This window comes from Melospiza georgiana, chromosome 4 (genome assembly GCF_028018845.1).
Source record: "Melospiza georgiana isolate bMelGeo1 chromosome 4, bMelGeo1.pri, whole genome shotgun sequence".
Classification (NCBI taxonomy): Eukaryota; Metazoa; Chordata; class Aves; order Passeriformes; family Passerellidae; genus Melospiza; species Melospiza georgiana.
In genome coordinates, this window is record NC_080433.1 from 66,977,717 (window position 1) to 67,121,895 (window position 144,179).

A 144,179-nucleotide genomic window follows, 5' to 3' on the forward strand; every position below is an offset into this window, starting at 1 on the left:
ATGTGGATTCTCTTCTGGTTAGTGAAACATATGAACCCATGAATGCCTCTTATACAGGATTTCTCACAGGATTTTCTCTCTTCACTAAGTGGGCAATATTTTCACCAAACTCAATAAAAATCTTAAATAACAGAAGCATCGGGTAGCTTAAGCATGGACACAGTCTAATAAGGTAAACCTAACACAGCGTTGTTTAAAATTATTAGAATTGTCTACTTTTTATTGAAAGGTCTGTAAAAAAATCAGTAACTCGATATGACTTCATTCTTAGGATTAACACTCACCATATTTCTGACATGAAGCCTGGCACATTTGAAGTGTACATATGAAGAGATCCAGGAGAAATCCCAAGTGCTGACAGATGAAGGATATAATGATTTGGATAAAACTTAAAAAGTGGTAACATTACTGTTGGTTAAGCCCCCCTGAATTTACCAACAAAGAAAATTCCAGAAATCATCCAGTGCCCAAGAGCAACACAATAAAACTGCTGCAACATGAAGCTGTATTTTGGGAATCAGAAAACCCAGAGTCTCTGATTATCCTAAATTTGTTACTCCATAGCTTTTTCCCAGCTATAAACTGCAAGCAAATCATCAAATAAAGTAATTATGACAATTACTGCATCAACATGTTGTCTAAGTAGACAGGGCATACACATAATGTCATTTATGAAAATCAGCATGAAAGTGTTAAGAATTATGATTTTTTTTTTAATAAATGAGCATAAATAGGTCACTTGTAACTTTATGGTAATAGAATTAAAAGACAACAAGAATATCAACAAACATAGATTTTTATATATAAAAGTGTTGTTTATTGTAAGGAAACTTTAAATATAACCAACAATATTGAAAATATCATGACTGGCATTTATGGCCTTGATTGTAGTTTACTGCCATACAAGTAATTTTTAGCATTTTTCTTAATCACATCAAGCCAGTGCAAAATATAGGTAGCTTTTAGAGATTAAGCATACAGAATGACAAGAGTGTAGATCTTGGTTACCTGATATTTCCTTCTAGTATAACAGGCTTCTCTTTTTCCCATAAATCAAAAGTACAAAGGCAAGTTATCATATGTGCAATTATTCATACCAGGTTTCTAAGTAAAAAAAAAAAATTACATTTGTAAATTTTGTTCAGATTGTATTTTTTTAGAAATCTGATTTATAATTTATACCATACTATATGATATAAATTATATATTGTTATCATATTATATAATCATAATTTCATATACATGTATGATTATATTAATTGTCAGAACATATCACTAACTGTAGCATAATGATTACATCAACATACACAAATATGTGGCATTAGAAAAGTCATTATCTAAGAAGGAAAGATGGTATAATTCAGGTGTTTGAATCAGGGCAGAAGCAGCCTTCCTACTACTCTTGCAGTGTCATTTTGGCAGAGCTGCCCATCACCAGCACACACTGGCTGTCCATGAACACCAACAGACAGGTCAGTAAGCAGGACTGAAATTGGGCTGTGCCTGAAATTTCCAGTCACAGACCCTCGTAGGCAATGAGCCCTGTGCTCATGATTAAGATATTCTCTCTCCTCAGTCTCAGAAGGTATCCCATGCTAATATGGCTGAACACATTATTTCATGATGACCTACAGGTTTTTGAAAGCAAGACACGTTAGCTTTAATAATGACACATGTGTGCAAAGCTTTGGAAGTACTGATCTTTCAAATTAAAAATACTTTTGCACTTCCTGTTAAGGATTTTCAAGGACAAGCTTAGTTTAGCATGGCTTTTGATATCAATCACTTCAGTAATTGACTCTGACCTTTGATAGCTAAGATTAGACTGCAGGAAGAGAGATATACAGAGATCATTTCACTTGAAACAGATTTAACAATAAAAAAGGTGAGATCTAAAAGAAAAAATTAACTAGAGAACAAGCATAAATAGAGAAGACAAAATGCATAAATATAAAACAAGGGAGAAGGAAAACAATATAGGTTATGTATGATTAGGTAGAACATGACAATGACCCATGCCTTTGCTTTAAAAGCATTTAGGTTGTCAGCTGTCCTCACTCATGTACAGAATTCATATAACTAATAAAAAATGCAGTTTATTGCAAAAATATGCAAGTCCTCTAAATTGCATAAGATATTACAATGTCGTGCTGAAACATGACATATTAAACAAAGAGGACTTTAAAACAATTACAAAATGTTAAAAAACCAGATTTGGGTCATGAGCGTTACACAAAACGCATTGTCATGCTTTATCTTATGATTAACCTTGTGATTCACTACATCTGTGATAAATGCAACATAAAATCATGACAACCGTAATAGTCAAAAAGTAATATCTACTGTATATCTTCTGTAGTAATACATATAAACACTTTGTGTGCACTAATACTTTCAACATATCACATTCGAACTAACAGTCTTTCCAGAAAAGATGTAACCTTTTAGAAGAACAGAAGTTGGTTTAACAAGTTCATCACATGTGGGGTTTTTTAAAAAATCTATTCTTTAAGGAAATGCTGTGTTAAAGGACTTGATTTTCAAAGGTGCTGTGCTACCACAGGCTGTCCTTATATCAGATGGAACCATAAGTACTGAGCACTTTTAAAAATCAAGACCTCAATTTATTGAATTGCTATTTTCTTTACTAGTATTTCCACTGTCATAATTAATAAAAAAAACAACAAAACAAACAAAAACAAAAGAACCACCCAACCAAAAGCAAACCAAACCAAAAAACCCCAATCCCATTCTTAAAATCACAGAAAATGCTTGGCGTCTATAGGAAGAGAGACAATTTTTCAGTGGACTAACCACTACTGTGCTATATTCTCATAACAGATCTTGTTGCTCCAATGTTTAGTTCATGCACTGGTGTCAGCAATGTCCATATTTGTTCCAAACAGAGCAACTAGCTGCTCTTCATAGTTTGCAATGTTTCTTTTCAGAATTTCCATACAAGGTCCCAAAAGCCTTTCGAATGCCTGCACATCCATAACTAAGATAAAAAGGGAGAGAAAGAGAAAGAATATTATGTGCTCATCAGTAACAGACACTCATGGTAATATATAATATTCCAGTATAACATTTAAAATCACAACAGATAATACCGAGGCATATACATTGTTCACACAGGAGAGAACTGCTTACCTTAGCAAAACCAAGATCAGCCAACACACTGCTGTCTTGAAACTTCAAAAATAAACTTGTTCTGTTCCTTATTTTGAAAATATTTTCATATTAAGATATATACTACCTGAGAGGTTGTCTGAAGGGGCCTGGATTCCTCCACAAAATAAAGTTTTAAGACCCATAATATTTCAAAAAGCCACAACATTAAGTGTTGTTGTTGGCGGTATCTGGGCTCTAACAGTCTATTTCCTTGCTCTTTTTACTTGCTTCCACCCAAAGTGGAAATGGTAATGAATACTTATTTTCACTTTCCTGCAAATGTGCAAAAAGTTGAAGACTGTAATTCACACACAACCTCAGTGCACAGCCAACCAGAATATTTTCTTTATCTGATCACATAACGTGATCCTCTACAGTTCCAGCCAATAGGCCAGGGAGGAAACTTCATATACTTTCAACCTGCTGGCCAGTAATGTCTTGTCTCCTGAGAAATGTTCAAGATCTCTGCTTTTTGGGAAGTGCCAGTGCTTTGTTATTCAGCCATAATGGATAATAACACTCTTCCTGACCACTGCCTGTTATTCTTTCCCATATGTCATATTTTTGATCTCTATTGCCTGATGATCTCTGTGTGTTTCGAGTTAGGAATTTTAAAAATTAGAGAAACTTTTTTGGTTATTGGCTCGGTTATCAAATCATTATGCAGGAATGCCAAATCTGTCTTTGCAATTTGCAGTTTTCCTATAGTTAGGAGCTTAACATCAGAGTCACAATAGAAACAACCAAATAGATTAAATATCATTTTATATTAGATATTTGCAGTTTTCTGATAGTTAGGAGCTTAACATCAGACCATGAAAAGCAATGGATGTGAAGGGTTGTCTATGAGCACAACTCCTACAGTCTTCACTCTTCCTCTGCCTGAGACAACAGTGTGATGGGATGACTACATTAACAGCTAGTGAAGACAAAAGAATTTTTTAAGAGCTTAAGTCATGGGGATAAAAAGGCCCATGATTTTTAACGGAATTATTTCTTAGATGAGTCAGTCTACTGAGAAAAGAAACGCCTCACCTTTCTGCAGAGTATTAGACATTTATCTGATGTCTATAAGTAGTTTGCAGCAATATTTTGTACTGTCCTAAAAGAATTTTTACTTCCATACAGTTAGAGAAATATTGGATAAATTGTGGTAATAGTATTTATCAATTGTAAGTGATTTTTGCAGATAAATAATGCAAATAGTAATGGACAATAATAGGTGATTACTGAAACAGCCTTAAATCTTATATTCTGGGGAAACACAGAGTGACAATAGAAACAACCAAATAGATTAAATATCATTTTATATTAGATATAAAATGGTATTGACTAATACCTAAACATTTGACAGTGCCAAGAGCAAAGGCAGAAGCAGCTCGGGGTTTGTTAGTTACAAGAGCAAGTTCTCCAAAATACTGTCCTCTTGAGCATCGAGCTATTTCTACTGCTCCATTCTCTTCTAGATCTTGTTTACCCTGAAATATCATGGAAAGAAAGAGAGAGAAAGAAAGAGTATTAGAGAAGAGATCTGCCAAACTCAGGATTACATAAGCAAAGTTAGTGACAATGGTAAAAAAAAAGGTTTTTGTTTTAGGGATGTTTACCTTCCTTGCCATTATAATCCTTACTTCTCCAGATTCCACAATAAAGAAAGAATCAGCCAAGTCACCCTGCACAAGATAAAAAGAAAGTGAATAAAAAAAGTGTAAAATTTCCCTTTTAGTTTCATGGCAAGATTAAAATATTTGCAACCAGGGCCTTGAAGCTCCTCTTTTTGATACCTGTGGCAAAAGAAACCACTTTTAATTTGAAAACCATACTCTGGACACATAACAATCAAAACATCTATACAGAAGCAACAGCAAGACCTTTTTATGAAAAGACATAGCTGACTGTGCCTCACACAAAATGCAGAGAAAACCAATGTTGTGGAAGACTTTTAGGATCCTTACTACCATTTATCCACTTCTGTGTTCCTCCCAAATTATTTCTCTTAGCAAGTTGCAGAATAAAAAGCCTCCAGGGGCTATGTGATATTCACTAATTATCCTGGGGCAAGACAATCACAGTTGCATATCCTGAAGAGTTTAACTTTTGTCTTCTTGAAAAGTTGACCATATTTTAACAAGACCAAAGTGAGTCTTTAGTGCTCCTCCTTGGAAGCACACTTGTCAAGTTTGAATTTCTAAAAATGTACTAAAAATGTTGACTCTTTTATTTATACCAACAAAGAGGGTTGTTCTTGAAAATATCATAAGTGAAAAGTGAGCTTTTGAAACCAAATAACCACCTCTTACATTTAAGATCCATTGGTTTTGTTTATGTGAAAAAGGAAAATAGGGTTTAAAAGTATGCCTTGTCTATAAATAACATGATTACTGTTATCTATTATGAAAGAAAAACTAAAACTAGGAAGAAACTGTACCTGAGCAATGATTTGTTCTCCATCTTTGTACACTTTGGTACCAATCACATCAACCACTTTTAAACGCTCAGATACCTTCATTTAAAAAAAAAGAAAATGTAAGAAATATTTGGTTAACATTATGATAGCATATATTTAGAAAACCCTTTCATATTTCTGTGAATCTTTGCACAGAATAGTGTATCTTTATTTTCCTGTTTTGATTGCCATTAAAAAAACCCCTGCTGAATAGTGTTCCAGAGGGTATATTACATTATGATAAACTTCCATTTTTGTTAGAAGCCTTCAAAAATTATGTTCAGAAAAGCATGCATGTAAAAATATATGTAAAAATATAGCTGATAAATAAAAATACTTTTAAATTCCCCAAGTCATTGTTTAATTTTGTTGGCTAATATCTAGTAAAACTAAGCTTTGGGAAACTGAAAGATAAGTTGTATTTTAAAACACAATATGAACAATAATAATTCATTCTAAATTGAAATAAATTTAAAATGTAGTCTTTCTCTGAAACAAAAGTATAAAAACTTCTATTGTGGAGACACTTTGCCAAATTTAAAGTCTTCAAGAGCAGAATCTTATCAGGTACATCTGATACAGCTATTAAAATAATGCAATAGAAATCTTACTTCTAAAGATTTAAGGAATGGCAATGACTCAATAAAACTTTCATACATTCTTCTCTTTTTGGCATTATTTTTTACAATGATTCTCCGGAATGTTACCCTATCCTGTAAACACAAAGAGAAAAAGAGAGTTAATTAAAATACGTGCTAGAAAATACGTGCTAGAAAATACTTTAGATCTGGCTGTATATGACCAAATGACCCAGTTTTAGTCACTCAGTGTAGCTGGCTGCTCTCTTCCCGCTGTCAGTTGGGAAAGATTCCTCTAGAGGTCAATCAGGAGCTCCTAAATTAACCTGAGAATGGCTGTGAAAATCCCTGCATGGTACAAACTCAGCTCAGAGTCTGCAGCAGTGAACACTGAGTGGCTAATTCAGGATATTTAAGAAATCCTCAGTATTGAAATGTTTCATTTACAAAGTTTATTCATTACCCTGAGATCCCATACAAATTGATATGCACTCAAAGAGGTTTTAGGGTTTTGTAAAAACCAAAATACATGAGTCTGGGTCTTAGGTCACAGTCCACTTTTGCTGTTTCAGCAGACCAGGCTCGCTGCTGCCCTGAACAGCCAACTGGACATTCCTTAAGATTTGGCCATGAAAGTGAACCAGACAGATGGAAAAACTACACTTAAGGTGTTTTCTTCTCTAGACTTTGTGTGGCTCTGCCCTGGTGACCAGCAGAGGGAAAATGCACTGCAAGCCTTCACTGCCACAGTGGCACTTATGGCCAACACAACCCAATTTCATTTAAAGCCATTCTTACAGTGTCCTAAACAACACCAGAAGTCACATGGATGGAGCTGGTGAATAACCACATTTCATTTCAGTCCTGGGATCAGTCATTAGATCAATATGTACATCTTGAAGATGGCCATCTCAGCTTATTTTTAGGGTAAACTCAATTACTCTTGTCAAAAATCCAGGTAGTGTAAGACTAGTAAATAACCTCATATTGGAATTTTACTCTGGGAACAAAGGCATTATAATCAAGGCATGGGGGAAAAATTAATATGCAATCATCAGTGGTTTTCAATTTGGGAAATTGCAATTAAAATAAAAGAAAATAATTTTTTTAAAAAAACAATGTTTTATTAAACCTCAGATTTTCATCTGTGGATTCTGGAAAAAGATAGCATCATGTTGGGATTTCTAGAATTTAACTTTCTGAAATTATAAGGTGTTTTTTTTTAATGCCGATACAGCATGCCAGTAAAATCTATCCAAAATACATATTTTTTAAAAATAGCTTAAAAGAAGTACTCTACTTACCAAACCCCAGATGGAACCAGGAGAGGTAGCTATAATTGTAGCTGCTCTGGGTGTATTGTACATTAAGGCCAACTCACCAAAACATCCTCGGTTATCATAGGTGCCAACACACCTCCCAACACCATCACATTTTACATAAATATCATATGTACCTCTGTTAATAAAATATAAAAGCACAGTGAGTAGAAACCAACCCTGGCCTTTGCTAAGCAGCCTCTCACTATATTTTTTATACCATGAATTCCAAAGATAAAGCATTTGAAATACGTATTTGCTTGCTTAAATGGTGTTAATCACCTTGTAAAGACATCTCAATGGCTTCTATAAATAACAAAAGTGGTCTCTCTTTAAAGGGAAGCATAGGGTTATTAGTTTTTACATTAACTCAGCTTAAAAATAGAATGGATGTACAGTGATCTATGTATTACCAGAACTTATTAAAAATTAAAATCTTACTTAGAATCTGTTTCTTAATTTCATTTTAACCACACTAGATACAAATGTCAAGTCTTTGCAAAAATTGCTATGATAGGAGCACTGAAATAACGATACAAGTTATTTAATATTTTAAATATTTAAAAGTAGTAATTTCTAATGAAACAACTGAGATGCAGGAAACAGAAGGAACGTATCTGAAAAGCAATGTAAAATAATGAAATAAATATATGCATTTTTCTAATATATTGTGCATTTCTTCTCTCCATCATTAATTTAATAACTTTTTTTATTATTTTTTGCTTTGGAAATGCAGTAAAATCTGATATCTTGTAAAACACGAATTTGCCAAGCCCATTGATGCTGAGCCATCATTTTCCTCTGTGCTGAATATTTTTATGGTGTGCATTGATAAATCATGTGAATGTAAAGCAAAAATTTGTGCAGTTATTTCATTGATAAGGGACACAGAGGTAATACCTACACCTAAAAACCACAAGGCTGACAGAATATTGTATATCCCTGCAGCCTTTTGGACAAGAGATGACAAACTGTAACCTCACAAGGCTGAAAATATTGTCTTTCCAGCACAGAATCTGGGCACACTTTTATTGTAGTCTAATTTAATATTTCAGTTAGAAGGGACCTAAAACAATTGTTTTGTTCACCAACCTGACCACTTCAGGGCTGCTCAAAAGTGAAAGAATTTTCGTAATAGAATGGTCCCAATGCCCCTTAAACACTTTGGACATCAACCTCCAGGAAGCCTCTTCCAGTGCTTGACCACTCAGGTAAAGAAAAGGTTCCTAATGTCAAACCTGAGCCTCTCCTGGCACAGCTTTGAACCATTCCCATGAGTCCTGTCACTGAACACCGAGAGAAAAGCTGGAATGTCAGTGTTAAATACAAGTTCACAGAATACAGACTGTTCTCAATGGACTTTTGCAAAGTACTTTGTGCTATAATAAGACACAGCAATTCACCTGTCAATGACGTAGAAGTTGTCACCATCATCCCCTTGATCAATTACGTGTTCCCCTCCTTCAACCATCTTTTCAAACATTGCATCTAACACCTGAGACATCTGTTCCTGTTTAAAATAACACAAAGACAAGAAATTATCATCTGCTCCTACAATTTTACTCTTTGAATTAACTAACTGGCCAGCTTCCCAATATGCAGATAAAAGATGTTAATGGTGGAAAATATTCGTGCTACAGAAATGGGTGGATCAATAAGAGAAAGACAGTTCTATTTAGTATTCAGTGTTAGCTTTTCCAGTGTTCAGAGCACAGCCTCCCACTTGTCACTGCAAGTGATAAAAGAGATCTCCTTTGCAATATAAATTGCTCATGACCATCCAAAACCAGAATTTCACCCTTCCCAACTGAGCAATGTTATAGCCTTGCAAAAAAACCCCCTGTATTCGTTATTCTAAATCATGCCCTTACCTGATTTTGTCCTTAGAACTTCCTTACAGAATTTAGTTTCAAAATGATTGTGAAGTATTTTGAATGTCTATGTTATACAATGCCTACAAAATGTTGGGCCAGATGTAGCCATAAAGGTTTTTAGTGCTTTGGCTGAGTAAGTAAATGCTGGATTCTTTGGAAAGCAGGAATTTACACTACAAAACCACTTTGTTGACAGAGAAATGCTAACAGACTAACAAAATGTGATCATTTTAATTACGACTGTATAATAACAAAAATACCCCACCCACTAATTACTTAATTTGTCTTATTTGATGTAAATTTGACTATTCACATCTAAAAAACCCAAACACAGCTCATTGTGGATTAAGAATCCTAAGAAGTTAACTTAAAATTTTAAATTTTATTTTTGGTTTATCCTGCAATATGCCTAAAACTCTATACTTCTTGAAACTTATTAAGCATGTATCATACTGGAACAAGCAGACCTAGTGAAAATCGTGCTAAAAAAAGCCTCTAGATATGCATTTTGCAATGGTTCCATTCACAGCATTTCCAGCCACTGAAAGATGGATGGCATTTGCCTTTCCAAAGAGCACCAAAGTCAGTCCTTCAGAGTCCTCCTGCAGCCCATGGACAGAGATAACCATGCAAGATAGCTCAGAATTATTCTCTAGAGATTTCCCTTTCTTTGCTCTGACGACGGAGAGATCCGCTGTAACTCCCAGTTACACGCTGCTTTTAGACAGATAAATTAGTTGCAATGAATTCCATCCTTATGCTGCTGAATTTTTTACTTACTGAAAGCTTTTAAAAATACCAGCAGTACCATGTTATCCAAGCCTTTTTGAAAAATAGAAGCTAAATACAAGTTTTCCTTCACAGAGTTGGCTGTGTGTGGGCACGAAGAACAACAGAATGGCAGTATCCATCCTTAGATCATGGTAAAGCACAGGGAGAGATCCTGCAGCCCTCCTAGGCCAGCAAAGAATCATTTAATTGTGCCTCTGCTTAGAACCTTTGTTAGTACAGACAGGTATGTGTTTGAAAACAGATGGATCATTTCAGATATCAGTGAATGTGTTATAGCTCATTTCAGAGAAAGAAAAGTGTGAGTGGGTGCCATTGGAAGAGACTGAAAATTATGTACAGGAGTTGCCTTTTAAAAACTTCCGTGCTTGAATGAATAGGTAATATTACTTCATTCTTTGCAGTCCTCTCTATGTAAACAAAAAGAAATTCCTACAGAATCTGCAAAACTGACCTAACATCAGCTAAAACTGACCTAACAAGCAGCACCTTCCCTTCCTCTGGCTTTGCATCTGAATTGGCAAAGTGGCTCCCCTGCCAACTCTGGTCTGCCTTTTGAGAACAAGTGAGAACACACAGAATGCTCCCCACTGCATGGGAGCTGGAGGCCATGTCATCATCTAGGTGCATGCAAGAAAAATGTATTATGTGTGCATCAAACCCCAGAACTTAAAGTACTTTCAAGATTTGTTGGGAAAAGAGATTAAACCAAAAAGATATATCTTCTGTAATGGAGGAGTCATACATATCATTAAAATCTTTATTCAGTGAGTTTCACCTTGGATTTCTGGTTAAAAAATTTTCAGATTATAACCATGAATGAAGCTCACCAAACCACAATTTTTCCAGTATGAAAATCTAGTTTTTTAATGCAACAGAGTAGAATTCACAAATCCAATTCTCTTTTAAAAATGTTTAAAATACTTTAAGATATTTAATACATCTGAGAGCAGTCTATTAATTGCTGAAGCATTGTACATTTATTTTAATTTCCTAAATAAACTGCAACTAACTTAAAGACAAGTGATCCTTTTTCAAACATTTTCCACTTTAAATTAAGACAAAGTGGATTGCAATAACCAAACCAGGAACATGGTTTTTGCTTTTACCATGAGAATTACATAACTTGCTTGACCAGTTTGCTCTGTGTGAATCCTCTGAAATCTCTGCCAGACTGAGGCTCAATTTACTGGCATCCTCTGTTGTTATTTTGAAAAGATAAAGATAAGTAATTTTAGAATTAAAAAGCAGATCTGTTTCATAAACAGAATTAATTCTATATTTTGTAAAGTGGTGCAGTCTAAATGCTCTTCTTCCTTAAAGCAGTTCTGCCTTCAAAAATACATGTAAAATGGAATCAGGATGAAGGGGGTTTTTGTGACTGGCCTGTAGTTCCCTGGCTCATATGACTTCTAAAAACATTAGAATATTATCATGTGAACAAAGCAAATTCACAGTTTTTCTGTGGTCCCTGAGTTCATAAAATGAGCCCCAGCTGAAATGGCATCCTGCTGCCCACCTTGTCCTCACTTTGTGCAATTTGAAATATCAACAAATTAATATTCAATATGATATTAACTCATCAATGACAAACCCAGAAAAGGAAGGGGGCTGGGTGTGGGAAGGGGGAGAGAGGTAGAAAATGTCAGCAAAACACAGGCAAGGAAACCATGGGAAGAAAAGGACTTCTTAAATCAACAACTCTGAACCTTGTAGAGGAAGATAAATTACAGAATACATGTCTACACCTCTCCACATTTGTTTTTCAAAACAAAACCATGCCCATATACTCCAGGGGAACTCTGACAAAAATGTTACTGGCAATATTGATCCAGTTCAAAATATTTAATTCCCTTGTGTTATATCCACTTGTAAACTAATGAAAAGGCATTCATTTCTTCACAATCAAAGACTCTAATCTGTATTTCAATGTACAATCAATATTTTTAAGCAATAGTTTTTCCTTGAGAATACACCTTAACCTTCATCCACACAGTTACATGCTAAATTAGTACTCTGCCTCTCAAATATCATGCACGTGCCCACCAGTCAGGCTCAGTAAAACATTTCATCCTTTGTAACTACCCCAAGTGCCACATCTGCACATCTTTTCAATACCTCCAGGGATGGTGACCCAAACATTTTCCTGAGCAGTCTCTTCCAATGCTTGACAGCACTTTCAGTGAAGAAATTTTTCCTAATATCCAGTCTGAACCTCCCTTAGGTCAATTTGCCTTAGGTCAATTTGAGGCCATTTCCTCTGGTCCTGCTACCTGGGGGAAGAGACCAATACCCACCTGCTCAAAGCCTCCTGTCAGGCACTGCAAGAGTGACAACAAGGTCCCCCCTGAGCCCCCTTTTCTCCAGTCTGAACACCCCCAGCTCCCTCAGCTGCTCCTCACAGGAACTGTGCTCCAGACCCTGCCCCAGCTCCACTGCCCTTCTCTGGAAGGGCACCTCAGTGTCACCACCTGTGTGTCTTCTATGAGTATTAATATGTTCAAGCATTCTGGGCTCAGTTACATATATTATACACACAGTTGATATACCTATAAATGTGTATATGTGTGTATGTGTGTGTGTATATACACACACACACACACACATGTATGTATGTATGTATGTATGTATGGGGGAGAGGGAAATGTATATTTCCATTAATTGCTCCAAAATCTGTAGTTTCAATTCTTCCCCAAAATTCTTAAGAACCTGACAGCAGCATGAGAATCTTCTGTTAGTGGTTTCAAGGAATGATTTGACCTTAAGTATAAGGTTCCACTATTCATAAAACAGTTACATTATGTTCTCTTTCATCTTCCTTCAAGTTAATAAATTCTAAGTGATTAATCAATATTTGTGCTGTCTTACACTAATTCTCCAGGTACATAAGTGGCAATATGCCCAGAAATTGCTTTTGCATATTTGTGAACAGTATGTATAATTTATTACTTTTTAGAAAAGGGTCAAGACCTATTTTATATATTCTGTACAAGCATTAGCAGGGCAAAGCTCTCCAATATGAAACTTCTCTGAAAGAGAATAGATGCTCTAACACTGCTTGTGAATTTTTGCCAAAGAAAGGATTCAGACTGTAAGTGCAAGGACACAGCTCAGCTTTGATGGTATCAGCCCCTTGAGCCAGCCTCTTGCTCTGATAAAAGGTTCATCAGGTTTTTAACTGCTGCCCTATAGGCTGTAATTTCCAAACCAAATAGCCTGTTGTTAATCAGCCCAGGACATTTTCCTTGTAAAAGACAAAACCAAAAGAACAACTCTGAATTGTATTGTAAAAAATGTAGAAGGCTTCCTTGGCCAGTAGATGAGCTGCTGCTGCTGCTATTCTTCCTGGTGATAAAACAGTTGTTAGGGTGAACAGAGAGAAATTTCAGTGACAGCAGCTCCAGGCTTGCTCTCTCTAAGGGCTGAAGACATTTGGTCATCATCTTGTTTTCTCCTTGCTGGGTTACACAAAGTGAAAGTGGAAGGCCAAGAGCAGCTTCAGAGCCACTGTGGCAACCTGCAGCACCTGGAGCACCACGGAGGGAGCAGGCAGGGTAACCAGCCTGGCACACCATGGCAATCCTGGGAGCAAACAGGATTATCATGGTGTCTGGCAACGGGGAGGCAGGCAACTGAGCAGGACAATAAACAACACTCTAAGAGGAAGAGGTTTTGCTGGGAAGATGAACAGGAAGAGTTACTTTAGAAGAGGAATGAGAAAATCTAATATAGCAAAGGAAAAAGAAAACAAACATCTGAATAGACTTGTCTCCTGATTCTTTCCTGATCTGGTCCTCTAAAAAGTAACCAAGTACCTCTGCAAAACCTCCTTCCCTGATCTTGTTGCAAAAGCATGTTTCAATTCATATTCTTCTCTTGAAGTGATTTTTCCAAAACTGTAACACACTATGAAAAACTGATACTGAGTGACAGCAACTGATGGCAAATGATTAAGCCCTCAGAAAGGCAAAAAATTGCTACAAGATCAATTCTTTAAAAGTACTTTTTATTTAAGGGAGTTAACTAAGGAACACATTGCTGAACTCACATTCACTGGCCATTCACATCCTCATCCATGTACAAAATTAAAGAAAGTTTCCATAAAATTCGAGTAACTTCACAGAATTTAGACTCTAAGAGTTGGCCTTTAAAACATAGGAATGTTGCTCAGGGAAATGTATGAGAACTGGTGTTTCTTTACATTATTATATTTTTAATCACAGACAATATGTGAAATATTGATACATATATATATATATGTGTGCAAATTTACCTATCTGTTATTCAAAAACTACTATAGTTAAACGAGGGCTCAAGACAGTGTTGTGTATGTATAGCAAGTCCTAAAGTTGTCTCAAAGGCTGAAGGTTCTCCTCTCTCATTTAGCCCTACATTAAATTGGTTCTGCTGGGTTTTTATTTTATGTGATGGCTTTTGTAATTTCAAATGGCCTCTATAATTAACACGCTGAGCAGAGAACTTTAAGTCACTCCCAACTACTGCAACTTCTCCTTTGGCTTTAGTGATAGCCTTATCTTATCCTTCCATTCCAATTAAAATACAGTGTGTGAAGGTGGGTAAAGTGTTAAGAAAAGGGGCCTTCACTGAGCATCATGTACTGAATGCAATTCTGATCACATTGTAAGACATTGTGTGACATGTTACTGTGTGACAAGACATGTTGTTCTGTATTTGAAAATGGTATTTGACACCCTCTAAAAGGCCATCAGGGAAAAGCCATTAAGCCTTTTACATCTGTTCCCCTCTAAGTGACCTCTGAAATAGTGACTTTCGTACATGAACCACAGCAGAAAGAAGCTGAAGTTCAATACAGGGGAAAAAACAACCAAAACCCACAACAGTGGTAGCAGGAGATGCTATCAATACAAAGCTTAACTTTTGTTCCAGAGACTTGAGCTTTAGCAGCAGAAGATATTATCTCTCTTCAAGATGAATGAGGTTTTTGCTAATACACCACTCTGTAAACTGCAGCATCTCTCATGGAGATGCAGAGGTGAGGAAGAGAGCTGGCACAGGAATATTTAATTACTGCAGCTACAGTGGCAGAGCCCTTGAGTCGCTGCTCAGAAGCAGAACAAGAAGGAGGAGTGGGAGAAGTTCCCCAGGGACTACAGATCCTGGCTCCAAAAAGGAACAAGCCAGACTTAAGAAGGCTACATTTTAATATCTTTGCTCCCTTCAGAGCTCAGTAGTTTTCCAGCGTTTTTATGAGTAAAATTATTTTAATGGAAAACTCTTTTACAGAAATTATCTTATTCAGCTTTCCAGAATGCTGCCTTAAAGGATTTCAAGCAGGAGGAAGTGTTCTTAATCCACAGGACAATCTGAGCAAAAGGAGGTGAACAAGACTTCGGAGATGCCTAGAGCACATATCAAGGCTTTGGATTGCACACCTCAAAGGGAGAACTCAGATGAGAAGCCTTCTGCTAAACACCTGGAACAGATTGTGGGAACTACTAGCTAATACAAGGAACTGATTCAAAAGAAGAATTTTAAAAAATAGTTCAAAACATCAGTATCAAGACAGCAAGCACAGTCCTGAGAAGAGCTTCATAAACAGAGGAAATAATCCCTCAGTATTCCTTGGAAGAATTAATCCTTGGAAAAAGTCCATCAGGTGCCCACACTGGAGCAGTTTAGTGCTCTACGCCTACACAACATTACAATGTAGCCCACAGAGCAGGTGGCTGATGACCATTGAGACAGAAGCTCTAGCTCCTGCAGTAATGCAAAGCAGATCCCATCCAGAGGGTTGATGCTGTAAGCACTGTTAACACCACAGCAGGTTCTAGGAGCACACAATAATCCATTGTGTTGCAGGGCTCATAAGAGAGAGAAATGCTCAGAGCTTAACCAAGAGGGCTCTGCCAAAATGCCACTGGCAGGCTAATGTAAATGTAATGGTGGTCCAGCCAAATGGAAGCCAGGACACACCAACAATAAGGAAAATATATAATAAAGCAGTTTCATGTCCAGATGCCCACAAATGACTTTGATTCCCTGAAGCTATTAAGAATAACTGAGCAGCAGAAGGGAAGATGAGTGCATGGCTTTAGCTTGAACAAGTACAGTGGAGCAGCTGATTAACTACCTGTTAACCAGACAGCAAGAGGGAGTGAGGAAACCTTCTGTGTCAGGATCCCACTGTCCCAAGAATGCACATGTATGAGCACCCATGTGGAGACCTGATGCCCTTCCATAACAGTAACTCCAGGCTTCTGCTGAGCTGGGGCTTTGTGGTCACTGCTCCTCAGGGCCTCTAGGGGAACAGAACCCAGGTCAGGGTTCAGCCTTTGTGCAGGCAGAAGCAGGAGCTGGAAGCCTGCAGAACAAATTAATGTGCATTTTCTGTAATAGCACCTGACTTCCAAACAGAGCTGCAGGCTGGTCCTTCCATTAGCTCCCTCTTGAATCAAATTTTAAACTTTCTCTTCTCATACTTAAAAAATCTACATAATTGTTTCTCTTTCCCCCATGCTCCCTCCCTTGACAGCACTGAAACAAATCTCTTGAGAAAGCATTTGGGATGCTGTGAGTCATCCTAACCTCAGTATGCAAGTTTTGATTGATATACTCACCTTTTCCCTAAAACAATCCTGTGTGCTTCTTTGGTAGCATTATCACCTTTGTCTGATCCAGATCATTCATTCAGTACATTTAGGCTTTCTTAAAAGCTCATGGTTGTTTTTACACAAAACAGAAAGAAATTATTTGCGTGGAAGAAAATTACCTGAAGCTTTTTATGGTATCTACATTATGCAAAATAATAATGTGAACACATCACTGCTACCTTTCTCTTTCCCTCTATTTCATAATTCACTTGTTCAATTACATCCATAGCTAAACTGAAGGCTTTGGGGGTAATTTTCTGTTTTGATGGAGCACTCAGCACCTTTTGATGCTAAAAAGTAACTAACAGAAAAAAACTTACACATTCCAGTTAACTGATGTGTTTACAGACATCAGTGTACAGGAAGATTTAAAATAAGAGAATAAAATAATTAACATGATTAATGTATCCATTTTAATGAATGAACTTATTCATATTTCAATATTATCACTTGTGGAGGTAAACAAAAGTCTCTATATGTGATGTATCAGTTCTAAAAAATGGCATTTCTGGAATTTATTAAATGGTCAAGAAAGCATACTGAAGAGGTTACAGAAGTCAAATCTGTACATTTCTGTTCCAAAGCTCAAAAGAAACAATTCTTAGCAGCACTGCTAAATGATGTTCATTACCAAGAATTTCTTACCGGGTCCAGGTTCTTAAAAAGAAGGATGTCCTTGCACGCCTCCTGCAGCCTGTTCCTCTGATCATCTGTTTTGGGGTGAATAATCTGAGCGATAGAACACAAAAGCTCTTAGAGTGATTATCATACAGCAGCACTAGCTGAAGGACTGAGCTAATTCAACTAAGCATTTTACACAACATTTTGGCCATGATTCATGACTCTCTCGTTTCAAAACCTTCAGGATTTGAATAAACACTCAATGATAAAATGGTATCACCCTAGAATCAGCAAATGAAACACCGCTATATTTAAGCTCACAAGATCTTTACACCTGTGGAATCCAGTTCATTTCTGCAAGCCATTCTGGACACCTTTATCTACACTATTGCTACCAATCTCCAATCATATTTGGGGCATGCATGTTTTATAAAAAACACCACTGTTACATTCAGCCATTTGCCACGACTACTTCCCAAAGAATATTGTGTGAAATAGTATCTGTGTTAAATTTATATCACAAGTTTCACAGAGTAAACAACAGATTTGACACTATCTGAGTGAGCCAGAAATTTACTAAATTACCAGAGTCTGGGTTATCTGAGTGTCAATTAAGTTGTTGAACTCATAATCTTCCCAAGATATGCTATGTATAGCTGTAATACCATAGGGTAACCTTTTGGACAGTGTTACAAGCCTGAAAATTAGGCAGAATACAAACAATTAAAATTCTCTTGAAACTCAGGCTATTTCATCTTAAAAGCTAAGTAGTGACACAAATAAAAGAAATAAATACAGTTCATTATTTGTCACATTGTACCTTGAAAAATCTTGGCAATTTTACAGTGCCTTTTGAAAAAGGAAACTACTGCAAGATTATGAGGACACCAAATAAGAGTTTTTAGAAGCAGGTGCTCACTGGGTAAATATAATTGCACAAAAATGTTTCCTTAACCATGTACCACAGGTTTGGTAATTAAGAATAATATATCAAGTCCTACATGGGTGACTATTACAGAGAATTTTTAAATGTTCCTTTAACACAAACTCCCAAAAGGTTACTAAAGTGTATTATAATAACAAAGTTTTTGGAAAGAAATTGTAAAGCTGTTACATTTTTCCTCCTAAATTTAATGCCTGAGAATTGAAAAAGTATTTGACTCTAAGCACGAAGTACCCTAGATTCTGCGTCGTCCTCTTCCTCGTCAGGATTGTAAGCTTCTGCACACACTGAAATAAAAGAAAAAGCATAATCTTAATTCCAATTACAGCAGTGTTTCACAAGATTTACAGAACAGAATGCAGAATGCATTGTGTGGCACAGCAATAATACACAGTAATGTAAAACTGCTGAGAGGGTCCAGAGCAACTGAACTCCAAACTGCAGATGAAACAAAGCTGATGCACTTTTGTGTCATTTTTGGATATGCTTGCCCTGTTTTGAAAGACTGCTAATGTACTCACCAATTTCTCACCTAACTTGTTCTAAGTATCTCACCTAATGGTCAGGAATGTTTTTTCAATGTCTAAATTAATTCTTTCTCTTGTAATTTAAACCGTCTATAAAGGATGCAGAGATTAGATCTTTCCCTTCATCTGTGAAGGTTTGAGGTGGTTTAGAGTGTGTTTCTTTGGATGGTTGGTTGGTTGGCTCAAGGTGCTTTGCTGGGGTTTTTCACATACTTGAAAACTTTTTGTTCCTACCTACCCTTTACTTCCTAAGATGTTTTTTCATTTTTTTTTCCTTTCAAGTCCTGTTTTTTAGCTTTCTAACCATCTTTATTGCCAACCCCTGAAATCCCTCTAATTAGCTATATCCTTATTGAAATGTGCTGCTCAAACTGGTCCCAGTATTTGAACCAAGCAGAGCACTGAGTACATCAGATGAATTACTCCTTAAATTTTACAGGCTACATGTCTTTCTCATCCATCCATGCCTTCTTCAATACCTTGGCTATTTCTATGTGTGTAATATTTATGACATATAATTTTTAAAACCTACTGCTTAACCATCTGTCCTATGCCTGTCTATGGCTATTCTGCCCAAGTATAACACCATACCCTTAGACCTGCTAAATACTCCTTTATTTTCAAAGCCATTTCAAGATCATTTTCAATTCTAATCCTGTTCTCTGGCATCCTTCCAACCCATTCTCAGCTTTGTGACAACTGCAAATTTAATAAGCATATTGTCTAAAACATAATCCAGATTACTGCTGAAAAAACATATTAGTTTCTAAAATAAACTCTTGTGGAATACATGAGTGAAACAGAAGTAGCTGCTTGGGGTTTACCTTATCCACACAGCTGTGCAACTCTATCTCATGCAACTTACATATAAATACTGCTTGATGTTCCCTAGCTTGTTTATAGGGGACTCTTGTAAGACAGTATTCAGAATTTCATTTCTTAAAATGAAAATGTAGGGCATCTGCTCCTTTTCTTTTATCCACAAATTTTAATCTCTTGTTACAGGGTACTAGATAGTTCCAACAAATCCATGCTGATTGCTGTTTGTTACTTCCCTCCAGGTATTTACAAAATGAATACTTGTCTGTAATTTTTCTAGGAACAAAAATGATCTGCACATCTGTGACAGGACTCTTCCATCCACAGCTCCTGCCCTCCTTTTAAGGATGTGTTTTTCTATTTTTCACACTCATTTTTCCTCTTCAGATTCTCAATGGTAACTGCTAACGGGGCTGAGACTAATTTAGAAAATTCTTCCAGTTTCCAAGTATAGCAAATCTGAGGCACAGCTAACCTGGGAACACCTAACACATTAAGTACTCTCTGATTTGTCCTTTCTCTGTTCTAGGCTCTTTTCCATATACTCAAAATAACACTGGTGAAGACCAATGTGCTTCTGTTAATCAGTAGAGCAACACTTTCCTCGAACATGCTCCTACTAAAAATATAATTCCAGAACTATTTCTGTTACTCCTCATGTACTTATTGTACACAATCTTTCCTTGTACACATTTTTTTGGTCTTAGCTTCTTTTATGTGTTTTGGTTTGGATTTTTTCTCTGCATCTTTTGTATTTGTTATTCTTTTGTATTTGTTCTAAATAATCCAAACTAGTTTCAATTTTGTACATTGTTCCTTCTTGTGTTTGACATAAATGAGCTTCTAATATCTCAGACAGATTTATTTCACTATGCTTTTTGTCCTTTTCCTGTGCTGTCTCAATTTTCATTTTTTTCTCTCTATAATTTTTCTTTGGGGAACAAACAATTCTTTACCTTTTTTTCTTGAGACTCTTTACAAAGAGGTTTTGCCCGCTGTCCTCTCATAGTCCCTCAAAACCTGTTGTTCTAATTCTTTTACCTCTTTCACTTCCTGAAATGTGAGAGTCAATTGCAGGGTAATTCCCACTCAACCTGCCTTTTCTCTCCCAATTCTTCAACAGTTCCTCCCTTACAGCTGGTATGAAATATAATAGCTCCCCTTTAGATCACTTTTCCCACTGACTCAAAATTTGGTCATAAGTGCATGGCAAAGCACATTGGTATTCTCCTTCATTGGCTTCCAGCAGGTGACTGTTTATTAAAATCACTCATTTTCACCATCACCTGTACCCTGACAATAAAAATCCCCACCTACCTGAGCTGTTTGGTGGTCTGTGCAATGCCTGCCTAACAGTGGAGCCCATGAGCTTTTTCCTACTATTATTATTATTATTATTATTATTATTATTATTATTATTATTACTCATAGAGCATCTGTATGTCCAACTCCCTCTACAGCTGGGTCACAGCACAAATATCTGGACCAAATATACCACAGCCTCTTCCTCCTCCCTGTCCTCCCACCCTGTCTTTGCTAGGCCAGTTCAGTCACAGTATTGCTCATGGATTAACATTGGTATCCTCTTGTTTATTCCCCATACTCCCTATGTTATTATACAAACAACTCATGAACCAGTAACCAGGTAGACCCATCAACCTCCTCATTACCACATCCAGTTTAAAAGATTTCATGGTAAAGTACATCATTGCATATATTAACCAGTCTTGGTCTCCCCTGTATGAGGCACTCAACTAAAATCTCAATTTTATAAAACTTGGCATCTTCAAAAGCCAAAAGAAATTTGACACAAGTTCCTCTGGAACTGAGTGAGATTCCTGTCCAGCTTACTGGAAACTGGATTTGGTCCCAAATAATTACAAATGCCCACAAAAGGAAGTCTGCAATCTCTTGAACAACTATAATAATTTATTTCTACATAAACAAAATGTTCCCAAAGACTGCTTAATGGTACTACAGTTACTACAATCTTGTCAGAAATAAACTTCAGGGGATTTTATTAAAGAGCAACAATAGTAACATGCCAAGCAAGCACCATATAACCCATCACAATGTAAATGACTATTTTGTTTCAGTTGTGCCCTCGTGCACGTATGTGTAGATGGGAGCCCACAATCTGTGTTACAGTGTAGTGTGCTGCTGGGAGCATGGAGTGAGCTTCAGCCTGAGCTACAGGCACCTCCTGTCCTTACCTCTATGTGAAAAGAGTTAAATCAAATCAGGAATTTCATTTAATAGCTTTGATACTGTTATGCCAGAACTGACAGGTCTCAGAGGGCCCAGCTGAACATTTAAGTCTTCCAAAACACACAAAAGAAATTGATTTTTTTCTCATTCATGCCCATCCTGAATCACCTTATGTCCCTTTCGTGTAGCAGGATCAGTCCAGAAAGAGAGTATGTTCCCGAGGTATTTATTCTGGGTCAGCCTGTGTCTCTGCACAACTCTTCTCTGCTAGAAATGCATTTCAGTCAGTCCCAGTAGCTACCATCAGCAGGTTCCTTCATTAAATATTTCTTGTTTATCAGTGGTCATGGGTACAATGTTTAAGAACTGCAGTTTCTCTTGACTAGTGCTGCCCATAGGCCCAAATTCTAAATGGATTTATTCTTATCATCTATGATAAGAAACTTACTTTTTCTGGTTACAAATCTGTACTTATTTTGCCTTCATTTGGGTCACAAAGAAAATACCAATGCTGTGAATCTGCTGTTTTAAATATAAAATTTCCTTTCCTTTATTTCTTATTTCAGTTGCACATTTATTTCCAAGTGCATACCACTAGATGTCTCATGGAAAAACTTGATACATTTTATTTTGCTTCTTAAAATACCATTTCTGACATTACTATGGTTCACTGAATTTTATTACATGAACACTGGGGTTTGGCACACGAGAACATCATCCAGAACTGAGATGCTTTTTACACAGCCATGCACCACCTGCACAAATCATCTGGATTCCAGTCACAGCCAATGGAGAGAAACAGGCACTTCTACAAAGTGATTATTCTGACCTGCATTACCTGCCCAGACTAAAATGGGATTAATTAAAAAGATGGTTTATTGGTTGAGGCAATTCCTATCCCTTTTGAGATGAGTCCTAGTAGTCACAACAAGCTGCAAGACTGGTTTCCCCCACTTCTCCATTTAGTATGTGTTTCCTGGAAATCAAAGGAATTCCTCCTCTGATGATGATGACAGGCTGCTCATGCAATAATAGCATGATGCCTTCTGCATTATTTCATGTATTCCAAGGAGACAGTCTGCGGCCCCCATCTCTTTTGCCTGAGGCACCATGGCCATGACTAATGACTGGCACCACAGACATTAATTATTCTGAATGACTGCACGCTCCTGGTGGCTGAAATACTCATAGTGTTCAATATTTCATTTTTTTACCTCTCTAGCTCATTCCACATCCCAGCAGTACTCAGTCCATGATCCTTTACCATGCTCAGATGCCCTGCCATGTTTTGCTATGTGCCACTGCTGAATGCAATATTCACATCATTGCTCAAAAAGCAATCCTACTGCTATTCTTAGGGACATATTTCAACCCACACATAATTGTGGCATTAAAAAATAGTGGTACAAACACTGTACATACTTCTCCACTGGTTGCCAAGCTCAGCTAAGTGAAATTAATTTTTTGTTTCAGCTTTTCCAGCAAATGGTTATGTTTCACATATAGTTCCCCAAGATGGACACAAAACCAACAAATTCAAATACATCAAGACAAAGTATTTGTAAGAAAAATGAACTGCCAAAATTCAGTGTATTATGAGAATACACATGCACTGAAATATGTGCACTACTCTAGATGGATTGCTTTGTCAGCAAGACAGAGGTAAACTTTGATAATTTCTAATTCATCACTCCAAGTAAAGTCTATGTTCTAGTTTTCACCTTGTAAATATGCTCTACATTCAAAATCAGCAGTACAGTCACTCCAGCCATAAATGAATTCTAAAATGAAAATTAACATACAGTTGGCAATTTTAAGATCAGAAAACATGTTAGTCATGCTCTCTTGCTCCCTTGATGCAACAGGAAATGAAGCTATCAATAAAGAAATCAGTGAAAATTAATATATAATCACTGAATAATGTATTTTACTCAAAACATGGCAGGGAAACCAATCATTATATGTGTATTTTTTCCTAACTATAGAACTCTCAAGCCATAAATTGTATTAGAAAGAATTTTTGGAGAGAAGAAGAGCTGTGAAAATATCTTTTCACCACATTCAAATCAAGACTTCGGTTTTGCCAGCACGACTATCAGGCTGGAGCATGGAAGCAGATCATCTCCAGCTGCTGTGGCTACAGCATGTCATACATCCCTATAAACATTCCTGTCTATGGCAGCTATGCCCACTCCCTCATACAGTAAAAACATCACTTCCCCTGTTTAACTGTATGGAAATTTCTAGGGTGACTTACTGACAGTGTGAGATTTTTCCTGTTTTGTCAGGATTTACTTCTCTTGCATGAGAAATACGGTACACAGACACTCCTTGCAGAGCAGGTGGCAGTTCCAAACTAGACAAACACTACTGGACCTCCAAATTTTCTGACATGGAAGTCTATTTTCTGACATCTCACCAGTTCCTACCACTAGAAGAATTACAAAGACAGCCCTGCACCCCAGAACTCCAATTCCATAAGTAGTTTTTTTTCAAACAAAAGCAACCCTTTGGGGGTGGTAGCAGTGAGAAAAACCCAGTCATGGTCTCAACTTCAAGGCTTACAGCTATCAAGTACCATTATTATTTCTGTCTTCCTGGTTTTGACTGGAAAGATCTTCCACATGGAAGATGCCATTGAAGAGCTGTGAGCAAACATAAGGACTGAAGAACAGCCCAGAGAAAGGTTGCTCAACCCTCTCATCTATCTGAGTGTACAATGAAATAAGACAGATAAAATTTATCTGATTTCCATGTATGATATAAGGCAATACCAACTGGCTCTGTTGCTGAGACCCATTGGGCCAAACCCTGATATTTCAAGAATTTTAGATTACTTTGAGTATAAACTAATTTGGAACGAAGTATGCTTGCTGGGGCTATCACTTCCATGATACTCTAAAAAAGTCTGTGAAGTGCCTACTCCTGAGGGGGTCACTAAACTGAAACTTGATCTAGGCATAATAGGTGAATACACAGAATGCCTGATACCTTGCAATTCTGGGTTATTACCCTTTCAGACATAGAATGTTTACATTAGAGGTGCCATCCAAGCTGGAATAAAAGTATGTACACTCAGAAAAAGCGGTCTGGCAATCAGAGAGACATGCATATTGTAGAGATTTCCTCATACATAACAAACCAAAAATAAACTTCCCCTCCAATCCACATGACTTGGGGGATAATGACTTTTGAGCAGTCAACTACCTAGCACAAATAACTATGTGCTCAGAATGTCAGTGTAAAAATCTGAAGCTGGATGAAATCCAGGCAGCTTGTTTCTTCTAAATTATCAGGAAAGTGGTCTTCAGTTCATTAGGCAGGAACTGACTGAATCAGAGTCTTGGGAGCCCTGCCAAGACAGTCTGTCTCAGGATCAGCTGCTCGTGAAGGACAGTCACCTACTCTTGCTGTCAGTGCTCAGGCTGCAATTCCCCAAACGCTGCTTCGTGGTCACCATCACCCACCAAACACCAGGGCTGTGCTCAGCTACACAGCTCAGTAACAAAACCCTCCTTTTGCCAGAGCTGGAAGACCTTGCCCAGCCTGCACTACACACTTGCAAGAAATCAGAGTCACACAATCGACTTTCCTACAGCATTTTCTCTTGGCCATCTGCTACCAGTGCTATTTCTAATGTGTTGAACGACAAGCTATTTCCTCAAGCATCTCTGAAAAAGTATCTAACATAACATGTAGCATCTTGAATGAGGTCCATGCCAATAGTGAGTCATAAAACCTCACAAGGATTCTCTTTAAAAGTCCACATGGGGTTTATTCATATTTTAAAATTTCTCGCAATGAAGCAGAAGTTTCATCAAGATTCTACTGACCACTATGAAAGCCCATTTGAAGAAACATGAGAACCCCCCAAAAGACATTTTTGGATAACTTTATCTCAGTTGAGTGGACACCTTTGCACAAGTGTCTTAATATTATCTAGTACTTAAAAGTGATAATTGTGATGTGTTAGACCACAATTAGTTAGTACCTTCCTCTGCTTCAAAGCACTCTGGATCACAGCTAGCACACTCATTGCTGGGTCAAAGATGCACACTACTCCCTGAAGTCATAGGGGTTTGAATCACTAAGCAGGCTCCTTCACAGAAACTATCTATTCAAACTTCAGCACAAGGAGCTGAAAGAATTCCCTATTTTTAAATAGGGCACCAGAAAGGAGCTTTAACTGAATTTCCCTAAGGACTTCCACAGTACTTAGTCCTCTTCCTAGTCCTATTTCAGTTCTTTCAATATTTGTGCAATTTATCATGATGGAGCTGAAAAAAACAACCCCAGCCAGGCTTCTGGCTCGTGGCAGGAGACAGTTTTGTGTGCTGTCTGAGGAAATGCTTGGTTTCATCTGTCTGGCTAGTGAAAACCACCACAAACATGCATTAACACTGCAGGTAGTTATTAAACAATAAAATCATCACAAAAGTAGATTTACTTCCACCAGAAGAGTTTGCCAATATATACCATGCACTGTAGTACTTCCTCCACAAGCTTTCCCACTACAGCATAAGGAGTAGCACAATCTATAGCAACACACTGTACTCTGATGGTGACTTGTGTAACCTTCTGTTCCCATTCCCATACAAGCCCAGCAGTTCACAGTACTACAATGTGTTATTTGGGATATATATAAAATATGCATAAATATTTGACAAGGTCTGAGCAGACACAGAGTTCTCTGCATATATTTCAACTTTATATTTGCTAATACTACAGATTAGAAACAGAACACAGAACTGCACCCTGCTCTTCCTGCCATATTTAGTATTTCATATCAAACCATACAGTGACGTGATTACATAGTACCTCCATTACAGATATTTTTTTTTCTTATTGAAAAGTCAGCATTAGGATGGTATCAGAAAGACAATTATTTTCCCACTACAAAAGTCATCTCTTACGTACAATGTAAGCAAATATAAATTGCATCTGTTAAAAAACCACATTCTGAGCAATGCAACCTAATATTTGCCCATTTTGTTAGTCCATTTAAAGAGGGTTAAAAATAAAAACTGTCTGGGAAAGTGGTAGCACCTCTCAGAAAATGTATTTAAGGCAAAAGAGCCTGCTATGTAGACAACAGCTGGAAAATAGGAGTGAAAATACATGAGAAATCTGTGTCAAGGATCTGCAAAGAGTTACAAAGACTAGTGACACAAAAAGGTGGTGGCTGTTCTGTGAAAGCACATATCTATGGCTATTTTATGTGCTAGTGTTTAAAGACAAAAACAAGATATCTATAAAAAGAAAGTAGTGAGGGGAAGAAAATGGTTAGGAGTGACAAAGAAAATAATCACTGAAAACCGGAAACTTAAAGATATTAAAAGATTCAAGAAAGCAGACAAATATTTCAAAAATTGAGAGGAGACAACAGAAGGTGACCTTCAAGATTCATGTAAAGAGTGGCTGTAGGGAGAGTAGAGACAAATCCAAAACTATTGACTCTGACAAGCTTGCCTCAGTGTCCTGCCAGGGGATTTGACCAGTTTAAAACTTATTTAAACAGATAAGGTGGAAAACCTGCCAATAGCAGGTATTACAGTGTGATAGTATGGTACACAGTGCAATCTATCATCCAGCAAAATAAAGGAGATACACATAATTCCAAAACTAGAACACACCTCTGACCCTTTGGAATGATGTCTAAGTCATAAATTCAAGAGTTCTTCAGCAGCACATGTCAAAGCCTGTGATCCCACATAGAGTGAAGATTTGGTCTGGGCAGATAAGGGAGTGCAAAACTCAATCTCAAACAGGCTTCACAGAAAATCCTGCAGCCATATGGGATTCAAACAGCAAGCTGAGAATAGGCACCTAAAAAAGAGGTGGAATCATCCCTTCGAAAGAATGGTTGCTATAGCAAATTACCTTTGGTTTTCACCCTATGGGACCAAGGGAAGGAAGCTTAAACCCACCCTTCCCATTCTCCAGAAGTGCCCTACATTCTACATTCCCAAGTACTCTGTAATGAGATGCTCCCCATTCCTCCTGGGCCCAGGCTGCTAGGCAAAATGAAACGAGAATAAGCTAACAGAGCTTGTCTCCTGGAATTCTAGCATGCTGATTTTAGGTATGTTGGCTTGGGTTGAATGGGTACGTCATGCTCACATAATCCTCTATAAGAAATATGATAAACCAAACTTACTCAACAGGTTCCAGATATAACAGGAAGACAAGGTAGACAAAAAACATTAGGGAAAATGTTTCTGCCAAGTTTTGAAATGGTTGATTTTGAACATCTGTTTTCTCAACAATTCCAAAAAATAAAGTCAAGACTTTCTGCTGACAGGATTCTTTTCAAATAGCCAAAGGAAGTTCAGAAGACAAATCAAAACTATGAAATAGTATATGTGCTGTTTTACTTTTTCCTAGTCAAAATATAAAGTGCTGTGATTAAATAATACTGGTAGCTACACACCAAGGTAAAAAAGCAAGTCCCACATAGCCATCAGTACATGCTCACCTGCATCTGCAACACCACACAGACAACTGTAATAAGCCAAAAAATGGGCTACAAATATTATCACTCCAAGAAGAGGGACAATAATCACCCTGAAAACACAGATTCCTACAATTATGTTTTAATAATAGAAGTTGTCTGTAACTGCATGACTACTTGACACTCAGAACAAGAAAAAAGGCATTGAGGTCTCACAGAACTAACCTTTTTCTAAGAGGAAAAAAACCCAAAAGCCTCCACTCATTCAGCTAATGACCTGTCACTACTTGAAACTAGTGATTCTCAGAAAGTCCTTAGTCAAAGGTAAATGCTGACAGTGCACTCTGAGGACTTTAAAAAAGGAGCATTTTTTTATTTTCAGGTTTATGAACACCCTCCACCCCTCCCACACATACACATTTGGCACCATTATGAACGAAATACTGCTGTATTCAAAAGACTAAATGGGTGAACACACAAACATATCTATCTTTTTCCTGCATATTGTGAATTCAGTTTTATTTCTTCTTCTATCTATGGATCTTGCAGAATTCCACAGTGCCATTTCACTCCATCTTGTTTTATACTATTCCAAAGGATGCAGAATGGCTGGGTGAGGTGTCAGCAGTACACATAGGGTGCTCCAAGGTGTTTTACTCTTTTATGATGTTCACTATCCCTTAACTCCATTTTCTCAGTATTTACTTAAAACCACTCTGCACTTGAGGAAAAGATGAACCCCAGGAAAATAACAGATGTGTGCAGAAGGAGTTCACTGATGAATACTTGGCAATATGACCTCAGACAGCATCAGACTGACAAGACAGTTGGACTTCCCAGTCCAAACCTTCCCATAGGCTTTCCCAGTCTATTCCATACATAAATGACTGTGATGACAAAAACATCCTTCTCCACCTTCAGCTGATCAAGAAAGATTGAGCTTTGTCCCGTAAATAAGAAATTACTGAATTGCATGAATGGCCTCCTGACTTCTGCAGCAAATTTTTAATAATTACGTGACATTATTTGGAAAAAGCTGAGCACATCTCCACAAATACTTTCCTGCTATATTCCAGTATTCTCCATTTTCTGCAGATTTTCTTGTTCTTACACAAACCTCAACTGCTAGTCTCTTGCCTTAATAGACAGGATCTCCACTGGAACCAGCTCTTGCATTCCCCTACACAACCACAACCTCACATCATTTCAGCAGAAAATTAAACTGTAAGGCAACAGGAAAAAGCACATCAGTGCAAATACAGCAAACTTCTCAGCAACTGAATCCATATCAGAAAACCTCTGAAAAAAGTGCATTTGCCATTTTGAAAACTAAATATAAAATATGTGCTTCTAACTTGGTTTCCTCTTGAAACTGCTGTGCATGCAAAAGAGATGCATACTTTCAGGAAAACAACATATAAGATTCTTTTTACTGAATGGAAGGGAGGAAATATTTTTATTTCTATTTTTACTTCATGAGAGAAGAGATGTAAGCTACAATTCCTTCAAAATTGAAAGGGCAAAATACTGAAGATCCCGAGCCAAACACTTCACATTTACCGAAACCAATATCCTAAGAAATCCTGTATCCCACGTAACCACTTTTCACAAAAGCTCCTAGAATTACAGCACAAATTAAAGAGTTAACATCTCATTTTACCAGGTGCTAGAATTCAGGCTTATAGCTCTTTTCTCCCAGGAAATGAAGTACCTACAGCTGCTTTTCAGCAAAAACTCCGTTAATTACCAAAGAATAAATTAACGCTTATTGTAAGACAGAGTGGTATCTAGCTTCTTTGGCCAAAACAATTATTTGTAACACAATGTTCTTTTAGAGATCAAACTTAGAGGGAATAATGAAGGTCATAGAGAAAGATAAAAGAACCCCAAGGAAATTGTATTCTTCTATAAATGTCCCATCTGTAAGCAGCACTGCTAAAGAACTTCTTGATTTCATTTGTATACAGTTCCCTCCAGACTTCTAGAAATTTCAGGTTTAATGATTAAATAATCATTCAGTGTAAAATTTACCAAGATAAAAGCACAACTAGGAGATAGCAAAAATATTCTGGCTGAATGAACCACACTGAGTTGAATGAATCAGGCTGTTGAGGTACCCACTGCTGGCATGCTAAATAAAGCTATTCTAATTATAAAGAAATAGAGAACAATAAAAAGCAATAAAAATTGAAAGCTACAAGTGTTGAAAATAAGCAGTGCCACACTTAGAATACTGTGACAAATGAATTTGAAGGCACTACACTTGGTGTAAACACTTATAAATCAGCATGGGATTTTTTATATTCTCAAGGGCCTTTCAGTGGGCCAACCTGTAAAGCAAAGGCAAAGTTATTTACAGCTAGCTGAAGCTCTCAAAGTTGCATAGTACACACAGGCCAGTGTATAGATGATTCAAGTCTGGTGAATATTTTCCATCTTATACATGCACAAAGAGAAATCAATAATATGAAGAAACTGAAAAGTCTGGATAATAATGGAATATACAGAATGATCATCACAATGTGGTAAAGCTTCAGGAACTGCAAAGAGCCACACGCATAAAAGACAGAAATGCTATTGATTGTAGCTCTGAGCATGCTATTGGTGTTTGCCTCCTAATGCCCCCAATATTAGAGGCACCAGAGTTCATTACTGCTTTATGGTAAAAAAACCTACTTCTTCTACGTAGGTCATTTGAAACTATTTTCACAGAAACAGTTAGGATGGAAAAGACCTCTGACATCATCAAGTCCAGCCTCTGACTGGTCACCACCTTGTCAACTACACCATAGCACCAAGTTCCATGTTCCCTCTTTTCTTGAACACCTCCAAGGATGGTGACTCCACCACCTCCCTGAGCAGCCCATTCCAGTGTTTAATAAGCCATTCTGTAAGAAATCCCTCCTGATGTCCAAACAAAACTGTGTCCCCTGGCACAGCCTGAGGCTATGTCCTCTTTTCTTGTTGCTAGCTGCCTGGGAGAAGAAGCTGATCCCTTCCTGGCCACAGGCAACTCCTTTCAGGCAGTTGTGAGAGTGATAAGGTCTCTCCTAAGCCCCCTTTTCTCCAGGCTGGGCACCCCCAGCCCCCTCAGCTCCTCCCTCCCAGGACCTGTGCTCCAGACCCTTCCCCAGCTCCTCTGCCCTTCTCTGGACTCACTCCAGCACCTGGAGTAGAGAGGGGCCCAACATTGAAAGCTGCTTAATATCTTCATGCTTAATATCCTGGTGTAGACTGGTAAGCCAGTGGTACAAAGTGTCAGCACAGAAGCTTCATCCATATCACAAGACTTGGAGCTCCATGGGCTCCACTGCTCTCATCTTAATCATGACAAGTGTGGAAAAAGAGTCTTGAGAAGTCACCTTAGGAACCCCATCCCAATCAGTTTTGTCCCAGAGATGCACAGATGGTGCTTGCCCCTGGCAGTGACCAAGAGGGTCCCTGAAACCTCAGGCACCTGAACCAGGTGAGCCTTGGTGGCTTTCTCTGCTCCACTCCCGTGACACACGGGCACCTGAGGCCTCCCCTTGCTGAATTAAGGAGAACAGGGAATAGAGCATTCATCAGGAATGCGTCACTATCTAAGCAATGAAAATAGTTCTCATCCGGATCAAAGATGGAATTTAAACTTTTCAAGTCTCACAGCAATGGACATAAATTATAAAGACATTTCTGCTTTAAACAAAAAGAACAGGACCCATCATGCAGAAGAAAATCTGCCTAAGCAGAAAGTGGTTCACTCTGCAGAGTGGCTGCAGGATCTGACACCTCTCTGAACTTGCTGCAGCTTGTGCTGTAACCCACTCCTCCCTCAAGGATGAGGGAGGGTCAGGTATGGAGTCCCTGCAGGTCCTGCCTAGGGAAAATAATGTGAGATCTGCAGTGAGGAGGAGGATGTACGGAGACACTGTCAATAGTCACACAGAGTATTGCCCAGAGAAAAACACAATAATTTATTGATGATAACAAAACTATCTAAAATAGGCATGAATTCCAACTGCAACACACCTAGTAAGAAACAGGCTTTTCATATTTTCTTTTATTCTTTCTCAAGAAGAGTTAGAAATAAAGTGTTTCTTATTATGCTGTCACCACTGAAAACCTAAGAAAAGGTTCAGTGTAAGAGGGAAGATAAAAAAAAATCAGTGAACTGTGGAAAAGATTTTAAGATCTTCCTCGTCATATAAACCCATTCATAACTTCTCAGCAAAATATACTTACCTTTGAAAACTAAATTTTTTTTTAATCAGTTATTAAAATGTATAAATATTGCAACAGGTTTCAGTGGGTACAGCAGAAGGGCCCCAGCATATTTTTAAGCCCTCATGAAGTTAAGTGTTTTTAACATAATATACCCATAAGGGTGAAGCCTGGTAATGATTCTGCGACTCTTAAAGAATTAGAGACACCAGATAAAAGCACTGTACAGAGATCATGGCAGCCTGTCAGACACAGAGAAGGGCAGATATACCAGAGATAAGACTTTTCTCCCTTGTGCTGGTGCATCTGCCCCCTCTAGTATCTCTGTTAGAAGGTAAAGAGACACAACAGACAGTTCCCAATACATGTCTGTGTCTGCCAACCACAGGATCAATGATTCAACTGGAAAACAGAATAGTAGCTCTTCACTGGACACAATCCTCCCCAAAAATAAGAGGACAACATGAAGCTATGCTACTCCCAGTTCATTTTGTGCAGGACACACACACAAAAAAAATGCAGACTAAAACCCTCCAAATGTTATGATGCTAAACATTTGGTGCTAGAGAAGGTGCACATGCACATCCCCGATGGCTGGTTACAAATTGCTCTCATTAATGCAACCAGCCCAGGGTTACATTATTACTTTCCATTAAGCCACTTACGTACACTGTGCTCACCTGCACCACTGTGCAGTTTCACAGCCCAGTCATTAAAGTGTGCTGGTTTTACCCTCAGGAAGGAAGGACAGTGGTAGTTTTAACTCTGCAGTCACGAAACCAACACCAGGAAGAAAAACAGAGAAGTTTCACAAAAAGAAGTGTTTGTTAAAAATGGCAGGTTGGGAAGTAAACACAGAGTTCCTGCTGGCAGCACTTGTATGATAAATGCACTAAGAAACCCAGTGGTTGGGTGTGATTGCAACCAGTCTATAAATAGAGACAATTCCAATTGCTCATATAAATAATGCCTTTGCAAATGATCCCTCTGTCGTGTGTTTTGATTAAAGAGCCCTGCATGAGAAGTGTGAAATGAATAGAAATGCCCCTGAAATTTGCTTCCTCTCTTGCACAATACAACCACTTGCCACCTCAGCCTCCACCCAACTGAGCACCTCCTTTCTCATTCAAATTGATGGGACATATTTAGTGCTTGTAAAAAATAAGGCCTAGTCTGGAATACAAAGGTCTAAAAATTCATGATAGAAAAGGCAACTCATAATCAGTCAATTATAACTTTTGGTGTAGAAGGTTTTTTTCTGCTTAATAATTCAACCTTAATGCAAAGCTTTTAATTATAAATTTTAGGGCTATTTTGTCACATATAGTTCTTAAACAGTTCTTAAACTAAAAGTCACCCAGCACTGAAACTGATTTTGCTTCAGCTTTGAAAATGTCACAGATACTGAAAAAACTTCCTCCAACTCCAAATAAGAATGACATTATGGTCAGAGGTGAACCACAAAGCAGTACATCCTAAGAATTATTTGCCAGAAATTTATGGATATGCCAGAATTTTGGGTATTATTGGCATTTTTAAGTAATCAAAATTATATAAGTCCAGTTACCTAAATAATCATAGAATCATTAAAGTTGGAAAAGGCCTCCAAGATCATCAAGTCAAACCTTTGACCTAAAACCAACATACCCACTAAACATATCAGTGTCCCACATCAATTCATTCTTTGAGCACTTACACGGACTCCATCACTTCCCTGGGCAGCCTCTTCCAAGGCTTCACCATTCTTTAGGTGAATCCATTTTTCCCAATATCCAATGTATAACGCCCCTGGTGCAACTGAAGGTAATTTCTCCTCATCATTTGTCACCTGGAAGAAGACCCTGACCCCCACCTGGCCACAGCCCCCTTTCAGGCAGTTGTAGAACCAACAAGGTCTCCCCTGGGCCTCCTTTTCTCCAGGCTGAACATCCCCAGCTCCCCCAGCTGCTCCTTGCAGGGCTTGTGCTCCAGACCCTTCCCCAGCTGGGCTGCCCTTCCCTGGACTCCCTCCATGTCTTTGTTGTAGTGAGGGTTCCCAAACTCAACACTAGTGTGTGTCCTTGCCAGTGCCAAGCACAGGAGAAAAGAGTTTTTTAATGGAATAAAAACATTCTGTACCTTGATAAATGTTACCTTTTTTTGGCGAAAAGTCAGCACACTCTTGAAAAATTTGCAATTCAAACCAAGCATTTCAAACAAGTGCCAGTGCACTCTATCACAATTTTGTTTCCCCACCAGCTTGATCACCAAAATAAAAAATAAAAATTAAAAAATTATTTGGAAAATCATCATCACAACAACTGACAAAGAAAGCCAGTTGGCACCCCTGAGATTTGCACAAGGTCTACTCAGAAAGAAAACATGTAAGAAATTCTACTTAGAAAGTCAGAATACATAAATGAATCATAGTATGTGACAAAATGGCTTATGGCTTTTAGACAAGTATAGCAAATACCATTACTTAGTGGGTTGTATCTACTGTCATGCATTTTTTCCAAATTAATACTGTTTTAAACAAAATCATGAACATCATGTTCCACTTAAAGCATCTCTCTACACCAACAGTTACACACTATATTTTTACCTGGTTTAAAAAGCTGGAAAACATAAACCATAAGGTTGTGTGCCATTCAATTAATTGCTTTATATGTAAATTTCTCAGGACAGCTTTTTGTTCTACATTAGGTGACAGTAGTATTCCATTGACGTGGGGGTCGGAGCATCTACAGGAATTAAAATATTCCTGTTGCTTTTAACTTTACATCTACATTTTCTTGAGCATTCCCCAGTCAAGTTCTGTGCAGAAGGCTTTAAGGAACTGGCTCAGAGTCAGGTGAGAGGCTACCATGAGCTGCAGATCACATCAGCAGGTACAGGGTGTTAGCATGGAGATACACATAGCTAACATCTGTGTCAGACTGCAGCAAAGCAGCCTCTCATGGCAGGCAGTCTTTGTCTCCTTCATGCAGCACAGCTTCTGTATCATCACATGTCTCAACCTTCCCTCCCTTTCAGGGTAGGTTTTCTGCAGGGATGGGAATGTGCACAGTGCAGGCAGTGAGGGTGTCTCACCCAACCAGCTCTGCTGCTGGGCACTTGGTGGTGGGCGTACCACAAAGGATCTGAATCCCACTAAATTGTTCTTTTTGACTGCATCAAGCACAGGCTTCCTACTCCTCTCTCCCAGGCCTTGCTAAGCCAGTGTATCAGCTATTGTCACACTGTGCTGCTCCTGCCTCTGCTTTGCTGCTGTGACAGCTGCGTGACCGCAGCTCTCCAACAGTACTTTAGTATTTTTTGCAGGTGGACTGTGTTTCTTGGACTGACCCACAAGAACTGTTCCACTTTCCCTTCCTCATCCTTGCAACAGACCAGTTTCCTGGATGGCATATTAAAGAAGCCAACTGTGCAGGTCTAACAAGCCCCACACATATTGGGATGAGCAATGGGGCACTCCATACTTGTTCTTCCTACACGGTTTGACTTGCACAGCCAAGAAATTCAATTAACAAAATGTACAGTCTTCACCAACATGCAATAACATATTCATGTCATTGGGCACTACTAAACCACAATGACAATTTAGATTCTCTGCTGTAATTACTCACGAACAAACTGATCCCAGGAGCACACCTCAAGAAGATCTTTTAGATTAGGATCTCATCTTTTCCAGTGTAATTATGCCACATAGTAGGCGTAAGTATTTCTCTTTTTCCTTCTTTGCTATTTCGCATTTGACACATTCCTTCACTAACCATGAGAAAATATGATTAATTCTGTGATATGCCTAAAAATCCTACAGAACAGTAGGTAAGCATTATATAGGGAGACATTTTGCTATGTTCTTTATAAATACATACACACACATTTTTGTCTGCTGTTGGCTGCTTTTTTGACTTCATCTATTTGAGCCTAAATCTCAAAGTCGTGATGGCTGGCATTCCCCAGGAACTTATTCCCAAATGGACAGCATAAATGGGGCAGTTTTTTCAAACAAAGAATAAGATTAGTGCTTATTTTCTCAGTAAGGAAAATGCCTGAAAAAATTAAATTGTGTCCTACAAAACTATCCTTGATATTAGTATATTACTATGATGATATATTGCAATACATAATACATTACTATGATGGGATAGACAAAAAATATGAACAAAAGAGTAAGTGTACTCAGCTCTGGACCACGGAGAATAGGGGTGGAAGTAGTCCCCAAATCAACACTACCAAAAAAAAAAAAAGTCTCTTCCTGTTGCTCACTGGCAAGGATATAAGAGACTTGAAAGTAATTATTATTTAGGACTTCTCCCTTTCAGTGTTCCAAGTCCCCAGCTCAGACAGCACAGTTTTGCTACAGTACTGCTCCAACCAGAAGCTGTATTTCCAAAGCTCAGACTGTGATAGCAGGAGAGAAAAGGCTGACAGGTGGGCGTTGAATTTGTGCCTTAAAAGATGCACTCATCACTTACTAGACTGCATGCAAAACAATGTAAAGGATAGAAGCTCCCAATTTTGTTGCAGTGTGTAGATGATGTTCAGAGTGAAAGATGGTTTCAAAGACTGACTGAAGCTTTGAGTTTAGGCTGATGGGGGTTCCTCCTCTGTGACTGGTTATTTGAAAGTGAATCTCCACATTTTCATTATTTTCTTGTGTATCTAGAGGGGAAAGAGTTAGTGTTTCCATGCAATCTCAGGTTTAACAAGAAAACTGAACAAGGCTTTAACATTTACATTTAATATTTCCTCTGACGAGTTCATTTTTCTTTATTTTCTCAATGAGTTCTCTTTCCTATTCTATGTAATAAATATATAAAATTTTCCTCATGAATGGATTGTGGCATTGTAGCAAAGAAAAATTGTAGCAATTTTTCATTCTGGCATGCTCATTATAATTCTTCACAATAATTGTGAAGACACCACAAATCAATCTTTTTCACTTTCACACAAAACTGTTATTAGGACAAGAAAAGGAATTATTCACCTTAGCCCCTTAAGGATGCATTCACATTAATACAACAAATACTGTAATTTCATTTTGAACAACTTGCTATGTAAAACATGCATTGTCTTTCTCATATTTTATCCTTCAGAATAAATCTTCTGTAGCATGAAGGTCAAACCACATGAAGTCACAGATGGAACGGAATTGTTTTGGAAAACTGGTAAGCAGATACAACAGCCTACAGATTCATGCTCTATCAGTTACGGTGGAGGGAGCATACCTCCCTAACCTAACACAAGTGTGGAAGGACAATATAGCACAGCAGCCAAAGAGGAGATCATCATGGACACAGATACTGAAATATTTTAGAGAAAAAAGATCAGAACTAATTAATAATGACTATCAATACACACCTGCTCTAAATTTATTTTTAAATCCTTCCTCTTTCCTTCAACAACATGGATACATTCTCATTCAAAAAAAAACCTCCATTACTTTATTTGTTTCAAAATCATGAGTTATGAGCATCCTGATAAAAGCATTGGAAGATTATTAACTTCTCTGATCATGTGTTATTGGGATCTCTGAGACTATCAATAATGAAAGCAAACTTAGAAGCAGGTTAAAACAGAACACACAGTATGACTGTTGAGGTTTAAGAATTTAGTGCTCCCACTGAGACTCTCCAAACCAATGTGCCAGTCACTCATTTCTCTTCCCCCTGCAGCAGGCCGGAGAGGAGAACTGGAGGCAAAAAAGGTAAAGATCATGGGTTGAGATTAGAACAATTTACTGGAAAGAGAAAAAATATAAGGAAAGAACAGTAACAGGAACAATATTAATAAAAAATGTGTAAAAAAGAGGGAGTGAATCATATGCCAAAAGTGCTCAGCGTGGAGCTCAACTTGACCACAGTTGCCCTGACCATTGCCTTCGGCTCCAAATCCAAGCGCTCCCTCCAGCTCAGAACCGGCATTATACGACCGCTCTCTCTGGCTCAGAACTGGCCTTATCCAACCATTGCCTCCAGCTCAGAACCAGCATTATCCAAGTGCTCCCTCCAGCTCAGAACTGGCATTATCCAAGTGCTCCCTCCAGCTCAGAACTGGCCTTATCCAACCATTGCCTCCAGCTCAGAACCAGCACTATCCAAGCGCTCCCTCCAGCTCAGAACCAGCATTATCCAACTGCTCCCTCCAGCTCAGAACTGGCCTTATCCAACCATTGCCTCCAGCTCAGAACCAGCATTATCCAACCGCTCCCTCCAGCTCAGAACTGGCATTATCCACCCATTGCCTCCAGCTCAGAACTGGCATTATCCAAGCGCTCTCTCTGGCTCAGAACCAGCGTTATCCAAGCGCTCCCTCCAGCTCAGAACTGGCATTATCCACCCATTGCCTCCAGCTCAGAACCAGCATTATCCAACCATTGCCTCCAGCTCAGAACCAGCACTATCCAAGCGCTCCCTCCAGCTCAGAACTGGCATTATCCAAGTGCTCCCTCCAGCTCAGAACTGGCATTATCCAAGCACTCTCTCTGGCTCAGAACCAGCATTATTCAAGCACTCTCTCCAGCTCAGAACTGGCCTTATCCACCCATTGCCTCCAGCTCAGAACCAGCACTATCCAACCGCTCCCTCCAGCTCAGAACCAGCATTATCCAAGTGCTCTCTCTGGCTTGGAACCAGCACTATCCAACCGCTCCCTCCAGCTCAGAACCAGCATTATCCAAGTGCTCTCTCTGGCTTGGAACCAGCGTTATCCAAGCACTCTCTCTGGCTCAGAACCAGCGTTATTCAAGCGCTCCCTCCGGCTCAGAACCAGCACTATCCAAGCACTCCATCTCAGAGCAGAACCACCACACCGCTGCCTCCCCCATGCTCACTCACCCGGACCAGGCTCCAGCCCAGTCCTTGGCACAGTCCCAAGCAGGACCATTCCCAAACAGTGCTATGGATGAGGCCACACTGCTGGCTGCAGGTAGGGCTGATGTACAAACACACCTTCCCATACCCATCTTAGGTACAAGTTTGGTATAAAAATGAGTCTAAAGGTATTGGTCAATCAGTCTGACAACTTGATACCTTGCTAGGTTTTCTGAGCTCTTCCTCAAACAGGCTGGGCAACAGTGCCTAAAGACAAACTTGATTTGTATTTCAACATCAATCTCTGGTTTATGTTTCATATGTCTGAAACAAGACCAGCCCAAATGGCTGAAAAAACTGCAATGATTAATTTTATTGATACAAAACCACGCTCATAATGCTTTTCAAAGGTTATACTACGACAGCAGGAAAAACTGCAATTTCCCATAAAGAGGGATACACAGTAATTTGTGAACTCAAAACGCAACTCCCCTATTTTCTAAAGAAACAGTTGCTATCTAGCTTTACCAACTTGTGCAATTTAAAAATGATTACTCTGCACATTTTATCAGTTTATAAAGGCAGTCAAGAAATATGTGGTTGCAAAGACATCTAAACAAACACAGAAATACAGTTGAAACTTCAATAAATCATCTAAACCATCTATCTAAATCATCTATGCAGTGCTGCAGTATGAATTGCATCTCTATTCCATCAAGAAAAGGTGTTTCCGTTCTTTAAAACTTCTGAGATAACGCAACATTCCTGTGCAGTTTAGTCCATTGCTTTACTAAGTATTTAGTCCAAGAGTTTTCCTCAAGACATAGCGTAAATATTTGTGTGTGTAAAAACTAGGTCAATCACTACTTGTTTACTTCCTTCATTCCCTGCCACCTCCTTGGGACCAATATCGAGAGCCCTCTCTATAGCAACCTATCACAGAGCACAAGGCTTACGTACTTATTCCCACATCTCTCTCTTCCCCTTTCCTTGCCTTTTTTCCTCCCTTCCTCCACCACCTCAAACTTTGCCCTGTAGTATGCATCTACGAAATCTCTTCCTCTTTTATTAAGCCTTAATGGCAAAAACAGCTTAAACACAGCTGTGTCTAAAACCTGGCATCACATTGATTTGCAACAGTTTGCCTATTTCTGTAACTCAGCTCCATCAGTGGGCTCTGAAAAATTCATTTTCAACCTCTGCTCATCATATATACAAGAAAACACTTTGATACAACCTACTAGAATCTATGCTTCAAGTTTTGTAGTTTTAAAAGAAGAGCAAATGAAAGTTGAATATGAACCACTTTAAAATTCCCTGAATTAATGCAGATAGCCTAAATTTTGTTTTCTTTTGAACAAGAATACTACTGTCCAACTCTACACTGTAGTATGGAAGAGTTTTTGTGTACATCCAATGCAATTGAGAGAAGAAAAAGTTTCATGGGCAGAATCTGTCACTAGAACAGCCAAAAAAACTGAACCTGGAAGGAGGCAGAAGAGCTTCTAAGCACACAGGCTCTTCTTCAAATCTGCATCAAAAGCAACAAATCTCAAGGTAACAAGAAGACAGGAACTCCCCAGTTTAACATCATGATGTTATTTATCAAATGTTCTGAATGAAAACAGTGGTTAGGAGTGGAGGCAAATGTTCATGTTCTTTAGGCATCTCTAGGCCTATGTTAAAACTTCATTTTTCTACAGGAACTTTTCTCAAATTTCCAGAAAGCATAAGAGGAAACGAGCAAATTAAACTCCTGTTTCTGTGACTGTCTCATTTGCAGAGGAAGTGCACAGTAAATAGTCTATGCAAGAAGAACTAAGGAAAGGAAGCTGGATCAATTAATTATGGATTGCATGGCAAACAGCCTTGATCACTATCTTTGCACAGACCCAGAAGTGTCGTGGGGCAGATCACTGAGATCAGTTCTTCATTCCCAAGAGCCAGCAGTGCCCTGGCAGCCAGGAGGGCCAAGCATGTCCAGGGGGCATCAGGCACAGCAGCACCAGCTGGGCAAGGGAAGGGCTTGTCCTGCTCTGCTCTGCACTGGGGCAGCCTTACTCCAGTGCTGGGGGCAGATTTGGGTGCTCAACACAGAGATCTAAAGATCTACATTATTCTAAAGGGGGTCTATGAAGATGGTGAAGGGTCTGAAGGAGAAAGCCAAGGAGTGGGTGAGGTCACTTGACTTATTCAGCCTGGAGGAGACTGAGGGGAGACTTCACAGCTCTCTCCAGCTTCCTAACAAGGGGAAGGGGAGGGGCAGACCCTGATCTCTTCATTCTGGTGACCACTAACAGGATCCAAAGGATCAGCATGAACCTGTGCCAGGGAGGTTTAGGTTGGACATTAGGAAAACTTTCTGCACCCACAGGGTGGTTGGGCACTGGAACAGGTGCCCCAGGGAAATGACCACTGCACCAGATGTGATGGAGTTCAAAAAGCATTTGGACAATGCTCTTGGGCACATGGTGTGACTCCTGGGGTCTCCTGTGCTGGGACAGGAGTTGTGCTTTCCTGCCAACTTAGGATATTCTATGACATATGTGCTTTAAGCAGGACCAGGAGCAGACTGAAGCACAGCATTCTCCCTGATCCAGTGGCTCTAAGGTGCCTACAGCTCAGGGCACCACACCCTTGTTGTTATTCAGCAAAGGATTTGAGTGTTACAGTGATGGTAATTGTAAGAAGGACCCTGACAAGGCACAATATGCTTTCTTTACTGTACTCTGTTCATGCAATGGAGATACAGTCTCAAATAGTGACAGCACCTTTTCTTCTGGTTTTCCTCACCATGACAATGGCAGCCTTAGTGCTGAACTGAGTTTTAGTGTCAGATACCACTGTATGTCAGCTGTTCCTTGCTTCTCTCAGGAATGTGACATATTGGACATTTCAAATTTGGGATTAACTACACGTGGGTAATGAACAAAGGTGAATCCAACATCACTTGAATCAGTTTGGGGAATATTCATCACTCAGAAGAAGGAGAACCAGTGATTCTTCTTGAAGAACTGGAATTATTGGTTCATCAATAAAGGTCTTCATTCTTCTTCTGTCACTTGATATGCTTCCACAACACTGCATCCTACCTGAGCATTTCAAAGGGGACTTTACAGTTATTTAATTCCACACCATTATTTTTGGTACAATCCCAGCTTCTGCCTTACTCTATAAAAGGGAATAGCACTTCATTTCAGTGTGCTGCCTTTCTCTGACAATTTTTAATATGCCACAGGAAAGTGAGTGCCAATCTTTTTAAGAAAACCTCAATATAGTTGAGTTGATTGAAAATCACAAGTGAAATATTGTTCCTAGGAACATTTTCTATTCTTGGCTAGCAATGTCGATTTGCTCTTCCTAAATACTAGTTTATATATTTAATCATTTAATTTTTGATATTACCTATGCTCTTCCATAATTTCAGGAAGCAATTAGCCATTCTTTCACTAAAAGGACTCCTGTAGTCTAAATGCTGTAAAATTCACCATGTTACTTAAGTACATTGCCATGCTTCCTGTAGGAATTATTAAATTGAAAAGTAGCAGTGATATATATATATATAAATGCTACTCTGGCCATGACTAATCCAGTCCACACAATGGTTCAGGATGTTGCAGACCAAAATTCTCATTTTGTCACTTTCTTCCTAATGGCAACTCACACAAAGAAGAATAAATTGTTCTGGCAAACTTGCTCCCAGGTTTCCCCCTGTATGATGCTGCACAGAACCTCCCACATCCTGTCTGAAGGACAAAGGGGTGCCCTTCATGCTCCCCTTTTTTCCCACACCCAAGTCTCTTGATTGCCTCAACAGTTGTTTTCCTTTCTCTTCATCTTAGTGCCACCAGATTTGAAAATAAAAATAAGGATTAACTACTTGCAGCTGTCTCATTGTTCATTCTAGCTCTATAAAGTAATTTTAATCTCCTCTTCTTACTAAACTCCTCTTGTTAAGAGTGTGATATCTATTATTCTTTGTGCACAGCCTAGAACAATGGAGTGCATTATTAACCAGCCCATGAGTAGCTGTCACCAGCACTATAAGTGTGTTTTATGTACAGAGCCCACACTGCATATATACACATACATATGAATAAACACACATCAGAGATATCTAATTAGGGAGCTCAATAAATTTTAAGAAGTGGAATTCCAGAACAGCTAATTTATCCTAGCTTATTTCTGCTTTTTTTCCTCTACATACCAATGACAGTTCATTAATACATTCTCAGCATGTCAACAGGAACAGCTGTTAAATAATAAATGCTGGGCTGTATTATTTTCAGTAGGTGCTTCAGCAATTAAGCTCTGGGTGCCTAATTTCTAGCTCAGTTAGGAAAAATAACTATATCTTATGCAACCAAGCAAAATACTAGGCATTACCCAAAGAGTAACAGCAACATCAAAATACCCATTGCAGAGAATTACTGTTCTCTGTGAGGGAATGTTGGAAACCGAATGCAAATCAACACACCAGAACCTCCTGTATTTCTGCTTTATTTAAACCAATCCACCCTCAGGCAGCACAACTCCTAGGTCTGTGCAAGAGAAGTAGAGAGAACCTCTAGGCATGACAAAAAGGCTCCCTGAAGTCACACACTCCCCGAACCAGCCTGCAATATCATTAATCACATGCAACATGAAACCACATTCTAGAGCTAACTCTCCTAATATTCACCACTAGCTTGGAGAAATATTCACCAGAAGAAAATCTTCAAAAGCGGACAAGAATCTACAATATTGCACATTTCAAATTTTAAAATAGCTCTTAGCCAAACAGCCTAAAATTAGGAGAAGTTCATATTTGAGGAAAAAAACCCTACATTTCATTTGGTCTGCCTACATAATACATATGGCATTTCCTAAACATGAGAACCAGCTTTGACTACAGAAGGCTGTTAAGCTACCAAGCAGAAAAAAACCCCAAACCCAACAGCTACTATCTAGCTTTTCCCCTTGCAAGGTGTCTTGATTGCCTTAATCTACAGACAACTGTTCAATTAAAAACAAAGGACTTAAAAACATGCTTAGGACTGCAAACATTCCTGTGAAATGTTTATATTATCAGCATAGTCTGATTTATGTATTTAATTTTATATTTTAACAATCAATTTTCTAAAATGCACTGTACTTCTCTGACAGTCATTTATCATTTAAGAAGAAAAGTAAGAACCATCACCTTTCACAGGCTTTCTTGTTTGAAAAAATAGAAATTTTAACTATTAAAGCTACCACTAACTTAATAAAATAGTACACATGGTGGACTGCAGCATTTCCTTGTTCTAGTTTGAAATGTATTCACATGATTTACATCTGATTTACTACACCACCTGACTCATTACTCTGAATAAGATAACTGTTCTATCTCTCACAACAAGACCAAAATACATGAAATATTAGTTCCCCACAGAAATTATCTCCCCAATAAATGCACAAAAATTTCAGACTTATAGCATGCTTTTAGTTTCTTTTTAAAAATAAATGTTAATTTAATATTAAATAAACATTAAGAATAACTGATTGGGGGCTTTTTGTGCACAAGTATTAGCTTTTCAAACAGTCAAACTCTCTGAATGCAAAAGCTTATCACACATCTGTTAGAAGGACTGCATTCATTACTGTCAGCTATCAATCAGTCACAGTAGAACTCTCCTTAAAACATGAAATGTGATTTGCATGGAGCCCTGCTCACTGTTGCTGAGCACCAGTTAACAAATCATCCCTTTCATTTCAAGCTACAGTACCTCATGAAGCATTATCATAACTTAAAGCATCAGAATATTTGGAATTAATTACATTTTCTTGCTTTGTGCCACCTATGTGAAGGTGGTCAGGCACTGGCACAGGTTGGCTGTGGATGTGGATGTCTCATCCATGGAAATGTCCAAGGCCAGGATGGACAGGCTCTGAGGAACCTGGGACAGTGGAAGGTGTCCCTGCCCGTGGCAGGGGGTTGGAACCGGGTGATCTTTGAGGTTCTTTCCAACCCAAACCATTGTGTTATTGTATTATATTGCACCAATATAATGCAAACCTCCTTTGCTATGCACCAATCCTGCAAACCTCCCTTTTCCCCTGCAGTTCCTCAGTAATCCTGAGTATCTTCACAACTATTTTTACATTGACAAGGGACTTTTTGACTGAGGTTGTAACAACCAAAACTAGAAGTCTAGATAGAATTACTGCATTATAAAATACATTTATTAAAAATGACCTGAAGTTGAAAACAAAGAGCATTTTATACTGGATATGGCATACTGAAATGACTAGGAATAGCTCACATCTCCTGCTCTCCTGACTCCTATGAGTCAGCCATGAGTCTCATTACATTTCATGGTGATTTTTATGCCACATTTTCAGATTCATAGTACTTCAAACAAGTAAGATCCAGATTCTGGGGCTCACAATTCAGAAAAAAAAAGCCCTCAAAAACTAAGCCCAAAGGACATAACATAGCAGAACAATAAGGAAAGGGCAAGAATATTAACTTATAATGATACATAACGTGGAGGACATGTAATGGAAATAAGGTAAAGAGTCCTCTGAGCCAGCAGGACCAAGTTATCTTGAAGAATGCACAAACCAGCACCAGGCAAGGCAGGTGCACACCCAACACAACCACACAGCACCACCAAGGGAACGGTGCTTCCAGACCCAACGTGCCAGCTCTGCACAGCACAGCAACGCAGCACGCACACAGACCAGACTGGGTTTGGAAACACTGAGATTTCCAACACAGCTGAACATTTCTTCATGCATAACTGATCACAAAATTGCAGTTTCAGGCTGTCTGTGGGGTAAGCAAGGTAACCCTGCTGACATCCAGATTACATTCAGTTCTTGCTTTCAGCCTTCAGATCTGCTAGAACTGAAATTATTTTCTTTCAGGAGGAGGAGGGGGGGATACAAAAAAGCTTAGGTTTTTAATAAATTCCACAGCAACAAGAAGGGCTTGTGCAAGTTCCTTGACCTGAAACCTTGGCTACATTTTTCAGTGAAGCAGGTAACAATTTAGAGGTCAGCCCAAGTCTGACATCTTTAAAGAACTTTGACAAATGTCATATTACATTTTACAGGACAATCAGTGTCAGCATAGTGTTTCAGCTATTATGTAGACAAATGGAATTTCATTCAGCCTACCTGACGCACGTCTGGTGAATCGGTTTACCGCTGGAGCTGAAAGAAAAAAACATTTTGATTATTTTTGTAGTACTCTAACTTGCTTTAAACATAACAATGTTATACTTCATTCCAAGTGTGACAACTACAAACACCAGATAAGCATTATTTTTGTATCTTTACAGGAACCCATTGGTATTCCCTTTAACTTTTAAGTAGCTTTGCAGGAGATGGTACATAGTAACTAAAAAGCTTTCGAGACCATTTTCAGCTTTGTAGGAGTTACTGTTACTTACTGCTGATCATGAGTGGATCTGAAACATTTAGATCTGCATCTCCATTATTTATGGAGTGCACAGAAATCGGCATCTTGCAAACAATAATGCAAGCAGGGTATGGGAAAGAATTTACTTAATTTTTACAAAATATACCTATTGGAAATCAGGCACTAAAGATACTCCTGTAGAGAAAAAGATCAATTTGTAATCCCATTAAAAGATCAACTTTTGCTTTGACTAACCTTTCAAACTCCTTAGGTAGGTCAATAACAATGCCAACCCCCACCAGAGCCCCAGTGCAAATGTTTCATAGTGCCATCCTGGCACATCTCCAACTGCATGCTGCAAACATTTGCAATCAGGCTCCTGTCTTGTTTCCAGCTGGGAGAGACTGCAAAACACGACTTAAAACACATGGCTTTGCCTCCATTTCATTTCTAGGTTTACCAGCTCCTTCAAGAGTTACTAGAGATAAAATAGATAAATAGTTTTATGTTTTGCCTTCCAAATACAACCTTCAGACTTCTAATTAGTAAAAACCACTGGTCTTGAACTCTACTTTCATGTGATATATTAACTGCTGGAATAAAGAGCAAGAAGAAAATCTGAATGACCTAATTTCAAATGTGGGCAGCAGCCACATTAAAAATGTATGCCCTTACAGTGCTTATTAATATTCAACCTTAAAAACTGCCCTTCATGTTTACACAGAACTGAAAAATGAAAAATATTAACCTTTTTATTTTAACCCACAGAATTTTACATGGGAGTTATGCATCATGTCTTGAACACCCAAGAGATAAAAATTGCTGAGGAAAGAGAAGAGACAGTAACAACAGCCTGAGATGCAAACTGACTTGTTATTCCTTTGGGTACAAAAAACCAGAGCAAAGCTACAATTTCTGAACCACAGCCACAGATGGTTTGTACCAGCACACACAGGAGTGACAGGTCCAAGTGGCAAAAAAATACACTGGGAAACCCAACTACAGAGGTTTGGAGTGCTAGCCATAAGGAAGGAAATAATAAGGTTATTATTTGGTTAATAAGCTGTTACAACCCCCAAACACATATATATGTGAGCACAAGAGTAACATAACCAGCAAAGTTATTCTGAAACATGAATTCTAATGCCCCTGAACAATTTTTCTTTAAATAAAAAGACAAAAAATGTAGACACATTTTTATCAAAACAGACAGCATATTTTATGCAACTGCTGTTTTGTAATATGGGGGCTGTTTGATTCCTCAGAACTGTTTATTTTGTCAGTAATGTTCTGGGCCAAATTCATTTCAGGACATCAGTCATGACTGTCACCATCAGATGGCTGAGTTGTTTCCTCAGGCAAGTAAATTTGCAGCAGGTCTCAGCAGATGTGTTCATATTAAAAAAAAATTGGAATCTGACATATTTCTAACAAGAAAGCATAAAATAATGTTTTGCTCCCATTCAGAAGCTTTCCCCAAACTCAGGGAGGGCTTTGGCTGTCAGCTCTGTATATAATCTGTAGATATGAAGATTTAACTCCTCTAGACAGCTACCTCAGTACATCAAAAAAAAAAAAAAAAAAAAAAAAAAAAAAAAAAAAAAAAAAAGAACATATACCACAAAACTAAGATAATTTGAAACAAGTTACTGGGATTATCAAAGAAAAAGGTTCTTTTTCAGCTACATAATTCTAAATTCACTCTTTTATTTGGCTACAAGAAGCTTAGTTTATTGTGCAACAGATTTTACAAATTATTTACTGTTAGAAAAAAAAAATAGCAAGAATGTCAGAACCTTGATCAGCAATTATTTTTGAGCTTATGTGAATAATCAGTGTTTCAGCAGCAACCAGACAAAGCCTTCCTGCCCAGACTGGGATTTCATGGAGGTCATCCAAATGTGTTACTGGGAGATTTAAAAACAGGGCCCATAGTTCCTTGTTATGGAGCAAGTTGAACTACTCTCTATTTTTCTGGTAGCAAATCACAATATACTTCTGTTGTCCAGAAAGGGGGAAGCATTAGCATACAAGAAAGTCTCAGATAACAATCAGCCCTACAGGAATTTAGGTGTTTTCAGTACAAAGTAGATGAGTGGTCAACCAGGTCATGTCTGGCAGGGTAAGCATAGTAAGGTGGGCAAAAGAAAGTCTAAGATGTAGTTTTCTCGAGGCATAAAACAAATACTAAACTATCTTTCAAACATGTCAGAAGTGGAAAGTCTTGTCTCAGAAGCAAATGGATGAATCAATGGCAGAAATATTCAATGAGGGATATTAAATGCTCCTCCTGGAGCCACACAGCATCAGGAACAGCAGAGAGATTCCCAGGGAAGAAACACTAATTCTGCCTGTGATTACCACAGTCCCTGGATATCTATTTTTAGCCAGTATCCTCACTGAGACCTGAGCTAGGCTGACTCTCAGGTTTGGACTGAGATGACTGTCCTGATTCACACAGCTCAAGTGCAGTGGTACCCAGAGAGACAGGGATGCCAGGAGACAGCCTTGGCATCCAGGCTGAACTGTGAGGGCAGCTTTGAAATCCCACACACAGGACACAGGAACACTGCGCTCAAATCCACAGGTTCAAACCCTACACACACACATAGGAGTGGTGCTTGGCATTGTGATTTCCACCCTGCTGCTGCTCCAGCTGCTTCCCAACACTCTGCTCTGCTCTCTCCTCTCAGCCAGGGGCACACACAGGCTCTCAGGACTCTCAGAGCAGGCACAGCAGAGAGCAGCTGGCTCTGTGCTCTGCAGGCTGCCCGAGGCTGCTCCCCACAATGGGAAGCCCAGGCAGCCTCGTGGGAGGGTTGCCCCATCCCAGACACCAGGCCAGATGCAGCAGTGCAGCTCAAAGCTCTGGCATTCCTGCAGGAGCAAACGTGGGAAGGGAATGAGGCAATGCCCACGTGGCTACTGAAGGTAACTCCACGGCAAAAATATACTTCATCCTAAAGGTTATAGTCACATCATGCTGAGGGCTGATTGTTCAAAATGATTCAATTCTAACAAACTACTTGCTAGAAAAACAACTCAGTAACTCGAGTGCCACACACATCCCCACAAACCTGTGCAAATACAGAAGGAACAAAACTCATGGATTGCAAAACCTCACCCTTGCAAAAGGCAGGATTTTTCCCAATAAAAGGCATATACAGACATACAGATAAATTCAGAATATGTCCAGTGACACTTAATATTTTTTACAGTATCAGAAAGAGTGCTGCATCACAATAAATAATGTACAGCTATGCACAGAGAATCTTGTTTACAAGCATGATGTCACTCCACCATTGAACGTGACTCTTCATGTTCTACTTTGTTTCAACAAAAATCTATTACAAACTTCACAGGAGAAAATTATCAGGGGGTTGGGTAGGTCTGTATGAGAGAGAAATGACAGAGGTCTGTATCCTGATAAGTTTTGATTAAATTACCATTTGAAAGTGCACAAATCTATGTGACATATTCCAGTAGTTTGATTCTTAGCACTACATAAGAGAGAATTCCACAATCTGTCACTTGTTAGCAACTGAAATTCATGTTTGAAAATCCTTGTCCAGATAACTGTATGGAAGTGCAGCTTCTGAAATATTTTGGCAATAAAGATCAAGCAAGTAAATATAAATAATTGGTAAATGATCAAGAGCAGCAAAACTTTGTAAGCAGAGGAGGAAATGGGAGTCTGTGGGGTGGTTTGTAGAGAATCAAGACTAAGATAATGCTGTGAAAGGATCCTAACTGGGCATCCTCTAGATGGTTAACCTGTTCTGATAGCCTGAGCTGTCTCTTTTTGCAAACTCACAATTTAAATATTTTTGCTTCAGAAACTGCCAGAGATTCTTGCGCCATTAATGCCACCTGAAATACGAAGCTAAAGGCATCACAGACATTAGATGTGCAGCTTTGCTAAGAAGTCAGGGACTGTAAGCCTGGGATTCAAGAAGAGGCTGGTAAGGACACGCCTGAGCACTCTCTGACAGCCAGAGCTGTAACCTGGTGCTTCCTGCAGGTCTGCAAACCACAGCCAAGACACATCCCCAGGTGTGCTGCAGAGAGCAGGGAACCCCAAACCAGGGTGAGCGCACCCCACTCCCTGCAGCTGCCCTGGGGGACAACAGGACACTGCTCACTCCCCTGCCACACTCAGAGCAACTCAAGGTGATGCTCTTTTGGAGAAAAACACACACAGCCAAAATACCTGCTCACAGTGACAAAGGCTGGCAGGGGATTAGTGATTAATCTTCAGTGTCAGCAAAAATTAGAACACTTTCCATAAGCCTCACTTTGAATTAGACACTGCAATTTCTTCATATGGCAAAGGACGCAACCCCCTTAAAAAAAAAACCTCAAAAATTAAACTAAGCTATCACATGTTTAAAATCTTCAGTTTAGCACCTCACAGCCTCCCAGACCCCATCCTTACTTATAAAGCAGGAATACTGCTAATGTAGCTTAATGGATAGACAAACATCCACACCATAATGTGTCTTCCTTGTGTGGAAAGTGCAAGTGCTCCAGGTGAGCTTAGGAAACAAATGTCATATCCAAATCATTCCTTTTTTTCTATTCCATTTGGGGCAAAACTGTGTTAAAGCTCTCAAGGACACCACTGAGGTGAGTGGGTCAAACCTAGCCCAAATTTGAACAATAGGCTGAGAACCTGCTCTCAACACACTCTCTGGTTTTATTCCACTTAACTCTACTGTTTTCAGTAGAGTTATTCTTGATTTACCTATGGTCTTTTCATCATATACATCAAAATCCCAGGCTAATTTTTCACTGATGAGGATCATAGGCAATATATGTTCCACCTTTTCAGTTCCAAGCTTACCCATTTCTCAAAGGTTTCAACTTTCAGGAAATTTTGAATTATCCTTATTGCAATATTACACTAACTTATATTCACTTGTCTTCTTTCACAAACAGATGATTAATTAGAATGACCTAATCTGAACAAAGGCAAATCAAATCTAAATGAATGCCTCTCTAAAATACATGCTTTAGTTAGATTCATGTTTTTATGTCCCAAATGGAGGAAACAGAGTTAACTCCCCATTACCCAGTGATAGGCTGGGACATCATGGATAATAACAGTCATTTGGAGCCCTTCTAATTTCCCTCCATCACAGGAAACTTTCATTTTAGTTCAGGATTAATCCAGGTAGAATGGTTGTTTCAGAGGCTGAGACCAACATAAGACAATACAGTTATGTTAACGCACCTTCACACTGTAAGACCTCACAAAATCTCAAGGAAAGCATGACAAACTCACTGACAGTTTGAAGAAATGACTCTGACAAAGGGTTGCCAGGTCTATGGAGAATGGTTCTTGTCTTTTCTCTGTGAAAGGCTATGACAGCTGTGAGGCATGAGAAGAAGGGATGAGCACAGCAAACACATAGCTATTATCTGGAAGACAAACAGTCCTGGCAGTACAGGAGTTAGAGCACAGCTTTCAAAATATTTGTATTTCAATTTCTGGAAATTTAACAGCAATGGTAATTGCTCAACAATGAAATACATGAGTTATGTTTTATTATTTCCCTCACCAAATAAGTCAGTCTCAGAAGAGGATTTTTTTAATTATTAAAAGCAAAATGGAAGAACAGCAGCACATAGGTTTGACCTTGACACATAGAGAAAAGGTAAATCACAGCCACAGGTGCTTCCTGTATGTACCAGTCAGCCAAAGAACCTGACAGGTTAGACAGCAACACTGACACCAAATTTCCCAATAAACAAATCTTAACATCTCAAAAATATCTGGAGCCCACTCCAAAACTCTGACTAACCTCGGTGAAGAATTCCCACAGTTCCTAAAAGGGCAGGATCTGCACACAGAGGGACCTGGCTCCATGCAAAGAGAGGCGTGCTGCTGGAAGGCATTGCAAGCACACACTTCAGGAAGAAAGGGCTCCCCAAGGAGTTGAGTCTGCTCTGTAGCCAGGGAGACTGAGTGCACACAGACAGGTGCATACAGAGCAGAATGCAGGCAGTGAGGCATGAAGGTATCACAGGCTTTCAGTGAATCCTGCAGACTGACTGAGAAGCCAGAGATGAGGGAGAAACAACACTATAGTGGTAGCACTTATGTGCTACTGGGAGAAAAAGAGAGAGTGGATAATTTGGCTGTTGCAAGAAAAGTAGATGTTGGCAAGAAAAAATGGCTTCATCTCATGGGATGCCTTAAAATTTATTTATTTTTTAATTAAAAATGACATTTAGAGATTTTAAAACCATCTGTACCAAAACAAATACATACATAATTATTGCTGTCTTTGCAGACATCAGTACATCTATAAAAGGATTAAAATACACAGAAACCAGAGTATCTCACTGTATGTATCTACTGAGATACAACTGACTAGCCTGTAGTTCCCCAGGTCTTCCTTTTTTTCCCATTTTTAGAGCTTATGTTTTCCTTTTTCCAGTCAGTGAAACTTCACTGACTGCCATGACTTCTCAAATTTGATGGATAGTGGCCTAGCCAATTCCTTGGACAGTTCCCTTGGAGTCCATGGATGCATCTCATCAGGTCCCATTAACCTGTGCATATTCAGGTTCCTCAGAATATATTGAGCCTGACCTCCTCCAGTGGGTGGTTCTTCATTCTCCCAGTCCCTTCTGGGACATGAAGTCTTCTGCAGCTTGGGTGCTGTGGCTGGAGCATTTGCCAGCAAAGAAATTGTTATGTACCCTGTCCTTCTCCACATGCAGATAATCAGGTTTCCCATTTCCTTGTGGAGAAGGGCCACATTTTCCCTGGTCTTACTTTTATCACAAACATATCTATTGAAGCTTTCCTTGCTGCCCTTGATATCCCTGATCAGACTTACTTCTTTCAGGGCTTTAGCTTTCCTAACCTGACTCCTGGCTGCTCAGACAATCTCTCTGTTTTCTCCTCAGGCTACCTGTCCTTGCTTCCACCTGCTGTAGACTTCTTTTTTGTGTTTGAGTTTGTCCAGGAGCTCTTTGTTCATCTATAGAGGCCTCCTAGTGTTTTTACCTGATTTCCTCTTTATTAGGATGCATCACTCCTCAGCTTGGAGGAGGTAACTCTTGAATATTAACCACCTTTCTCAGGCTTCTCTTCCCTCCAGGACTTTCTCCCATGGCACTCTATCAAGCAAATCCCCAAAAAGGCCAAAATCTGCTCTGCTGAAGTCCAGGGTATTGAGCTTGCTGTGCACCCTAATCACCACCCTGAGGACCTCAAACTCCACCACTTCATGGTCACTGCAGCCCAGGCTGCCCTGGAGATCCACATTCCCCCCCAGATCCTGCTGTTGGTGAGAACAAAGTCCAGCACAGAACCTCTCCTTGTGGGCTCCTCTGTCCCTTGGAGGAGTTACCACCAAGGCATTCCAGGCATCTCCTGGATTGCTTATGCTCTGTTGTGTTGTCCTTCCAGCAGATGTTGGGGTGGATGAAATTCTCCATGAACACCAGTATCAGAAATAAAGTGACCCTCGTGGCAGGGAGAAAGACTAGGAGGACTCCATGGATATCAGAAGGCTAATTAATTACTTTATTATACTGTGTTATTCTATACTATATTACTTTAAACTGAATCTGCACAAGTATCCAACTGCACTCAACTGCACAAAATCTCATGACTGTCAGCCAACAGTCCCAACACACACACATGGATTCAATTGGTCAATGAATCAAAACACTCACACCAGAATCCAATTACCAATCCCCTTCAGGTAAACAATCTTCCACAATGCATTCCACTTGTGAACAAGAGGAGCAGAAATTGAGATAAGCATTGTTTTGATCATTCTTTTCTCTGCTTCTCTCAGGTTCAGAGAACGTGAATCCCACGCACCAGGAGTTCTGAATGTGAGAACACCCACAGAGGACCTCCTGTGCTTCCTGGCCTGGCAGCTGTGGCAGACCCCACTGCAATGTCCCCTGTCCCTGCCCTCCCTTCAGTCCTGACCCACAGGCTCTCTCTCTTTCCCCAGACTTTGCTCCATGCCCTCCAGCTGGTCGCTGCCATGAGGGCAGCCCCCTCCCCTCATCTCTCCTGCCTTTCCTCCCCAAGGAGCCCTGTCCCTCCATCGCAGCACCCCAGGCACAGCAGCCATCCCAGGACACAGGATCACAGCCCTGCAGGGGTCTGCAGGTCCCTGCCTCCTCCTGCTGATCCCCTGTGCTGGGTGTGCCTGCACAGGGCATGAAGCTGGGCCCAGTGAAACCAACTCTGGCTGGAGTCACTCTGCAAATTGTTTATTTAACCTGTCAGAACACAGAACCTTGAAAGTGATGTAAATAAGTCTCTTCTACTTACATCAGTAAAAGAGATTTCATCTCTTATGAATAATTGATGCTGAATGTAATTACAAACACTGAAAATAAAAAAATTAAATGGCTGCCTGATATGCTAGACCAATGACCCAAGGCAGTGAAATGGGCTGTCACAGCTCATTATTGGGAATCAAATGCTGATCTTTTCCCACCCAAAAAGCTTGATCAAGATTTTAGGCTTTTTTTTTTTTTACTTCTTAATTTTTACATCTATTCTTTCAGATTAATGTCCCATGTTAAAGAAAGAAAGTGAAGATGTTGATGAGTTTTTCCATTTTGAATATGTATCCTGTACTTAGCATGTTTGCCCTTAGAAATTCATCCTCCTTATTGCTTGTGACCAGTACACTTGGTCATTATCTGATTAAAAGTAAACAGTGATCTAGATAAGAGGAAACAAATATATAAAATTTACAGAAATATTTCTAATCTTCTGTAATACTACAGGGTAAAAAAGTTAATTTGTGTTAGAATTTGTCTACACAGAAGCAGAAGATGTCAACATGTGTGGAAATCTTGGTTTGGATTTGGATCTCAGCCCTGGATTACTCAGGATGTATGATGAAAAGCAGCAGTGTCAGAGACAACACCTTTTGTGAAAAATGCATATTTTATTATTGGCTTTTCACAAATATTGAAATGAATATTATATGTGTTGTGTTAGAAAGTTATGCTGTATTAATTCTCTTAAGTAGTGTGTTAAATATAGTTTTAGGTTATAAAAAATGTTAAAATAGAAACCATGCTATGTAAGATACTTTTTTTCCTAAAGGACTAAAACCCAGATAGCAGCCACAGGACACCTGAATCTTTCAGAGAAAGAGAATTTATTGCCCCATTATCAGGAGAAATTAACTTCTTCCCACCTTGCTCAGCCATGAAGACACCATCAGGATTAAGAGGAAGAAGTTGACACTGACCAGACAGAATCCTGCGTTTGAATGGAATTTATGCATCATGTATAAAGCATATGAATATGCAACAGGCTGTTGTTTTTAAGGGTTAATCCTCTGTTAACGTGGGTCCTTTTTCGGGTTTATGCTGCCCAGAAAAAGGTACCGGACATCCATAACACTTTGTCTTCATTGTCTCATATTGTCCTAATTCAAATTGTCCAAATTATTATTACTCTAACTGTAAAACTATTTTTATAACCATTTTATTACTATTAAACTTTAAAAATTTTAAGAACAAGTGATTGGTGTTTTTTCACACCCTTTGAAAGGAAAACTGAGCCTAAAAGTACCAATGGAATAAATGCATGAGGGAGGTCAGCCTTCCTGGGCCGTGCCCTGGGTACCAAGCCCCAGTCCTTCCCACAGGGATAAGACCTGAGACCTGCAGCCCTGCTTCAGCAGGGGTCACCTCCTAGAGATTCTCTTTTTATTTCTGCCCCAGCAGAGTGGGTTGGGCTTTTTTTGTTTATTAGGTTGGGTTTTTTTAACATGATCACTACACCCAGCATCACTAGCACTAACATCCTGCTTTGCTAGTGTATAACCATCTCCAAGGGATATCTGCTACAGGCAGAGCACAGCTTACAATTGCTACCAAGCAATCTGACACAAAATGTCAGTAATGCTTACCTTCTTACCATCTCTAAATGGCTTCTTCTCACTTGAAATTTCACAAGCTATTTTAAGAATATTGTGGTTATTTGCTTTCTAACACTGCTGCACAGGCATTTAGATCCAATTCATGTTATTTTCTGCTTTCTAATTTTGCTGCCTGGAGCATATATACTAATGTATGCATGCTCCCTATCAGAACACAAGAAAAACTGGTAATTCTGCCAAAGCTCTACCAGCAATGCCCAGATCAGCTGGGATCCTGTAAAGGATCAAATTGGCATAATTGCTTCAGGTTCACCATCTCATGAAATAAAAGCATCTGTCCCTGTCCTTGAAACAATATTTCTGTCAAACTGAAAACTAGAGCACCGAAGATTTCACATGAATGACTTGTTCTCCTGATTTCCTTCTCTTAGCCATTGCATAACAGTGCTTTAGGTCCCTTCCTGGGGGGAGGGTTCTTTTGTTTGATTGGTTTATTTTTTACAAAATTTTGGCCTGTCTTTGTCTCTTGACAAGATATATTTATTACAAAGGAATAACATTGCAATCTCACTGGTGGAAGTGGGCTGGAGAAGATGTCAGTATTCTTCTCTGAAGGAGTGCACTTTTGTGTAGAGTTTATAATTATCTCATCTATTTTATATCATTTGACAATGGTGAACATAACTGCTTTCTCCCATACACATTCATACTACCCATGTTTAATCTAAAGCCTCAGAGCTTTTGAGACTCAGGTTTTCCTACTATTTTTCATGTTTTCATCACTTTGCTATCAGGTTATTACAACAAATCCTACATGGGCAAACACCACTACAACTTTCCAAAGCAAAGATTTTATACAAAGACTCTGCTTGGTTCCTAGGACTGCCTTGCAGAAATGTGTGGTACAAAATACCTTGATGAAGAAGTATATGAATATGTATAATCTGCAATCTGCATTGCCTGCTTATTCACTTCCTGGTGAAATGTAAGATTTTGGATTTGATGCATATTTTAAAGTTTGCATATTTTAAGAACATTACATACTTAAAGGGAGTTTCTCTTGCATTCATGATAACGAATTCTCAGCTATTCAATTCTAAAATAGACCATTTTGATAGCTTTCAGATAATGAGGCAAAGCACATTTTCCACATTTGGTTTTAGAAACAGGCTGAGAGATGTACTTCATCAGAAAGCACAGTGACTGTAAAGAAAAAAAATTTTTAAAGCCCAAACCTCAAGTATTATTGCTTTAATATAATGAGAAGAATGGCTGTTTCAGGAAAAAAAAACTGAAAAAAATCCCTAACCAAGCAAAATAAATATAAGCATCAGGTAGAAAAGCCACGGCCAAAAAGAGAAGCTCTTAAGAAATATCTTGTCCTAACTCCTACCACACAGAAGAAGCTTGTGGGTGATACTGATGGCAGGATAGTGCTACCTTGAATCCAGCATGCTGACTAACAAAACACCTAACAGTGCACAGGCAGAGCCTACCACCCATTTCCTAGTCAGATGTTCCACTGGTTAGACTACAAATGACAAAATTCCCATGTTAGACAAACTGTCCATGTCTGGCAGCCAACCAAAGCAGTTAGTGAAACACCAAAACAAGCAAGTGCCAGTATCCTCACACCAGCTAGGAACACTCCTACTGAAGTCACCTAACTTGGTGGCTGACACCTTCCCCAAGCTCAGATCCCACAGGTCTGAGTGTGGCTTCTGAGAACGGGTTTGGGATATTTTCTGTTTCTCACTAATACCTGTACTCTAAGGCTATGGACCTGGGTAACACCAGCAACAAAAGCCTGGGCTACAAAAACTAGTGTAGAGATCTGAGAGTTTGAGTCAAAGGTAGAAGAGAGAGGAGGGAAGAGAAAGGACAAAATCCAAAATATTTCACTGTTCCCTTCCCATATACATGCAGTATTACTGCAAGAATTACTGCAGTGAAGCTGCTGGTCAAAGCACCCTCTGTGATCTGGCCTTCAGAGCTCTCAGGGCAAGTGAATGAAGCACAGCTGGTGCTGGCAGCTGCACTCACTTCAACACAGGCCTTGGATACCATGGCAGTATCTGCTCTCATCCACCCCTGCACACGTGTGGGACAACAGGAGTCCAAGGAGAAGGTCAGATACAGATTCAGCTTGAGTAACACAAGCATCTACCTCCCTTTCCAACAGTCAGAACCACCATCCACATCCACAAGACCACTGATGATGATCTCTAATTATAGAGACCCCAGGTGTGGTTCAAGTTGACTTTAATCAATGTCTGTATGAGCCATGGAAGGGCTTAGAGAAATTCACCAAAAATCCCTGGTGACAGTGACACCTAAGTGACTCCACAGATCTCCACAGGCTTAATTTTTGAATTAGCTGCATGCTGGCCTGTTGACATTGCTCCAGCAGCAATGCAATCAGCTGCTGCTGAAGACATGTGAGATCTCCCAGAGCAACTGAAGGACTGTAAATAACAAGAAAAATCCATCAACAGTGAGCTGTGACTTAAAATAAAGCAAATTCTTGTTCTCTCTATTGATAAGGAATGACACAAAGGAGCACCACATTGACATATCATGCTGTCAGCAATGAACTGAGGATCTTACAAATGGCACCTCCAAAACTAAACAGCTGGGAGTTGTTCTCCCCTGAACTGGGCAGGTAAAGAATGGTGACAATCAGGGATAGCTATTCCAAGTGACCAGGCAGGACTCAGACCATTTCCTTGTGAGGACCCATTGTGATGGCTGGCAACTGACCAAAGAGCAAACAGAGCATGGGCCTCACTCATCTCCATGGCCACACCATCCTGATCCTGAAATCCCCCCTCAAATGTTTATCCCTCAGTTTTCAAACACCTTACCCTGTTGTCACTCCCTCTCTTCTAGCAAAGGCAGGCATGGAGAACATGTTTCAATTCACAGAACAAAATGTTGCACAGCCCAGTTTCTGTCTCCTACTCAACCATGATACTTTTGTTGTATCATGACACATACATTTATATGACCATGATCAAACACAGACCCAAGCTGCTGCATGTGACTGTCCCAGTGCCAAGAGGCAAACAGCACCTACCATAGTACATTTATGGTGTAATGCCTTAATTTAGCATATTTTTTCCAGGCCTACACTCATATCAGACTTTTGCTCTCTCATAGTAACAATACAGAACATCCCCAGAACATTCCAGGACTACACTCTGACTTGGTGAGGAGATTTTTGTGCCCCAAAGGTGTAATTTGTGCATAATGATGCCAAATATTGCCACTTGAGCCCCTTTATGTATCTAGTCTTTGCCTCCTACCTGTGCCTCAATTATGGAATCTTTAGGGGAAATAACTCATTTTTTCAAGAGAATGGAGAGGTCAAAGAGATCCCACAGCTGAACAGACTTTATGGATTAACAGGACGTGCCTTTTCTGTCCTGAATAAACTGACTCATGCAAGTGAGCTGAGGAGTGGCAAAGGAAACTGCAGACACCCATTTATTTCAGTACCTTCTGTTGTGTTAATGTGAAACAGAGATTACTGGCAGCACCTGAGCAACATTCCCTGGGAACAGGGGTAGTAAAAGCACAGATACAAAGATGTACCTTCTATAATTTCTTTCCTTGATACTGCAGTAATGTTAAAAGCACCCCACAATGTAAACTAAGTCCCTTTTTGTCTTTCAGCTCCATCACTTGTGGATCACATTCAGGAATGTCTAGTAATGGCAAGTAGTGGATTTTTCAGCACTTCTCCATTTTGCTCAATAGTTTGGGCAGCACTTGAAAAATTGCATCTCTTGTAAGTAAACTTCAGCATCACAGTCACTTTCACACCCATTTTGCTCTTTCCCTGGCTAGGGATGCTTGAGAACATTGTCCTGACTTCCTTCAGTAACTATCTGTGAGATTCCTAGCAGGGGCCAACTTTCCATGACTCTTGATAGCAAAACTCTCCAACAGGCTGATTAGTCATCAGGCAACGAAATAATTCTTGGCATAAAATAATGGTCTTCCAACAGAGGGCTTAAAAAAAAAAAAAAGAAAAAAACAAACAAAAAAATTCCCAAAAACAAAACAACAAAAAACCCTACTATGCTTTTCCTTCAGATTCCATAGCAGAATTACATGTGATCATGACACCATTACCTGAAATACAGCTACAACCAACCACAGCAAATGTCATGGGTTATGACCCAAAGACTCCTTTCCTGTAGACCCATCCAAGAAGTCCAACACACACTTTCACACTGTCTATTTACACTTACCTACCTGGGAATATGACCCAAGATTTGGGTACTGAACAGGAATATACAGAGCCAGAATAAAGGCCGACTAGCAGATGCAGATAATCTGGAATATTGCTCAGACTCTCTGCTTTGGGAAATGGCAGAAATGCTTTGTCATACACAGATTAAAGTGCTACTTGTCCTGATAGTCTTCCCACAACCTTCCCACTACCTACACTGCCTTTCAAGAAATTCTTTTAGATCAGGTAAACATAACATGTCCAGAGTGCATTTAAAAAGGAAAACAAAACACTGCCTGACTGGATACATGGCAGACTAGCAACCCACACCTCTGGAAAAAAAAAATGCCCTACTTTCCAGGCTATGCCATATTATCCAAGGACACACACTAAAAATTCTTCTCTTGAAGCCAAGACAATGTGCAAACAAGCATGCTGAAAAGCAGACTGGCCCAGTGATCTGGATGTTCAAGTATCCACAAAGATACACCGGAGTTTCTTCTTCAACTTACTGGAAGATGCATGCTTTACTTTAAATCCTCAGCAGAAAAAAAAACTCAATCCATTTTTGTAAATTAAATTGGAATTTTATAACATTTCTGTCTTGCTTTCTCAAAAAAAGAAAAAAACAAAACAAAACAAAACCCACACAGACTGCTTTAGGAAGTTTATGAAATTAAAGGACACTCAATTCATAAATCAGGATAAATATTGCTTTTCAGTTACATTCCCAGCATTCACATTAGGTTACTACAAGAGAAGATGAGGAGATTATTTTGGGCAAGAAAAAAACAGATGAACACTTTTTGTCCTAATAGTAAATTTTTAAAAAACCCATGAAGTTACAAAAATAGACAACTTTTTTTTTTTTTTTTTTTAAGAAAAGATGGCAACTTAAGACAAAAATTTATTCACCTTTTACAGGCAGAGTCAATGCATGACCTTTATGTTAAGTGTGACCTGAAGAGCACATGGCTGAAGGCAGGATTCTGTAATAGTCACCAGGCAGGAGCCCATGCTAACAGCCACAAGCACCTTTTGTAAAAACAACTTGGTAAATGACAAAATGAGCTAGGAATATCAAGTAACACAATCTCAGGGTTATTACACTTTTAAGGGCAATACTTGTAGCCTAAACAAACCATAGAGGTCTCCTCTGTTTACAAGGGCTTTGCTGACTGCTCAGTATTCCTGCATCTTTCATTGAATGGTAAACCCATCGTTTTCTATATTTGGCCAGAAAAAAATGATGTATCAGATAAAAATTTCTTAAATTCTAGCATCAATTGGGCCTTGGACTCTAAGATATTTTAAGAATTTTTTTTTAAATATTGTAGGGAAACAATGACACAAGAGCCCTTCACAATCCTTCACACACATACTGCTATAAGATCCCAGCAGGCTGAGAATGGCAAATATTCCATTTTGCCAATTTACAGCCACTAGTGCAAACCACTCAAAGGCACACAGCAAGACTGTGACACAAATGAACATTCAACCTAATTTGTCTTAACTCTCAGAGGTCTATTTTAAATTTGTGGATCATTCTTCTTCCTTAAAGGATAGTTATCAAGGGATGAGATTAGAATAGACAAAAACTCAGCCTTCAGTCCAAATTCCTTTGTCTTGTGGATTTCATCCAGACCCACAGAGTATTAAAATAAATTTTTTCCCACAATTTTTAAGTACGTCTTATGACAGGTATGATATGGGAAGTTATCCTCAGTTACTATACTAGAGCCTATATAATAATTTTAAAAATGTTTTCATCACTAATTTGATGGACTACAAGAGCTTCATCAGGCCAGTCTACTACAAACAGACAAGTATGTATTTCCTGTGGCATATAGTTTTATAGGCAGATGTTCCTGTATCATGACCTTAAAATTTCTGTAAGTATTCTAGATTATCACTATCTAGTTTTACAGACATGCCAGTAATTCTGATAAACATGCCTCTTTCATTTGTTTCACACCTCCAGTTCAAAGCTCTCCTTTTTGCTCTTAAAATAAGAAGTTACTTAGAAACCAAATTACTTCCATAAAATACGTGGGATCTGACAACAGAAAATGCAGTCAAATAAAAACAATATGTATTACCTTAGACATCAAAACTATGATCACCAAAAGTACTTTTTTAAAACTGAGAAGTATGATTAAAATTGCTTTTGATACAAACAGGAAAGGAGTGACAGTTTTGTATCCAGTGCCAAGTTTCACCTCACATTCTCACTGGAATTTGTGTAACTTTCCAACAACAGACTACAAAACTTCAATCTCCTTTCCACTCCCTTAAACTCAATCAGTTATATGCATCTGATCCTCACTCTAGGAACACAGAACCCCATATCAAACAATAACAACACAGGGAGAAAGGTTTTCCTTAGAAAACATTGCAACTGTTTAATCTCTAAAACACAATTTGTGCAAGAAAGGCACAAGGCTAGTTTTAGAGGGGAAAAAATTATACCTAAAATGTACTGCATTAAAGGCTCTTGCTAAAAGGAAAGCTAAATTCATCCCTTCATCTGGGGAAAAAAAAGTAGTTCTACAGCTCTATAAACTGTTTTGTCCTGGAATGCAGAGCACAAGTTAAACAATGTCAGTTCCTAGCCAGAAGTAAATCTAAAGTTTCCAGAATAAATCTAAAGGGTTTCCAGAATAAATGTGTACATCTTATTGGCTCAGTCTTGACGTTTTCAAAGCAGCACATGTGTTTATACTCTGACCTTTGTATATTTTCCAAATGAAAACAAAACAAAATATTCTAAGCAATACATCTAAGTATTTCCAGCAATAACCACGCTCCTGTTACTTTCCAAGCATAAGTCACAGGTAACTGCTCTCTGCAAGTATCACAGCAATTACATTTCTATTCTTGATATTTAGAAAGAACGAGTGTTGTTCCACAGAACCTCACCTGTCAATTTTAAATTGGTTTCAGCAGAAGTCATTCAAACACTGGAAACAAGCAAGGGCAAGTTCATGGGTTCAAGTGATACACAAATTCCTTAACAAAAGAAAACACTGAACTTGCTCTACCATTTTCCAATGAATTTAACAATGAAAAAAGTCTCAAAAGAAAGAACTTGCTAATAACATGTGAAAAACAGAAGCTGATACCAAACTAGCACCTACCATGAAGGACAGGTCACATAAATTCAGTCTTGGCTGCCAGCTGATCAGTACTAGACATTCTCAATATCAGTATTAGATGTCTCTGAACCAGACACTCAGGTGCTTCCTGCACACTGCAGTGCACCTTTAGGAATCCACTGAATCTGACTCAGCATTGCAAAGGTACAATACAACTCCATGCCATGTACCCACTGCCTCCTTCAGGCCATCAAGCTGGATTGTTTTCACCCCAGCTGAACTAAACCTGGTTTAGGGCAAATTTGGGAGGAAATTCCAAAAGGAGCTCCTCTAGAAAGCAGATTCAAGCCCTTCCCCCTACTGGTTCAGGAAAATATTTCCTTGGAGAAAAGTGGAAAAAGCCCTGTTTATTTAACAAGCAAAGCATTCACAGGCATAAAAAATGAAATGATATTAAACAATGAAACCTCTCTCTGTTCTGAAGAGATGTCAGACTCAGGAGGTCCCTGTTGTGGCTGCAGCCCAGCTGGCTCAGCCTCTCCCAGCCCCGGCCCTGCTGAGCCCAGGTGGGAGCTCCAGGGGCTCTGTGGGCGCTCGCTCCAGAGCTGGGCTGGGCAGCCCCAAGGAACAGGAAAATCACTGTCAGGGAGCTGCTCTGCCCCAGCCAGCTAAAAACTGACTGGCAGCAAAGGAGAGCTCTGTCCTGCTGTCTGTCTGTCCGTGCTGCAGACAGTCCAGGAGCAGGAATTGGAGCAGTGAGTGCAGCTCCTGAGCACAAACTGCTGCTTCTGTTCGCCCCATCTCAGCCTCAGAACCAGCCTGAAAGGTGCAGAACTTAACATCCAGCATAAACAGAGACAGCTGGGGATACAAACATCACCAGGACACCAGACCAACCAACCAGTGCTGGGATAAATTCACACTATGATTTACAGAAACAAAGAAGGCTCATGCCAGTAGAGCTGTGTGGTCAGTTTTATTAGTTCTCCACAAGCAACTGTACAATAACTTTAGCAAATTAAACATCAAAACTTTAAAAAAAATAAAAGAAAGAAACTCACTGAAAAGGACATTGCAATAGACGTCAAAGGTGAGACATCAGATGGCAACATACTGACCACAGCCACAAATTCTAACAGCTTTCTCAGAAGCTAAACACATCTTAGCAAGCACAGAAAACTCTGTGCTCATAATAAGAACAAAAATAATTTTGCTTAATGGTGAAATTACCCCATGGCAGTGGAAGGATGCCCTGCTTGTGCCATGCCAATGGGAGTCTAGCAGTGCCTGCTGGTACAGACTCCTCCTGGGGGCTGGGACCACAGGCCAGCTGCCGTAAAAGGACCTTGGGTCTGTCTCCTCCAAGCTAGAAGAGGCAATAAATGGCCTGCTCTATTAGGGAGAAGCACTACTACTCCCCTTAACCTGTAGGATTTAAGGATGTCTTTCTGAAGCTCATTCGCATGTTTAGTTTTGATTCTGTCAAGGATCTACATGCTATAGTGGCAGAATTCTTCCAGAGTTAGACATAAAAACATTTTTCTAATATGAAAAAGCCTATTTCAGGAATATGAGGTACAAGCTGACACCAAGATGACTACAATGATGTGGATCCAGGAGTACTTGTCTCCTCTTCTGAAAGGCCTGTACATGCACCTGACATCAGCTCAATCCCAGATGGTTTTATATTATCTGGTGTTCCAGCTATGAAGACAGTGAGTGTCATGCTGCAATTGTAAATATTAACCTGCCTCCTTTCCACTGAGAAGGGTGATCACACACACTTCTGTGATTTATCCCCCATCACTCCCAAACAGAACTGCAAGGGAAATGGATCTTAGCCCCTGACTGAGCTTCTGGATAAAGAGTAGACCAAGGAACCTTCTTAATTTCACATACTGGAAAAAAAAAAAAAAAAAAAAAGGCAAAATAAACAAAACACTTAAGAAAACACTTTACTTAAAAGGCAAAGGAAAACAAAACACTTGATATCCTCTTAACAGCAGCAAAAGATGAAATTTTTCTTACTGTCTTTTGCTACCTCCTACTACCATTTGTTTCTTTTCACTGTTTGTTGGTTTTTTGGTTTTTGTTTTTTTAGTCCAGTGTATGAGAAAAATCCTTCAGCCAAAAAAAAAGGTTGAGATGGAAGAAGTAGGTTGCAACACATTGCTGTATTTTTGTGCTCCATATAACCTTCCCAGAAAAACTCTCTTTGGTGGAAATGGATCTGTGACATCCAATTTTGGCAGTAGCAAGAAACTCAGGCCTTTCTAGCAGTATTTACAGAAGTTCTTGTTGAGAAATGCCTCGAATTCCCAAAAACAAAGTCAGAGAAGAGGATAAACACCTACACATTTCCATGGAAAGCACAGCTTTCTCTTACAAGCTCAAAATGTTTTTTGATTAGATTCCCCAAGACTTCCCAGCCTCCCTATACCTCCCAAACCCTGCATCTGTGCTTAATGAAACAATCTGAAGGATGGACTTGAAGAAAGCATGACATTCTTCCTCTTCTTTTTTGCATTTTTTGAGGCCATAAACTGCAGTAATTACAGATGAGCCATGTTCATATGACAATATATTCCAGATAGACAGCAAATTATGGTGCACTTAAATCAGTGACTCCATTTTATTCCTGATACTGAGAAGGCAAAACCAGAAGAACAAATTACTTCTTCTTGCAAGGTGGATAATGGAAATTAATCTACATCTACTCCCACCTCAACTGCCACCAGCAGCTACATTTCAATAGAAGGGGAAAACTGACAGATTAGCAAGGGAGACATGCAGAAAAATACTGCAGATAAATTTTTTAACACAAATTGAAGTTAGTAGTATCTAAGAATAAATAACCATCTATCTGCTTTCAAACCAATTTTTATATGTGCATTAGACATTAAACAATATTTCCTGTAGGCTGAAGCAACAGGAAGGAAGATAGGCTGTTAACTTTGTATTTAAATTACCTCACAGATGCTTAAATATTGTACTGGTGAAGGCTAGATCAAAGTTTCTCATGTTTAGACTACCTATTAAAAACCAGTAGAGAGAGATAAATTATCAGCTAAAAGATGGGTTTTAGAGAAAGATGCCTGAATATTACTCAAAGTTATTGAACAAAATGGCTGGAAAGAAAAAGCACTATGAGTTCACGACTGAAAAATAAAAACCCCAAAAATAGAACTGAAAATAAAATGATGACTGGGCCCAGTACTTAAAAGACTCCTGAAGAAGCAGATCGATAAAGCTACCAGATCCTAACTTCTCAATTTCAGCAGAAATTAGGTATAACTGGGGACAAAAAATAAACCTCTCCCTCCATGCTTCATATCATCAATTATTAAGAATATGCAACTTTCAAAACTCATTCATCATGAAAAAATGGTTACAACGGTAGAAAACATTTTGTTTGAATTCTTAATAAAATTTTGATCGATGTCTATAGCACATGTTGTAATTGTTTATGACTGCAAGGGTGGTATCACAAACATTGTTTTGGAAGAGAACAAGAAATCTCAGGACAATTCCAGCCCTCTGTTAGACAGACTTTTTGTCATATTAACCATTGTTAAAACAGGAGGAATACTTAGACATATTTACTAGATTTTAGACATTAATTTCCAAGATATTAAATAACAAAAACTCTTGATCAAGGACTTGATTTCAAGGACTTGTGGTATTTTAGTCTGCATTTTTTAGCAAAGGCAATTACTGGCCCAACGATGGAGTTCTTCAGCATCAATGAAAAGTGTGACAGCTTCAGAGAGGATCTAAAAGGGAACAATTTCAGTAGTAAAAATAATGGGAAATAAATTGGAAGGACCAGATCAGTGCAGGGACAATATATATTCATATGTGAGGTCACCCAAAAAAGGCCACAGCAAAGCTGTCACTTTCAAGTTCAAATTAACCCAGATCCTGCAACACTTACAACCCATGCCTTACAACCCATGGCACTGAATTCTGGTTTTCACACTAGCATTACAAGCTATCATTAAAATCAGAATGAGAAAACACACCAAGAATTTCGGCCTGTGTGCTTGGGCAGGCAGTCTGAATGCTTATGCTTGGTTCCAGCTTGTATTCATCCCAACACCAAGAATTCAGTACATCTTTTATTTATAGCCTACACTGAGGCTTTGCAAAGAATCTTTTCTTTCCAGGGCTGGGAAAGGATTTATTTTCTTCCTATCTGGCATGCTTTACATGGACATCTCTGCTAAAAAGGTACGATATGAAAACATTACCACTATTTATAAAAACATGTTTGACATCTGCATCACAGGGACTCAGAAGGGATTGACACCGTTATAAAAATCTTTATACAAGCAGGATGGTATCTGGAATGACTGAGCAGGAAGGATCATGTTACTTCTCCTTTCAAAATCTATTTTATACAGCAATTTTCTAGACCCTCCATTCAGGAAGTCTTCATAATAATTACTAATTGTCCCTTTTAGCCCAGCTTTACAGAAACCACTTCAGTCACATAACTGAAACTGTATGTGTAAGACAGCTATTCTCATTATCAGCCTTTACCTGCTCAAGCTCTCAGCTTCAAGTTCTTGCCCTGATGATTTTTTTCTAAATCTCCTTAAGCAATGTAAGAGTCAAATACATAAGTGAAAAACACTTTCTGTTGTTACAGCATGCTTTTTACAAATCTACCTTCCATTATCCAGAGTGTTACATCACAATAAGGCAAGGCTGATTAAATTAAAATTTGGATTTTTTTAAAATTGTTCTATTCTTTACAATTTCCTTATTTATCTGTGGTCCACAAATTACTTTTCTGAGCAGCAATGCTAAAAGGATGCAGTTTATGGAAAGGATGGCAGACTGCCATATGGCTGTTGTACAGCTCATTCTGAGGATACCTTGTACCTATAATCTGCATTTTACTCCTATGCACTTCAGGCACCCTTGCCTGCTTCCATTCCCCTTCATTTCAGACCTCCCACATTTTTGTAATGTGGAGGAAATGCTGAATGAGGCACTGGACATTTGGTTACCATCATCTTTTTGATGCAACCCCAAAACTGCATGTCCTCTGGGTTACTTGCTGCATTGATATAAATCTGGATTCGTGTATTACACTGCCTAGAAACTGCAAATGGAAATTCTCTGCGAGTACTTCTGCTATTTTTATCACTAAGTGCACAAAAAACTGAAACAGAGCTCCTCATATTTTTTAATGAAAAACCAAACTGACAAACACGATGCTTTTCTACAAGGAGAAGTGTAATAATGCCAGTCAATTAGAAATGTAAAAAACAAAGAGAAAACAAAGCACACTCAAAGGCAAATTTCACCCTCTTCAACAAAGTCCTGTACTATGAGTACTATGAGTGAAAACTGATCTACAGACCAAAAAATGTATTCAAGAAAGAAAAAGATTAAATAAACTCCAAATTTGTAATTAATTGTCATGATCAAAACATCCTGTTCATGCAGTAAATGGATGATCATTCCTGCCCAGCATGTGGAAGGGTTATCCTAAAAGGGTTCCCTGGAAGGATAAGGGGTTTCAGTATAAAACCCCTACATAAAGCTATCTAGACTCACCAGTATCCTCATCCAATGTCCCAAAGAAAAGCGGGGAAAAAGTGTATATTTCCTTTAGAAGTCTCATAAGAATACTTTCAAACAACACCCTAATTGATGGATGTTTATGGTGATATCTACTTATAGACAAGCTTATTTCTTTTGACAGGTTTATCTAGCATGTAGTAATTCATGCATACACAGAGTTCATCTTTTATGCACCCACATCCATAAAACAAGCAACAATATCAAACAAATTGTGTGATAAATGTATCATCCCTGGCAAAATCACCTCCTCTTCTTCCAATTTATGTATGTCAAGACCTATTCCAGAAGCAGAGAACACTGAGCCATTTTTAATGGCTCTTTTTCTCAAACTCTTCTCCCTCCTTCATTCGCTTTTAAAAAATTGCTAACCTTTTTAAAGCACAGAACCTCTGTATAATTACATTCACTTGAAGCTCATAATAGGAGTTCAAACCTGGGTTGGTAACAGTTACACTACAGCGTGACTTTAAGGCATTTCCATTAAAATAACAGTTGATGAAATAACTACCGTGACTTGTAACAAGCATTAGAAGTAGGGACATTTCACCCTGTCTGTTATGCACTGTTCAACATTTCATTTCCTCATCAGCACCATCTTGGCTCTCCTAGCCATGAAGGTGGCAGCTGTACTCATGTGCCTGTTGACTTTCTTCATAATGATCACTACTATTATTTTTTAAATCAGAAAATGGTTGAAACCAATCTGGAACCTCCATAAAAAACCTGAGTTGAAACTTTCATTAAAATGCAAGTGTTATGACGCTCCAGACATGGTAACAAAGGAGATGACCATGCCAAAACATTTAATAGACCTCTCAGCGTCAGATGACCAAATTCACATCCATACAATGCATTGACCACTGATTTTAGTTAAGCTCACATTTATGCTCTTCTGAAATGTATTTATAAGCCAAAAAGAATCTCAGTAGAAAATTCAGGATAAATATTTGGGACAGCAGGGCTATAGCTGGGTAGAAAAACAAGGGTGGAGAATTTAAGGTGTTTTCTCACATGTGCTGTCTATTCTTTTATCTTTCTCCCCTTACCTCAGCTCTGTATCTCCTCCCACCTCTTGTTTTTACCTTTGTATTTTCCTTACCACACACTGACTCCTTTTCGTCCTCCATGTCCTGCCTTCCACCTTGCCTTCTTGCTCCTTTCATCACTGTCCCAACAAATGAAATTTCCCAATCTAGAGGTCATCTTTGATATCTGAAAACCAGAAGTGCAGCAGCAGCCTGTACCTTGACTAATCTGTACCTTGTGACCTAAATGTGAGATTTCCAAACCATATGTTCCAGATTTACAGGAGCAGCTAAGGCCAATAAGTCTGCAGAGATTTGACTGTTTAGGGACATTTCACAGAGACTGAGGGAACTGGACAAAACCAGAGAACACAATGCAATACTTCTGCATAACAGACTTGGGATAAACCATGAGATATACAGATATTACATCAAGCTTAACTTCCTGACAGATGCATGAAGCACCTCAGTGCAGGTTGCAAGCACTAGGTCATTGTGCTGTGGGAGTGCATTCTACAAACACACACTCTTAATGTCCAGAGATTAATCTTTATTCTCTTCACCAAGCAGAGAAATAAATTGGTTTTTTACATTCACTTAAATGCATAAACAGGAGTAAACACAGGGAACAAAAACTATAAGGTTTCTTTGGGCAACTGAAATGAAGCCAGCGAGTGAAACAATATTCCTAGAGAGGTCCTGAGGAAGCAGGTTTTCCTTTGAAACAGACATGACACAAGCAACAAACTGAGCATTGCTGTGCAAATGTTAGTACTGACATTGCTTATAGTCTATAATTCATAACACAATCACTACAAACCCATGCCAGCAAAATTTTATGTCTTCCTATACATCCTGAATTAATGCTGTTCTCTTTTTCCAAGCTGAACAGTCAGCCAAAATTATCTCCACATTGTTTCTTTAGCAAAAAAGAAGCTGAAGACAAATTGAAATATTTTTAGTATAGTTCTACTATCTTTCTGTCCATAGGTCTTTGGAACTTCCTCCTGCTTCTCTTCAATACACTTTATTTATTTATTGTTGAATAACAAATACATTATTCAACAAAATATTAGCCAGCAGAGACACTTCCACTCATTCATGCTTAATTTTGAGCAGGGATGCATAAATACTTTTTGAGTGGAGGCTGCTATCATTTCAACTAAATTATGAATATAAACATACTTATTTTTTTAAAAATGGTTGTGTCAAAAGTATTCCTTTCATCTACAATCACAACTAGATACATGTCTGAAAGGGAGTCATAGTCCTACAACTAAATGGTACATATTACAACTTCACATTTCTAGTTGCTTATAGTTTTGTCAAACTAAGTTTTTTGATGACAAACTTCCCAACTTGAATAAAACACTTGTGTGAGATTAAGGAATAAGAGAAAACAAACAAACAAATCACAAACAACTGCCAACTTGTTTGGGTTTACTCTCAAAAATAACCGTTAGCAGAAAGAAAATATTTTTGTTTGCTCCAGTCAAAAATACTGCAAACCATTATTTCAAAAATCTGCACTTTTTAAAAGATTTACAGCCAGGATAGAAAGCTTTGTGGTTTTGTGACTAGACAAGAGTAGCCAGTAGTCAGCCCCTGACCAAGACCCACTGGACCAGCAAGGCACCGAATTCTTGCAGCTGGAATTCTTTTCCCTCACAGAATCCATCTTCTTCCCAAACACCCACCCGGAACACTTAATTTACACATGTTTTTCCCTGTTAGACAGCAGGCATAGCCCAGGAAATTGCAAGGAGATCTGTCCCACAGCCTTGCCAAGGAGTGCTCCAACAATGCCACGCTCCCAAGGGACTGGTCTGTGGCTGGAGGGCTCCAATTGGGTTTGTCCTTGCAACCACACGAATAGTGATTTACTTCTTTGTGTATTTCAAAAGAGTGACGGCAGAAATTATTAAAACTTCGTTTCTAAGGTTGGCTAAGTACATATCAGATGGTAGTGATTTCAGCCATTACCCATCACACTGCAGATTTTAGTTGGAATATACACATTTATAAGAAATTTCCATGCTTTTCTATAGAGCCCTTGATTTAAGGGTCTCCTACTACAACTTGTATGTATTTTTATATTGCTCCTGTGTCCTTAAAGACCTCTTCCACTGCTCTAATCTACCCATTACCTACAAGACACAATTGTAGTTGTGTGCAAAGTTTTTTCTGGTTTCTACAATTTACCTATTATTTCAAAATTTCTATGAACAGTACATCTGTAAAGCACATCAGACTGAATAAAGGAACTAAAATAAAGACATGCCTTTAAAATGGCATTGTAAGGTAGAAGATGTATGTTTTACCTAAACAGTGATCTCATATTATTTAGGCACAGTCAGTGGTTAAGCTGAGATACAGACTTGCATTTTCTAGCCCAAGTTTTCAAAGAAGGAACTCAAAGCAACCAACACACCAACAGAAGCACACGGGGGAGGAGAGGGACAGCTGTAGTATTTTCCTGTTAAAATACACCACTATCTGAGAAAGACACCAAAACAAACTGAAGTAAAGTAAAACAAAACAAAAGAAAAATAAACAGAAGCTATATCTTGCCAAATGATACATACAGCACTATATATATATAACTTTTGAGTTTAAAGAACAGCAATGCTACTGCAAAAAACTCCTCTCCTAATTCCTATTAAGGCTAGATGAAATGCAAATTTTCATCTATGGCAAATATTTTAAAACAACTGTTACAGGTTACATAGGTTATTGCCCATCAAAAAAAGTTGCAAATCAACATTAAGTAGTAATGTCAAAAGAAAAGTATAGTCACTGTAGAAAGAACAAATAATCCAATGAGCATTTTCAAATTTTGCAGACACAGTATAATAAATCTTAATACATACTTCAGACCTGCTAAAAGTTAGACAAATTTTCTAAAATAGGGCTCTTTTTTATGCAGATTTCCTATTCAATTTAGTGTCTGCTATTTTTTTTAGTAGGAATTAGTTGTTGTAACTGATTAATGCCAATACACCCATGTAGGACAATTAAATATTTTTCTTTTTAGGAAAATCGAACAAATGAATCAACTAGAAAACCTGAAAAACATTCCCACATTAAACTGTGTGTTCCAAAGGGGGTAATCTAAATGCTCTGAACACAAAGAATGTCATTTCTGAGGTCACCTAACTCCAGGTGCCAATTCAAAGCTATGACACCAATACAACAAAGTTCTCCCTCCAGACAAGGTAACTGCTTTTACCTTTATGTGATTTCTGCAGTGAGGTAATGGACACAGCAGAGACCCAAACAGAGTTTAATTCAAGGTTCACATATAACTCTTAATCCTGGGTACAGGGTTTTTTTCTTTCTAACACAGCTTATGCCTCAGCTCATCATTTCTGAAACAGGATAATGCTCATATACCTTCCAAAATACATTTCAAGGACAAAACTAATACTGACAAAGAGTTCAACTGCAGTGCTTGTAGGTATTTAGAAACATGTGGTAGGGAAAAAAATAGGTTTGGAGCATTTACAGTGAGAGCTCAACAATGTTCTGGTTGAATTAATTACGGAATACTGTCAGTTTGATATTTCAAATGTACAGCTTTAGCAAAGGAAAGATACCACCACAGGTCTGGTCTCCCTCACAGAGGTTTTCATTTTACATTTGCTTATCAACTTTTCAAATTTATTGCCCTCTCCTAAGGATGCAAACAGGACAAATTTGCTACACAGAAGTTGTTTAATATTGATAAAGGCGAAAAAAAAATTTAAACTACCCCAAACTTCAGTTCTTAAGAATTACTACTTCTAGAAAGAGAGCACAAAATCATAGAAGAAACATGCTTTTAAATTGGTATGTAAACCCATTAGACAAATATTTGAGTACAAGCCTCTATGCCTCCAGTTATTAAGAAAAGGCTGAGTGGATGCATTGTTATGTTATCTTAGAAGAATATATTCAGGGCAGACATAAAATTTGAATTTAAAATACACACTCCTGCACAATGCACACCTTACACAAGCACATTATTAGTAATCATTTACCATGAATTACTTCTTATTAACCTTCACGTGGCTTCATAAATATTTTCATTTTTGTTTCCTTTAATTAATAATTATTTGAACTGACAGAATTTACAAACCATAATACAATTAAACGTTCAAAATACATTAGGCTTAAAAATGTGGTATTTTAAAGGGGTTTTGTCAAACAAGAAAATCAATTCATCAAACTAAGAGATTCTAACAGGTCTCTTAATGAGAATATTGACAATAATGGTTTTCTGTCTTCGCAATCACAACAAAAAGACTGTCAAAAGAATCTTGATTACTGGTATTCATTCAAAAATCTTAGAAAGCTTCTTAGAGCACCCTGTAAAGTTACAGGTGTGTAAAACATATACATTAATAAATAAACTACTTTTCTGCACTTCCCTCCATACAACATTCCAGTTTTCCATTTACCAATGGGATTGTTTGGTGTTAGAATAATTAATGTTTGAAAAATCACATCTAGTGTTAGTGAATTAAGGTAATAATTTATTTCTTCCACATTATGACCATTTCAGTTTTCCAAGACAGCAAATTTTCAAATTTCTACTAATCTCATAAATCTGCATTAGAGTTTAAAATTGCTTCATAAATCTGCAGAACCTGATTGACAGATTCAATTTCTCATTAAATACACGTGGGTATAGCAGCAAAGAACAGATGAAAAGAATGGCGACTGTCTTATGGGGTAACATGAAGCATTTTGAAAACTTACCCACTTCTTAAACGCCCACTTGTTTATCTACATTTCCTGATGAAACTCACACAACACATCATTTAAAAACCCGCCCTGAAATTCAACTAGCAAACAACTGCCTTCTGTACTCTGCTAAGTAAATCTACCTCCAGCACGACTCGGGGGGGATGACTGCTTTGATGATCTGATGAGGCACATTTCAAGCTATCCTCAAAAAAAAAAAAAAAAGATAAAGATGCTTGGACGCTTTCCTCTTCTCCATCTAACCTTTATTGACTGACCCTTCAGTCAGCCTGCTCATGACACAAAGACAAAGCACTTCAGAGGCAGCTCCTACCCATCCCATAACCCACACCAGCAGATGGATTGACACAGTCTCGAAATAAAACCTGTCAGCCACACAAAGATAAGGTGTCATTAGCTGCGTGTAGATCGGTGTTACCTTCAAACACAAAGATACTGCAAATGTTCTTTGCTGTCACAGCAACACTTGTTCCACAGGCCCTTCTAAATGCAGAAAATTTCACTCTGGCTTTCAGAAGAAATTATGTTTTAAATTGTGCTCTACTTTCTAAAACACATATAAGTGCATCTACGCAAATGCCTAATCAAGTGCATGAATACAGTAACATGTCCATGAGAGGTGTTTTCTGAGGCAGACATACCCTTGCACTAATTACGGAATGCAGATTTGCTCCTATAAAAAGGAAATATACAGACAGCTCTTTGCTAGTCTATTACCGGCTCACACGCTCCAAGCGATGCAGCCGGTGATACCTGTATGCCAAACACCAGCACCGGGAGCACCGGGGGAAGCCCGGGAGGTTAAAGTTTGCCGCGGGATACGGGAACGCTCCCGCGGGCTCCGCTCTCAGGCGTCAGCGCGGGCGGTCCGTGCCCGCCGTGCGGCCGCTGCCCGAGCCCGCGCTCCGCCGCCCCCGGCACCCCGGGCCGGGACCCCCACCCTGCCTGGACCCCCACACCGCCGGGACCCCCACACGGCCGGGACCCCCACACCGCCGGGACCCCCACACGGCCGGGACCCCCACACGGCCGGGACCCCCACACCGCCGGGACCCCCATCCAGCCGGGACCCCCACACCGCCGGGACCCCCACCCTGCCCGGACCCCCACACCGCCGGGACCCCCACACCGCCGGGATCCCCACACCGCCGGGACCCCCATCGCCGCCGGGACCCCCACACCGCCGGGACCCCCACACCGCCGGGACCCCCATACCGCCGGGACCCCCATCCAGCCGGGACCCCCACACCGCCGGGACCCCCATCGCCGCCGGCCGCGCACTTGAGCCCGGGCGGCCGCGGGAGCCGCCCCGCGCCCCCAGCCCCGGGCCCGGCGAGGCGGGGGAGCCTTACCCGGGAACTGCTGCGGCGGCGGCGGCGGCGGCGGCTGCTCGTCCTCGCCGCTCTCGGAGTCGGTCTGCATGGGCTCCTCGGCGAAGTTGACCCCGCGGGCGTCGGGGGGGCCCCGGCGCGGCGGCTGAGCGCCCCTGTCATGGCCGGTGCCCGCTCTGCGGCCGCTCGGCTCCTTCTCCGCCGCATCCTTGGCCGTCGCCGCCTCCTCCTTGAGGCGCCCGAAGTACTGGAGGGCAAACTCCAGCAGGTCCCCGGGCTGGCTCCGCAGCACCTCTACCGTGAAGCCCTGCAGCAGCTCCGTCAGCCCCGCCGGGATGGAGATGCTCATGCCGGGGCCGGCCGGGGGGGCGCAGCCCGGCCAGGAAGGGGGAGGGTGAGGGGAAGGGGAGAGGAGAAGGAGGAGAAGGAGGAGGAGGAGGAGAAGGGGGGGAGAGCCCGGGGCCGGGGGTCGGCGGCCCGGGGGACGAGGCGCGCCCGGCGGATCGCCCGTGGGCAGCGGGAAGGGGCGGGCGCGGCGCAGGTGGGAGCGGGCGGGGGGCGGGCCCGCGGGGGGCAGCGGCTCCGGCAGCCTCGGCGGCGGCGGCGCCTCCTCCCCCCGCGCCGGGGGAACCTCGCGCACATGTGACCCGGGAAACCATGACAACCTCCCGCCGGGGACTGCGGCCGCCGCGCCCCGCCCGCGCCGCCGGAGCCGCGGGGCCGCGCCGAGGGCACGGCACGGCACGGCATGGCATGGCGCGGCACAGGGCACGGCACAGGGCACGGCACAGGGCACGGCACGGCACGGCATGGCATGGCGCGGCATGGCACAGGGCACGGCACAGGGCACGGCACGGCACAGGGCACGGCGCGGCATGGCACAGGGCACAGGGCACGGCACGGCACGGCACAGGGCAGCGCATCTCTGCCCCCGCACGGGCTGCCCTGCCGGGACACGGCCCCGCCACCCCCGGGCTGCCGGGGACCCAAGCATTGAGCGCCTTCTCCCTGCGGGATGTCCGAGCATCCGCCCTGGCGAGCGGCGGGGATTCCCGGTGAGCGGACACGGCCCCGCTCAGGGAAGGACCGCAGTGCATGTAGCATCGCATAGCTGGTTACTCCTGTGCTTTTTCGCGGCCATGCACCCCCTTAAAGCTCCTCTGCACATCATTCATACGCATAGAAGTGCTGTCAATTTATATTAATCTATATTATTTAGGATGGGAGGGGTGATGTGGCGCTAGCAAGAGCATCCTGTTTGTCAGCTGATTGTTTAAGGTTTAGCTGGAGAAAGAAACAATAGTTTAAAAATGGGGGAAGAAGTCCAATTTAAACACTGCTGAGCGCCAACGCTCAGCATAGACGCTCTCCCAAGCCATGCTGCAGGGACTACTTAGCGCAGTGGTAAGTGGGTGCTGCTTGTCATCACCAGGAAGCTTAAATGTTTTAAGTGGAGTAAGCAGCAATTACGGGTGCCATGTTTTTCAATGCTTCACTAAACGCTTCTTGAAAATGAGGTCCGTGGAATGCATGAAAACTGCATCCCCCCGTGGTTTGTTATCACCTCTGAACATTGGCCAATGTATTGGGGTTCCAGAGAGACTCCAGTTGGAGTCTTATTTTTATGCATCAAGCAAATTAACTGCTAAAATGTCTAAGGCTGCGACAACATGGCTGTTTGATAATTGATTTCATTAAACATTCAGCATTGCTCAAATGGCCTTGCAATGAGCTTCGTAAGGGCTTAGGGTGAGATGAGCAGTCAAATGTGAGTTTGTAGTAGCAAGATACTGAAAAACCTGGCCTCAAAAAAATAAGGTGACAGCAAAATACAGCAATCTCTGTGGCACTTTTCACACAGATAGAGATATCTAAAGCTTTAAATTGAATTAATTTCCAAATGGAACCCAGTTCTGGTTGTGTATGTGTTTTCAAATGGAGCTTGGTTCACAAGCTGGATCTTCAAAGTGTTACAGACCAGGTAAATTAGTGAAGTGAGCAAACCACGCTTGCATGGGTGATATTGCTGCCCTGTAACAGACAGGAGGCACCTCTGCAGGCTGAGCTGTGGAATACCTTCAAGCAACATCTTGTAGCTTCATTTTACACTGCAGGCCATTATAAAGTACATTTTTGAAGTTAAATTCGCTGTTGTTTAGCACTGTCCTGCTTGAGGAACCTCTTCAGACTCAAGCTAAGTCATCTGGGGGCAGACCAGGAGTTCTCTCTGGACTTCAGCAGGCTGCTGTGTTGTCAGGCTCTGGGAACTGCTGCAGTATCCGGGGGGCTGCCAGCACACCCCCCTGGATGCCAGGCTGCAGTGCTGGCATGCCCTGACCACAGCTGCTGTGGAAGCGCTGCTGGTGCAGCACAGCCACTTCATTAAAATGGCTGAGCACCAGGTGCAGCAGGAGAGCTGACACCTGAACACCATGCACACGTGCAGAGCTTGGTCACCCTGAAGGGGGGGCTCAGCTAGAAATGCCAGATGGGCTCATTCACAAGTTTGGGAGCTTAAAAACCTTCTCACACCACTGATAGGATTGATCTGTTTGTGACCAGGCTGAGGCATACCTAAGCTTTGAGGAAGCTCCCAGGAAGAGAAGTGTTAGTAATTAGTGCCTTCCAGGCACTAGGTGTCCTGTGAGCATATAATATTCCACTTAATGGAGTCTTCCAGGATTAGAAGAGTTGTCATCCCTGAGGTTTTCTCGTACCCAGAAAAGGCAGTCCTTTTTTTCTAGGAATTTACCAGCAGCATAGTGTCTTTTGCCATCTAATCAAGGACTCCCCTACTTTGTCAGAGACTCTCATCCTCCCAGACTTAAATTGAGATCACTTCTCTGAAGACATCCTCAAGAGCCAGCCTTTGATGTTTTTATGCAAAACTCAGATAATTTGAATAAGAGATTCCTAAGTGGCAGAACTAAAAAATTATTCTTTCTAAAAATGTTTCAAAACAGCCCAAAACATTTGTGTCTAGAGAAACTTACCTTGAGGTTTGTGTACCTCAAAGGATGGCAGCAAACTTTGTAGTTCAAGTTGGTGTCATCTAGTTTCCTTAGATGCTTTCTGTTCCAAAGACTTTGTATTGATATTTAAATTGCTTTTAAATCCTCATAAGGAGGACAGCTGTCGAAAATATGTGTTATGTCTAGCAGAATGAACAGTTAGATAGAGTATTGCTTCACACCTCTCCAATGAGTTTCATTAGTTACTACTAATTTTTGTGTGCCATTCTAGTTCAGCTGTAAATATATTCTTTAAAAGAAAGAGAATATACAACCTACAGAAATCCTTCTGTACTGAAAAGGCATTAGGCAGAATATTCGCCTCACAATTCCCAAGGAAATAACCCAAAGACTTTGTTATCTCCTTTCCTCCTAGCCACCAGATGCAGTTTTCATAATACACTGCTTACCTGCTTTGTATGTCATTCTTGTCCCTTCACCTGGTTTGAGCAGTGAAAAAGAGCTAACAGGTGAGAAATAGCAATTGTCTCCCACAGGACAATTCCAGACAGCAGGTTGGGAATACTTTGTCAGAGCTGATCACATGGAGGACAATGAGTGGAGTGCAGAACAGATGAGTGTCAGACTTTCAAGCTTTGTCTTTACCAGGGGCAATGCCAATTTAGTAAATTTAGTAAACTTGATCTAACAAAGCCCATCCAACATCCAACTACAAGCCTGGTTTTTTCTGCCAGCTCTCAATGTTTTGCCTGATAAGAATATTTTTCCCCAGTCCTTCCCAAGAGCTGCTGCTGAGCAGCCCCGCTGAGCCTGCAGGGGCTGTACAGGGGGGCAGAGGTGTGCAGTGAACATCTGGGGTGTGCACCAGGGTAAAGCCCTCTCTCCCCTGAGCAAAGTGACTTAGCAAGCACACCAGTGGAGTACCAGCTTTTAAATCCTGCCCTTTGTTGCCTCGTGTCAGGCAAGAGGGGCTGTTACTACTGTGTCCTTGCACCACCAGTTGCCCAGCTAGCCCAGAAAGAAGAGATCCTGATCTCATCATCTGTAACAGTCTCTCTCAATTTGGCAACCTGGTAATTTCCACAGTGGTTCTCCATGGAAAGAGTTCATATTGTACTGGAGAAACACATGGCCTTCTGCCTAATGCAGGATAGTAGGAAAATACTCACATTTGTGTTTGGAAGGTGTTACTTCCTAAATTTCCAGTTTGATTTGTGTTATCTCAAATCTTTTGTCCAGGCTTTTGAAATTTCAGATAAAGATGAACTTTGCATACTGCATGCCAAAAAAGCTGCTGCCCAGAAAGCATCTTCAAATCCAAACATGTCCTATATTTACTTCAAAATCTTGTCAGCTATAAGGTAATATTTTTTCTTCCTTCTTTTTATCTCTCTGTTCTTGACTGAGCGATAGTTGGTATGTACGTTTAGAACAACCACAACTCATATGAATAATCATGTACCAATCATGTACTGATCTTCCAAAATACCTTTAAAATTGACTTTTTATTGACTTTCTCTCTTTCCTTCTCAGGTCCTTCTGGCTTAGTAGGCAAATCTTGCTTACAGGATTTTTTAACTAACTGTTTTTAATGGCAATCACGCAGCAATAATTTTTCCAGCGATAACAAATCTTGTAGTTGTGTAGATCCATAGTTTCACACTTTTCTCATTGGAATGATGTCACCATTTGTAATACAATAATGTCATCATTACTGTATTACAAAATCCATTACCAAACCCAAATCTTTTTTATCAAAAAAATGTCCAGTTCTATAAACAATATAAGAAACTAGTGCCTGTAATGCATGAATGAAATTCTAACATATTCCCTGTGATTCTTCCTCAATTGACTCTTCTCCATCTCACACCCTTTATTCTGCCTGTGCTTATTGTTCTGTGGATTCAAACCCCTAAACTCCCCAACTGCCTACTGTAAATCTAAAATGGCAAGAACCAAGTAGCCATTTACATACTCGAGAAAAATTGTTATTTATGCCAGTGAGGGTTTTCCCTGAGCAAACAGAAAGGCCAAGTTCAAAACTTGGATGGGAGAATAATCCATCTGAAGAAGCAGAATAGCAGCAAAGTAGTGTAAATGAAACATCCCCTGCCACTTTCAGTACCAATTCACAATCAGTTTAACCAGATATACAGTTTGAGGAGTTTCCTGACACAAAATGGCACCTGCTAACCCAGGAACAAGTGTTCATTTCCTCTCCTTTCTATCACCTTTTAGGCACTTATAGTGCTATGTAGTCAGTGGAATTTAATGCCTGATTAGAGCTGAGATGATGAATCATGCTGTCAGGGAGAAGAGAGCAGAAGTCATGGCTCAGGAGGAGGAGTATCAGATTATCAGCAATTCAAATTCTAGTTGGCTTATGTTGGTCCTGAATTCAAGTGTTCCATCCACCTCATCTACTGAGATATTATGTTCAAAAGAAATGCAGAGTATCACATATTCTAACCTCAAGTCCCTTGCTTTTTCACTCATCCTAGTCCTTTTTAACCCCAAACTGTATTTTCCAGGGAGTATGAGCTTTGTGACTTATTACAAGTTCTGTTTACAAGTGCTACTATTCAGTAAATGAACAGCTGTTGATTTCCATTGAAATCTGTTGTTTGTTGTCCTTGATATTCAGAAACTACAGGATACTGTCTCTTAGAAAAGTGCTCCTTTTTATGTGCCTCAATTTGGGCTCTCATAATCACCTGTAATTTCAGAAAAATGTGACTAGAGTTTCTAAAGTCAATATAGTGAGTGCTGAATTTGTCATTAAAAGTAAACCTTCTCATTTTAAAAGCAATGAAATAAAATGACAGTGTAGATGCAGTAAACTTCATCTATTTTGAGGATCTTATTTCGTTTGATGCCCTTACAAATTTTATAAAAATGGCACTATACACTGTCAAGACAACCTGTTAAATGGCTAACAGAGACATCTCTCCAAATAGCTAACAACAGAAAATCATCATCAGATGGAGAAGTTCCCCAGGAATTGGCAGGAGGCTGCTTCTATTCAACACCTCCTGCAGTCACATGGGAGCAAATATAAATGTTGCTGATATAATTTGCAGATGACACAAAACTCAGTTGTACAGTGATGTTCCTGAGCTCAGGAAAGCATGGAATGATCTGGATAACTCGTTCATTTAAAGAAAATCATACTCTACAAGCTCCTTATTAAGTCGTTGACTTCAGAAGAAAGAGGTTTCTACAGAATGGAAGAATTTTATCTTGGAAGGCAGTGTTTCTAGAAGAGTTTAGTGATCAGAATGGAAAAACAACTTTACTCAATTTCTTGTGTAATTCTACAGACAAAGGGGCTATTGAGATTTTTGCTTGTTTCGAGAGGGAGATCAAAAATAGGAGTGAGAGATCTTTCCTCTATAATGCACTCCTGAGACCAGTAAAAAGGTACAGATATAGTGTTCGTGTGTTCAAAAGAATATGGAGACATGGAGACGTGCAGAAAAGAGACCTAGGAATTATTCATAAGCTGAAGGAAATGTCTTGAGGTGAAAAGACTGGGAGAATTCTCAATGTTCATCTAAGCACTTGTTACCATGCTCAGTAGAAGACGCTTATATGATCTAAGGGATGAAGGATATCACTCTGTATAGTCTAGTAGCACCTTTGTGGAAAAGAATAGCATCAGTCTTGCTTATCAGAGATGGCTCAACATCTTCTCTTGGAAAATCAAACTCTTTCATGTCACTAGAGGAACACACAAATACCCAAAGATGCAGTAATTCTTAGATTTTCTGAAATATGAAGCACCAGAGAAAAAAATCATAATACAGATGTGCATTTGAAAACCTACAGTCACTGCCATGGATGCTTGGGTTGTATTTAAATGGAAAAGACTGATAGTGAATGGATACTTTGGCTTCATTTTCCTTGAGGGAGATGGGGAATCTGATAATTTTTGAAAAATGAACTTTCTCCCTGCAAATCTTCTTCTATTAGTTCTGAGCTTAGATCTGAAGTTTTCAGATCATCTACTTTGTGGCAAAAACTGGGAGAAAATGAGTAGAAATAGCTGTTGGATGGAGAATAACACTACAATTCCATGCCTTGAGTTTCTCATTAACTGTTCCTAAAAATAGTCATTAAGAGAACTAACTTCAGTTTCTTGGGAGCTAATTTCAAGAAGGATGGAGTCAGAGCTCTGGTGTCTGAAAGTGATGTCTTCTAGGGAAGAGGCAATTTTTCAGTGAACATGAACTATTGGGCTTTTGGTTTGGGTTATTTTTTTGTTTTGTGGTTTTGGATTTTAATGTGTGGGGTTGTTCTGGTCTGTCTATTTTGTTGTTTTGTTTTGTTTTGTTTTTTCTCTGATAGATTTGATTGTTACTCATTATATTCTTGAGGAAATTATTAGTTATTCTTGGCAAGAAGAATAAAGCTTCTGTAGAAGTATTGGTTAAAGAGGGCACCATCTGAAATATTTTCTTTGGTTTGAGCCCTAATGTAGTGGTAATGTTCCTGCAGACTTTTGTCCTGCTGAAAACTGAAAATAGCATTAGTGAGTAAAACCACATTCTGACCCTGACATGCTTCTCAGTTTGGGTGTCTCTGCACACCTGCACACAGCTGGGCTTGGTAGGTGCTGCTGGCCTGTATGACAGGCACTTTAATGTCCCAAAGGCATCAGCCAAGATGGGTTCAGGTGCCTTGCAGCCTAATCTGTAAGGAAAGACATGTGCCTGTGGTTGGAACAGCTACATTTGAGAGAAAAACCTTAATTCAAACTAGCAGATCTTAAAGGACAAATGTCAATGTGTCAGAGCTGTGCACTGGAGTCTCAAGCCTTCAGTTTGTCTCAGAATAGTTTGGTTATACAAAGTTGTGAATGTGCATTTGATTAAAAAATAATCAAAATGTAATGACCTTTACAGGACATTCTGGATTTTGGAAGATTCTGGAAGAGAAAGACTGTTTGTATCTCTCTATAAGTGTATGTGTGTGCTTGTATAAATAAACGCACATGCATTTGTTTCTACATGACATTACTGTTTTTATTCTGGCAGAAGCTAAAGATCCCATCATATTAATCTGTCCATGAATGCAGTGTAAGTATCTTAACTCATTTGACTTGCAGTGAATTGAGATTGGCTATTTAGTGTAGACTTATGGATCATCAAAGAAAGTATGTGATTATTTTTTATACTTTTATAAGAAACAGAAATATTTACATTTTTAAAGTAAAATTCATAATTGCACCACATTTTCAATATTCCAACTTTAGCCCCAGGAGTGGAATATAAACTGTGCCAGACGTGCATTCCCATGAGCTTTTTATCGTTGTTTTCGACACAATCTATTTTTATTCTGTTCTATGGGAAATGCACACACTTTGTGCAGTTGCCAGAATGTAATTTCCCAATGCCCCTTATTTATTTCAAAGTATGCTTTTTTTGGATTCAAGTGCTTTTGCAACAGGTCTTTTTCACGTTTTGTCATGTAAGTACTCCCTGCTCTTACTGAACCCATTTGGTGAGGGCAGTGGTTACATATGTGGAGCTGGAAGGGCAGCCACATAAACTGGCAGAAGCCTCCCACAGTTGGTTCTCCTTCCTACTTCAGAGTCTTCCACTATTCATGTTCCCACCACCTGAGGACTGCATGCAGGGACCTGGGGGCAGAATTCTTGCTTTGTTCAGATTCTGCCGCACATCTCAGAGCCCAGCAGTTATTGGGGAGATGAGGAAACCCCTGCTGAAATTCCCCTCTTTGGGCCTACCTGTCAGGACAATTTGGAGGCTGCCCAATCCACAGTAGGTCAATCCTCAGGGACCATCTAGGAGCTGGGGCCAGCCAGAATGCATCCAGCTCCTGGATTCTGATTTACAGCACAACCATTGCCTAAGGAGCAACAGAGAGGTTCAAGCTGATGCTGTACCAGAGAACAGATTTGGCTCTGGAACCTGCCCCAAAAGGACAACCTACCTCCATCAGGACATGTCCTTAGTCAATGTATCCACTAAAATTTGCATGGTGCTTTCCAGGTCATAATTTTCTGTCCTAAGGTCACTTTCACTTGATAGGGTTTTTTCTCTCATGTATTCATTTTTGTGTTAAAATCAGCTTGACAATGTCCTTACATCCCTACAAACCACCCCATTGGATCATTGCCATAAGACCTGGTCAAGGACTCTCGTGTTCAGACACAGGTGCAGCCCTAGGACAGTCCTTTATAAAGTGCCACAGACACTTCTGCATATAAATAGGGCACCACTGAAGAAAACCTCTCCAAACCTTCCTTGCAGTGCTGTTTAAAGGAAATTTTAATAAGTGCCCCAACCCTGACTCATCTTCAGTACAGCACCACAGACCCTGCACGATAACATCTGCAAAAATGCCCTACTCTTATCTCACAGTGTTCTCCATTATAGACTTCAAACAAACAGGGAAAGGAAGAAGTGTGGTCTTGAGGCCAGACATTGTGGGCAGTAGTCCTTCCTGCTTCCGCTGTATCTGCCTCAATTTATACCTGGCAGCTCAAATGTGAGTTTGTTCCTGGAGGTTTGGCCTGACTGCTCGCAGAGAGGGCTGTTAACCCCTTGTGACACATAGTAAGGATCCAGAGTCAGGGTGTTTTCCTTGCCCTCTGGACTTCTCCATCATCCTCCTGCCATCTGGATGGCGGCACAGCTTTGTCCTACTGGAACTTGGACAAGAAGCAGATGGGTTTGGTAGCAGCTGGTAAGGCACATGGACTGCTGAGATGCAGGATGGTGAGAAGGCTCTCCATGGGTCTGAGCTCATGGCTACATCTTGAAACTGTGGTCCTTTGCTGTGGCCCTGTCAGGGAGAAAGGCTGCAAGGTTACAAATGTTACAAGTTTTCCTTAGCAAGTCTCCTCCTATGTTTCCATTGCCTAGGCTTTTTAATAGGCAATGGCAACAGACAAAAATTAGCCTTCTCGAGGTCTGACAACCTCGCAGCCTTCCAGAGTCCTGTAACTCATGAGGGAGAAACAAATGTTTTGAAATTGGGCACTTGTGGGGAGCCAAATTTCCACGAAGTGGCGTGGAAGAGGAGCCTCTCAAAGTGTCAGTGTTAAAAGAAGCTCCCAGTCAGATGCTTCCACAGACTTCATTGTGACAAAAGCATCTTTCCCTGAAAGGCCAAGGGCTCCCACCAAGGACAGGGACACTGCTGCCCTTCCAGTCAGCCTTCAAATTAATTGTTTACAAAGATCATCTACCAAGTCAATTGATAACAAGATATCTACATTATGCATAAACTGCAGAATGCATCCTTCCTCCCAAAGCAAAAACAAAAGGAAAAAGAAGTCAGTGTAATCAATAATGCAAGGGCTGTAGGCTTGTCCCTGAAAGCATGTCTGGGCTGTCAGATATGTCTGAGTTTTGGATTCTCAGAATAAGACAAGTCTTTTTTTCTCACAATCTGTATAGGCTGTCATGAGCAATTGGACAAGGCATCCTAAGACCCCATGGCTCATATGGGTCTGTGCAGACAGGACAGCTTACAAAGTCAATATGGATCTGCATGCTTCTCAAAACCAGATCTTCCCATTTTCCTGAGTTCCCTTCTCATGAGCATGTGGGTTTAAAATCCACATTTCTCTGGTAGCCCCACTGTAAACATTCTAACTACTCCTAAACCAGGCCATTAGGGCAGAAACACCAGCAGAACTTCCAAACAGCAGATCTGCCCTTTCCATAAGAAAGAAAGGGAACTGTAATTGCCCCAGAACTATCACTGTGAAAGGTAAGAGTCACCTATGAAGCATTCCTTTGTCTATCTGTAATAACTAGGTCTTTATTTTGATTTTATTTTTCTGAAGGTGATGATGAAATAATGTAACAGGAGTGCAGACACAGAAGTGTGGGGATCTTTGGGTGAGAAAATTCCCCTTGACCAATCATTTTTCTGACAGGACCAGTCATCTTTCAAAGTAAGTCCTCAGCTTTTTATCCTTTCCTTCTCTGGAAAGACTGCAATATGGATACTTGACCCTGAACAGAAATAGAAGAGGAAGATGCAGACAGTAGATAGACTCTTTTACTTACATTACAGAGCCAGATTGTCCTGTGGGAGCTGGCAGCAAGGTCTAGCTGATCTTATCATTATTTTAAAATAGGATAATGATTATGGAGAACACAGAGAGATTCTCAGTGTGTGATCAGTGCCACACCACCTCCCTGGCCAGTTTCCAGTGTGATACTCACCGGGCTGAGATCTTTTACTGAATCCATAAAGTGCTGGCCAGTTTTATGGTCCTCTCCATGGAATCAATTTCTCATGGATTGAGATACATGGAGAAGCCCAGTCATCACTACAGCTGTGGTGGCAGGGGAGGAACACAAGCTGGAGTTGCACTGGTCTCCTTGACTGTCCTGGGAATGCCCAGATCAAGCACATCTGCAACTCTGCTCCGTGCTTACAGAGATGAGACAGGTCTTTGTGAATGTCCACCATTTCTTGCTCTTTCAACACAGATGCAGAGAGAAGGGAGCACCACAGCACACCAGGAGGAAGGGCTGGCTCCTTGCAGAACTTTGCTGTGCCTGCACCTCTGTGTGCCACATATCTGGTGTCAGCAGCAGCGTTCCCTGCTTGGCCAAGCTGGACGGCAGGTCTGCAGGGTAGGAACAGGGAGGGAGGGCAGAGGGCAAGCAGAGTGCAACATGCTGGCTCTCCTGAGACAAAAATGCATCATATCCCAGCAGGGGCCATCCTGGAGAACTGCAGTGAATCCTGTCCTGGGCTCTAATGTGCCCAGATGTAAAGGAAATTTGGGGCTCTTAGTAACTGAGAATTTTCATGTTTCATAGATTCAAAGAGCAGTGAACTTTCTGCCATGGAGACGCTCTCAGTGGCATCTCTGTGTCAGCCACTTCTCCCTGTTTTGTATCTTCTGCAAACCTGCCGAGGCTTCCCTCTGTCCCACCACCCAGGCCATTAACACAGGGTGACCCTGGGGTGTGTCACTGGTGACAAGAGCCAGGTTAAGGGAACAGGTAAGGATTTTGTGTCTGGAAGGGTTCCATTTCTGCTGATCAGTACACAGAGATGTAAGAAGAGTTCTTCTAAAGGTTTATGGAAGAATTTGCTTTATAGGAGACAGACTAATAAGTGTTAGAGTTTATTTTGAAATGTCCATTATTTTGTAATATCTACTACTTAGTAAAGCATGAAACATTATTTCATTTTAAATATGTGGAGCATTTTAAGACTTGGACTTTTAAAACATGTAGATGTTTTAAAATAACTCCATTGTGTAAACAGATCCTTGCTCAATAGTGCAATGTCTTGTAAACATTCTAAATAATTTAATTGATGGGTTTTATTTTCTTTCTGTGTCTCAACCATTGGCATTCCTCAGTTTAGATGTCAACATTTCTATGCCTGGAGGCTGGAGAATAAAAATAGTTATGCTCTAAAAAAGGGGCAGTGTTGAGGGTGAAAGGTCCTGATCTTGCAAGTTCTTGCTCACATGGAAACTCAATGGTATTACTTGGGTGAGGAGGAATTACTCACCCAGCAGAAATTACAAAATGAGGCTGAGCTTTGCTACTAAAATGGTAATAACTCAAACAAGGAAATGATTATTCACTCTCCGATGAAACAGAAGAGCCTGACTGTACAAATCTGAGTTTTAAAGAACCAACCAGGGCTGAAACTCACTGGAAATCAGTTTTGAAAACAGATGAGAACCTCATACTGAGCTGTTAGACTGCAGTGCTGTTTCAACAACTGGGATTTTTTAGGGTTTTGTATTGAACACAGATGAGCTACAGGGATTTCAGGCCTATTTGGAAGCCAACTCTGTATTCATGTCAATATTAATAATGCTGTGGGCTAGACAGAAAGCTTGAAAACTATTTGTTTACATAAATAAAAACCAGTGCATTTTTGGAGTTCATTCTATGGCCTTAAAAAGACTGTCCTCGGCACAGTAAGATGACCTTATCCTTAGAAAAAATAGTATTGTATGTCAAAAATGTCTTTATTTCCTGACACAGCAGGACAGAAAAGCCACTTTTATTCCAAGGAATCCAGATTGTTCATATGAAACCTAAACAGAATGAACACATCATGACACCACAATACTGATTGTCTGACTCTTGAGATAAGGGTGAGTGCCTAATGGCTATTTTCCAAACAAAGAGCACTCAGTTAAGAACCAGGGTACATGTCAAAAAGGTTTTAAAGGGGAACATTACTCACAGTTCAAGAGTAGTTAAAGAATATTAAATAGACCACAGAACTCTATTTCTTCTTTCACTGCAACAAGTACAGGGGAAAAAAATCTCCATATCTATAAATCTTCTATTCTCTAACTCTTTTCTACTTGGACCACCACCTTCTCTGATTCTGAGCACATCTGTGCTGATCCTCAATTGAAATTTGACAGAAATGGCAGCAGCCCACTTCCAGGATTCAGGGACACTCCACTTGGTGTGACCAGTCCCTACATGAGGTCTCTGCCACACCTGAAGTTTCAAAATAATTTGCAGCAAAAGGTACAGTGGAAGGTTCATATTTCTTGATTCTTCAAAGCATCTCAACTAATGTAATTTAAGCTAGTAGTTCTCGGCCTGCAAACAGGCACCTAAACTTTTCAATTGCTGGTCCCATTGCCCTTTGCTCCTTTAAAGACAATTCTGATTTTCCCTTTGAGAGATGTTGATCCCATGAATAATTAAAAACTTCCTAACTTGCTTCTTCTCTGCTGTTTGTGGCAGACACTCCCCAGCTGTAGGTTGGAAATGAAAAACTTACCCAGTGCAAAGCCCTTGGCACATCTTGGTGGTTCTCCCAAGGAAAAGGTAATGGGCAATACATTTGCCTTTTTGTTCTTTCAGTGCACTTGATTGTCCTTCTTCTCCACCTTTTCAATTTAAAAAAAAAAATTCTTTGAACAGATCTAGTATAGCTTCTTACATGGGAAGCTCTGGAGAGAGTCTTCCATTCTGTGTATGGACAGGTCTACTTTTAATTAATGCTGATTTTCCTTCTTACTTTTGGTTGTGTCTGAGCATAATTGTTGAATTTGGAAGAGTAGAGCAATTACCTTCTCCAGATCTCAGTGTTTCCTCTCGTGTTCTTGGTTGTTATCTTGTAAGCAGTTGTGTGCCTATGGACCTTTGTGCTTGGCCTGCTTTCACAGTTGGATGAAGGTCTTACATTTATTGCTCAGAAATATTTTCATAAATAATCCAGTGTAGGACTACAACTGATTAGTTTCTTTCTGGAGGGAAAGATCAGAAAGGTCCTAAAGAAATGGAAATGTCATGTTTCTGTGTCAGTTTAAAGGCTGTTCTTGGACCTTGTTGGTGTCTAAGCTACTAAAAACTGAACTGGTCTGTCTGACTTTACGAGAATGTAATCCATCAGAAGAGATCCACTAATAAGTTGGGTTTTTCTTTTTCCTCTGGCTTAGCTCATTTTCTGAGCAAAGTACTATATTGCATTAAATATGTCTCCCACCATTGTTTATTTGCAGACCTGTTCTTTAAAGGATAAGCCAATTTCCTCTCAAATGCAGGTGATTTCTTGTGACTCACTCTGACAGCTGTGACAATCTGTTTGTCACAGAGCTATTGGTACATACCAATTTATTTGTTAAAATTAGCCAAAGGTGGAGCAGTCTCACAGGTAGTTTAGAACCTTAAAATGTTGTGTGAAGATTCATCACATTACTCTTTGCTTTTGTGGGGTTTTGTAATGATGGTATTACTTTTTAACTTTGCACTTCAGTGAGTTGTCTTACAACAGTGACTCTTACCTGGGAAAAATCCTGCCCTGGAATGTCCCAGCTCTGCTCCCTGCTGCAGGATCCAGCATGATTCCATGGCAGTGTGGGAACACACCAGGCCAAGGCTGGCAGTGGGCTGGTTGCCATTCTGGGGTGAATTGTTTCTGGCTCGGTACCATATGCCTGAGGGTGGCATGTGTCTTCTCAGGAAGGACAAATTACTCTTCTTCATGTTTGGCAAGCTCCTGCTGGCATGCCAAAGAGGGCTATATTTAGTACTGGTACTGTTTAGCCAACAAGCTGGGAAAATTGTCATGATGATATGATGAGAGATTTACCAAGGCTGTTTTCCAAGAGCTGAAGAAGACTTGGTTGAAGTGAGCTTTGAATTTCCAGCTTTGAATCTTGCTGCTTCTATTTTCTCTGGGTACAGTACACCCTGCTCCCAAACCCAGGCCCATGGTGTGCAGCTTGAACCGAGCTCATTCACTCTGACTTGGCATTGGTGGAATTCCTACCAATGCTATTCAGATGTGCAGCTTGGCACCCAAAATTCTGCTCTCCTTGTTCTGTAGAATCCTGGCTGCTCCTGCTCCCCTGGTGACACGTGCTGTCCTGGCTGCCTAAATGGTCCAGATGTGCTGGGAGCAGAGATCCAGAGAGCAGTGGCAGCTGTTCCCTCTTTGCCTCTCATCTGCACTGGGCACGTGCCTTACCCACAATTTATATAAAACCACATGGACCAAAGGCACTATGAGCCCTGACACTGCAAGAATTTCACCTCCTCTGTTCCTTTCCCTTGAAACAGCAACACCAGGAACCTCCCAAAGAAATGGAGCAACACCATGGGGTTATCTTATTTCTTATTCATTTTATTTATCTTTTTTCCATCCCAAATTGGCCACTGGAACATTGAGTGTTCAACAAGAGCATCTGAAGATCATTCTCCTGGAAGGCCATGACTATGAGAAGGTCTCAGTTATCCAGTGTTTGTACTAAGTTGAAGTTACACTTTCCACTGGTAATTTACTTTATACTTAGGCTTTGCATACATAGCAGTGTTGTAGGAGGGCAAAAGAAATTACCTCTTATGGAAAAAATAGGAAAATATCCAAATGTAAATATAATTTTATTGCTTTTATTTAGGCTCTGTGAAGGAATGGAAATTCATGGGGGATAAGCTAAACTAAATAGGCTTTTTATTAACAAAATATTTTGTGCTTTGCTCACAACTCAGCTCAAGACACATGAAAAAAAGATTAGGGAGGACTCTAATTCTCTAACTTCATAGCTCTCCCTTAAAAAATCCATATGACTCTTTAATTATGTCTTGACACATGTTCTCATAAGCAAAGGAATTTTGGAGTGATTCTCAAAAATATTCACAAAATGTACCTTAATCCTTTGCTTGGCCATTTAAATCTTCTTTTCCATCTGAAGCAAGTGTTGCTTTTGGCTGTTGCAGCTATAGCCAAAATATGAAAAATTGTCTGGGCTTGGGTTGGCTGTGTTGGGATTTTCTCTTCTATGTGGTAAGCAGGAAATTCTCAGGGCTGGTTAATACTGTACATATCTTCTTTTCATTTGCAGTTTTGGTATTGTTGGCAGGATATTGCACAGTGAAGAGCACAGTGTTATCCTCTTTTCCTGTGTGTCCCTAATAAAAATTAGGTTGTTCTGCTGATTTAATTACTGTGAGGACAGCACATCTCCTTAAGAATCTTGCCACAATACTGACATTTCTTGTGGAAGTTTTAAGTGATTTGACACTTCTTATTATAATACAATTTCTAGCTTATCTTCCAGTGAACGAGTGTTGATTAATATTTCTTGGCATTACAAACAAATCACAGCTCTTTTGCTTATTTTCAGTAGTTAAGTAAACTAGGGAAATGTCTTGACAACCCTAATTTGCTGTGCTTGGTAGATGATTGACTATTTTTGTACATTTCTCAGCTTTCCATCCATTGGGCCAAGCAAAATCTGGAGAGCAGGTTGTCTGGGACATCCACCCTGTACAGACCTGTTAAATCCCTCAGATGTTGGTTGTTGACTATAACTAATAAATTCACTGCAGGTCCCTTAGGTAGCAAGCACTGCCATGTGATAACTCACAGCTATGAACATTCCTCAGGTCATAAAGTCCCTCTAGTCTATTTCTCTGCCAGGGAGGTATTTGTTTGCATCTTCCAATAGAGCCCTTTTTCCATGAATAAAGTAGCATTAAGACAAGTGCAAGACACAAACTAGTTGTTGGAGGGCAATTCATACTCCTCCTTTTAGCTTGGTATGTGGCTTTGTAAACCATAGATTTTAGGGAAAATGACATGGTAAATTAACAGGAAACATATAACTCCTGGCAATTTGTAGAGTCTAAATGGCATGCAAAGATGTGAAAATGCACTGGAGATTGAAGTTTCTTGACTGTACACCACTCCCCTCACAGCCTGCAAGCTTTGTGGGGCTCTGTCACAGCCTGATTTGCTGCATTGTCAGCTCCCAGGTTTGACTGAGTTTGAAGAATTACCATAGTAATCAGCTGTCACAAGTAATGGTTTCTCTGAGTTTAGAAAGAGCAGCTGCCAGCCCCTGCTGTGCTCTGTGTGCTGGGCATTGTTGCCAAGCTCCTTGGGTTCCAGTTCTGTGCTTTTGAACAAAGGAAGCAGTCTCTGGCTATTTCTGACCTTTCTTGTTTAGGAAGTGCACAGCGCTCTCTCCCTGTGTGCACCTTCTGAGAGGGCTCCTGAGTGTCCTTCTCTGTGCCACTGAGGTGTGCTGGCTGTAATGACCAGCCACTGTCCCTGCAGGCCCCACTCCAGGGTGTGCTGGCTGTAATGACCAGCCACTGTCCCTGCAGGCCACACTCCAGGGTGTGCTGGCTGTAATGACCAGCCACTGTCCCGGCAGGCCACCCTCCAGAGTGTGCCTGCTGTAATGACCAGCCACTGTCCCTGCAGGCCACCCTCCAGAGTGTGCCTGCTGTAATGACCAGCCACTGTCCCTGCAGGCCACACTGCAGGGTGTGCTGGCTGTAATGACCAGCCACTGTCTCTGCAGGCCACACTGCAGGGTGTGCTGGCTGTAATGACCAGCCACTGTCCCTGCAGGCCACACTCCAGAGTGTGCCTGCTGTAATGACCAGCCACTGTCTCTGCAGGCCACACTGCAGGGTGTGCTGGCTGTAATGACCAGCCACTGTCTCTGCAGGCCACACTCCAGGGTGTGCTGGCTGTAATGCTGTAATGACCAGCCACTGTCTCTGCAGGTCACACTCCAGGGTGTGCTGGCTGTAATGACCAGCCACTGTCTCTGCAGGCCACACTCCAGGGTGTGCTGGCTGTAATGACCAGCCACTGTCTCTGCAGGCCACACTCCAGGGTGTGCTGGCTGTAATGACCAGCCACTGTCTCTGCAGATCATCCTCCAGGGTGTGCTGGCTGTAATGACCAGCCACTGTCCCTGCAGGCCACCCTCCAGGGTGTGCTGGCTGTAATGACCAGCCACTGTCTCTGCTGGCCACACTGCAGGGTGTGCCGGCTGTAATGACCAGCCACTGTCTCTGCAGGCCACCCTCCAGGGTGTGCTGGCTGTAATGACCAGCCAGTGTCTCTGCAGATCATCCTCCAGGGTGTGCTGGCTGTAATGACCAGCCACTGTCTCTGCAGGCCACACTCCAGAGCTGACTCTGTTCCTGCCTTCCACAGTTCCTTAGTAGCCAAGAATACTTTGTTGTTCCACAAATTAACCAGAATTACTAAATCCTCATCAAGGATGGATTGTCCTAAAAGATTCAATGTCTCCTTGATCTCATTTTATTTTTTAGTAGGCACTGAACAGTTTGGAGGGGTTAACAGTTTCTCCAAATGTTGTGGGTTTTTCAGTTCTTGCTTATAATTTTCCCCTATGGGCTTATGTGGTTTTGTGCCTTATTTTAGGTCTTTTAAATAATTCCCTTCATGGATTTGTGACATTTCTGAACATCTAAAAATATTTCTCTTCCCTTTTTTAATGGAAATGTTGCTACATGAGTGTTTGTTCCCTCATCTACACTCATGGAGCTTCTCCCTGTAGGAGTCCCAACAAGTTGTCCACTTCCAATGGTGTTTAAATTGTGTTTCAAGGGTTGTGGTGTCCTTTTTTTGAGGTCTTTCTCAAAGCTATGTGATGTCTGCTGTATTACAACAAATCCTGGCAAGCTGTTACGAGCTATGCTTTGGTTTCTAAGCCTTTTTGACAAAATGGTGCATTTAATAATTTTTCTATGATTCAGTTTCAGCGACAGCCTCTTCTTTTGCATCCCCAGGTTATAATCTCTTGATCTTATAAATAACACTAAGAAATATTTCTTGTAGTTCATAATTGATGCAGTTTTAAATTAAGATATTGCAATTATGATAAAGACTTTCCCAAATATCTTTTTCATTGGCCTATCCCTTGTGAAGATGGTATTCCAAAGGGTGCTCTCTGCAGCACTGCTTTACAGGGAGTACTGAAAATGAGTAACTTGCTTCTCAGAAAGTGCAGCTGCTGATGCCACTAGCTAAACTGATCCCAGGGTTGGACAGCATGCATACATGACACTGGGGGACAGCTAGATGGTGGCCCCACATTATTGTTTTTTTTGAGTCTTGAATGTTCTGAAAAAGGGCTGTATTTTGCTTATTATTGCACTTAACTTTCCAGTCAAATGTGTATTCACTGTAAAGTCCTTTTCTACCTTGAGCCCATTGATAATAGTACTCAGGAGGGTGAACATAGAGCATTAAACCTGGCTTAGTCTTCCAGTGCTTTGCACCTTGAAGCATACACACACAGCTTTTCCACATTTATTTTGCTGTTTGTTTCCTTGTCAGAGTCAGGAGAATTTTTAGCAAGTTTCTCCACTGCAGGTGTTGACAGCATGTCCAGCTACCAGTACTTTTGGCATGTGGTTCTTTTGCTGACATTCAGCTGTGCATTTCCTGGCTGTAAGACACAGACAGTTTATTCTAGTTTCAGATTCTGAGGTCCAAAGAACAGCAACAAGAGAAGAGAAACGAGGAATTAGGGTAAAGATCCAGAGCAATAGCAGCAAAATAGTCATTCATATTAAAGTTTTATCTACCAATTAAAAAAAAAAAAAGAGAAAACATAATGTTTTATAAACTATTCTCACAGGATAGTCCTGATAACATCACTACTTATGTGGCATGAATCCCATGAAAGGGCCTTTCAATAACATACTCTATCTGCTGAGGTCTAAACCCTGCAGAGCACACAGTTCATCCTGGCACTTAAACCCTGCCCCTACACCCATTTTTGCCTGAGCTGCTGCAACTGAGCCCCCATTCCCCTGGGAGGGCTGAGCTGCACCCAGTGGCCACCTCTTCCCCACTGAAAGTTGTTTTCAATCTCCACAGGACCTTCAAGTCTCTGGTCTTGTTAGAGGCACCCACACTTTGGTTGGTGTTGCAATGACAGAACCCCAAAGACTGTCCTCTGAAGTATTAATGTGTAGCTAATTAGCACCTCCCTATAACTGCCTGTCTTTGCATGACCCATCATCTTCAACTCTCCCTGCCTGGACAGTTTTGGTTTCAGACTACTTCAAAGGTACTGAGATCTCTGGGTATTTTTTCTCTCCAAGTAGGCAGAATTACTGTTTTACGGGATTTGGGAAATACATCATATTCTGTGGGAAGGAAACAGGTTTGTAAAACAGAGATGCTGTCATGAATATCATCAAAATGAAGAATATCTTTGGCTGGAGGGAAAGCATTTCCTGAGGAGACCTGTTTATTTCACCAAGATATTTTCATGCAGACATTTGACAGCTGAGCAGAGGATCTGCCATCCTGCATCAGGGACAGAGTCTGTCCAGGCCAGTATCCTGTCCCTGACATGGACCAGCTCCAAATACTTCAGAGAAAAATGCATTTCCATCATGATGGGAGAGAACTTCCTCATGTGATGAGTTTACTGCCAGTCCCAGACACTTGCTGGTTGATTTGGAGAAGAAGCAGTAGGCTAATTTTTTTTTCTTTGTTAATCTCAGGTTGTTTAATAGTAAATGCATCGAGCAAAATTCGGTTCTGGCTAAATCTTGAATTGCTATTGAACTCTTTATCATGAACAGCATTGTGGCAGCATATTTCTTAGGTTATTAAACAGTCATAACCCTCTTAGCCTTTTGCAGGATAATTAGTTTTGATAAAGAAAGATACATTCAAAGGCAAAGGAATATCTGGTACAAACTCTGAGCTGTAGTCTTAAAACTGTTTTCTACTGTGGGTCATTAACATTTTTATTTTCTTTCAAGTTTCATTTCAAGGACCTTTTCTGGGTATTCTTCATTACATTAGACTTGACTTTTCTTCTATATCTACTCGTTGTTAATCTTACAAAGAAATGCTGCTATCTACAGTTTATTTTCCTTTTTTTTACAGTTATTTTCCTTTTTTTCTTCATGCACTTAGTAAATGGATGAGTGGCTAACTCTGACCACAGGCACTAGACCAAAGGCAGCTTTGAGAGCATGACCAGCACTGGCACAGGGTGACTCCTAATGCTGAACACCGAGTGGCTGCACCCAGGTGTGGGATGTGCTTGCAATTAAAACATCCAGCACTTCTGCCATGCACAGGAATCTTTTGTTAGCTAAAATTAACTGGCACGTATTCCTGGCAGTGCTGCTGCTGTTTCCAAAGTGACAGCCTCTTCTTCTGCATCCCCAAGAGAATACCTGAGCAATGGCACACGCTGCCTTCCCCAGCCTTGCCGTGTCAGAGGCTGCCAGGCACCCTCTGAAACAACAAACCCCATTCCAGGGGTGGGAAGGAACTGATCCTGTCCTGTGTCCCCTTGTTTATCACCAACAGGCAGGACATCAGCACCTCTCCTGCTGGGTATGGGACCCAGTGATGCACAGAAAGCCAGGAGAAGCCATGGCCTTGTGCCTGTCTCCTTGTGTCAGCAGACTAGAACAGGTCACCAGTGCCCCTTCTCTCTAAAGAGATGAAGATGTGCACCCCTCATGTGGATATAACCATGGCATTTCTATCTTTGGTCAGTCCTTGTTATTAACTGTAACTGCAGACACACAGTTTGTCTTTCTGTTTTCTCTTCTCCAGAATCTCACTGTCTGTCAAGATTTCAAATATATTAGTACCTTTTTAGGCCAATTCTGGCTTCCAAATGCAGACTGGGGTGAGCACAGCAGGAATCTCTCTCCCTGTTGTCCTCTCTCTAGGAGAGTTCCTTGTTTCTGGAATATTGTTTTTAATATATATTATGTAAGTTGCAATGAGAAGATTCATGAAAGCACATGAGTGCTTTTTTGCAGTTTTGCAGAAAATTCAATGTTGCTGGGATGCTCAAAGAGCCCACCAGACCCTGCAGATGGCATCTCAAATTTCAATTTTAATAATTTTTTCTTTTCAAGGCTACTTGACACAAACTACATTATAAAGTCATTAGCACAGTCTGAAATCTGTATAATCCTTGGGACTCATGGATTTGCAGAATGGTACTGGTAGTCAGGAGAAAGGTTTATAATTAAAATACAAGAATCATAATTTCCATTGATATTTTTCTAAAGTAATTTGTTAATATCTGTATTTCTGTCTCATTGATCACATTTTAGAAAAAAATCTGCTAAACTTGTTAAGTCTCAATACTCTGCTAATGATAGATTAAGCACTTCTAACAAGTGCAGCCAGTGTATTCATTGAAGATCTAAATATAATTACACTGTACACCTGAGCTCCATTTCAACTTCTCTTCCTGTCCTGGAATATAATTAGGATGGAGCCTTGGGGACACACTCACTGCTAACCAAAATCTCAATGACCTTGCTGGGGTCAAAGCAGATGTCCAGTCACAACTGAGCATGAGGCACTGACTCTAAGAATAGATTCAAATTTCCACTGCTAGGTGCAGTCATGATGTGAATGAAACTACCAAGAAAATACTATAGATCTCAAAGACAAACTAGTCCTTAAAATAATTTTCAAAAAATAATCTTAAGGCTAACAGGAGACAGTGATGATAATTGAGACCTACTCAGAAAATTTAGTAATTTTCTGCATGCTGTGTTAGAGCTTCTGAAAAAAGTGGTCAGTGGTTAATGACTAATTCACATTTCCTGGTTTACAACCCTTAAAAACAGTTATTCTGCAGGGTCAGTGAGTTTGGGAGACTTGGAAATTGTGGTTCAGCCTCCTGCTCCAGCAGTGGCACATGTGCTAAAGCTCCAGCTCTCCAGGCCTGGGAATGCCACTGCAGAACGGGACAGCGTGCTCTGTCTGGGACGTGCAGATGTGTCCTTGTGCCACCTCCTCACCTGGAAAGCAGCTCCTCGCCCCGCTGAGCCTCGAGCCACATCTCTGTGGTGTTTCTCCTTGTGTCAGGGCTCGCCACAGAACCAGGTCAGTGGTGGGTGGAGGCTCCAGAGGGACACAGAATGCAGCTGATAATCAGCCACATGATCGTGCAGCCCTTTGTAAGGAGATGCTGGTGCCCACAGCTTGCTCCGCAGGTAAAGAGGAGATCTGGCAGCCACTCTTGATCTCCCAGGAGTCAGGCTGGCCCAGAGGACACAAGGCAGCCCAGCAGAGCCCAGGCAGCCTAGCCATAGGCTTCATGGGCAAGGAAAGCAGTGAAGAGTCTGGGAATTTGCTCAGCGCTGAGGTGTTTCAGGTGTCTGCAATAAACACAATTCAATACAGCACATTGTAAACTGCTGATAAAAATCATCAGTGTAAGTTTAGTGCAGGACTAAATAACTTTCTCTGGGTGCAGATCTCTTGTAGATCTTTTCCTGCAAGTAGAGGCTGCTTTAAGAGTGCCATTTCCCTTGAAGCTGTGATTAGCATTTATTTCCCCATGTTACAGTTAAATTTAGCACTAGATCTACTTATTTTTTAAAACTAGGAACTTACTAAAATCTTCAGATTTTTCTTCATAGAACAAACCAGGAATGAATAAAGTGCTCTTCGAAAGTGGCAATGTTCTATACACATTTTTCAATTACAATAATTGCAACAGACTATTAAATTTCATTATATCTGACATCATACAGAGTTATTAATATGGAACTAAAACAATTCCTCTGAGTGGGACTTTGAATATTATTTCTTACTGAGATTACGAATTCTTTAAGAAACTGGATTAAAATTATTTACATGTATTTTGCGCTAAGCTGCTTATTCATGAATAATAATCAAATAAATAGAACATATCAATTTATTTCAGATCTATAAAATACAAATCTAAAAATATCATTTTACAGACAATATTCACCATTTAGTTTGTATTTTAGTATGATCTAAAGCCTATCTTGCACAGAATGATAATGTAACAGAATAACAAAATAGTCTACATTTTAATCTTAGAGATTTCCTTAACTGGGGTCTACCATTTACATCAAAAATACTTGTGCACAGTAAACAATTAAACATCTACATTTCAAGAATAGATTGGCTACATCTCATAACTGAGACACCGATTACAGTACATTTATTAAAAATCCTTCAAGAATGCACTCAGTTGTAGCAGTAGTTAAAATCATAACAGTTCTGTGAAATGATTAAAGCAAATGATAACAGAATTTTAAAATTCAGTTAATCATCTATATGTAATGTAAAGCCCATGTAACACTACAATGAAGGAAGAAATTACATGGGCACAAGTGCAAAAAAGCAATATTATAAGCCATCTTCTCTCTTTGGTAACAATCAGTTAGCAAGAAGTATACCATAATAATTCAAGTCAAAGACTAATTCAAGCTATATGTCTTTTTCCTTTCCTACCATAAGCAGACTTGATTTGCATGCAATCTACAGTAGAGAGTTAAAATTCTACTTACACAGTTTTTCCTCTTTCAAGTTTAAATATTGAAATTAAAGACAAGAGGGGTTTTTCTTTCATAAATAGCTTTTCAGTAGTATTGTTTCTTCAGGAATTTGAAAATAAATAGCAAAATATACACAACTTCAAAGATTACATTTAATTCCTTCTAGGTATATCCTGAAAATATATCACCAAGGAATAAATAACTTTGGGTTTTTCAGATATTTGGTAACGTGTCAATTACTCTTAGATAAGGAGTTTTCTCTGAGGGATAAGGAAGTACCATTGCTTTTTCTACAAAGCTTTTCCTATACAGGTGGAATTTTAATAACTTTGCACTAAGAATATAATCTGTAATATAATATGGATGTTACCCACTAAAAAGTACAATAAAAATAACCTTGCAAAATTAAACCTTCAGAACTTCATGTTCAAATCTGAGGAACTTCCCAGTAACTATGAAGTTCTCCTGGCAGTCAAGATTGGTTGTCTGTGTGAGGAGGTCACAGTAAGGCAATTTCACCCAATGGCAGAGCCAAAGCTCTTTTCTACTGACAACATATTAAAAATCCAGAAAGGATAAAATGCCGAGAAAGGGACAAAAGAGAAGGATGTAGATGAAGAACATTTGTGTCTAAACCATCCTGAGACACATATGGATTGTCTACAGAGATTTCACTAAAACCATAGATTTTATATAAATTCTGGTTTTGAAGGACTTGACCCTCATGGATAATTAAGGTCATAGGGGTAGGTTATCATCTTACTCAACCTCCTCCTTATATTTATCTGAAATTATTGCTAAAGAAGGAAAAAAAATCCAAGCCAAAACAGCAAAGGAACTAAAAGAATCCAGCAACTTGAAGTGTCATTAGAAATGGAAAAAAAATATTATCTGCAGGAAGATCTTATGGAGGGGCAGAGTAAAGTCCTTGCCTTTTCACAAGATCCATTTAAGCTGCCAGAAGAGAAAAGGCAATTTTGATTGCTCATTTATTCATAATTCAGAAATAACGTGTAGGTTCACTAACCTCCTATTCACACCCACAGTTAATTTACATAAAATATTAAGCAGAATGCTTTTCTACTCCTTGTTTGATTCCAAGCACAAGATGCAAAAACCAGTTAAATTGCACTGTCCAGCCCTTATCTCTGCAAACCTCTATCTGATCAAGAAAATGCTTTTTGGCATCTTCTTCACTTTTCCCTACTGTCAGTGCTTCCCTGATATATTCAATATCCTCTTTGCTGGTTAATTGGGGCATTCCAGTCATCAGCATCATGGAGAACAGGATGATCAGCAGGTTGGTGTGGTGTCGGAGAGCTAAATAAGCCTTCACACATACATCCTGTGAGAGAGAAGAGATTTTTGTTAATTGAGGAGATGGATTGAGAGGGATGGTGTAGGGATTTCACAGGACTCTCATTAACCAATGCCATTCAATCACTCAAGTGTCAGTGACAGGAGACCCAACAGAGCCATTCAACTGAGTTGAAATGTGACACAAACTTCTGCACCTGCTGCTCAGGGTAACTTCATTCACCACAGCTTGGGGCAACAAGGAGTGTTTGGGTGTACAACAAACAGCTCTTAATACTACATTAATTACTAAAGCATAAAACCTTAGCCACACCAGAATTTCACAAGAATTTCTCTACCATACAACCTCTTTCTGTGGCTGTTAAAAGAGACAGCAATAATTCCCTGTCTGCCTTTCCTGTTGGGATGTTTCCATTTAAAGACTGTGGCTGGCAAGTGAGACTGAACAAAGCAGCACCTCCAGGGGATTGCTCTTCATTTTCTCTAGATGTCTATTAACCGTGCAGTGGTGACGGATTATTTAACAGGGAAGATTTTCAGCCTTGGTGTTTAAGGAATTTTTCTAGCTGACAGCTCTAGTCTTCAGGCACTCTGCAGGCCTTGCTGCAGGATTTCTATCACTATGCACTGTCATTCTGGATTCCATAGGTGTTTTTTAGAGCCTTTTCATTTCCATGTATAAATAATCTGTGCTTAACAACAGAACTTTTAGAAGAATGACATTTCTGCAGCTTGGAAAAACATGCAATGCTTTAAAAACAATTTTTTCCTGCTAAGAGACTAATACATAAATTGAAATTATTACTTCTTATATTAAATTTATAACTAATTTACTAGCAGAAATAAGAACAATGCAATGAAGACATCAATCATCAATCAACTAGAAATTGGGTCTGCAATGCAGTAATGTAAAAATATGAAAAAATTTTCCAAGAAGGTTGTTATTATTTAAACCACAGCTGAAGCAATGCTAATTTTTACCCAATTAAATATTCAATTTAACCTTTCAACAGCTGTATATTAAGCTTTTGAATAATGCTTGGGAAATCCAAGTATTTTAATGTAAACGTCCAACAAATCCCAACAGCCCTCCAGAACACAGGGCATTTTTTACAAGATATATGGTTTTTTTCTTCTCTGAAATAGGAAGAAGTGCACAAATAATCTTAACATCTATTACTGTTTACATCAGCAGCACCAGGACCCCCAACTAGACAGGTTAGGCAAATACAAAGGAAGGAAGATGATACATTGAAGATCTGTCTGTACAATTTCTTTTTTTAGTATTGCCTGGGAACTTAAATTTTTTACTCTATTCCCAAATAAATTCTGTTCTGAAATAAGATCATACTTATGAACACCAGTGTCAGTTTAGTTCTAGCACAGCAAAAGATTAAATGCAATGGTCAAAGCACAGCTTACAATAGAAAGCACAATCACCTTATCACAGGGAATAGCTTCTTTCCATTATAGCAGGAGAAAAATTTACTTTTTGTATTCTTAACTTCAAACAGAGAAATCTTGTCACAAGAGTTAGTCTGTGTTTTGTTACCCTTGAAAGAGATGAAAGGTCTTTATAGTTATATCAAAGAAGGTTTTACATTTCTGTATGGATGATGTATCTCACTGCTCTGGGTGTCTGAGACAGAAAAACAATTATGCAGTCAAGAAAAACCTGGTATCACTGCATCTCAAAGGCAATCCTTCCAGGAATTCAAAAGATTTTAAAAATCTGCATCTGCCTGTTACAGTTATTCATTCAGACAGGATCTGAATGTGGTTTTGCATTAGAATTTTCCAAGAAAAGGAATTTTTACACTTCTGAGAGAGGCGGCGAGAACCAAAAATAGCCCAGATGATAGGGGTGTGTCAAGGGCAGGCACATGTTTACTGTGGGATTGAGAAGAAAGCTGATAACTCATCTAAAGCCAGAGGCAAAATGAGAGGAGCTGAGGAGAAAGCAAATTGCCCAACAGGAAAGAAAAGAACAATCATTCTGAAAGCCTGAAACTGACCTAATTATTATTATCCTAAAATCCAGGCATTTTTATAATATAAAGTGCCCAAGTTCTGTTACATAGGCCATCCCTTCCCTGTACAGTATACTCCAAATAAGTATTTCTCAGTGATGAATTGAGTACCCTTTTACTTTCTGTGACCTTTGTTTGACAATCAAATACATGATATTTTGTAATTAAATAAATTCACTCTTCTGCAGTGAACTTTGGTCAAAGTTATTTGTCCTTTTAACCTTCCGCATCATCTGCAATATGAGCTCTGGCTAACACATCTGTATGGACTATGTCCAGGGAATAAAAAAGAAATAAAATTTTATAAAAGTAGATTATTAAGTTAATAAAAACACCCAAGACTGTAAAAAACAAAGGAGTCTTCTGAAGTACAAACTGTTTAAATGTAGTAAAGTACAAAATAATGAGAGATGTTCTTAAAAATTAATGAAGGATAAATGCTGAGACTTTTCCATTAATACTTGAATGAGTCAGCAGGCAGACTGAATGAATCCCTCAATATTAGGAAATATGATGAAACAAGTCAACTGGAAAATGAAACTACAATTTTCAGTTTTTTTAAACTCTGTCCATGTAATTAAAACACATACTTTTTTATAGCCAAATATGTGATGCAAATCTTGCTCTGTGTTACTCTTTTACTTGTTAGAAGTATTTTATTTTTTACTGATCTTTGAGACAGAAAAGACTTTTAAAGTACTACTGCAATAGTGGTATATAAACAGTAGCTATTGCAGCAGAACTACACATGAACTTACATTTTTTTGGTCAGTTTATTGTTGTCTGTGCCTAAACCACGTCACTTAAAATGCCCAGGTCTCCCATCACCATCAGAACTCACAACAGTAAAAGCACATTAATCACCTTTTATCTGGCCAAGGACACAAGTGGAAATGACATTGGTGCTATCACAGCATTCCTAAACTGTGCATTACTGGGATGGTAGTACTTAGTAACTTAGAAATTAGTACCAGAGTAACAAAAAGTTTATTTAGTCAAACCCAGGACTCCATGATGGAGGCATGATGTATTGAAGAGAGGCTATGACCAAACCTATTTCCAATTGATTTTGGTATCTGGGCTGCTGAAGCAAAGGTCAGATTCTCTCTAAAGAACTGGACGATCCATGTATATGAAAACATCTTTCCCTCACTGCAGACACCTTTCAATTCTCCATTAGCACACTTTCATACTTCTATTTTCTGCCTCAAGAACAGAGGTCTTTGAAATTACATACCCCAGAATGGTGCTTCAGTCCCACACCTGTACATGACTTAATAGCTGTGGCAACAGTATCATTGCTGTACACAGCACAGCTCACAGGCTTCCCTGAGAGCATGGGCTCAGCGTTCCCTTCCAATATAGTTCCCTTCCCACAGTAGTTCCAACCCATGGCAAACCCCACCCTAACATCTTTCGATCTACAAGTTCCCTTCAAAACACTTCCACTGTGATAAAGGCAGACCTGGCAAAAATGAAAATTCAAGGATTGCAGCTGGTTCTTTAATTATTTTCAGAAGTTTCAAAGATCATTGGTTCTTCTTTGCATGAGTCCTCTCCACACATGGCCTCTCCCTTTTGATTTTCTCTGGTGGACAATGTGATTTGTCCTAACATAAGGATACCATAAGGTGGGAATTGCAAGAGGATCCAAATGGATCCCCATCCATGGCAGGGAAGCCTGCAGGATGTGTCCAGCCCAAAGATGGGTAACACTCATTTTTGGATGAGTGAGTAAAAGCATTGAGATGCAGCCACACATGGAGACAAAATGCTGAAGTAACTGCATATGTGTTCAAAGGGACATAGTCACCATCCAACAGGAAGGACCTTAATTAAGGTACTGGGAAACCAGACTCCATACTGGGACTAATTCATCCACAAGGAATCCAGAACATGAAATTCAGTCTTTGGCTTTGACTCACTCCACAGAAGAATTTTTCTTTTAATATTATAAGGAACTTGCTTTCTAAATCAGACACTTTACTCAAAGTCTCCAAAGACTTCAGACATACATGTACTTTTGATGAACCATGCTCCCATTCATTTCATTAAACATAGGAACTGCATACTAAACTCCCTCTTTGACCAGGTTCTACACTAGCTCAAATAATCCCAACAGGTTTGAAAGCACTAAATTTCAAATAGAAGCAATAGAACAGATTTTTAACGCCCCTTCTTTCACAGTTAAATCTATCCATCCACTTCACAAACCACCATCTGAAATAGCTTAGGGTCACTACAGATTTTTACTCAGATGCAGCAGTCCAAGTCCAGAACTCGAGGGCAGACTCAGGAGGGAATAACACTGGCCAAGCCAGCTAAAGGATGCCTCAATCCTGCTCATACTCCACAGAGGCTCTGCCTAGAGCCATGAGCTTCTTCTAATTGCACCAACACTGAAGCCCTCTGCAAAGTGTTTTCAATCAAGACAAGAAACAAAGAAAGAACTGCTTATCTGGTCTGCTGCTAATGAGCTTTTCAGTGTGCCTTTGTGAATGTTTGAATTCTAGTTCCCATAATTGTACAGATCATTTTTTCTCTTAGTTGGGCCTAAAATATCCCGGAATCATATTATGATTCGGTACATTTTATTAACATAATACCCAGGAGCCTAGATCTTTGAAAATCAAGGCACTAATGCTCATTTTAGAGGGTAAAAAAAAATTACTTAATTGATTTGCAGCTAAATTCCCATTCTTTTACCTGAAATTTGTGGAAATGGAGACTTGTCTTCTTTCCGGAAGTTCCCATGACATACAGAAAATCTGGAGTCAGCACAAAAGGAACTCTCTCCTTATTAATTCCAAGGAAGCTTTTATAATTCCCAAGAATATGGCCAAAATCAATATGGAAAAGGTTACCTTCATAAAGAGAAGAAGAAGTCACATTCAGACAAATAAAATAAACTGCAAAGAACACTTAGGTGTATTCACAGGAGTTCCAACCCCTTTTTTTCAGTATATATGATCACTCTTAAGTTCAGCAGAAAAGACTATTTTCTTTCTTTTTCTGGGAAATAAATAATTCTGTCCTCTTAGCAAAATTACTTTTTGTTTATCTTTGGCAGTTGTTAAAAGTCTGGCAGAAGCTACTGTACTATCTAAACATACACTCACAGCTTTTCAAAAATAAGCAAGGAAAGCTTGTGCCTCATACCCGTAACAATCAGAGCATCACTACACGGAAAAGGCTTGGGGGTTATGTCTCAAACACCCATGGGATTCTGGCACTACCCATCTCCTTGGCAAATGTCATTGACTAGAACATGCTTTCTCCTCACAGACCTTCATTAGTGATTTCTAAACCACTCTGTGTGTTCCAAGTCTGCATTGTCACCCTTTGGATAGCTTTGAGAGAGTAGCAGGGCATCAGTTCCCACAAAAGCAATGAAAACCTCTCCTTTTAAGGGTCACTACACCTACAGGACTGGAGTGTGCTGCTCCTCTCCACATTACTTTATTACTTTCACTGGCACTCAGGAAATGGATACAAGAGTATGGTTACTTAAAAACACAGATTTGTAGTAGTGGCATATTTATTAAAAAAGATAAAATATCAAATTATATAAGATGATACTTAACAGTGATCTGTAGGTGGAATATGCTTAAACGTTCCAGATTTTAAGGCAGCTTTCAAGTTCACCCAGCCCACCAAATCTGACTCTCTGCAGACCTCTCAGACTGAGATCCTCCTGGCCCCTGAGGCTCAAGAGAGATCCTGTTAAAGACTCTGAGGCAAACCTGCTCATGACCACAACAGAACAACACCTCTTCTTCAGTTTCTGTCTATTGACCCATGCCTCATGTTCTGCCATCACATTATATTATATATACATCACATTATATTATATATAATGTTGAAATTAAAGCATTTCTTAGTCACTTCTTCCCCAAGGGCTTCTACTGAACTTTTTTACTGTAGTCTTCAATTAGATAATTTCTGCCTTCAGGGTACTTCTTCTCTCCAGCTTTCAACTGATAAAACTTTAATATAATCAATAATAAATATTCAGCTTTCTAACTATTTTCCATCTCTTACCAGAGACTAATTATGAAGTGAGAGGATCATGAAACTAAAAGTGAATTCCTTAGACTAAATAAAACTCCTCCATATGTACTGATTGTTCAGGGGTTCTTTCCATAGGTAAGTAAAATTAAGGATGAAACAATGTGCAGCTATGGAAGTAACTCCCAAAGTTTGGAGTACAATAAAACTGAATTTCTTCAGGAGTATATAACCATCCCACAAATTTTAGTAGGTAAACAAATATACTCCATGTACACCCATTTCCTAAACGTTTTTACAACAGTACACAAAGCAACTACATTCCTCAGAGATGAAAACAGTCCAGCAACATCTGAATTCTGACAGAATTCAGTTCCACTGAACACTGTGAGAATCACAACCACACATCAGATAGATGAACAGCTGCCTGCCTTATAAAGTTTTTTGGTGTTCAGACCTTAGATGTAGACAGTAAAAAAAATTTGGTTGACATTTTTAATGACTTAGTTTGTATGAAACTGCTCCCTGGAAAATAATGGCATTATTAGATAGATATCTCCAGCCTATATGAAGGCCAACAGGGGTGAAAATACATTTCAGTGTTACTTGACCTTGTAAGCACCACTGACAGAACTGGTTTGTGTCTCTTCATTCATTGTTAAATGCACCATTTATTAAAATGAAACATAAATCTAGTGAAGTATAGACAGTCTGCACATCTATGAAATTCTCAAAAAAAAACAACCCACCTGTTTCTGTAATCATGATGTTGTCGTTGTGCCTGTCTCCTATTCCAAGTACAAAGGTTGCCACACAGTATCCAGCACAAGAATAAACAAATCTTTCCACAGCTGCCTGAAACTAAAAATAAAGCTTAGAGATGTTAAATGCTTCAATGCTAGGTACTAAATGCAACCATTCTCAAAGTTATGTACCTTTCTGTTGAAATGTATCTACCAACACTTAGGCAAACTGTTCTATAAAATACAGCACTGCACAACAGAGACCAAGCTCACAGCCCTGCACTTCACCCCCTGTGCTGGCTCTGTCCCTCAGCACAGAAAAGCAGCACAGAGCAGCTCACACATTCTGGGGGCAAAAATGTGGCAGAAAGCTGCAGTGGGTCAGTGGATGTACAAAAGCAAAGGAGCTGTGAGTACAAAACTTGCACCTGAATCCTCTAAAACCACATTGCCTTTCAGTGCTCTTAGATGTCCTCTCAACCTGCTCCTCATGTATCACTTCTAACTTCCATTGATAAAGGAGTGATTTCAGAAGCATCCTGTCTCTCAGGAGCTTGGCTGCCAGCTGGATGCTAAAGGCTCATTCATAGACACCCACAGCTGAGTGCAGGGAAAATGAATGGATTTTTCAAAACCCCACAAGTAACAAACACAAATATATGGGCTCAATGCTCCTAAATTAGTAGGGTGCAATTTAAAATCCTTCCTAAAAATTCAAAGAACTCACCTTCTCTTCAATCATGCATCTTTCCTTGAGCCACTGGTTTAATATTTCATCCTTAAATGCACCAGTGTTCCCAACTGTACTCTGTTGAATTTTGGCAATTGTTGTAGCATCTTTCACAATTTCGATCATTCCTTAAGAAAATAAGGAAGAGGTTAGAAGAAGTTATTACATTTTTATCAAAGCATACTAAAAATATTCACAATTAAATTCTAAAATGTGTTTAAAAACCAACTGCAGGTCTTCATAGGTTGTGAGCAGAAATTTATTTGACAAGGAGCAATGGTTCCTGTTCATTCCCAGCTGAAACCAGACAGAGTTCATAAAGAGCCTGGCATCAAAATTCCTCCTCTTTTAAAATGGATGTATCACATGATGAGTGGGGACTCACTGCATAAAGCTTTTCCCAAGGAGAGGGAATATTCCTGTCTTGATCCCAATTCACATTTTCCCCAGCTTCTCTCCAACCTAACAAATACAAGGAGCTGAAGAAAAGCTTTCATTTTGCTGCAGTCTAGGAATGCAAGTCTTGCCAGGGCTGTGACAGAGGAATAGAGCTGGCCCTCCTGCAGTAAATCCAATTTAAGCTTAAGTGTGCATTTACACAGAAAGCTCAGAAATCCCAGTGCACAGCAAGGTACAGCACTGGGATTGCTGGTGGGAAGCTCTGGTTGTCAGGGCCATGGGGTCTGTCCCTAGACTGAACAGACCCTTGCCAAGGCACACTGGCACATCCCAGCAATACCATGCAGAAACAGGGCCTTGTCCTGCTCGTGCCAGCATGGCATGTGACAGAGAGGAAGCCAGAGGGAAATGCAGAAACAGAGGCTGCAACACAACCCTGCACTGTAGCCAAGACTAGCAAATGCAGTCCAGACTGGGCATGCCTATATGGGGGAAATTCAGATTTTAATTGAATTTATTTGGTAATTGGATTTTTTTTCCCCTCTGGTTCAAGTTCAACAGTGTCTTCTAGCTTCAGCTCCAGTTCAGAGATAAGCAAGCAAACAAAAATATCCATTTCTCTCCAAAGCAATTCAAAGCAGCTTCTGAGTTGATTTCAACTTAACTGTCTGAAGCAGATAAATTTCTTTCTAATCATAATCCCACCCTTTTGCAATTACTGAATGATGTGCAAATTTTCCTGTAACAGAGTAACAACACAGCAATCTCTTCCTGCCCTCTCTGCATGGCTGAATTCATGGCTGAATACCCCTGGAGGTATTTTCTTCTGTCCTTACAGTGGCCTGGATATGTTTGCCATAAAACTATGGTGGAACTATGACCTCCAAAACCCACCACCAAGACCACCAAATTTACAAGCTTTGCATTTTGATCTCAGCTTGTCAAGCTGTTGTTTTTCTCCCGGGTGTGAGCTGCAGCTCCCATTCCAGCTGTTGGAAAAGCTTTCCCTGGCTGTGCTCACAAATCTCCCTTTGCCGGCCAGGAGCTCCTTGGTGGCGGGGGAGCAGAGCCGGCTGGCTCAGGAGGTGCCAAGGACAGCAGGTCTCAGCTGGGCTGCATCCAGCTGGGAGGGGGTGCAGCAAAGGAAATGCACCATGTGTGTCTGGAGCTCAGTGGTGACTCTTAGAAGAGGCAGCTTGAACTTCTTGTTTTCTGCAGTGATGCTGCACAGTAAGTAGTGGCAATTGCCTCCCAGAGCCAGGAACATATGGACATGTCAAAGGGAGAGAGAGCAGGGTGTGACCTTGTACCAGTGATACAGAGAAGAGAAAGTCCATCCTACACAGGCCTGCTTGGCACAGCAGTGGAAAGGACAGATGCTTCCAGAACTACAAACTGCACTGGATGCGATGTCTTTAACAGAATGGGAATGCTCTGTGCAGGAGGGGGTGCCAGCCTCACATATAAGACACTCATTTCCCTATGCTCAGTGTAGAGTGGGGTACTGGCCTTGTGTCAATGCCCAGAAGTTCCATGGGAGTATTGATAGAGAGGGAAGAAGCAGCCTGGAAGAAGACCACATGTGAATACTGTGAAAGAACATTTGCATGCCACTACTCTTTGGTTCTGCTCCAAACAAGCATAAGCTCTACATCAAAGTGTGCCACATTGGGCATTACTAATTTAGGCTGCAGGTATTCTCAGTAATCCAAGCAGAAGTGTTAATATGATTAACCATGCCCCTGCTGTGGTGCTAAAAAAGTGCTAAATTCTTACAGCTCCCCCATACCTATAGGAAAATCAAATATTACTTCCTTGAGACAGAAGAATTAAGAATTCAGGAAAGAGTAACAGAAATCTGTAACTCAAGTATGAAAATGCTAGAATTACTGGCAGAATTCCTCCTTATTCCTTCATTTTTTCAATACATTACATTTTCTTGAGATAATTTTAAACAAAATTAAATCCGATCCTAAAAAGCTCTTTAAAAATTAGATTTAAAGCTTCTAAAGAAGAGAAACCCCCTGGCTTTCCTTATATTTATACTTAGTTAGCATTTTGATGTACAATTTTCCATTTTCTTTATTATTAAAATTCTATCAATAAATATAATTCAATTTTAAAACATTTCTATTAGGAGAAAAGAAACTCTCTTATGTCACACACTACCAGGTATTTTGTCAGTGAGTTTGAGTTTTCTGAGATATCCTGAAATCCAAAGGATGTTAAAAAATTTTATGTGGCAATGGATTTTAGAGAAGAAGTACATTACATAAGTATATTAAAGAGTTATAAAGAGTCTTAATTTTATTGGGAATTCTTACTTGATTTCTTTCACCACAAGTTCTGAAAAATTGATCATCTCTGCTGCAGGAACTAGTGCCCAGAGAGAAATATTACCTGAGTATCCTGTTAAGTAATGTTGTTGCTTCTATGTGGTATAAGGTATGAAGCTTTAGGTCAGGAAAAAATGTAAATGCTTTGCTCTTTATTTTATTCCTGTCAACACATTAAAATACATCTTGAATAAGTCACTCACTTTCACTGATGTTTCATACTAGATATTGTTATTAAAGAGGAGCTTGCAGCACAGGCCAAGCCATTGCACAGGAATCACAGCCAGGAAACAGCTGTGCTACAGCTCAGGGAGGGCAGAAACCACTGCCAAGCTGCACCTGAAGGCTGCTCACAGCAAGTGTAATAAAGAGCTGCTCACCTCAGGACTACAGCATGTATTAGAATAGTTCTCCCAGATCTTCTGTAAATATGCTATTTTGAATTTCTAATCACAGTAAGTGTGATCACATACCTATTTTGTTCCCTGTAGAAATGCAACCATATGGCAACAAACAGAGATCCAAGGATTCTGCTTCCCAAATGGATTCCATAATTCGAAGAATCTAGTAAAAACAAATGGATATGCTAAGTTATTTCAAATTATTTCAACATTACAGATTACTCATACAAATAACACTTCTAAGACTTCTAAGATGGGGCTAAACTTACTTTGCTATTTGATTAAGAGATGCATACAGAAAGTGTGCAGCCATTCAAGATAATCAGTTATAGAACCAGGGTTTATATTTCTTCTGTTCTGCAACCAGTAGATCTTTACTCTTCTATAACGTCTTAATAAATATATTGTATGATTTCTACATAAGGTGAGATTGAATGTGTTAGCAAGCATGCCCACTTTTCCCCATTAATACCTCCAAAGCCCTAACAAACCAGTTGTCTGAAACTAGAGTGACACTAGCTACTGATTTTTCATTTGCTAACTTCACCCACTGCATAAATAAAAGATAAAAACACTTCATCAGAGAAACAGGGCATCTTGCACTAAGTAAGATTCTGTCTCTAGTGTCATGGACATATTTTCTGAAAAATACTTTTGCTAGGATTTTTCTCCTGAGAAGCTGAAAGGCCTCAGAAATTAAATGTAAACAATAATTATCTGCTGCTGTGGAATGCAGCAGGTGCATCTTTGATTGGTCTGATGTGGATTGTTTCTACTTGATGACCAATCACAGTCCAGCAGTCTCAGACTCTCTGGTCAGTCACAAGATTTTATTATCATTCCATTCCTTTCTTTTCTAGCCTTCTGATGAAATCCTTTCTCTTTCTTTAGTGTACTTTTAGTATATCATTTTCTTTTAATATAATATACATCATAAAATAATAAATCAGCCTTCTGAAACATGGAGTCAAGATTCTCATCTCTTCCCTCATCCTGGGACCCCTGTGAACACCACCACACTCTAGAACACTAAAATGTGAAATATGTCTGGCATATGGCAGGAAAAGCCAGGGTAGCTGTATGCACTGTGTCTGGTTGGGATGAAGTGCCTTTTCTTCAGAGCAGTTTGTAGGGTGCTGTGGTGTAGGGGGTGGCCAAAGCAGAGCTGGGAACACATTGATGTGCCCATGTCCCAGCTGAACGGTGCCTGCTGGGTGCCAAGGCTGCCAGTTCCTCACCCAACTCACTGTGACTAGATTGGGGTGCACAAGAGATTGGGAAGGGACACAGCCAGGGACACAACCTGAACCAACCAAAGAAATATCCATGCTGAACAATGCCATGCTCAGCAATAAAACAGGGAGCAAGGGCTTATGTAGGTTAACTATCCTATGTGCAGGGACTGGCTGGGAACTGGTCCACCCATGGGATGTGGAGTGACTGCCTTAGCACCACTTGTTTTGTTTTCTTCCTTCATTCTTCCACATCTCCTTTGTGTATTAAACCACCTTTAGCTCAACTCACAAGTTTTCTTGCTCTTCCTCTTTTTCCATCCCACCAGGGTTAATCCATAACACAGTACAACAAAGATGAGCCAGTGCTGACGTCAGCCTTGCCATACAGAGTTTTAAATACAAAAGACAACCTCTCATTTCATATGGACAGTGAAGACAAGGTATACACACTTTGGAAAAGCAAAATTATTTTAAAATATTTTAAAATATTCATGTTATCTTTTATAAGGTTTAGCTCTCATACCTGTAAAATTAGCATGTCCTGACGGAGGTCATCTCCATGTTTGAAGATGATGCCTATGGTTTCATTTGACAGAGCTGTTGGATCTGCACATTTAAATTCAAGCCAGAGGGGTTTCTTCTTGGATGCCATTACTTTACATTTTTCTATCTGTGAAAGACATGCTTACTGTTTCCTGATGCCAACATCAACCCAAGAAACCTTTTTAAGAGAATAGTTTACCAGCTTCCACTCAGCTATACCACAAGCAACACACTGAAAGCAGATGTAAAGGAAGGAGTTCAGCTGCCACAAAAAGCCTCCTTGAACCTACACAACTTTTAACCATGATAAAGGAAAAAGTGTATTTTAACTCTCCAAAAGTGGATTTAGCTTGCTTCAGACAAATTTAAAACAGGAATAGAGATTCTAACAAACCTGGAAAATACGGCCCTTCACAACAGCACTTTGACAGCTGCTTTGCAAAACCAGAAAATGATCATTGTCCAATGCAATTTACCACATCATCCACCCTTCTGACTTCTAGCAGCTACATTCCAGATTGCTTGATTCAATTCCCTTAGTAATGTCTTAAAATTCATGGGGGAAATGGTATTTTTGAAACTAATTTAAGGTAATCATTCATAAGATAATAGATTCCCTATTTAGTTTTATTACATTTTCAAAACTGATAAATTCAGACTTGAAACTGCAGTATTTAAAATGTTTTTTTTTCATTTATTATGGCTAAGACAACTGTAGTATGTCTGACTTTCTATTCTGGAATTCCTGATTCATTGTTGAACATTACTATGTACAACAAAGCCATCTAAAATTAAAAAAAAATAAAGCAACTGCACATCAGTGTTTGAGAGCAGATAGAATTCATTATATAGGAGTATTTTAGTATATTCATATTTCATCTACAGGCTCATTCTGAGCCTGTAGTTTTAAACAAAATAGTTTTTACCATCCTTATTTTCAAAAAGGAAAGAACTTTTAAAATCTTCGAACTTATTTGAAACTCTGATTTTGTTTCAAATATTTGGTTTAGACTTAAAAAATTTTAGGTTTTGAAGATTATGGACAAACAGTACGTGTTAGAATAGACATTAAATGAAAGCTTAGTTGGTTTTACCAAACATTTTTATTCATATAGTTTGGAAAAAGAAAAGCTAACACATTGATTCTTGGACATCCTTTGTAAATCTACTGTTTAGTTCATCTAGGAAGATCCTGGTAGGACTGAGTATTTCCTAAGTGAAGGAAAACTAGAAAATCCAGAGAAATCTTTTTTTATTTTAAAACCTACTTTCTGTCAAGTTTGATGATTTCTGCACCAAAAAATATATATAAAAGAAGACTAAAGAGAATATACATATAATACAAAATGCTAACAAGAAAATAGTATTTAAGAAATCACAAATTACTTCAGAGTAAGAAATGTCTGAATTGGCTTCTGTGCTGACAGGGCTTCAGCCTTGCTCACCTGAAAGGTGTTTCATGATCTCAGATTGAAGACAGACCAGTTTATAGCCTGTCTTCCAAGGCACAGGTTTATTTAACAGAAACATGGCCATATCTAGACAATACCTGAGCATTTGGAAATTCCTTAAATAGTATGGTTTTTCTGTCCTCAGCTAGGAGAAAATTAAGGGGTTCTGTTCTTGTAGGGTCCTTGCTGCACATGAAGTGAGTCCAAGGATCTTGACTGTGCTTCCTTACCCAGACCTCACATTGCATTTTAGATGCATGATCCAATTTCCTCTCACTTCACATCTGCTGATCTATGAATCTTTTTTTAACTCTGAGTCAACGTACACAATTGCAATCTCACCACAAAACTGAAGGCAGCAATATAGAAAAACCCAAGTGTTTCTTAATGTATTTCTAACAAAATCATAATGTACTTTCTAACAAAACTAACACAGAGATACTGAAAAATCAGAAATAGCTGAGGCAGGCATTTTTGTAAGCATGATGAAGGTCTGGACCCAAACCTTAGTGACAGATATGAATCAGGATAAGACAGAGAAAGTAACTGAAAGAATGGAAACTGAATATCCCAAAGCCCCTGAATCAGATAAGAGTCTTATACAGTTATTTAATTAAAAAAAAAAGTCAGCTACCTGGTTAAATCTTGTATTCAACTAATGGAAAAAGTATAATTGCCATTTAATGATTAGGATTTCATGGGTTATTGCAAATTTTTTAGCCCGTGGTGGCCTGTTTTTACATTTAGAAAAATAATAATACCTCTGGGAACAAAAATCTACTGAGTCCATGCAATGTCACTGTGTCCACACAGAAATAAGACCTTTTATTAGTAAACTTTTTACCAAGTGACACATACTTGCAAATTTTTTTTTTTTTAATTATTTGTACAAAGTCAGAATATACTTACCACTAGTGCTCCTGCTCTTAGCCCAGGATCATATGGAACTCTAAAACTTTCTGGAAGTTTGCTGCCCTGTAATTTTTCAAGTTTTTGTCTCAGCTGTGCAATAACTGCAATTACAAGAAAGAAAACACAATGAAATCAAATACTGGAAGGCAAAAAGGTTATAGGTAATCAAATTTGTTGAGCATTATACTTTAGCTAAAAACCTCTATTTAGCTGCCATTTTAAATTGCTTTCCTCCTGGATCTACTGATTCAAGGAATGGAGGAAAACTCTTTAACTTGCACTATCAATGGCCAGGGTTGTTTCAGATACCTAAAGTCTTCAAACACCTCAGAAGTCTTGTGCCTTCTCTGCAGTATTAGAAACATTGAACAGTAAGAGTTTAAAATGTCATTTAAATGTCAGCTTTTGTTTAAAAACACAACACAGAAGAACACACCAAAAAGTATTTTCCCTCATAACGGACAAGAAATGCTTGATGGCTTTTGAATTCCTGGAATCAATTGCTCTGTAACCATAAGGAGATAAACTACAGAGACACTGAATTTCCTATCCTCCTAAAACTGGTTTCACAGTGCAGCCTTCTTAATCTCACATTCCCCTAAGCAAAAATTTTGCTGTATATTTATATGAACAAGAATTTTAATAGTCATACTTAAATTCAATCTCTTAATTAATAAAACCTCAAGCTCCTAAATCTTCATCTCAGAATAGTACAGATTATACAATGCATGATGTATTTTTTTCACCTCAGCCAGTGAGTGTCAGCACCATAAGCAATACACTGCTGATTACCCTGCATTAGGGCAAACACCTGAACACTATCCTAAAGAAACTGTAGCTACACAGCAGAGGATGTATCTGCATGTAAAGTAATTTTGGAGATAAAAATTAAAGACAAAAAAACCCCATACTGATAAAGCTAAACATGGACCTGGATACATAAAATAGAATCACAGAATCATGGATTAGTTTGGGTTGGACAGGACCTTTAAAGGCTATCTAGTCCAATCCCCCTGCAACGAGCAGGGACATCTTCAACTCAACTTGCTCAGAGCCCCATCCAACTCGATCTTGAATATTTCCAGGCATGGGGCATTTCTACCCCCCTAGGCAACTTGTTCCAGTGTGCTAACATCCTCATCATAAGAAAAAAAAAAAAAACAAAAAAACCAAAAAAAAAAAAAAAAAAAACAAACAAAAAAAAAAAAACAAAAAAAAAAAAACAACAAAAAAAAACCAAAACCAAAACAATAAAACACCTTCCTTTTGTGTATAGTCAGAATCTGTCCTCCTTTAGTTTAAAACCATTAACCCTCGTCCTATCACTACAGGCCCCACTAAAAATTTGTCTCCCACCCTTTTTACAAGCTCCCTGTAAGCTCAGGCAGGCTGATGTTAGGTCTCCTGAGCCTTCTCCAGGCTGAACAATGCTCACAGGAGAGCTGCTCCAGCCCTGCCATCGTTTTTGTGACTCTCCTCTGGGCTCACTCCAGCAGATCCATGTCTTTCCTGTCCTGAGTGACCCAGAGGTGGATGCATCATTCCGCATGGAGTGTCACAGGAGCAGAATCACCTCCCTTGACCTACTACCTATGCTATTTTTGCAGCTCAAAGACACAGACATCTTGGGCTCTTAGTGTACATTAGACAAAAATCAGAACAGTTCAAACACTGCAAACACAAATTAAGAAAGTCAAGCCAAAAGAATTGGCTGACAACTCACAGAACACAAATGTTACACCTGTCCTAGAGGGTTTTAGAAAAGAACTACTAGCAGAGCCTGGTTACTAACACAGTATCTCTTCTGGTAAAAAGTAAATCTGGCAGTGATATACAGGAGCTAACAAGTGGACTTTAAAATTAGACACTTTTCAAAAAAATACCTCAAGAATCCCAAACCAAAACAAACAATAACACAAAAACAAACCAATCAAACAAACAAACAAACAAAAAAACCCCTAACAACTCCACCCTGCCTCCTCAAAAGCACCAAAGTTGTAGTAACTTGGATAATGAAACAGCTTTCTATAATGTAACTATAGATTTCCTAGACAGCTATCTTTGAAAGTTATTGTTCACAGTTTACTGTTAGAGTTTACTGTTAGCTCAGTATGTCTCCTCATTTTAATGTAATGTAATGTAATGTAATGTAAAAACTGTAAGCAAACCAACTGAAGCTACAAAAGTTTAGGAATAGCTGATTTTAAGACACAGTAAAGGCACTTTGCTAAAACCACTTTCAAGTTGATCTGGCTTAAGAACAAGGTGCTGTGCATTTTAAGCAATGAAACAGCTGCATAGACACATTCTTGGGAAACAAATCATCTAGCTCAGAGGGTGATGAAAGCAGATAATCCCATGCAAAATGTAATACTATCATCTTATGAATTTATTTATTTATTATTACTTGCTATCTTCAAATATAAGCAAAGAGATTACAGTGAAAACTGAAAGAAACAGTTTGACAACATGTTTGCTACTGGAATAGTATGGACCTAGCAGGAAGGAATTTGTTCTTTTCAGAAAATCTACAAACTTTGGAGAAATATATATACAAGAATAATATCAGACTGCATGACAGAATGAAATGAAACAGGATAAAACATTCAGACTGAAAATATGAACAACGATGAGCTTAAAAATGTTGGGACAAAAAAGAAGCAATAACCTACAGGATAAATTTTAGGATATACATTTTTAAAAATATAGAAGTAGAGGGTGCCTGTAGAAAAAATTATGTCCTCAATACTCAGAGAATAAATTACATTAGATATAGAATTATTAGGACACTCCACAGTTTCAGGAAGCCTTATTCAGTGAAAATGTCAATTATATAAGTCATCTTTCAGTGTTCTGCTGTACATTACATCCAAGGATTCTTTAACTTCAGAACCTGGTGGGTGTTAATATGATTGCTTTCTCTTGAAGCTTTTCTTCTTTGCCCACATATCCTTCAAAGCTAATGTATTATAGAATCCACTGCTCTTATAGACATGTACATCTGCAAGGTTGTATAGTTTCTTTCTAAAATATGCAATTCTGACTAAATACATTTTGGTTATAGAATATTTTAAGAAAAAATTAGGAAGTTATTTAGAAAAAGTGTTTTACATGGGGCTCCAGTAAGTATCTTAACTCACACTATGTGGTAACACAACAGATTTTACACTATATATTGAAGAATAAATGCATATTTTCTTAAAATCTCTTTTGAAACACCACCACAGTCACTTCTGCATAACCAGAGTGGAAAAGCTTTCCCATCCAAGGACTTCCTGGCCTGGAACATACCAGGCTGAACATGCAGGAAAAGGTGGTCTCTCTACAGCTTTTAGAATTTTAAGGCTGTCATACATCCTCTCGCACTTACTCCCAAAACCAAGCAAGTAACAGCAATGAGGATAAACAAGCTTTTAAGAGAGCTGGGGGTGGCGGGGAAAGGCAGGCAAAATCCAGAGGTAAAGAGGCATTGCATAACCCTACTGTGGCTTCCAAAGCAGTGCTTGCAAGAACTGGAAATAACAATACAACATCTGTCTGACAGGACTCCTCAAAGCCACGCCCTGTATATTCACATCTGATCCACCAGTGACTTCCATGGCATAGCAGCGGCTGCACTGGACTCCTCCCCGACCTTCCTGCCAGAAATCTTCTAGTGAGAGTTTAGAGGAAGGCTGTACTTCTTGGCAAGTGTCACTTTTAATTTCCAGTTAATATTTGTGTCTTTTTTCAGCACTGGCATTCAGCTAAAGTATAAGGACTTATCTGTTTCCCAGTTGGCATGGCTTGAGGTTCAAGAAGATAAGCCAAAGCTTGGGAAAATACCAAGTGACTAAAACATTGATATTCTTCCCCTTTTGGGGTGAAATGAGCAAACAAATCTATTACTGGTGCAATCATTATTAACTTACACTCACATTTTAAAGGAAGTAAAAATGATGCCCTTTGACAGCATCTTATCCCCAATTTTCTAAATGAACAATACAATTTGCTGCCTAGTTTTTCACATCCAAAGAGAAAAAAACATTAACAACAAAGAAACGCCTGTTGGCAAATACCTTGAGAAGTAACATCATACTTTTCTGCAGAAACTGATTTAATCTCCATTGTGACTTTATGCAGCAATTCAATTACTTGAACCTGCTTCATGAAATCGTGCAGCATGGCTTTTCCACAGCCCCTAAGGTAGGCTTCAAGGATGACTGCAAACCTCTGTTGGTAGTGCATGGACTGGGCAATTTCGCTTCTTAAGAACCAAAACAAGAAGTGACCAATTCTTTTGTTCTACAGGTAAAGAAAAACACTACACATTAGCATTCATTTCTTGACAAATGGTTTTAATAATGCCAGCAACTTCAGCATAAGTTGGCTATATTTTTTGGTACTTACTCTCAAACCACGTTTCAGCAAAAATCTGGCTAGTGCGCTGTCATGATATGGCTCAAATTTCACAGCCTGAGTGATACAAACATAAAAGAAATGTTGTTAACACACTTAAGATCCCACTGCTTACACTTAACCAGTGACATCTAAACTGCTGCAGGAGTAGAAAATGTGTAGCAAAGCAGGTCTTTTTGAGGCTTCCCTGTCTGATTCAAGAAGCACATTTTGTTTGCAACAGGCTCTTTTCAGGTTTATTATTAATGTGACAACTCCTTAACCAGAGAGTCCAACCTGAGCATATGCACAAAGCAATGTCATTCTTGGCAAAAACCAGCAAGATCAGAAACCAGCTTGCAGTATGACTGATACTGAGAATGCTTGAAATGATTACTGACAGATGGAATAATGTGCTTGTAATAGCTCTTAAATAAAATGTTTCAATAATAAAATACTGGTTTTGGTCAACATCCACTACTTTGAGACTAGGGCATCAGGATTCACTGGTGGGTTCCCCAGAAAAAACAGGATACAGGAGCAGCTTTTCAGAGCACTTACCTGGCCTTTATTCCATAAATGAATGACAGAATAAAGGCTCTGATACACATCCTACAATAATGAAGTAAATTAGGAGGAAGACTTCATCACAACTTTTTTTGACTGACTGTGAAAACAGATGTATTTTTTTCCTTCAAAAGCTGCTCCCCTCCACCCAAGCCCACAGACATTTCCAAGCTACTGCCAAAAAAGAGGGTGGGAGGAGAAAGTCAACAACTGTTTTCAAGTGCCAGTATTGGAATTTTTTTTTTTTGTTATTCTCTATCCCAATAACCAAGTGAATTGGTCTACCAGAAAACCATCACACTTCCAGATTCTGGGTAGTACCAGGGAACTTCTCCACTTCAACTTATTTTTCCAGCTGCTTCGTTCATGCTGCTTGCGGAATTCAAGCTTACAGAAGGTTTGTATTCAGATTAATGGTGGAAAAAAGTATGCACTTATATCCCACGGCAACAAAGGAGAAATAAGAAGCATACAATCTATGAATCAGAGTCACAAAATCCCTGTCATGGACTGAGGGGGTTGGTGAATGGCTTCAGGTTCTGGAAATAGAGTGCCAGGAAGCAGCCTGTAGGGAGATTAGGGGAAAACAAAGGGATGCGCAGAGAGCTGGGTGCGTGTAGTTTGCTCAGCTTTCAGAAGCAACAAAGTATGCAAACCTCCAGCAACAGTTATTCAACAGAATATAATGGCTCTTTCAAGATCACTGTGGTCTGCAGCTTGCAAAGAAGCAACCAAGCCATCAGCAAAGGTCTGCTAAATTCATCAAACAAATCATAGTTTTATAAACTCTCACAAATACTGTGGCGCATAGTTGCATTTTTATTTTTAAAATATCAACATGATTTCTAAATGTAAATCATTCTGTGGGTTTAATCAGAAGAAAAAAAATTAAGTCAAATTTCCAATGAAACAACTTATGAAAATGTCACAAAGACACGTTCTTTCTAGCTGCTGGCTAAGAGACAGACAAGAAAGCTAAGCACCAGACAGACAAAAAAGGCAAGCACCAGACTTGCCCTTCTCCTGTATCATAATTCTGCAAGAACTGTCCTGACTGTCTGCAGTACTGTTTTATATCCCCAAACAACATCATCTTATTTAGAAAAGACAATGAGAATTTACAAATATAACAATATATAGATCCTTTTGCTTTGTGTATGAGATTATGAGGTATGAAGGGTTTTTAATAAAAATTAATTTTCACTGCAGTAAGGTGCCCAAAAGCAATAATTATCACAGAAATTCAAATGGATTTTCTTACAGTTCCAAGAAAGCCTATTATAAACCTCACTCTGGTATATACTATGCCTAATGTTCACATAACCTTGAAAAACAAGTTAAGACTGAAATACAGCCAAACAACCAACCATTACTTCAAAACAAAACCTCCTTATTGAACTTGCAAATACATTTCAACATAAAACAATATTTAAAAATGCATCACAACAATCCTTATTGAGCTGATGTTTTAGATAATTATTTTTAACAGTCCAGCCCTTTTTTCTTCACAAAGTCAAATATCAGCTTTTGCACAGCAACAATAAAAGCTGGCCATTAAAAAATGTCTGCTGGCACTGACCTGTGTGTGCTCACTGCCATACACATGCAGTACAGCCATCAGTGTTTATCTTACAAAGAATTTTGTTGCATTTTAACTATGCTATCCATGGTTTATCAACGGTACACAGAAGAACAGACATTATAAGAAGCTCAATAGGTTGATTTATGGTGTGGCTGCTTCTATTAGAAATAACCTGTGGGGAAATAAAATGTTTGATTTCTAACTCTACAGAGAATGGGAATATCCTGTGTGAGAGTGAAATAAGCCATAGAGCTTTCATAAAGGTGTGCATTTGAAAGGTGATAACCATTTGCAGAAGAGATGCATCCACTGGGGTAGAGGAATGGCCGACATCCATTCTCTGAAAAATGTAGATTTAAAATACACTGTCATACCAAAACCTAGCTGCAGAATGCTGACAGCTCATGTTCCATAGTTAGCTAAGAAATAAAGACAGGGAAAGCAGCAGAGAGGTAAAAGTTGGAATGTAGCGTGTTTTTCATTTTTAAGGATGGTAAGCTCATTATTTCTTACAACACCTCTTACTAAAAATGACACAGTGAAGTTAAGGCACTGTGATTTTATGCTACAATATATTTTTTTAACTGTTAGAAAGGTTTATTCTTTTTAAAACTCACCAGATTTGTACTTCCTGAAAACAAACAATTAAAAAAAAAAATGGAAACAACCCCAGTATTTCCCCTATTTTCTCAGGCATTCTGACAGCAACCAATCATCACCCCAAACTCTTAATTTAGATACAAAAAAAAAGTGAATAAAATTGCTGAGCCACATGTAGACAGCAAAAGCTCACAAGCCAAGCATATATATAGCAGCAGCGACGTGGGAGGCCCAATGAGGTAACCGCAGCGACTCCTTCGGTTAATGCAGAAGTGCATAAATTCTGCCTCAGCTTCAGACAAGCAAAGACAAGGCTAGAAAGGCTTTGTTTAAAGCACTACCAATGTGCAGCAAAATCTGAAATACTAATTTCATTTTCCTGGGATTCTGAGCTCTCTCTGAAGATGCAGAAATAAAAAGCTGCTTCCCCAGTTGCTGTAGTTCCTTTTTTTTTTTTTTTTTTTAATTTTGAATGTTGTCCTCTGATTCTCTGAAAAAAGTATTTCCTGCTCTGAGGGATACCAGCCTTTCCATGCAAAACAGAGCCCCACCTGGCTCCAGAGGCTGTGCTTACCCGGAAGAACAAGGTTACACCTTCCATCAGACACCAGAGGAGACTTTGACACTGCCAACTGATGGCATCGTGTTGGGAGAAAAGCAACCAAACCAAGCTTTTTGTGTAACTGATACAAACCTTCCCAATGTTTGATCTGGCAGACGCACACAAAAAGTGCTTTAAATCTGTACAGCAGTGATCCCTTGCCATTAGAACCACAATTTTGTACCCAAGTTCCCAGAAGGACTTAATTTTATTATGTAGTCCTATCAACTCTTGAGCTACTTTCAAAATTTTGGAGGGGGGAGTTTCTAGATGAATTTGCTCCCCTTAACAGCACAAGACTGAAGTCGCTGTAACATAGTGAGTAATTACATTGATTTTCTTGACCTAAAACCCAACCCCAGATTTTGCTTCAGGCCTTGCCCATGTCAACATCTACATTTACTTTCTTTCTATCTACACTCTTTATAAACTATCAGTAAAGTCAGTCAACAACTCTTGAGAGCTGTGTGATTCAAACCCAATATGAACAGGATTACAGACAGCACAGTTAGGATTTACTCCCATCATAGCTGTGCTGGCATTAACAATTTCCAGAAAATCTTACTGCTGTAAACACAAGATAAAAATTTTAAGACACAAGGCAATGGTTCCACAAAAACATCAACAAAGGCAAAAGACCAAAAGTAGGAAAGTGTATTTTACATTAATCTGGTTACTACCATTGCTTTGACGAAACACCAACGACTTCAAAAGGAAGGAATACTAACAAGACCTACTAAAATGGGAAATGCAAATTATTGGGTAATGCAAATATATTCCTGGAAGGCAGAGTTCAGGAATGCAAATACACCTTACCTGCACAAGCTGTAAAAGATAATGAAGAACATCATCATCTTCTAAACTTTCCAGTTTTTGAACTGCCATTGCTCGGACATTTTCATCTGAAAAGTTACAGTCTAGAAGTTGCATTGTGAGTCCAACATCTAAAGTGCTCTGATCCCAAGCCTCTTTTTTAGCTAGCAACTGGTATGTTTTGGCCACTATTTCTTGTTGTCCCCATTTCACAGAGCTAAGCAGCTTAGGATATGCCTTGGGGTGCTTTATGCTCTCATATCTAAAGTGCCACAACAGTTCTTTGTCCTCCGGAGAAAGTGGATTAAGTGGGTCAGTTGCTATGATCTCTTCAAGTTGCTTGCGGAGCTGGTTGGGCATTTCAGCTCGGGTCCTGTCCCCCTGGGGGTCTGATGATATCCTGTGCTTGGGCAAGGCAATCGGGTGACAGTATTTGTCCAGCACAATAGAGATAGCCATTGAGTTTTCTTTATCTGGGTTAGTTGCTGATGTGAGTTTGTCTGCATTTATACTTCCTTGTTCTTCCCCCTTACCTGGAATTTTCCACATGTGGAGCACATACTCCCCACATCGTAGCAAGAAACGGTGATCTATCAACAAAAGATTTACATAATAGAGAAGCTGGGTTTTGTATTTTGCATCAGAGTTGGAGGATTCATGTGACTGAAGGTTTGTCTTTGCAGATGGTCCCTGTGCTTTGCCACAGTATATCTGAAGATTCAGGAGTGCTCCTTTAGGCAAATCCTTGATTTTGATATCAAACTCCAACCAAATATTCCACAGAACTTCCTCAGTAAAGGGCTTTGACGAAGTTCTTCTCTGTGAAAGGAGCTGCTGCCCATGTTGAATGTTAGCCTCTACAAACACAGTAAGATCAGTATTTCTTGGTAAAACTGGGATATCAATGCCAATTATTTTCACTCTAAATTTCCTATTACAATCCCACAAGGAGATAGTGAAGACTCTTTCATGATCTTTTCCATCTATTGTCAATTGTTCATGATATCCTGTAACTCCTGTACAGTCATCCACCAAGGGCCACTCTTCCTTCTGAACCTCATCTTCATTCGGGTCTGGGGGATTGTCGAGGACAAGGTGGATTTCTTCCCCATTTTTAAGGCACTGTCTTATCCAGTGAAAATCTTTGATTGGTGTCTCTCCAGTAATGTACTCATCTCTGCCACAAATCCTGAGAACAAAATCCAGTTCACTGTGATCTTCAGGAATGTCCATCAGAGACTTTTTCTTTGCCATTTTTGTGAAAAAGCTCTGGAGAATCATATCTGGAGTGTCATCTATTGACACTTTAATTTTCTGACTAGTCGTTCCTCTGTGTATGACTATGAAAATATTATTATTAGTGATCTTTTTAAATAAATATTCTGGGAGTGGCTTAGATGTAGTCCATGGGTGCATTGCATATAATTTAGGATCTCTGCAGGCCACCTCTATCATTCGTGGAGTGACTAATCTGCGCCGGGTAAATTCTAGTTCATCATCATGTACATTGCTTACATCAGTGACATCATAACCAATCAAATCATTGAGTTGCCGCTGAAATTCCTGAACTTCTTCTGATGGTTTTTGTTTCTGGACAACATAGATCTTGCCTACCTTCTTCTGTAACACCTTCCAGTACAGTATGCAGTCCAATGTCTGTAGCACTTGATGTTTATCATAAATTTCATACCATTGCCCTTTCTTCTGATACTGCAGAATAAACTGATCTGGGGTGAATGCGTGGTAGAAGTCTGTGGTTTGACTCGTCTCTATTGCACGCATCCAAACCTGTGCCTTCATTTGCTCCACCGTACAGTTGCCAGCTATTTCAAGTAACATCATTTCTGGTGCTTTTGTATGTTTATTGCTTGTAGGTAAAATGAACTCAATGGGTATCAGTTCCATGGATGAAAAACTACTCGATGTACAATGAGGTTTCATTCTTCTTCTCCTTCGTTTGTTTTCGTCTCTCATAACAACGGGCTGTTCATGATCCCCCAACTCCATGCCAGAAGAAATCTAGCAAAACATACAATTACTTCATTACTTTCTCATTTACATTTATCTTTTCTCTTACTTTTTAACTTTTCATATACATTTTTTATATTTCCACTTCCCTTTAATTTCTGGTCACAAATACTTGATTTACATGAACCACTTCAGATGTAACCTATTCAAGTCAATACCAAATATAAATAAAAACCTCAAACCAACTCTCCAGTGATTAAGTAATTAAAAAAGAAGTTTTAAACATCCTGCCCAGATTTTACTGACGATAAGCAGTTCGAATGTGCAATCTCCATATTGATTAGTTCTTGCTTCTATTTGATCAAGCACTGATTCTTCTGCTGCCTCATCTGTTTTGTTGCTGCTGATGTTAACATATGTAGCTTTTCACAGAAATCTAAAGGCACACTCCTGTATATGAATAGAATGCAGTCCCACTGAGCTCCAGGAATGGCAGAAAGTAACAAAACAAGCAATTTATTTGCAGTCTGGACAGACATAAGCTTATACCCAGTTTTCTCTGCCTCTCTTTTTAGTGGTGAGGAATCAGGATTTCAACCTAAAAAACAGCCATTAGGATGCAAAAGTCAGGGACTATTTCTGAAGATATATTTAAAGTGCATCTAAATTCAAGGTGAGTGTCCTTAGATGTGCTTCTTTTAAATAAATCAATTCCCCAGACTGATAATATCCATCCATTTTCAAAGTACACACTGCCAATATGAACTATTAGTTTGTTACAGAAAAAAAAATCTCCCAAGCTGATGCTGATTTATTACCCTATACATCAAATCACACCTAAAACACCAGTAAAACAATATTAAACATGAGTAGCCTACATTATCAGCATCCAGTAAACAAAAAGTATTGTTTCTCAGTTAATCTCTATTGAAGTTTGAATCAATATTGAAGTGGAAATTGTTCAGTGCTGACTGAGTGCACTCGCACAAGCCAAGTTACAGCAACATACTGAACTTCTTTACCAAGCAACACTTTCTACTCATAAAATCCTTAACTGCTGGAGAAAAGTAAAGCCAGTGTAATGATGCCCTAGCAGATACTAAAAGAAGCAGATAAAAATAGAAAAGATTAAATTCAAACATAGCATGCTAACTAAAATTCTTCTGAGTTCCAGAAAGCAGCGACTGCGGACACACCACCTCTACAGTTGACAAAGTACAAGGAAATATTACCTGCTTATAAAACCAAGGCTGAATCGTTGAAGAGTATTCATTTGTTTAATTTTTGTAGTTCCTATTTTTTAAAGGAAGATCATTCACACAAAAGATTTCTTTGTTTAAGCTGTTCTGCTTTTCTTGCTCGGTCTCATACCCAGATGCAAAGGAAGTGCTGCACTTACCAGGAAGGAAGTTTTAACCAAGTTGATTATACATATGATTGCTCATTTTAAAAGAAGTCAGAATGCTTTTCCTGTTACAACAGTAAAAACACACCAACAGTACATAAATTTAACACACACGTATAGAAGATATATTTAGAACCTTTTAAAGACAGTCAAGAATAATCTGGGCAATAAATTGAATTAATTCAAATAAGATATTTAAACCAAATATATTTTTAAGAGATTAACTCCCAAAAGAATTAAATACAAATTGTAGATAAAAGACAACTAAATATGCAGTGTTGCATTATTTTTATTCGCATGGTGATAGCCATTTAAGGACTCCCAACTTAAATTCACTAGAGCTTTTTAACCCAGTCTCCATACAAGCATCTCCTCGAGATTGCATATGCCAAGGATCTTGCATGGTAACCTCAGCAGCAGAACTACTGGGCAGCCTTACCCCAAATACCTTTAACTCATTCATTTATGATTACAAACACACAGTGAAATCTACTAGAAATGGTGAATTTACACTCAGGAGAACTGAATGTAAGACTTTCAACCCTAATTCTTGTGGTTAATTGCAACCTGAGATGCTGTTCTTTTAGTAAAAAAATAACCCCCACAGAAAAAAAACTACTATGGAAAACATGTACAAAACAGAAAGAAAAGACAGAAAACTCTAATTTCATTCTTTTTGCTTTTGACTTTTCCAGTGAAATACTGATTGTTTGAAGAGCAACCAGGAGTACAAATCCTACAGTAGTAGATATTATGCAAAATGAGGAGTCTTGAAAAGGAGGGGAAAAAAATGAAACAACTGGAAGGTTGTCTACCAACAGTGAAGTGCCTTTTTTTTAACATATGCATGTTTCCTATTTATAAGACACATTTTTATAAAAATGCGAAAAATAACCCCTCCTTCTGTATTGGCAAAAAATCCTGACAGTATCTTACCTGCCTCCAACATGCCAAGCTTGATTAACATTCTGCCAAGATTAAAAAGCAGAAAATACCCTCCACCACTGACACAGCTCTTCTCTCTCTGAACTTCACTCTGCTTGTCAGCTAAGATCTTCTCTTTTTAGAGGTTATTTTTCTCAGAAAGTCAGTTTGGGGAAAACACACTCTGTCCCAGATCCCTCTATCTTTTAAAGCCAGTATTTGAATTTTCTTAAGGTAGTGGTGAAGTTACCCTGAACATTTTGTTGCTGACATGAAATCTACCCATCTTGGCCAAGACACCTCCAAAACTCATGCTCCACCCACATTCAGCCTGTCAGCATTCATCAGTCACAGCCTTTGTGGCATCTCAGCACTACACACTGAGCTCCTCTCTCATCTCAATTCTAAAATACAATGTAGTCATATTTTTCTCTTCATTTAGACATAAGAAACTAGCATTAAGGTTTTTTTCACACCAACAGGCTATACAGATTTTTTTGCAGAGTCCTACCTCTAAAAGACATCGTGTTGCCCCGTTAACTAAACATGAAGTCATTTCAGTTTCATTGGGTTCTGCAGATCTAGGAAAAACTTGTGGTTTAAAATGTCCCCAGCCTGCTCCTTGAGTCATGCACTTAAGGATTAATTCTTCAAACATACATACAAACAGCTTTTCTACCACTACTCCATAGATCAAGGCCCTCAAGACAAGCAAAGGCAGCATCTCTCCCTCATGCAGCAGACCTGTACATTTCTCAGTGAATGCAATTGTTTCACACTCTCATCCACTTATAAAGGCAGGTAGAGCAACACTTCTGTGGGTTCAGATATCCCCCCACAAATTGCATCAGACACAACACAAAAATGTGTGGCACTTCTGTAGCTGCCTTGCCCATACAAAGCTGTCTTTTCTCCTGCATTCATTTGGCTGTAGCTGTCGTGTCTAGTCCATTCCAACCCAATATCTATCTCCAGTTCTGCTCTGATCCCTTTTCCTCAGCTTCAGAAGGCAGCTCTTGGAGCGACAGCCGTCTCTCATCTGTCTCTGCAATGACCCATTCTTACGGTGACACCAAATTGTATCCATTTCCTGCTAATCCATTGGCAAAACCACATTTCCTCATGTACATGAACAACAAAACTTTGATATTTATAATGAAAAATCATTTCACATCAAGTTCCTAAAACCTTAGTCATGCCTAAGCTTTACCTACAGTATTGATACTTCAAGAATTCTACTGCAACAACACCCCAAAAAAAGGGGGAAAATCACTCTGTTTTATTTCTAATTCTAATGAGCCTCATCAACCCTGAATATTCCTGTATTACAAGAACTGTCCTACACTAGTCTAAAAATCCTGATGGGGTCCAATGGAGAAGGAAAAGATGGGCCTGTAAAGGGTAACTAAGACAAGCAACCCGTTTTGCCTTTGTCTCCATTGTGTTGCTATCTCATCACTCGGGTCAGCAACCTGATCATAACAAAACCAGCAAAAAATTTGTTAATTTTCAGCTGGATTAGTTCCTTTATCTGACTCAACACTTGCAGGAGTGGTTGGGCAGTGATGGAAGAGAAGGAAGGGGAACAGAGCCAGTACAGTTAAGCATAACTGAGACTGAAACATGATTCACAGCAGGATTAGGAGATACTCTAATCAGTAAAGTCATTAAATTATTTGAAAAAACTGGCTGAAAGGTACTTTAAAAAGACAATGTAGTATTATGATGTAGTACTTATTTGGCTACAAAAAAATTAGGATAGCTGTCAATCTTGATTGCTCTGTTAAGACTATGTTAGAATTCTACCAGTTACTATCATGCTTATTCTGTATTAGCTCCTGCTTCTGTTTTAATCCATCATGCAAAAACCTTATTTCAAAATTATTCTTTTCACTTTAGTGTGAACTCCTTCCCAGACAACTTAACTTTCAAGAAAATAAGCACTCTCTACCAGAGTTAGAATTACTTTGTGCATGCTTATGTAAATACAACACTAAAGCTTACATTCACAGTTTTAGACAAAGTTCACTTGAAAGATAAATTTTAAAAACCAAAATTACTATTAAAAGATTCAACGTTTTCCAAGCAGCTTTGCTTGGAACATCTGCTTGCCCACACTGTTGTGTAGCAGGAGATGATTTTCCACTTGCTGGACAGGAGTACATCTTCCCTACACCTGCAATGATCCAGCGCTGAACTTCACAGGTAAGATACAGCGCCAACATTTCAAGTGTGAACACAACAATAAAATACCACTTGAGTCAGTTTCTTTGTCAGATCCTCCTAACAACTACAAGCTCTAATTGGGAAATAAATCAGTGCAGGTTCCCATTAGCAAGTAAACCTCACAGGTAATGCAGCCACATTCCTCAACAAAAGTATATGAGCCAGCAGACACAGCTTGGTTTGGAGGCTGGGGAGTCAATCAGACTGCAATTACAGACAGCAATTATAGCATTTTCAGGATGCCCTGCCTTCACCACCTTTAGTTTCTATACGAGTTAGACATTTGGGGCTCCTGCAATAACTCCTAGCTGGTTCTGTAAATTTAGGTAAGAATTTTGGCAAAGTTCTGGTTAACTGGGGTTACACAAGAGATGTATTAGTAATCTCAAAGTAATCCACCTTGGAAGAACACTTCGCAGAGTTTTAAAACCCAGAGATCGCTGCTATTTTTCCTGCCAGGACACACTATTTAGACAGTGCCTGTCAACTCGTTCTCGGTTTTCCAACACCGCTTGTTAACTCTGTGATCTAATCTACACCAGCAACTCCTGAATGCCCTCGGCTATTATTTCAAGGGCTTGTGGTGTGGACAGGTTTCATGGTCTACATGCATCAGATAGACACAAGAAATTTGTTGGATGAGGAAACAGTTACTTATTGTTTAAAAGCCGTGTTGTAGCGTAGCTGACTCACTGATCTCAAAACTCGAGAGAACTGTCTACTGAAATCCTTCACTTCGTATGTTCCATTCACCGTTCCAACAGCTTCCTCAGCGGGTTTGGCACCAGACTCGTTAACTCCTGTTCGGGCCGTGACGTGAGGCGGGACCAAGGCCGCGAGGGAGCGGGCAGCACGGGGGGCTCGGCAGTGCCGGCTGCGGCGGGGCGCCCTGGCCAGCAGCACACCCTGCGGAAGGGGCTCCGCGCACGGGACACGGGAGGCGGCGGGGGCGGCGGGCCGGGGCCGGGGCCGCCTCCCTCCCTGCCTCCTTCCCTCCCGCCCCCGGCCCACCGCCCCTGCCCAGAGATGGCGGCCGGCGCCGCCCGCGGGAGGGCGAACCGCGCCTGACCGCGCCCGCCCCGCCGGGGCTGCTGGGGCCGGGGGCGCCCTGTGGCGGGCGCGGGGCCGGGGCGGGGAGCGGAGCGGCGGCACCACCCGCGAGCCCGGGCCTCGGGCAGCGCCGGCCCGGGGCGGGATCCGCCGCGACCCCCGCTGCCCCCGGTGCGGAGCTACTCACCGCAGCGGCGGCCCCGGCTCCGGCCCCGGCTCCGGACAGGTGTTTCCCTCAGCAGGAAGCGGCGCGGGCCGGGGGCCGGCGGGGAGGCTCCATAGCCGGCGGCAGAGGCAGCCCCGCAGCCGCCGCCAATCACACGCCGGGCAAAAAGGGAACCGGCAGCGGGGCCTCCCCGCCCCGCCCGGCCCCGCCGCCGCCTCGGGCACCCGGCCCCGGCCCGGCCGCATCGGCCGGAGCGCGCACGGACGGACGGACCCTCTGCTGGGGTGCAAGCGCTGCGGCCGCGGGGAGGCTCGGTCAGCACAAGGCACGCAGGACGTGTCCCGGTGTCAGCTCCGGCGGCGAAACCTCCCTGGGCGCAGCCTCCTGAGGTGCTCCTTGCCCAGGGCCCCACGGCCGGCTTGCCCATGGCACTCCTGCAGCGACCCCCGGCTGCCCGGCCAGCCCTGACAGCTCCTTCAGCCCCCACCTCAGGGCAGGGACAAGTTAGCTTGTCTGAAGTGCCCTTGAAAACCCCTGGAGATGGCAACCTACTCCAGCGTGGTGGTCTTCTGCTTAGCAAAGATTTTCATGCTGTCTGATTAAAATTCTCGTCCTACAGACTGAGCATCTTGCTTGTCTTATTCCTCTTATTCAGTTGGGGCGTTTTCTTCCTCCCTTCCCTCCAGCTACTTTCTTGTTTGAATTTGCTGTGTTAACTGTTTTTCTACTATTTTTCCATCTCCAGACGGGCAGTCCTGGATCTCTCTTTTTAGGTCATGTTCCTTAGACCTCCTGTGATTCCTGTAGCTTGCCTCTGGGTTCTTGCCAATTGGGCCACTTTTTTTTTTTTGGAAAGCACCACTCAAAACTGGACATAGCAGTATTCCAGCCAAGGCTTTGCCAAGGCTGCCCACAGCAGGAGGATTAATTCATCAGCCTTACGGTGCCAGACTCCAACTGCAGCTCAGGCATAACTATTCACATTGAATTCAAACAAACAAACAACTCCCCCTCACCACTCTTTCCCCATTCAGGCTGCTGTCTGTTTGGCTCTGAATGGAGCTGAGTGTTTCTGTCTCCACAGCTCTTCTTCAGAGTGAACAGTAAAACTTTCCATGATTATGTTGAGACATTTTTTTTGACCCAGCTCTTTCAATGAGATTCACAGGTGACCTCTGTATGGCACAGAGCACACACACTTGCTCTGAAAGCTATGCTGGCATAAGGTTACATCTTCAGAGAACACTCTACAAGACCATAAGTTGCCACAAAGACTTTAAAAATTATTGTGATTTTTCTAGATACATATTCTTAACTTCCATAGAAAGACAATACCAGAAGGAAATAATGACTATGTTACATGTACAGATGCTATTATAAAAAGTTGGATAATTGTTGTTATAGCATGGATGGATTCTTTTGACTGAAAAAATCATTTGCGTGGTGGTAAGAATTGCACCAGCCTGAAGCAGAAAAGAGAAACCTCTGTTTCAAAACGAATATACATTACAATGAGCTGTGTCTGTAAGGAATCATAATAACTGTACTGGCCTCGAGTTCCCTTTTACGTGAAAGCAAAATAAAAACCTCCAACAACTTCCATGTGATGTGTGTGCAGCATAGGGGAAACACAGTGCGGACCCACTTCATGCTTGCTTTTGCCTGGTACAATGGGTAATATCTGTCGAAGCAGTTCGGCTTTGCACAGCATTACTGAATGCCTTAAAAGACATTTAAAACCCTTATCAAAATAGGAAGTCTTTTTTTGCTGTTTTTGGCTGGATCCCCAGATGGATCACTCCAGGAACACAAGTGTAGCCAGTTTGGCGACTAATCCCGTTAAAATCCGTGGACTTTATTTGGGGATGCACAAACATATGGAGATTTGAGCAGCTATAAAAATAAAAAACTGTCATTTGTCAAAAGACAATTATAGAGGGGATAATTTACAGCCAGAGCAAATGACACGTTTGGTGTTGATTTCAGCCAGAATTGTATAACATTTTTAAAATAGCTATAAGCCAATGTAGTGTTATTTGCAATGAAATAATAAATTATTGTACTTATTATATTTGAGAAAGGTTGGTAAACTCAAAATCTTGCTCTCTTCAGGATTTAGTATGTTAATAAAATATTACATGTTTGCAGTTAAGCTTCAGCTCGTCTATATACAGCTTATTTTCTTTATTGCTTTTTCTGGCAAATCAAGTAATACAAACTTTCCTGTAGGTGAGGATGTTCTCCTCATAGGTTATATATTCTTTAGAAATACACATTTTAACATTATTTTATTCCTGTTCATTTCTAAATGTGACTTAAAACCTTTCCCATAAATTATCATTTGGTTTGTTGGTTGTTTTTTTTTAGTTAAGAACAGCCTGCACAATAAATTGAAAAGCATATTTTACCATATCAAAACCAGAACTTTAAAACAGTCAGGAATACCATAGCTTAATGAAGAAAGGTGAAGAATGCAATTTGATATTTAAATGAAGCTGATTAAATCAAAATTAGTCATGCAAAGAAGCAATCATTTTGCTAATATAATCTTGTGGGTGCAGTCAAAATGCAATTATTTCCTTTATCTACCAGCTGTAATAAAAATATGACAAGAAATTGCTGTCATGATTTTAAATGGGAGTTTTGGAGATTGAACTCTGCATAGTCAAGCATCAGTTTTTATGTCATTTAGTGGAGAAAGAGCGATAAAGAATCACAACCACATTAAATGCTCAGCAACAACTTTATATACTGACATATGTTGGATGTAAATGTTCTGTTATCATTGACAAACTGGGTTCATTGCAATTTAGGAAATAGTATCTAATACTTTGAGTTGGTTTTATTTTCAATATTGTCAGCAGAGAAATAAAATAAATGCGGAAGCTTTGTAGGTCTTGTACAACAAAGTCAAAGCCCACTTGCCTAAATACAGCAATAGCTATGTTCAGTTTTGTAATTGCTTCTCTATGTAAAGAAAATGGAAAAACCCCATTGTATGATACATTGTCCATCCTGATGGAATGATAGGTAGCCTTCTCCTTTCTTGGGGAATTTATAAGCTGGGATTTTCTAATTGTGTTGTAAACTCTTTGTGATGCATTCAGGGGAGGATTTGAAATAAATTGACAGAATCCATTTCTTTTAGAGCTCTGCTGTGAAAACTGATCATGTAAATATGTGATCAGTTGTATTAACATCATTGTCATTGATTTGTCCATATGCAAGATCACATGGTAACTTTGGTATCAAAAATAAGCTTTTCTTCTTGCTATAACTTGCCAACAAGCAGAGGAGGAGTGAGCTGAATTTTAGTTTGGCTTTTGCATCATGTTCTAGGTATGGTAGCTGCTTGTGAAAGGGATGTCACTGACAGATAAGTGTTGCCTGCAGATCTGTCCTTCATTCACAGCTTTATGTCATGGGAAAGGCAGCTCTACTGATGCTGGCTCTGGGTCATTGCTTGGGGAAGCAGGAGAATCCTTTGGGGAAATAGGGGGATGCAGAAGAGCACATTAAGGCTGAGCTCTGTCTGCATCCCTCTGTAGGCAGTGAAGTCCTCTCTGAGATGTCTCCTACATGAGCTTGGTCCAGGGGAATCTTTTAAGATCTGCTGGCCATGGAGGAAGCCTTGTGGCCTGATCCAGAAATGTTTGTTGCGAAGCTCTGTAGGCAGAGCAGAGCCAGAAAGTCTCTAACAAGGAAAAGACAAACAGTCTTTCCTATCTCTTCCCCATCTCCTTCAAGAAATACCCACTCTTTCCGTTCCTCCTAACAGATTGGTGCTCCTGGTGATTGAGATTTTGCACAAAATCCCTCACTTCAAACACCTTAAGCTTGCAAACAGGAAACAGCAGGTGTTCAGAGCCTTCTGAGATACGTCTGCTGAAGACTTTGTTTCCCATTTTACTGATTTAGGCTGTTATACTTCAGAATAGGTATTTAAAGCACAGGGGTGGGAGTGCAAGCTGTTTCCTCTGTACCACATGCATACACACTTCAGCTGAGATGTAAAACTCTCATAATACCTCTTACTGGCTTGAATGTCTTTTTCTGTCTGTTCACACATGTATGAGTTTGTCAGAGAGAGATGCACTTGTGGTAGCAGAGTGTGTGTAAACAGATCTTTAGGATCACTGGTTATTCTTAAGGCGTGGAGAAACCCACAAGTATTTATGGCTGCTAATAGAGGGAGGTCTCAGGATTAGGTGGTGATGCAATATTGCATCATCTTGTGGTGTTGGGACATGACAGAGGAAATGAAAGAGGTCAGAAATAGAAAAATAAAGAAAAGGAGTTCCCAATACCAACAAGGCCTCTAGTCTGATAGCATTATATTAAGTGCTCTTTAGCATAAGGTACGGACAAGAATTCTTCAGTCTCTGAAAGTTCTGACACAAAAAATAATGAGTCTAATTTGCTGATACATTATGAGGTTTCTTTAGACAAGCTCTCTGAACTGTGTTGCTGTGCTACCCTCCTGTCCTGATATTTATTGCTCCTAAATTTTAAAAATTTGCTTGTTTGTTGGTGCAATCTTCAGTCTGTGAGGAGGTAAATATGTTTGCACTACAAAGGAGTTATGTAAGGCTAGCGTTTTATCAGAGGATTTCTGTATTTTTGTTCTTGTAAATGAGTAATGTAAAATTATTTCTCCTTGAATTACCTCATTGCCTCTCTCTGTATATTAAAGCAACATATCCTTTGGACAGAAATGTGTTCCTTACCAGAGTTTCAGGCACCCCACAGGCTACTTGATCAGCTGTCATAATACTCAGGAATACTAAAAAGATATTTAAAGAGATCTATTTGTTCCACAGAGTTTAGTTGAATACAAAATTGGCTACAAAGAAAGCTCCTTCCCAGCGTGGTCTTTTCTGGAAACATACCCTTAATCTTCTCCAACAGCTGTAAACTTTAACAGGTGGCCTTAGCAGAGTGTCCAGACCACCACATCTGAGGGGATTTTGGGGACTGAACAACAGGATTTAATTCCAATTCATTCCATTAATTTAATTTTCATTCCACACTGCTGAATCCCTTGTACAGGAAACCTGTGGCAGGTCTGTTTCAGGAGGAGGCTGGGAATCCTGTCTGGGAGCTGGGAATCCTGTTGGGATGCTGGGTTCACATCTGTGACAACACTCCATCCACTGGAGCTGGTGCCTCACCATGGTGGCAGCTTTGCTAGATAAACACCTGTCCTCAGATTGGAATACAGAGCTTCTGGCTTTACAGACAAATCAAAACCTTGCCAGCCAGCACAGCCATGAAGAGTAAAAGCCATTTTCAGTCCTGGAACTTTGTGTATTTGCTTCCTAGAAAGAAAGCTGAGAAAAGCTGTGAACCAAACTTTCCACATGGGAAGTGTCAACCCTTACACAAAAAATGAGGACAGCATTATGTTATGGATATTAATGCTTCCTCATGTGTCAGTCTGGTCTGTATAGATAGCTGCCCATTTTCTATGTCAGCCAGAGGTGGTTAAAGACAAACATGGAAATATAGCCCAGATAAAACAGCTGGTATTGCCAGACATCCCACGTATTTTAGTATTCCCTGAGTTACCATCACAAATATTGCATTATCTATAAAATGCAAATTTTCCTGCTAGCAGTGGAAAGCCAGACATCTCCAGCGAAGTTTTGCAAAGCCTCTTCAGTATTTCATAGCTTGAAGCCTGAGCCATTCAGCAGGGGAGGACATGGTAACTAAGGCTGGTTTGGAAGGGCCAGTCATTTGTGGAAGGCAGTAACTGCTGCAAAGTGCCAATCAGACCCTGCTCTTCACACTCTCCACGAAGTAAGATGTGCTTTATTCTCCTTTGATCCACACTTTGGGTTGCAGTTCTTCACCCCAAAGCTCAAAGGGAATGTAGCAATATCAGTCTCTGCACCATGACTCAGAGTCACCTCACATATCAGCTGAATACCTGCTACACTACTTAGGTGTGATAGAAACCTTTAATATCTCCTATTTCTAAAGTTAAAATAAGTCAGTTGGCCAGATCATGTTTTCCAGGGCATGTAGAACACCAGCCTCAAGTATGTTGGTGAAGTTAGGCCAGCTTGCCTGCAGCACCTGTGTGGCTGAAAACGGGGAGGCTGTTGAAGTGGATCTCTTTATAGTTGTTCATCTGGCTGTCAGCGACTGAACAGACATAGCCCACAATAATAATTTCATGAACAACATTCAGAATTTCTTTGATGCATTTCAGAAGCTACTGGAAGTCTTCCTAAATTCACATAATGAGGCAGACATGCAGAAGCCTTGTGTTTCATCCCAGCAGGGAGCAATTGTTCTTCTCTGGGAAGCTGATGTTCTTTCCCAGTATTTTCCCCTTGTGTCTCCAACAACAAAATGATTTAGCTGAGATTTTCCTTCTTGGAGAGAGTAACCTAGTTCTGGATAGAACAGATGCTGCAGTCTTTCCAAAGTACAACAGTACCCTAAAAGGGTGTGGTAGGTTGTCATGAATAAGTGTATAGAGATGAGGAACACATGGGAGGATCCTAGGATGGTATTTCCTTTCTGATCTCAGATGATTTAAAATACTCCACATTGGCTTTGGACTCTTCCTGGATTCCATTCAAGAAAAGAAAATAAAAAAAATGTGTAGAAGGTCCACACCATAGAGGAATTATTGATATTGTGAATGTGTAACAAACCCAGATGAATAAGTGACTTTGAAGACTGCATTTTGAAAATCCCTGCAAAGCAGTTACTACAAAATGCTACACAGCAGAGCTTGTTTTAGGCACAGAGGTATTGGGATAGCAGGCACTGTAGGACCTGCCCCTGAGGAGTGGCTGCAGGTGTGGTGGGAAGCTGGTCTTTATGAATGAAGATCAATGCTACAGAGCTTCCCTGGCGAAGGGTGACCTGCTGGCACAGGACTACGTGGTCCCTTGGGCTCCAACACCTGTGAATGGGGCTTCTTAGACTTCTATGAAAAAGTGAAGCCCAGAAGAGTTTAGTGATTCTGTCATCTTGATGAGCTGAGCACTGGAGTGGGCAACCACACTTGGATTCTTATTTTTCATTGGTTTTGCCTCTGTTTCAAGTAATTGGCATCACAATGATTGTAGATGAGAGGGACGTTTGAAAAGATGTTGCTGGGAGTTTAGGAGTTCAGTTTTTGCACCCAGGAGGTTGCCAATGAGGGGGAGCAACCCAGAAGACCATGGCTTGATTGTTCAGTACGTGAATTTACTGGGCATGTTAAAAGCTCAGAAAGGAACAGTGTTGGCTGAGTTAAGTCCGTTTCACCTGGATAAACAGCAAGACATTCAGAGCAGTGTCCCTCTGCTAAGAGTGAAGGCACGTCAAAAGCTGATTGATGTGAAATCCCAGATTTAGCCTGTGATGCTCTGGTATCTGTGAGGTGAGTACCATGAGCTAACCTCACTGAAACTCATGGTAGATAAAATGTATGGAGGCTCATGGCAATACAATGCATTCTTAACAAAAGAATTATTTAGGTGCTGCATGGTCCATTGAGGGGTGCCACAAGAATAAATATATTTTAGGGTTCCATGTAGCTAAGGTTGAAAAGTGTGGAGCCAAGAACACTGAAGGTCCAGAAAGGATCTGATTTTGTGCACAGAGGGTACACGTGCAATGGTAGCAGTGTTTGTGTTGGCCGTCATTTCAAAGGAACTCGGCATTGCCCTGTTTTCCAGCCTTAATTCCATGAAAGGAGGAGTACAAAAGGCAAGGACTCTTTTCACTAGTGATTAGGGAAGAAACCAGCTGTTTCAGTTTGAGTTTGTCTGATAATCTCATTTAACCAAATTATGTGCGTTGAAACGCTGTGGAGTTTGAGATAAGCAAATCCATCACAGGTCCTGCAGCCAGGGAGAAGGGAAGGTCTTGCACTTGATGTGCTTGGAGAAGTATATGTGCACTTTTTGACAATGAAACTTGTTAGGAAATTGAGCACAAGTCCCAGTTCAGCCCATGGAGGAGGATTTAGACCAGCCTTTGGAGGTATATCTGTGAGGAGTACACTGGCTGGCATGAACCCAGAACTTTCGGCTGACCACAAACCCTCTGTGGCATCACTGTAGCTGAGCTTTTTTACTGAACCTCTCTGACCTGCCATCCCACCCACAGACACGCTCCTTGTCCCCAGTTTTGTGTCAGGGCAATAAACAGGTGACCTTCCCTGGGCATGTGCCTTGTGGCCCACCCTCCCTGGCCATCCCTTCCCTGCTGCAGTGCCATAGATGATGGCAGCAGTGGCCAGGCCAAAGGGCACCGTGAGAAACAACTGCTCACTTTGAAAATTTAAAAAGGTTTATTAAACCTTAACAAAAATACAACACAGGACTACATAAGGAAAAAGCTGCAGCATGGGGAACTGCCCCTTGTACATACCATGTGGCTAGTTTGTCTTCAAGATGGATGCTCAGTCTTTTATACCCCTGGGGGTTGCATCAGCCAGCCCTGGCCCCTCCCAAAGTCTGCCAGTCAGTTTGTTTGCCATTTATTGGTGGAAACTGCTTTCTTGTAACTGGATTAGCACCAAGCTTTTCCATTCCCAGCTGTCCCATGCAAGGGACACATGTGCAGCCTTCTTTGTACCTGTCCTAGAAAACCCTGGCTGTCTGATGGCAACAATACAGGGGGGAAAGGGAACTATGGGGAGAAGAGAGGACATTTAAACTATAATAACATAACTATACATCACTAAAGCTCTTCTTAATATTCACACAATAGTTATCTTTTAATTGCGAGAGCCAATCATCTCATTATCCATCTATGACAGGCACAAAGCCAAGTGGCTCCGACAAAGTCTCGCTCTCTGGAGCCACCCGTGGCATTTCCCGCTCGCCATGGCTGCGTCGCCGCCCGCGGGTGTGACGTCGCCGTCCGCGGGTGTGACGTCACCGGCCGCGGATGTGACGTCACCGGCCGCCCGGCCAGCGCCGGCATTGCGTCATGCGCAGGGACAGAGGGACCCTGGTGCTGTGGTGACACCTGCTGGGCCGGCAGGAACATCACCGGGGCTGTGTCCCGGCCGTGAGACAGCGGGGAAAGAAGGGCTCTGGCCTCCTGCCTCTCCTGTCCCTGCCTCACCCATGGGCTGTGGAGAGTGATGTTACTCACCAGAGTCACCCAAATGGCAGCCAGCAGGGCTACCCACGTTAGTTAACCTGCCCATAGTTAGTTCTGGTTTCAGTCATCAATATCTAAGTAATTAAAGATTCTTGGGGTATGGAAATACAGAGTATTTGTTTCTGGAAGAGTTGGTGACAGTGATTTTGACTTACCTGTGCTTCAACTACGTGCGTTTCATCCAAAACAAGAGCTTTCACATCCCAACAACTCACCATGTAAATTATGTCATGTAAGCATCTAAATCCACTCCTGGACATCCAGATCTTGGCAGAGAGGAGTAAGACAGGGAAGGGAGGACAGGCTCCATGGGAGAGCTCAAGGTGCTGTGCCACAGCTGCATCTCAGCTCCCTACCAGGCTTTGAGCTGAGGCTTTGCCAGAGATGAGCAGACAGCTTGGATTACGGAGCTCACATGGGAGCTGGGGTCTCCAAACACTTTTCAAACTTGCCCTTGTTGGGGATTACAGCTAGGGGTGCCCAGAAAAACTCACCTATCCAGGGGTGCAACATGGACCAGTGAAGCTTCTGCCATCTTCAGGACACTAACACCTACACACAAGGGTGGCCTGAAATTGTCCCTGAGGAATGTGCATTGCTTGAGAGGGTGGCTGCTGATGCTGGGGCTGATTCACATGTCCTGACTTCTGTAATCTTCCAGCAATGTGAATCTTGACGACTCCCTTGTCATTTCAATTTTTTTCATCTTCCTGACTTCATTTTCTGCAAAATGTTTCCCTTCCTTGTACCTAGCACTGCCCATGCTTTTGTCAAACCTTTTGGCAAGCCCTGCAATATCCCTTCTCTCAGCTCAAATGGCTACATTTGAGGAACCTAACAACTTTATTTCTCCTGCTGTGTAAAGAAGATAACCACCACAGGCACAAAGTTCTGCGTTAGTGATACCAGGAATACTGAACCAGCCATGTGTGTTGCTGGGGATCAGATGGAAGCCTAGCCTTTTTCTTCAAACCATCTGCTTTTGTGCAGCCACCTTTGCTTCACAGCTTCTCAGGTAAAAGTCTTTAAAAACTCTTAAATGAAATCTACTGTCACTTCAGTTATTAGACACAATGGGACATCTGTGACAGAATATTATCTGCCAGAATATCACCATGTAGCATGGTAAGACTCAGCACCCTCAGAGCACCAGCAGATTGCTGGTGGGATGGCTTCTATTCAAGCTCATAAGATAATAATTATCTTTTGATTTATTGTCACAGGCAAGCACAGTCCAGGACAATTTATTAAATTCAGATGTAAAGATCTTAGTCAAGATATTAGCAAAAGGAGTACAGCAAATATTATCAAGCTCAGTAAAAGAAGTCAAATGGTTATAAAACCATTATAAATACTTTTCCAGTAACATAAGAAAATGATCAAGTTATAGTGTATTCAAAGAAAAGAATGAAAAGCATCCCAGTAGAACTGCATGCTGACTTATGGGAAATGATATTTT

The 144,179-nt window shown here is 40.0% G+C and overlaps 2 protein-coding genes across 4 annotated transcripts; both read right to left on the reverse strand.

Moving 5' to 3' along the window:
• Positions 1-794: 794 nt before the first annotated feature.
• On the reverse strand, positions 795-77,201 carry PRKAR2B (protein kinase cAMP-dependent type II regulatory subunit beta). Its single transcript, XM_058023101.1, has 11 exons — positions 76,697-77,201; positions 46,522-46,557; positions 18,608-18,660; positions 17,455-17,538; positions 8,918-9,024; positions 7,500-7,653; positions 6,229-6,330; positions 5,600-5,674; positions 4,779-4,844; positions 4,511-4,649; positions 795-2,998 (listed from the first exon to the last, which is right to left on the reverse strand). Exons 1-11 carry the CDS (start codon positions 77,022-77,024, stop codon positions 2,865-2,867), a joined length of 1,278 nt encoding a protein of 425 aa, XP_057879084.1. The 5' UTR covers positions 77,025-77,201; the 3' UTR covers positions 795-2,864.
• A 23,242-nt stretch (positions 77,202-100,443) lies between these two features.
• On the reverse strand, positions 100,444-133,739 carry PIK3CG (phosphatidylinositol-4,5-bisphosphate 3-kinase catalytic subunit gamma). 3 transcript variants are annotated; one of them, XM_058023542.1, is made up of 11 exons: positions 133,622-133,739; positions 125,865-127,880; positions 121,711-121,776; positions 121,380-121,605; positions 117,319-117,422; positions 114,939-115,085; positions 113,253-113,343; positions 110,042-110,172; positions 109,321-109,432; positions 107,270-107,427; positions 100,444-102,561 (listed from the first exon to the last, which is right to left on the reverse strand). In XM_058023542.1, the coding sequence occupies exons 2-11, from the start codon at positions 127,866-127,868 to the stop codon at positions 102,280-102,282; spliced, it is 3,321 nt and encodes a 1,106-aa protein (XP_057879525.1). In that variant the 5' UTR covers positions 127,869-127,880; positions 133,622-133,739; the 3' UTR covers positions 100,444-102,279. The 3 variants fall into 3 exon arrangements, with proteins under 3 accessions (XP_057879525.1, XP_057879527.1, XP_057879526.1); XM_058023544.1 differs by lacking the exon at positions 133,622-133,739 and adding an exon at positions 129,062-129,116; XM_058023543.1 differs by lacking the exon at positions 133,622-133,739 and having other exon boundaries at positions 125,865-128,302.
• Positions 133,740-144,179: the final 10,440 nt, after the last annotated feature.

Excerpts from the sequence above, each read along its gene's own strand:
- PRKAR2B (XM_058023101.1), bottom strand. The coding sequence starts at position 77,024 with ATGAGCATCTCCATCCCGGCGGGGCTGACGGAGCTGCTGCAGGGCTTC. Across the intron at positions 6,331-7,499 it reads CTGGTTCCATCTGGGGTTTG|GATAGGGTAACATTCCGGAG; the intron begins GTAAGTAGAGTA and ends TTGTGTTTACAG. Across the intron at positions 2,999-4,510 it reads TGGCACTGTCAAATGTTTAG|TTATGGATGTGCAGGCATTC; the intron begins GTATTAGTCAAT and ends TTTTTATCTTAG.
- PIK3CG (XM_058023542.1), bottom strand. The coding sequence starts at position 127,868 with ATGGAGTTGGGGGATCATGAACAGCCCGTTGTTATGAGAGACGAAAAC. Across the intron at positions 110,173-113,252 it reads TTCTACAGGGAACAAAATAG|GAATGATCGAAATTGTGAAA; the intron begins GTATGTGATCAC and ends TATTTTCTTAAG. Across the intron at positions 107,428-109,320 it reads CATCATGATTACAGAAACAG|GTAACCTTTTCCATATTGAT; the intron begins GTGGGTTGTTTT and ends CTCTTTATGAAG.